General features: G+C 52.3%; 5 protein-coding genes and 2 long non-coding RNA genes across 94 annotated transcripts; 3 read left to right on the forward strand and 4 right to left on the reverse strand.

The window, feature by feature from the left end:
- The first annotated feature begins 3,424 nt into the window (after positions 1–3,424).
- RABEP2 (rabaptin, RAB GTPase binding effector protein 2) lies at positions 3,425–24,317 on the forward strand. Of its 10 annotated transcripts, XM_015125856.3 has the most exons (13): positions 3,425–3,552; positions 4,054–4,266; positions 8,510–8,667; positions 14,021–14,131; positions 14,217–14,567; positions 17,321–17,416; positions 17,515–17,613; positions 19,442–19,597; positions 22,456–22,633; positions 22,797–22,808; positions 22,916–22,971; positions 23,227–23,340; positions 23,694–24,317. In XM_015125856.3, the coding sequence occupies exons 1-13, from the start codon at positions 3,492–3,494 to the stop codon at positions 23,793–23,795; spliced, it is 1,707 nt and encodes a 568-aa protein (XP_014981342.1). In that variant the 5' UTR covers positions 3,425–3,491; the 3' UTR covers positions 23,796–24,317. The 10 variants fall into 10 exon arrangements, with proteins under 10 accessions (XP_014981342.1, XP_077841928.1, XP_077841930.1 ...); XM_077985802.1 differs by lacking the exon at positions 22,797–22,808 and having other exon boundaries at positions 22,456–22,645; positions 23,227–23,385; positions 23,663–24,317; XM_077985804.1 differs by lacking the exon at positions 22,797–22,808 and having other exon boundaries at positions 22,456–22,645.
- On the reverse strand, positions 24,274–53,792 carry ATP2A1 (ATPase sarcoplasmic/endoplasmic reticulum Ca2+ transporting 1). Of its 7 annotated transcripts, XM_077985747.1 has the most exons (24): positions 53,549–53,642; positions 52,825–53,246; positions 52,493–52,510; positions 52,022–52,104; positions 50,601–50,705; positions 48,965–49,103; positions 46,913–46,993; positions 43,969–44,054; positions 43,520–43,817; positions 42,200–42,366; positions 35,649–35,737; positions 35,287–35,389; positions 34,943–35,074; positions 31,536–31,661; positions 31,209–31,427; positions 28,456–28,791; positions 26,648–26,868; positions 26,345–26,547; positions 26,066–26,151; positions 25,820–25,953; positions 25,584–25,701; positions 25,297–25,414; positions 24,998–25,041; positions 24,274–24,558 (listed from the first exon to the last, which is right to left on the reverse strand). In XM_077985747.1, the coding sequence occupies exons 2-23, from the start codon at positions 52,940–52,942 to the stop codon at positions 25,037–25,039; spliced, it is 2,985 nt and encodes a 994-aa protein (XP_077841873.1). In that variant the 5' UTR covers positions 52,943–53,246; positions 53,549–53,642; the 3' UTR covers positions 24,274–24,558; positions 24,998–25,036. The 7 variants fall into 7 exon arrangements, 6 of the variants coding, with proteins under 6 accessions (XP_077841873.1, XP_077841876.1, XP_077841875.1 ...); XM_077985750.1 differs by lacking the exon at positions 52,493–52,510 and having other exon boundaries at positions 52,799–53,246; positions 53,549–53,792; XM_077985749.1 differs by lacking the exon at positions 52,493–52,510 and having other exon boundaries at positions 52,821–53,246; positions 53,549–53,791.
- On the forward strand, positions 51,686–52,657 carry LOC144337984 (uncharacterized). Of its 2 annotated transcripts, none has more exons than XR_013411690.1 (2): positions 51,686–52,116; positions 52,502–52,657. It is a non-coding gene; the product is annotated as an uncharacterized LOC144337984 (long non-coding RNA). The 2 variants fall into 2 exon arrangements; XR_013411691.1 differs by having other exon boundaries at positions 52,505–52,657.
- Positions 53,793–57,508: 3,716 nt separating the features above from the next.
- SH2B1 (SH2B adaptor protein 1) lies at positions 57,509–85,418 on the reverse strand. 22 transcript variants are annotated; one of them, XM_028841330.2, is made up of 10 exons: positions 85,200–85,418; positions 68,544–68,630; positions 65,270–66,291; positions 64,873–64,974; positions 63,025–63,116; positions 62,739–62,914; positions 59,729–59,932; positions 59,311–59,522; positions 59,007–59,178; positions 57,509–58,270 (listed from the first exon to the last, which is right to left on the reverse strand). In XM_028841330.2, exons 3-10 carry the CDS (start codon positions 66,206–66,208, stop codon positions 57,897–57,899), a joined length of 2,271 nt encoding a protein of 756 aa, XP_028697163.2. In that variant the 5' UTR covers positions 66,209–66,291; positions 68,544–68,630; positions 85,200–85,418; the 3' UTR covers positions 57,509–57,896. The 22 variants fall into 22 exon arrangements, with proteins under 22 accessions (XP_028697163.2, XP_028697169.2, XP_028697168.2 ...); XM_028841336.2 differs by lacking the exon at positions 85,200–85,418 and adding an exon at positions 58,448–58,547 and having other exon boundaries at positions 68,544–68,678; XM_028841335.2 differs by lacking the exon at positions 85,200–85,418 and adding an exon at positions 58,448–58,547 and having other exon boundaries at positions 58,954–59,178; positions 68,544–68,678.
- A 208-nt stretch (positions 85,419–85,626) lies between these two features.
- Positions 85,627–89,484, forward strand: TUFM (Tu translation elongation factor, mitochondrial). Of its 2 annotated transcripts, none has more exon segments than NM_001266084.1 (10): positions 85,627–85,806; positions 85,919–86,113; positions 86,424–86,590; positions 86,849–86,953; positions 87,042–87,206; positions 87,353–87,485; positions 87,570–87,674; positions 87,803–87,954; positions 88,050–88,169; positions 88,756–89,484. In NM_001266084.1, coding segments are annotated over 10 exon segments (1,368 nt in total). In that variant the 5' UTR covers positions 85,627–85,754; the 3' UTR covers positions 88,930–89,484.
- Positions 89,485–96,153: 6,669 nt separating this feature from the next.
- ATXN2L (ataxin 2 like) lies at positions 96,154–110,911 on the reverse strand. 50 transcript variants are annotated; one of them, XM_077985736.1, is made up of 24 exons: positions 110,399–110,911; positions 108,534–108,570; positions 108,277–108,333; positions 108,116–108,187; positions 107,590–107,740; positions 106,996–107,120; positions 104,489–104,580; positions 103,266–103,466; positions 102,620–102,795; positions 102,336–102,446; positions 101,005–101,199; positions 100,837–100,908; positions 100,504–100,574; positions 100,031–100,326; positions 99,877–99,946; positions 99,184–99,330; positions 98,979–99,051; positions 98,701–98,888; positions 98,198–98,327; positions 97,990–98,111; positions 97,628–97,831; positions 97,264–97,453; positions 96,901–96,937; positions 96,154–96,658 (listed from the first exon to the last, which is right to left on the reverse strand). In XM_077985736.1, exons 1-23 carry the CDS (start codon positions 110,704–110,706, stop codon positions 96,906–96,908), a joined length of 3,120 nt encoding a protein of 1,039 aa, XP_077841862.1. In that variant the 5' UTR covers positions 110,707–110,911; the 3' UTR covers positions 96,154–96,658; positions 96,901–96,905. The 50 variants fall into 50 exon arrangements, with proteins under 50 accessions (XP_077841862.1, XP_077841859.1, XP_077841857.1 ...); XM_077985733.1 differs by having other exon boundaries at positions 96,154–96,635; positions 97,628–97,837; XM_077985731.1 differs by having other exon boundaries at positions 97,628–97,837.
- A 2,335-nt stretch (positions 110,912–113,246) lies between these two features.
- Positions 113,247–119,056, reverse strand: LOC144337969 (uncharacterized). Its single transcript, XR_013411675.1, has 2 exons — positions 117,921–119,056; positions 113,247–114,474 (listed from the first exon to the last, which is right to left on the reverse strand). It is a non-coding gene; the product is annotated as an uncharacterized LOC144337969 (long non-coding RNA).
- Between the last annotated feature and the right edge of the window lie 18,352 nt (positions 119,057–137,408).

Raw genomic sequence — 137,408 nt, forward strand, 5'->3', positions numbered from 1 at the left:
TTTTTTATTCTCCTTTCTCACTACATTGCCCAGGCTGGTCTTGAACTCCTGGGCCCAAGAGATCCTCCTGCCTCAGTCTCCCAAAGTGCTGGGATTACAGGCATGAGTCACCATACCTAGCTGAAAGAAAATTTTCTTTTTTTTTTTTTTTTTGGAGACAGAGTCTCACTCTTGTTGCCCAGGCTGGAGTGCAATAATGCGATCTCGGCTCACTGCAACATCTGCCTCCCAGGTTCAAGTGATTCTCCTGCCTCAGCCACCCAAGCAGCTGGGATTACAGGCATGCACCACCACGCTCAGCTAATTTTTCTATTTTTAGTAGCAACAAGGTTTCACCATGTTGGCCAGGCTGGTCTCGAACTCCTGACCTCAGGTGATCCACCCGCCTCGGCCTCCCAAAGTGCTGGGATTGTAGGCGTGAGCCACTGCATCCGGCCGAAAATTTTATTTTCTCTTCTCCCACATGCACTCTATCATCTAGGCTAGTCCATTTTATATCCTAAATATTGATAGAATCAATTTTCCCCTCTGAATCCTTTCTTCACAATCAGAAGCAATTCAACAGCCTCTCTCCTGGGCTCCCCGTCTCCTATGTCTTTTGGTTCCCATCTACACTCCGCACGTCAAGAGAACTTCTTCAATGTTAGTCATGTGCTTCCCCTGCTCAATGGCCTTCAGTGGCTCCCAGGGCCTGCAGGATAAACTCAAGCCTAAGAGCTGTCAGGAAGTCCCTCCCCAAACTGACGGGAGGATCATTTCTAGTCATCATTTCAGCCCCTTCCCCAGAAACCGTGCTGCATGCCCAGAGAGTCTGGATTGATTGATTGATTTTTATTTTTTTAAACAGGGTCTTGCTCTCTCGCTCAGGCTGGAGTGCAGTGGCACAATCAAGCTCACTGCAGCCTCGGCCTCTAGGGCTCAAGTAGATCTTCCCCGCCTCAGCCTCCTGAGTAGCTTGGAATACAGATGCACACCACCATGCCCAGCTAATTTTTTTTTTTTTTTCTCTGTCGCCCAGGCTGGAGTGTAATGGCATGATCTCGGCTCGCTGCAACCTCCGCCTCCCGGGTTCAAGCAATTCTCCTGCCTCAGCCTCCCGAGTAGCTGGGACTACAGGCACGTGCCACCACACCCAGCTAATTTTTTGTATTTTTAGTAGAGATAGGGTTTCTCCGTGTTAGCCAGGATGGTCTTGATCTCCTAACCTTGTGATCTGCCCTCCTCAGCCTCCCAAAGTGCTGGGATTACAGGTGTGAGCCACCGCGCCTGGCCATGCCCAGCTAATTTTTAAATTTTTTGTAGAGATGAGGTCTCACTATGTTGTCCAGGCTGGTCTCGAACTCCTGGGCTCAAGTGATCCTCCTGCCATCAGCCTCCCAAAGTGCTAGCATCACAGGCGTGAGCCACCACATGCAGCCAGAGGTGGCCATTTTAGTTAGGGTGATCAGGGAAGGCCTCACTGAGGAGGTAACATCTGAACCGAGACCCCGGCTCAAAGCTTGGTGGAAAACACTTGGTTTCATACTTGGTGAAAAAGTAAGTGCGTGTTTAGTTTTGTTCAAAACTGCCATATTATTTTTCCAGAGTGGCTATACCATTTCACATTTCCATCAACAAAAGATGAGAAACCCAGTTTCTCCACATACTCACAAGCATTTGGTGTTAGCGTTCTCATTTTAGCCATTCCAAGAAGTGCGTAGTGATGAAAGTGATTGTGGCTTTAATTTGTATTTCCCGAATAAATAGCTAATGATGTTTAACATCTTTTCATGCACATATTGCCACCTGTGAGAGCAGTGAAATGTCCATTCATATCCTTTGTCCATTTTCTTTATTTCAAGTTCTGGGATACACGTGTAGGATGTGCAGGTTTGTTACATAGGTAAACGTCTGCCATGGTAGTTTGCCGCACACATCAACCCATCACCTAGGTATCAAGCCCAGTATGCATCAGCCACTCTTGCTAACGCTCTCCCTCCCCCCACCCAACTCCCACCCCACAGGCCCCCAAGTATGTAGTCCCCTCCCTGTGTCCATGTGTTCTCATTGTTCAGCTCCCACTTGTGAGAACATGTGGTGTTTAGCTTTCTATTCTTGCATTAATTTGCTGAGGATAACGGCTTCTAGCTCTATCCATGTCCCTGCAAAGGACATGATCTCGTTCCTTTTTATGGCCGTATAGTATTCCATGGTGTATATGTACCACATTTTCTTTATCCAGTCCATCATTGATGGGCATTTGGGTTGAGTCCATGGCTTTGCTATTTTGAATAGTGCCGCAATGAACATACTCGTGCATTTATCTTTGTAATAGAATGATTTATATTCATTTAGGTATATACCCAGTAATGGGATTTCTGGGTCAAATTGTATTTCTGGTTCTAGGTCTTTGAGGAATCACCACATTGTCTTCCATAATGGTTGAACTAATTTACATTCCCACCAACAGTGTAAAAGCGTTCTACCTTTGGCCATTTTCAAACTGCATTGTCTGTTTTACAAAAATCACTCCAGCTGTTTTAAGGAGAATTAATTAATTAAAGAGCCGAGTCGACACTGTGGAAGTTCAGGAGAGGTGATGGGAGCTGGGACGGAGTGCTAGCGCTGGAGATGGAGAAAAAGGGGCACATTCTGGAATAGTCAGCACATTGGAAGTAGAGTTTACGGGACTTGCAGGAGGACACGAGAATCAAGGACTTTCAGGTTCCTGGCGTGTCCTTTACAGAGGGAGAAAAAGGTTTGGGGGAAGGGGAACCAAGGCTCTGGACATAAATCTGAATTGCCTGTCACCGTCCGGGTGGAGGTCACAGATAGAGCCTCATCTAGACACAGGCGGAGAGGAGAGGAGGGATTTGAAGGCGCTGGGAGGGGGAAAGGGGGGCCAGCAGGAAGCGGTGACTGGCTGAATAACAAAATGGGGGTGGGGACGTGCAAGTTTCAGACTCCGACTAACTACGCGGGGACTCCGAAGCGCTCAGAAAAATGAAGCCGACCCGGCCCTGCCCCGAGGGACACTCCACGAGGGCGGAGGTGCAGGGAGGGCCCCGCCACAATTCGCTGTAACGCAAGCCAGGCTCGGGCGGAAGGGCGGCCGGAGCCGATCAAAGGCTGGCTCCGGGCAGGGGCAGCGAAGGAGCGAGGGTGAGCGCTCCGCAGGCCGGTGTCCCGGAGGAGGCATAATTGGAGCAGGGCTTCCGAGGTCACGGAGAGACGCCTGGGAAGACCTCTTAAGGATCCTCGTCGGGGCTTGAAACGCAGGAGTACTCCCAAACCGCTTGACCCAGCCAAGAAGAGCCGGGGCGGGGCCGGGGCCTGGGGCCGACTCGGGAATCTCCGGCCGAGGCTCGGCAATCCCCCCATCCTCCGTCCGGGGCCTCCAGCCCGGGGCCGATCCGGAAACAGCCGAGCGGATCCGGAAACAGCCGAGAGGACCCGGAAGCGGTGCGCTCCGTCACCAGGGAGTGCGGGAATCCGCCGTTTGCTCTGAGGCAATGGCGGCAGCTGCGCCGGTGGCCGCGGACAACGACAAGCGGCGGCGGCGGCCGGGGGCTGGTACGTGAGGGGGCGTCCGTGCACGCAGAGGGCGGTGAACTGGGGGCGGGGCCGAGCTAGCCACCTGCGGATGGGGGGTGGAGAGGGGTGATGGAAGGGGCGGGGCCACGCCGTCGGAAAAGGGGGCGGGGCCTAGGGCTCTCGGCGAAAGGGGGCGTGGCCCGGCCATTCAAGGGGTAGAGCCAGTGACAGGTGCGAGGTGGGGCCCGGTGAGGAAGGGGCGCGGCCATTGGGAGGGCGGGGCCGGGTTGGACTGAGGAGAGGATTGAGTGAAACTGGCCACCGCGAAGAGATGGAGTGTAGGCAGCACCCGGCAGAGCCAGTGGAAAGGGGGCGGGGCGGGGCGGGGCGGGGCAGGGGCGGTGCCAGGTGAGCGGGGCGGGCCCAGGTGAAGGCGGTCCCGGGTGAAGGCAACATTACTAGGTTGCAGGACTTGCTTATCCTGTAGGTGGCCTGGGGTGTTAAGAGATGGGAAGAGAAGCTTATCCCTGTCCCCCACAGCACTGGAGGACCCCCAGCCCCAGGAAGGGGCAAATGGTGAGGCCGAGTCAGGTGAGCTCAGCCGGCTTCGGGCTGAGCTGGCAGGCGCCCTGGCAGAAATGGAAACCATGAAGGCTGTGGCAGAGGTGAGCGAGAGCACGAAGGCCGAGGCTGTGGCTGCGGTGCAGCGGCAGTGCCAAGAGGAGGTGGCCTCGCTGCAGGCCATCCTGAAAGGTGAGACGGGGGAATCACCTAGACTCCCCATCAGCCCCATACTGGGGAGTGCATGACGAGAAAAGGATGCGGGGGCACAGATAAGCTGTGGGATAAGTTAGCAGGGCTGCCTAGCTCAGGGCATGCCTATGGCCGGAGGAAGGGCCGCCCTTTTAAAATTTGCATAGAGGCACTCCATGTGATAGCAGCAGCTCTGTCAGTTACAGCTAAGTTTAGCTCCCAGCTTCTATCTGTTGCCTTGCCCATGTCATTTCTTGTCCCTCACTGATGATTGATCAACCCTGAAGATGGGTGAGAAACTTCTCAGTTCCCCAGACCAACCTCATTTTAGTCTGGACTTCTGGGAAATAGAATCAGCCCTGGCCCAGTCTCTGTGAGTCTAATGCTCTGCTCTCTAGCCTTCCCCAGACACTCCCTCCTCCACCCCACGCCATGCACCAGCTTCCCTGCCTCCACCCCATGTTCTCTGTACTTGCTCCTCTGGCTCCAGAAGCCCCAGCTGCTCATCCTGTTTTCTACTCTCCTTCCTCTAGCAGAAGCCAGAGCCTCTGAAACAGATGTCAGAGCTGCCCCGCTGCTCTGCCCCTGCTGTGGTGGGGCTCTTGTCAACTCTCTCCTGGACTTTTGTCCCAACCTTCTCACGGATCTCCCTCTATAGTCTGGCCTTGACATTGGCTTCCAGAGTAAACTTCCTAAAATTCCCTTCCCACCATGCGATTTCCCTTTCTAACAGCCGCTCCTGGAGACTTCTCTGGGGCTGTATTTCCCACATTTCAGGATCCACGTGCCTGTGCAATGTAGATACATCCTTGTACAACTTACTCTGCTATTTACTTAGTATTTGTTCTTTAAATAGATCCACATTTTAAAATTTTATATACATTTATTAAGGGAAACTTGTTATCTCTACTATATGGGAAAAACCAGGTGTGTCCTAAATAATAACAATAGCTAGCTTTTTTTTTTTTTCTTGAGTCAATAAGAGTTTCACTCTGTCGCCCAGGCTGGAGTGTGTCACACCACACTGGTGTGATCTCAGCTCACTGCAACCTCCACCTCCTGGGCTCAAGTAGATCCTCCTACCTCAGCTTCCCAAGTAGCCAGGACTACAGGTGCATGCCACCATGCCTGGCTAATTTTTTGTACTTTTTGTGGAAACAGGGTCTCACTATGTTACCCAGACTGGCCTTGAACTCCTCAGCTCAAATGATCTGCCGGCCTTGGCCTCCCAAAGTGCTGGGATTACAGGTGTGAGCCACCACGCCTGGCCAGGTAGCATGTTTTGAGCACTCGCTGTGTGCCAGGCACTGAGCTAAATGCTTTATGAGTAACTAATCTTCATAACAAACTCTGTGAGGCAGGAACTATTATCCATCTCCATTTTACAGAGGAAGCTCTGAGGCCGGGAGAGGTTAAATAACTTGCCCAAAGTCATACAGCTGGAAAACAGCCAAGCAGCCTAACAGCTGAACCTTTTTTTTTTTTTTTTTTTTTTTAAGATGGAGTCTCACTCTGTTACCCAGGCTGGAGTGCAGTGGTGCGATCTCAGCTCACTGCAACTTCCGCCTCCTGGGTTCAAGGGATTCTCCTGCCTCAGCCTCCCAAGTAGCTGGGACTACAGGTGTGTGCCACCACGCCCGGCTAATTTTTTGGGTATTTTTTGGTTTTGTTTGTTTTTTTGTTTTTTTGTTTGTTTTTTTGAGATGGAGTCTCACTCTGTCACGCAGGCTGGAGTGCAGTGGCACGACCTCGGCTCACTGCAAGCTCCGCCTCCCAGGTTCACGCCATTCTCCTGCCTCAGCCTCCCAGCTAGCTGGGACTACAGGTGCCTGCCACCACACCCGGCTAATTTTATTTTAATTTTATTTTTAGCAGAGACGGGGTTTTACCGTGTTAGCCAGGATGGTCTCAATCTCCTGACCTCGTGATCCACCTGCCTTGGCCTCCCAAAGTGCTGGGATTACAGGCGTGGGCCACCACGCCCGGCCCCATTTTTTGTATTTTCAGTAGAGATGGGGTTTCACTGTGTTAGCCAGGATGGTCTCGATCTCCTGACCTTGTGATCCACCTGCCTTGGCCTCCCAAGGTGCTGGGATTACAGGTGTGAGCCACCACACCCGGCCCAGCTGAACCTTTACTTCTACTGTTAGTGCACAGTAATAGGTCAATCCCTATACAAACAAAAAATGACCAGGTTCTACCAAAAATAAAACAAGTCCATGTTACTCAGGTAAGAGGATCAGTTGAGGTCAGGAGTTTGAAACCAGCCTGGGCACCAAAATGAGACCCTTAGCTGGGTATGGTGGCAAGTGCCTGTGGTCCCTGCTACTTGGGAGGGTGAGGTGGGAGGTTCACTTGAGCCCAAGAGTTTAAGGCTGCAGTGAACTATGATTTCGCCACTGCACTCTAGCCTAGGTGACAGAGGGATACCCTGACTCTCTTTTTTTTTGTTTTCTTTTTTTGAGACAGAGTCCTGCTCTGTCACCCAGGCTGAAGTGCAGTGGCACAATCTCGGCTCACTGCAACCTCCGCCTCCTGGGTTCAAACAGTTCTCCTGCCTCAGCCTCCCAAGTAGCTGGGATTACAGGTGCCCACCACCACACCTGGTTAAATTTTGTGTTAGTAGAGACAGGGTTTCACCATGTTGGCCAGGCTGGTCTCGAACTCCTGACCTCAGGTTATCTGCCCACCTCGGCCTCCCAAAGTGCCGGGATTACAGGTGTGAGCCACGGCGCCAGGCCCTGACTCCCTAACAACAACAACAAAAAAGTATATAATCTATCCAACATCACCTCCATCTCCTGCTGACCTGTAGGATAAGTTCCAAACCTCTTGGCGTCACATGCAAGGCCCTGGGAGCTTCCTACTGCCTCCTTTCCAGTGTCTCCTTGGGTGCCTTTGCTGTTCCAACACCTCCAGCATACCTCACCATGCCGCAGCCATGCCAGCCAAGAAGCTCTTCCGCTGCTCACACTGGTCCTGTTAACTCATGCATCCTTTCCCTCCTTCACTGTCTACCACTGTCCTCTCCTGCCTGGGCAGGCAGGCAGAGTGAGGGCTCCTTCCTCTGCCATCTCCAAGCCCAGGAAGGGTCCTCTCCTTTACCTCTTCCCATACTGCATCCTAACTATTGCCACAGCCGCCCTCTTCATTGGACTGTGAGCTCCCGGTGGCAGGCTTTGTGTTTGATTGATTTCTGTATTTCCAGAGCCCAGCTCAGTCTGATCCAGCGTAAATATTTATGACTATGATTAAGGGCCGGGTGTGGTGGCTCATGCCTGTAATCCCAGCACTTTGGGAGGCTGAGACGGGAGGATTGCTTGAGCTCAGGAGTTCCAGACCAGCCTGGGCAACATGGTGAGACCCCGTCTCTACAAAAAATGCAAAACTTAGCCAAGCGTGCTAGGATGTGCCTGTAGTCCCAGCTACTCGGGACACTGAGGTGGGAGGATTGCTTGAGCCCAGGAGGCTGAGGTTGCAGTGAGTCATGATTGCGACGCTACACTTCAGCCTGGGCGACAGAGTGAGATCCTTTCTCAAAAATTAAAAAAAATGAGGCTGGGAGCAGTGGCTCACACCTATAATCCCAGCAGTTTGGGAGGCCAAGACAGGTGGACCGCTTGAGGTCAGGAGTTCAAGAGCAGCTTGGCCAACATGGCAAAACCCCACCTCTACTAAAATAGAAAAATTAGCTGGGCGTGGTGGTGGGCACCTGTAATCCCAGCTACATGGGAGGCTGAGGCAAAAGAATCGCTTGAACCCGGGAGACGGAGGTTGCAGCGAGCCAGGATTGAACCACTGCACTCCAGCCTGGGTGACAGTGAGACTCTGTCTCAAAATAATAATGATAATAATAAAAAAAAATTCTTACTGTTCTTAAATATTGACTGTTCCTGGTATATATTAATAGGAACAGTGTCACATCTTCTGTGTGCCTGAGAAAGGGCTGGACACCTTGCCTGTGTCATCTCATCTATTTTTATTTTTTATTTTTTTATATACTATCTTAGATATGTCATCTCATTTAATCTGTAGCCACCAGAAGGATGATCAGTAGTTTCCCCATTTTGCACCTAAGGACACTGATGCACAGAGAGGCTGAGTGATTGCCAAGGTCAATTTCTGCAAAGCCTGCCATGGCAACCGCTATGGTAGATTGTCTCACAGAAAGAGTCAGTGCATCAAGGTCCCCTGCTCGCCCACAGGCAGGACCGGCTCATTGACCCTCCCTCTCCCCCACCAGACTCCATCAGTAGCTATGAAGCCCAGATCACCGCCCTGAAGCAGGAGCGACAGCAGCAGCAGCAGCACTGTGAGGAGAAGGAGCGGGAACTGGGCCGCCTGAAGCAGCTGCTGTCCCGGGCCCACCCCCTGGACTCCCTGGAGAAGCAGATGGAAAAGGTTGGGGTTGGGATGGTTTCCCCACTGCCCTGGGATTTGGAAGGATGTTAAGGACTGTGGATGTCCCATTGCCCGGTCATGGGGTGCAGGGCACCCAGCAGTGATTCTAGGAATAGCACCAAGTTACCAGGTGTTGTTGAGAGCTTGGCTCTGTGCTCCATAGGGTCCTGGCTTGCCCCTTATTAGTGGGTGACCAAGTTCGCTTAGCTCCAAAATTAAGTTATGTAGAGGAAAGGAAACTTACACTTAAGGGTAACAAAAAAATTTCTTACTGTTATTAAATATTGACTGTTCCTGGCGGACATTACCGCTTGGTGATATATTGCTACCTCCTGGCTTGGTGCAGTGACTCACACCTGTAATCCCAACACTTAGGGAGGCCAAGGCAGGTGGATCACTTGAGGTCAGGAGTTCGAGACCAGCCTGGTCAACATGGTGAAGCCCTGTCTCTACTCAAAATACAAAAATCAGCCTGTAGCGCACACCTATAATCCCAGCTACTCAGGAGGTTGAGGCAGGAGGATCACTTGAACCCAGGAGGCAGAGGCTGCTGTGAGCTAAGATTGTGCCACTGTACTCCAACCTGGGCAACAGAGCGAGACTTCGTCTTAAAAAAAAAAAAAGATACCTCTGATGCTTTAGGCACTGTGCTTAGTGCTTGACAGAGCCTCCCCAGTCCATTCCCTGTAAGGGAGTTCTATTAGATCCATTTATCAGATGAGTACAGTAAGGCTCAGGGAAATGCAGTACTTCTCCTGTTTATGCACATAAAAGGGAATGGAGTTGAGATTTTAAAATCTAAGCAGAAGCCTGACTCATGCTTATAATCCCAGCACTTTGGAAAGGCAAGGCAGGAGGATCACTTGAGGCCAGGAGCTTGAAGCCGCAGTGAGCTATGCTCTTACTACTGCACTCCAGCCTGGGCACCATAGCAAGATCCCATCTGTAAAAAATTTTTTTGTTAAATTAGCTGGGCATGGTGGTGCACACGTGTAGTCCCAGCTACTCAAGAGGCTGACATGGGAGGATCACTTGAGCCAGAAATCAAGCCTGCAGTGAGCTATGATCACATCACTGCACTCCAGCTTGGGTGACAGAGTAAGACCCTGTCTCTTAAAAAAAAAAGTCTAGGCAGGCTGGTTTTATTTACTGATTTATTTATTATTGAGAGAGTCTTGCTCTGTCACCCAGGCTGGAGTATAGTCGCGTGATCTCGACTCACTGCCACCTCTGCCTCCTGGGTTCAACTGATTCTCCTGCCTCAGCCTCCTGAATAGCTAGAATTACAGGCACCTGCCACCATGCCCGGCTAATTTTTTTGTATTTTTAGTAGGGGCGGGGTTTCGCCGTGTTGGCCAGGCTGGTCTCGAACTCCTGACCTCCAGTGATCGACCCGCCTCTGCCTCCCAAAGTGCTGGGATTGCAGGCGTGAACCACCGCGCCCAGGCTGGTTCGAAAGTGTTCTTAATCTCTATGATATGTCACCTCCTTTATTATTGCTGTTATTAACAATTATAGGAAGCACATATTTATTATCACATGCTTCATCTTTCAAAGCAAATTTGCATTGTTACTTCATTTGATCCTACAGCAGACCTGTGAGATAGATACTTCAATTAATATTCTTATTTCATGCATAAGGAAACTGAGGCTCAGGGATGGTGTCAATTACCTAGTTAGAAAGACAAAGATGAAGACAGGAGCCCATGAAACAAAGACCTTCAAGCCACATCTTTCCAGCATCCGGGCTGCCCCGTGCATCCGGAGTGTTCCTCAGGGAGCACCTCAGCAGGTTGGTAAAGGACAGGGCCCCGCTCAATGAAAGCCGCCCAACACAGTGAAGGGAGCATCAGGGCTGGGCGTGGTGGCCCACGCCTGTAATCCTAGCCCTTTGGGAGGTTGAGGTGGGCAGATCACTTGAGGTCGGGAGTTTGAGACCAGCCTGGCCAACATGGGGAAACTCTGTTTCTACTAAAAAAGTACAACAATTAGCCAGGCATGGTGTCGGGCGCCTGTAATCCCAGCTACTCGGGAGACTGAGGCAGGAGAATCTCTTGAACCCAGTAGGCAGAGGTTGCAGTGAGCCGAGATCGCACCACTGCACTCCAGCCTGGGCAGCAGAGCAAGATTCCATCTCAAAAAAGAAAAAGAGATTTGGAGGATTAAACTGAGCTTGCTTGAGAAGATTTCAAGTGATTCAAGAAGTGGAAAGGGCATGAACTAGAAGTGGGGAGTGACGGGGACAGGGATGACTGGCAGATTTCTGCCTTGAACAGCTTGTGGCCAGCAGGGCCGTTCTCGCTGACTGAGTGCTTGTGGCCGGAAGAACAGCATCCCTGAGTGGTTTGTTTTGGATGTCTATGGTTAGAGGAGCCTGTGGGACATACAAGTGGAGATGTGTAGAGGCTGTTGGCTGCTCAACGTCAGCAGGATCCTAAGCTTGAAAAGAGATGGGAAAATATAGTCAGCTCTATGGTGGTGTTGGGAGTGTGGGAGAACAAATTGATTAGGATGAAATTTGCCTGCATGTGATTGAAAACCCAAATTAACAGTGGCTTAAATGCGACATCTTTTTTTTTTTCTTTTTTTTTTTTTTTGAGACAGAGTCTTGCTCTGCCGCCAGGCTGTAGTGCAGTGGCACCATCTCAGCTCATTGAAACCTCCGCATTCCAGGTCCCGGTTCAAGCAGTTCTCCTGCCTCAGCCTCCCAAGTAGCTGGGATTACAGGCGTGCACCACCACACCCAGCTAATTTTTGTATTTTTAGTAGAGACGGGGTTTCACCATGTTGGCCAGGCTGGTGTCAAACTCCTGACCTTGTGATCCGCCCACCTTGGCCTCCCAAAGTGCTGGGATTACAGGCGTGAGCCACTGCACTTGGCCAGAAATTTTTTTTTTTTTTCAGAGACGGAGTCTCACTCTGTCACCCAGGCTGGAGTTCTGTGGTGCGATCTCGGCTCACTGCAACCTCCACCTCCCGTGTTCAAGCTATTCTCGTGCCTCAGTCTCCCTGAGTAGCTGGGATTACAGATGCCCACTGCCACGCCTGGCTAATTTTGTATTTTTAGTACACACAGGGTTTTGCCATGTTGGCCAGGCTGGTTTCAAACTCCTGACGGTGATCCAACCGCCTTGGCTTCCCAAAGTGCTGGGATTACAGGCGTGAGCCATTGCACCTGGCTCAGAAATTTGTTTTTTCCTTCAAGTCCAGAGGTAGACGTTTCAGGACTGGTAAGGCAGCTCGACAAGTTGTCAAGCAGGCTCCATCTATATTGCTGTTTTGCCATAGGTAATATATTGCCTCATGGTCCAAGATGACTGCTTGAGTGCCAGCCATCATGTCCACATTCCAGCCAGCAAAAAGGAGGAGAAGGAGGAATAAAGAAAGGCACACCCTCTTCCTTTAAAGAGTTGTCCTAGGCCAGGCACGGTGGCTCACACCTGTAATCCTAGCACTTTGGGAGGCTGAGGCGAGCAGATCATTTGAGGCTGAGGTGGGTGGTCTCAGGAGTTCGAGACCAGCCTGGCCAACATGGTTAAACCCCCTTCTACTAAAAATACAAAAATATTAGCTGGGCGTGGTGGCATGCACCTGTAATTCTAGCTACTTGGGAGGCTGAGGCAGGAGAATTGCTTGAACCTGGGAGGCAGAGGTAGCAGTGAGAGGAGATAGTGCCATTGCACTCCAGCTTAGGCAACAAGAGTGAAACTCCTTTTTTTTTTTTTTGAGACGGAGTCTCGCTCTGTCCCCCAGGCTGGAGTGCAGTGGCGTGATCTCGGCTCACTGCAAGCTCTGCCTCCCAGGTTCACGCCATTCTCCTGCCTCAGCCTCCTGAGTAGCTGGGACTACAGGCGCCCACCACAGCGCCTGGCTAATTTTTTGTATTTTTAGTAGAGATGGGGTTTCACCGTGGTCTCGATCTCCTGACCTTGTGATCCACCCGCCTCGGCCTAAGAATGAAACTTCTTATCAAAATAAATAAAAGTTGTCCTGGGCCAGGCACGGTGGCTCACACCTGTAATCCCAGCACTTTGGGAGGCCGAGGTGGGTGGTCTCAGGAGTTTGAGACCAGCCTGGCCAAAATAGTGAAACCCCATCTCTACTAAAAATACAAAAATTAGCCGAGCGTAGTGGCGGGATGCCTGTAATCCCAGCTACTCATGAGGCTGAGGCAAGAGAATTGCTTGAACCTGGAAGGCAGAGGTTGCAATGAGCCAAGATCATGCCAGTCCTCTTTAGCCTGGGCAACAAAGTGAGACTCCATCTAAAAAAAAATGTAATAATAATACATATAAAATAAAGAGTTGTCCTGGAAGGTCCCCTTGGCTCATCTGTTTCTATCTCAGTAGCTGGAACTTAGCCAGATGATTTGTTTAGTTGCAAGGAAGCAGGTAAATGTGGATGGTATTCTAGGATTTAGACTACATGCCCAACTAACAATGTGAGGTGCGCTGGGCATTGGTGTAATCCCAACCCAGATGCTGGGAATTACACTGGTAATGCCCAACCTTGGGAGGCTGAGGTGCGAGGATCACTTGAGTCCAGGAATTCAAAACCAGTCTGGACAACATAGGAATATCCTGTCTCCACAAAAAATATAAAAATTACCCCATTGGTGCACATGCCTGTGGTCCCAGCTACTCAGGAGGCTGAGGCAGGAGGATGGCTTGAGTCCTGGAGATGGAGGGCTACAGTGGGACGCGATTGCACCACTGCACTCCAGCCTGGGGAACGGAAAGAGAGCTCATCTCTTTAAAAAAATTTTTTTAAAAAGCCGGATGCGGTGGCTCAAGCCTGTAATCCCAGCACTTTGGGAGGCCGAGGCTGGCAGATCACGAGGTCAGGACTTCGATACCAGCCTGGCCAACATGGTGAAACCACGTCTCTACTAAAAATACAAAAATTAGCTGGGCATGGTGATGCGTGCCTGTAATCCCAGCTACTGGGGAGGCTGAGGCAGGAGAATGGCTTGAACCCAGGAGGTGGAGGTAGCAGGGAGCCGAGATTGTGCCACTGCAGCCCAGCCTGGGTGATAGAGCAAGACTCCATCTCAAAAAAAAAAAAAAGGTAAAGTTCTATGACAAAAGGAAAAAATGGATATTGGGGAAGGAAGATATGGTGAGTGACAGGGCCACAGGAAGAAGTCATGACCTTCATCCTTGCCCTTATGCCCTGGGGCAAGTCGTGGAAGCTTCTAGAGCCTCTGTGTTCTTATCTCTGGAATGAGGGTAGACAGCACCTTCTAGGGAGGATTAGGAGAGCTGATGTGCTTGCAGAGGAAGCTCTGAACAGACCTGGGGCTTCAGCACTCAGGAGGGGGGGAACTACTGCTGCCAAACGCCACTCCCTCCAGGCCCACGAGGACTCGGAGAAGCTGCGGGAGATTGTTCTGCCCATGGAGAAGGAGATCGAGGAGCTGAAGGCGAAGCTGCTGAGGGCCGAGGAGCTGATACAGGAGATCCAGGTGAGGGCGCGGCCAGGGGGCGCTGGGGAAGGAGGGGTGCCAGAGGACCCTGGCCCCCCAGCCTCTTCCCTGCCCCCTTCCCTAGAGACGTCCCCGGCATGCCCCTTCCCTGCACGACTCCACGGAGTTGCTGCCCCTGTCCCGGGACCCATCGCCCCCGCTGGAGCCTCTGGAGGAGCTGAGCGGAGATGGGGGTCCGGCAGCTGAGGCCTTCGCTCACAACTGCGATGACAGCGCCTCCATCTCCTCCTTCTCTCTTGGCGGTGGGGTCGGCAGCAGCTCCTCCCTGCCCCGCAGCCGCCAGGGCCTGAGCCCTGAACAGGAAGAGACGGCCTCGCTGGTGTCTACGGGCACCCTGGTTCCCGAGGGCATCTACCTGCCCCCTCCTGGCTACCAGCTTGTCCCAGACACCCAGTGGGAGCAGCTGCAGATGGAGGTGAGTGTTGTGGGCAGGGTGGCGGGGTGCGCCATCCCCCTCTCTGCTGGACGCTTCCCCTGCACCGCCTGTGTTCAGACCCAGAGCTAGAGCCGGAGCTTCCACAGGGAGAAGAGAGGCCCCCCTCCTAGTGAAGGCAGGCAGATGTAAACATGCACAGGGGCCAGGTGCGGTGGCTCACACCTGCCATCCCAGCCACTCGGAAGCTGAGTGGGAAGATTGTTTGTGGCTAGGAGTTCAAGGCCAGTCTGGGCAACATAGTGAGACCCTGTCTTTTTACAAAAATTAAAAAAAAAAAAAATGCCAAGTGTGCACCTGTAGTCCCAGCTACTTGGGAGGCTGAGGCAGGAGGATTGCTTGAGCCCAGGAGATTGAGGCTGCAGTGAACCAAGATCATGCCACCGCACTCCATCCTGGGTCACAGAGTGGGAACCTGTCTCAAAAAAAAAAAAAAAAGAAAGAAAAGAAAAGGCCAGGCGTGGTGGCTCATGTCTGTAATCCCAGCACTTTGGGAGGCCGAGGTGGGTGGATCATCTGAGGTCAGGAGTTCGAGACCAGCCTGGACAACATGGTGAAACCTCATCTCTACTAAAAATATAACAATTAGCTGGGTGTGGTGGTGCATGCCCGTAATCCCAGCTACTCGTGAGGCTGAGGCAGGAGAATTGCTTGAACTGGGGAGGCGGAGGTTGTAGGGAGCCGAGATCCTGCCATTGCACTCCATCCTGGGCAACAAGAGTGAAACTCTGTCTCAAAATATAATAATAATAATAATAGTAATGTGATGCAAAAAAATGAATTGTACATTTCACATGGGTAAATTATATGGTAAAGAACTTATAACTCAGTAAAGGTGCTTTTAACAAAAATGCACATGGATACATGGGGAAGACGTTGTCACCAGGGAGATGCCCAGAAAAAAAAACTAAACAGGGTTATGGGATAGAGACGGGCAGTGAGGGAGACTGACCTGGGTTTAGGCTGGAGCTGAGACCCAGATGGTGGGAGGAGGAGCTCTTAAAGGGCAGGCTGGGCATGGTGGCTCACTTTTGTAATCCCAGCACTTTGGGAGGCCGAGCCGGGCAGATCACCTGAGGTTGAGAGTTCAAGACCAGCCTGACCAACATGGAGACAGGCGTGGTGGCGCATGCCTGTAATCCCAGCTACTTGGGAGGCTGAGGCGGGAGAATCACTTGAACCCAGGAGGCGGAAGTTGCAGTCAGCCGAGATCGCGCCATTGCACTCCAGCCTGGGCAACAAGAGAACAAGAGTGAAACTCCGTCGCAAAAAAAAAAAAAAAGACCAGGGCACAAGGACCTGTGAGTTCAAAGGCCCCGAGGATGGAGAGACCACAGTGTGTCTGAGGAACAGGAAGGCCACCGGGGAGGAGAGAAGAGATCAGAAAGAAAGGCAGGACCACATGAGTCCGCCCTTGGGGGCCGGTTGTGCATTGTGCATCTTAGGAGATGTGGGAAGCACCTGCAGGGTTAATTTTAAGCAAGGGAGAAGCCTCCCAGCTCCAGGCTTTCAAAAGTTCACTTGGGACCGGGTGCAGTGGCTCACGTGTGTAATCTCAGCACTTTGGGACGCTGAGGTGGGCGGAATGCTGGAATCCAGGAGTTTGAGATCAGCCCGGGCAACATGACGAAACCTTGTCCTACAAAAAAATACAAAAAAGTAGCTGGGTGCGGTGGCACAGGCCTATGATCCAGGCTACTCTGGGAGGTTGAGGTGAGAGGCTTGCTTGAGCCCAGGAGGTCGAGGCTGCAGTGAGCCGAGATCGTGCACCACTGCACTCCAGCCTGGGTCACAGAGTGAGACCCCATCTCAAAAAAAAAAAAAGCTTACTTGGGCGTGTGTTGGGGTAGGGGCCACAGGAGAAGCTGAGAGGCTGGGACTGTGGTGTACGGGAAGGTGATACCTTGGACCAGGGGATGGCCACAGAGACAGGAAGAAATGGGTGGATGTGGAATCCACTTTTTTGTTTTTAGATGGAGTCTCACTCTGTCGCCCAGGCTGGAGTGCAGTGGCACGATCTCGGCTTACTGCAAGCTCTGCCTCCCGGGTTCACGCCATTCTCCTGCCTCAGCCTCCTGAGTAGCTGGGACTACAGGTGCCCGCCACCATGCCTGGCTAATTTTTTTGTATTTTTAGTAGAGACAGGATTTCACTGTGTTAGCCGGGATGGTCTTGATCTCGTGATCCGCCCACCTCGGCCTCCCAAAGTGATGGGATTATAGATATGAACCACCGTGCCCGGCCCTGTTTTTTTTTTTTGAGACGGAGTTTCACTCTGTCACCCAGGCTGGAGTGCAGTGGTGCGACCTCGGCTCCCTGCAACTTCTGCTTCTGGGTTTAAGTGATTCTCCTACCTTAGCTTTCCAAGTAGCTGAGATTACAGGTGTCCCACCACCACACCCAGCTAACTTTTTGTATTTTTAGTAGAGATGGAGTTTCACCATGTTGGCCCGGTAAACTCCTTACCTCAAATGATCCGCCCGCCTCAGCCTCCCAAAGTGCTGGGATTACAGGCATGAGCCACTGCACCTGGCACTGTGGAATCCACTTTGGAGATGGACCCGGCAGGGCCTGCTGATGGGTGGGGAGTGAAGGGAAGAGAATGGATGGCTGGGCCTGTAACTCGATGGACTGTGTGGGTGAGGGCACTTCCCTGCAGAGGTGGGCCACGAGAAGTGTGGTGAGGGGGTCCTAAGTTCCCAGGAGATGCAGGCTGAAGGCAGGGTCTGTGGCAGGGCCGACAGCTGCAGAAGGACCTGGAGAGCGTCAGCCGCGAGCGGGACGAGCTCCAAGAGGGCCTGAGACGGAGCAACGAGGACTGTGCCAAGCAGGTGGGTCCCTGCCGCCACTGCAGCCCCAGCCAGGCCTCTGGTTGCCTTCCGCCCCCTGACATCCCCCTGCCCTCACTTTCACCCTCCCTCCAACCCAGATGCAGGTGCTCCTGGCCCAGGTCCAGAACTCAGAGCAGCTGCTGCAGACCCTGCAGGGGACTGTGAGCCAGGCCCAGGAGCGGGTACAGCTGCAGATGGTGAGTACCTGCGAGCCCCGGGGAAGGAGGGTGAGGAGTCCAGCAGGAATCAGTTGCATGTGGTGGAAGGGGGCACGTGGGAAGTCAAGGCACCTGTCCTGTCTCCAGCTGCTCAGGCCGCACCCCGGAACTGGTGCCAGGTAGGTAAGAGGGTTTTGGGGCAGCTGGTGCCGTGGCCAGAACAGGGCCTTTGCAGCCACACAGAGCTGTTTGATCTTGAGCTAATCCCAGACTCCCAGCCTCTGTCTCACCATCTATAAAACTGACATAATGGGGCCTAGTTTGCAGAGTCATGAGGATTAAAAGCAAATCTGGCTGGGCAAGGTGACTCGTACCTGTAATCCTAGCACTTTGCGAGGCCTAGGCAGTTGGATCACCTGAGGTCAGGAGTTCGAGCCTGGCCAACACAGCAAAACCCCATCTCTACTAAGAATACAAAAATTAGCCAGGCATCATGGCGGGCACCTGCAATCCCAGCTACTCAGGAGACTGAGGCAGGAGAATCGCTTGAACCCGGGGACAGAGGTTGTAGTGAGCCAAGATCACACCATTGCACTTCAGCCTGGGTGAAAGAGCAAAACTCTGTCTCAAAGAAAAAAAAAAAAAAAAAAAGCAAATCAGATGCTGACCAAGACTGGGGAGGAGACATACGTGATTGAACAGGGCCAGGTGTAGGGCAGGAGGGCAGTAGGCAGCCTGGAACCGGAGGTTCCTGCAAGGTGCTCCTGCCTCTGGGCTCTGCTGACCGTGGCCACCTAAGAACACAGGTTCACTGCTGCCAGATTTTCTGATTTTTCAAGAGAAACCAAAAATACGAATATTTGTGTATTGTCTGCTATTTTGTTTTAAGAGATGGTGTGTTGCTCAGCACCCAGGCTTGAGTACAGTGGTTCAATCATAGCTCACTGAAGCGTCAACTTGCTGGGCTCAAGCAATCCTGCAGCCTTAGCCTCCTGAACAGTTGGGACTACAGGCTTACACCACCATGCCCAGCTAATTTATAAATTTTTTTGTAGAGTTGGGGTCTCACTATGTTGCCCAGGCTGGTCTCAAACTCCTGGCCTCAAGTGACCCTCCCACCTTGACCTCCCCCGTAGCCAGGATTATAGGTGTGTAGCACCACACCTGGCTTGTCTCTCAATTTTTAGAGTTGGCAACTACTTTAGGGTTTAAGAAATATATATGGGCCAGGCACAGTGGCTCACACCTGTAACCCCAGCACTTTGGGAGGCCGAGGCAGGTGGATCATCTGAGGTCAAGAGTTTGAGACCAGCCTGACCAACATGCTGAAACCCCGTCTTGACTAAAAGTACAAATATTAGCCAGGCATGATGGTGGGCGCCTGTAATTCCAGCTACTTGGGAGGCTGAGGCAGGAGAATCGCTTGAACCTGGGAGGCGGAGGTTGCAGTGAGCTGAGATCACGCCGTTGCACTCCAGCCTGGGTGACAGAGGGAGACTCTGTCTCAAAAAAACATATGTTTTTTAAATTTAAATTTATATATATTTAAATAAATATGTGTGTGTGTGTGTGTGTGTGTGTGTGTGTGTGTGTCTGTGTGTGTGTGTGTGTGTGTGTGTGTGTGTGTGTGTATGGACCAAAGAAAATACCCAGCTTGGGCCCTGGTAGCAGCCTGTAACCTGCGTGTTAGCAGGGACGGGGTGTCTGAAGAGCTTGGTAGCAAAAAGTGATCCTTCCTTGCTCAGGAGCAGAAGGGGCATGGGCTCTCTTGCTGTCAGCCTGGGAGGAGGGTTCAAGGAGGTTTGGCCTCCTAGGGCCTGGAGATGCCTGTCCTCTTCATTACCTTGTACTAACTGTCCATCCACAGGCGGAGCTGGTCACCACCCACAAGTGCCTGCACCACGAGGTAAAGCGGTTGAATGAGGAAAACCAAGGGCTCCGAGCCGAGCAGCTGCCATCCTCAGCCCCCCAGGGCCTGCAGCAGGAGCAGGGCGAGGAGGAATCACTGCCCAGCTCTGTGCCAGTAAGCCGAGTGTGGGCACTGAGAGCCTGGAGCCACCGTGAGGGCCCCTCCTCCCCAGGCAGAGCAGAGCATTGGTCGGGACCAGCCAGGGTGCTGTATATTTGCTTGGCCAACTCATTTGCCTTCTCTAAGGCTCAGTTTCCTCATCTGAGAAATGGAACCATACACCCTTTCCAGCACTGGCATCAAAAGAAAATAGTTAACGGAATGCTTGGCAGGAAGGAAGCAGTCATTTGGTTGGTTTGCTATTTTTAAGTGACACGTGAGCCACAAGATTGAATTCGTCATAATCTTTGGTTCATAGCAAGCTGCCATCATGGATCTATGCCTGGCCTTTGTCAACTTCATTTCTTTATAATATGGCTTATTAGCCAGGCATGATGGCTCACACCTGTAATCCTAGCACTTTGGGAGGCTGAGGTGGGCGAATCACTTGAGGTCAGGAATTTGAGACCAGCCTGGCCAACATGGTGAAACCCCATCTCTACTAAAAATACAAAAAAAATTAGTCGGAGCCGCGTGCGGTGGCTCACGCCTGTAATCCCAGCACTTTGGGAGGCCAAGGTGGGTGGATCACCTGAGGTCAGGAGTTAGAGACCAGCCTGCCCAACATATTGAAACCCCATGTCTACTAAAAATACAAAAATTAGCCTGGTGTGGTGGCGGGCACCTGTAATCCCAGCTACTCGGGAGGCTGGGGCTAGAGAATCTATTGAACCCAGAAGGCGGAGGTTGTGGTGAGCTGAGATTGCGCCATTGCACTCCAGCCTGGGCGACAAAAGCGAAACTCTGTCTTAAAAAAAAAAAAATTAGTTGGGCGTGGTGGCTCATGACCATAATCCCAGCTACTCGGGACGCTAAGGCAGAAGAATCACTTGAACCTGGGAGGTGGAAGTTGCAGTGAGCCAAGATCACACCACTGCACTCCAGCCTAGGCGACAGAGCAAGGCTCCATCTCAAAATAATAATATGGCTTATTAATAAATTGATTAGAAATAGATCACCTGGTGGCTGGGTACAGTGGCTCACACCTATGATCGCAGCAGTTTGGGAGGCTGAGGCAGGAGGATCATTTGAGCCCAGGAGTTCAAGACCAACCTGGGCAACAAAGCAAGATCCTGTCTCTATAAAAAACTAAAATAAAAATACTAGCTGGGCTTGGTGGCTTGTGCCCATAGTCCCAGCTACTTAGGAGCCTGAGACAGGAGGATCACTCGAGCCCAGGAGTTCAAGATCAGCCTGGGCAACATAGTTGAGACCCTGTCTCTACAAAAAATACAAAAATTAGCCGGGTGTGGTGGCCTCCACCTGTTGTCCTAGCAACTCAAGTGTCTGAGGCGGAACGCTTGAGCCTAGGAGGTTGAGGCTACAGTGAGCTGTGATCGTGTCACTACACTCCAGCCTGAGCCACAGAATGAGACCCTGTCTCAAAAAAAAAAAAAAAGCAAAAGACAAAAAACAATAAAAAAGATCCCTGAGGTGCCCTCCCCACCCTGAGATCCGTCCACTTCCGGGCACCTCCTCCCCATTCCTTGACTCTGCTTTGCCCTCGCGGTCTTCTTTGGTGTTTTCATTACATGTACAGTGTGGTGCTTAAGTTTCATTGTTCTTGAGTTTTACGAAAGGGTTTATTTTATTTTATTTATTTATTTAATTTTTTTTTTTTGAGACGGAGTCTCGCTCTGTCGCCCAGGCTGGAGTGCAGTGGCCAGATCTTAGCTCACTGCAAGCTCCGCCTCCCGGGTTCCCGCCATTCTCCTGCCTCAGCCTCCCGAGCAGCTGGGACTACAGGCGCCCGCCACCTCGCCCCACTAGTTTTTTGTATTTTTTAGTAGAGACGGGGTTTCACCGTGTTAGCCAGGATGGTCTCGATCTCCTGACCTCGTGATCCGCCCGTCTCGGCCTCCCAGAGTGCTGGGATTACAGGCTTGAGCCACCGTGCCCAGCCTTATTTTATTTTATTTTTAGAGACAGAGTCTCGCTCTGTTGCCCAGGCTGGAGTCTAGTGGCACCAGCTCGACTCACTGTAACCTCCACCTCCTTGATTCAAGCGATTCTCCTGCCTCAGCCTCCTGAGTAGCTGGGATTACAGGCGCAGGCCACCAGCTGGCTTTTTTGTTGTTGTTGTTGTTTGTTTTTGTTTTTGTTTCTGTTTGAGATGGAGTCTTGTTCTGTCGCCCAGGCTGGAGTGCAGTGGCATGATCTCAACTCACTGCAGCCTCCGCCTCCTGGGTTCAAGTGATTCTTCTGCCTCAGCCTCCCGAGTAGCTGGGACTACAGGCGCACACCACCACGCCCGGCTATTTTCTGTATTTTTAGTAGAAATAGAGTTTCACCATATTGGCCAGGCTGGTCTCAAACTCCTGACCTCGTGATCCGCCGGCCTTGGCTTCCCAAAGTGCTGGGATTACAGGCGTGAGCCACCGCGCCCGGCCTAATTTTTGTATTTTTAGTAGAGACGGGATTTCATCTTACTGGTTAGGCTGGTCTCGAACTCCTGACCTCACGTAATCCGCCCACCTCGGCCTCCCAAAGTAGTGAGATTACAGGTGTGAGCCTTCGCACCCGGCAAGGGGCTCTTGCTGTAGGTAATCTGCTGAACTTTCTGGTTGGGACTCTTCCTGAGCGCCCTCCACAGTGTGGGGCGTGACCCTATGTCCTGAGCTTCCTCCGCTGGACCGGAGCGCCGTCTATCCGCCACCCAAACGATGGGCATTTTGGGCTCTTCCCTGCTTTAGCCATTTGCTTCCATCCTTCCTTCCTTCCTCATTCCTCCCCACAATCCCGGTCTGGCTGGTGGCCCCTGCCCTGCTGCCCTCCTGCCCCGGCCCAGCAGGTGACGACTCCTTCCCTTCCAGGAGCTGCAGCAGCTGCTGCGCCGCACGCGGCAGGAGGCGAGGGCCCGGCTGCAGGCCCAGGAACACGGGGCAGAGCGCCTGCGGATCGAGATTGTGACGCTGCGGGAGGCTCTGGAGGAGGAGACGGCAGCCAGGGCCAGCCTGGAGGGGCAGCTGAGGGTGCAGCGGGAGGACACAGGTGAGGGGAGGGGCACGAGCCCCCAACCCCGGGCCCAGGGCCCCTGTCGGCCCTGCAAGGAGCCACCGGGGCTCCTTGGCAGCAGCGGGGAGGGGAGAGAGGCGGTGGGGGAGAGGCGGTGGTGCACCGCTGGCCTTGACCTCTCTCTCTTTCCTTCCCACAGAGGTGCTGGAGGGTGAGTGTGTGCTGGAGGTGATCTTGGGGATCACCCACGCTGGCTGGGCTAGGTGGGAAAAGGGAGAAGGCGTGGCCCTGACGTCTCGCCCTGCCCTGACTTCTCAGCCTCCCTGTGCAGCCTGAGGACGGAGATGGAGCGGGTGCAGCAGGAAGAGAGCAAGGTGAGGGGAAGGGCAGGGGGACTGGGAGGAGAGGGACCCTCCCCTGCCCCTCCCGCCCTCTGTGTCTCCCTCAGGCCAGGTGGGAGGAAGCCCTGGGGCAACGGCTGGGCTTGGCCAAGCCAGACAGAGGAGGTTGGAGTCAGGGGCGGTGTAGAAGGGGCTACTGTGTTGGGAACTCCCGTGCTGGGGCCACACACCCTCCCATCTGGCCCAGGCTAAGCCAGGCCGAGCTCAGTGTGGTGTCTGTCCCCGCAGGCCCAGCTCCCAGACCTCTCAGAACAGAGGGCCAAGGTGCTGCGGCTGCAGGCAGAGCTGGAGACCAGTGAGCAGGTGCAGAGGGACTTCGTGCGACTGTCCCAGGCCCTCCAGGTACGGCCTGTCCCAGCCCTGCCGGACTGGCTGGCTCCACTCCGGGTGACCTCTCCTGGGTCTTGCAAGGACAGTCCCCTGGTTAAGGGAGTCCTTTCTTCCTCCTGGGGCTGGCATGGTCCTGTCCTGAGCTATTGCTCAAAAAACCCTGAAACTCTCGTGTGCACCTTGGTCAGTCGCCTGAAGCCCTCAGTACAGGGCATGGTGGACGCTCAGGGCATTTGTGGCCTCAGCCCCACAGAGGTGGCCACTGGGTCCACTGGTCACAGGCCCTGCCCTTGGGGGCTAGCAGGTGGGGTAGAGGCTGCATTTCCCCACCAAGTGCCCTCTGCTCCCCTCGTCTGACCGCACAGGTGCGCCTGGAGCGGATCCGCCAGGCAGAGACCCTGGAGCAGGTGCGCAGCATCATGGATGAGGCGCCACTCACGGACATCAGGGACATCAAGGACACCTGAGGGGGTCAGGGTGTCCCCACCCCCGCCCTGGGAAAGACGCCTTTCCCCACTCCAGAACCGTGAGGCCTGGCTCTGGGGTCTTGGGTGGCTTCTCCACCGTCCCCAAGCCTGGGGTTGAGGGGACTGATGGGGCCACCTCTGCCCTACCCTCCAGCGCCTCCTCCCAGGGTGGCTGGGCCTCCTGCTCTCAGGGATTACACCTGGGTGAGGGGCCCAAGCCCCTCCTGGAACCAAAGGTGCAGGCTCAGGCCTGCGACTTTCTGGCTGCTGTGCTGCCTCCTGGGCTCCAGCCCTCCCCTGCCCCCAGCCTGTCCCCTGCCCAGGGCACAGCCGAGCCATGGGGGCTGGGAGTCCCTATCAGAGGCAGTGAGGTGGGCCCTGGCCCTGGGACGGGCAGCTGCCTTCTGGTCTGCATGACACTAAGACGCTTGTCCACAGCGGCGACCCACGCCTCCAAGCGCGCACAGAAGCAAGGCCAGACTTTTCTGTCATTTATTTTCAATAAATAAGCAGCTCAGCGCAGTCGGTCGCCTTGTCCCTGCAAGCCCCTCGGAGTTGGGAAAGGGGATTTACAAGGTTGAGAGGGAGGTGGGTGGCCGAGGGGGAAGGAAAGGGAAGGGGTCATGTTTATAAACAGACACATGACAGGGGTGTGGGGGACAGGACGGGGGTCTGTGCCACAGCTGTGCCTGAAGATGCGTCACTATCAGGGTGGGGAGGACAGGGCAAAAGGATGTTCACTTCCTTCTTTCATCTTCTGGATCTGGAAGGGGAAAGAGAAGAGATGAGGCAGGCGGCGGGAGGGCAGCGAGGTCCCTCCCAGGTGCATCTCCCAGGCACATACTTACCTGGAGGCTCAGAAGCTTACCACCCCGCCAGTTCCTCCTCTACTCACCTGCGTCCCCAGACACCCCGCCCCCCCACTGCAGCCCCACAGCAGAGACAGCCCAGCACACAGCCAGCGCAACGCAGCGCAGCAGACGGGTCCAGAGGCTGGCACTGCCCAGGGCCTGGGAGCCGAACTGACGCCCAGTGGGAGGCCAGCGGCCCACCCCGACTGGAAGCGCGGCGGCAGCAGCAGCGGCAATGGCTCCAGGTGGAGCTGCGAGCGCAAGTGACCTTGGATGCGATGCGCAAGGGGCTGAGGGGGCGCGGGTGGCAGGGGCACAGCAGCTGGGGTGAGGGCAAGAAGGGGGTGATACCTGTGACACGGGCTCAAAGAGATGGAGGAGGGGGAACAGTTATCCTATGGCCAGAGAGGACAAGAGGCACCGTTATCAAGGCGGGGAGGCAGTGTGGGGGCTGTGGGGGCTGAGGAGGCAGTGGGGCTGCCCTGGAGACATGGCCCCTGCAGGTGCAGGGGGAACGGGCGGACACGGGTCCTGCCAGGGCTGAGGAACTTACCACCTGCAAAGTAGGGGGCAGGGCGGGGCAGGGGCAGCGTCAGAGGGAAGGGGCTGTGGTGGAGCCAGGGCTTGGGGACAGAGAGGGCACTCCTTACCCTCTAGGTAGTTCCGAGCAATGAACTTGAGGATTTCGTCGAGCCCAATGACCGGCAGTGAGATCTTGAGGACCATGAGCCAGTGGGCGAAGTCCAGGGCCTGGAGCTTGAAGATCATCTGGGGCAGGGGACAAGCGCCCTCTCAGGAGCGGGTGGGGAGAGAGCCAGAGACCCGCACTGCCCAGCCCACTCCCACCAGCCTCCCACATCGGCACCCCTGGTGGGAGTGGCCATGCCGTGGGCTCCCCAGCACTAGGGGGGGTGGCCCTGGGCGGAAGAAACCTCACCGGCAGGGGGTCAATGTAGAGGATGAGGAAGTGAAGGGACATGGAGAGGCAGATGGAGCCCAGCAGCCAGATGTTCACCCAGGGTGGCATCCGCAGCAGGGACTGGTTCTCGGACAGGCTGCAGAGAGAAAGGGGAGGGAGAAGGCGCAGTGAGGAGGGAGGAGGCAGGTGACACAGTGGAGGACATGGGCAGTGGCCTCAGGGGAGGGTGGCGGGCATAGCGGGGGAGGGCCCACCTGTTGAGTGCGTTGCACATCTCAATGGTCACCAGCACGGACAGGGCCATGGTCATGGGCTCGGAGGCCTCAAAGACCTCACAGTCTACGCCCTCGAAGTGGGCGTTGTCCTCGGTGCACTGCATGAAGTGAGTCTGCAAGGAAGGTATGGGAGACCGAGGTCCAGGGCCACCTCCATGCCACCCTCCTGGTCCCCTCCTGCATCCCCGCACCCTCCTGGTCCCCTCCTCTGTGGCCTCCCCCTACCAGCTGGCTGTAGTTGACATGAGGCCCGTCCTCAGCGTACATGAACCACCAGGCAGCCGCTCCCACGGTGGCTGCACCCACATAGCCTGTGGTGGAGAGAGGGGAGTTGGGGGTTAGAGCTGGGGAGATGGGAGGCATCGAGGGTTGAGGGCCTCAAGTGGCCATGGACAGGCTGGCCAAGGAAGAAGACCCTCTCAGCACCTGCGTGGGGAAGCTGGTGTCCCAGAGAGGGGGTTAGTCCCAAGGGGTGGGGAGGATCAAGGAACCGCTCCAGCTCACCCCCAATTGCCATGTAGCGGAAGAAGAGCCAGCCACTGATGAGAGGCTCCTTGGGGCTCCGGGGGGGGCGGTCCATGATGTCCAGGTCTGGTGGGTTGAAGCCCAGGGCTGTGGCTGGGAGCCCATCAGTCACCAAGTTCACCCACAGCAGCTGCACCGGGATCAGGGCCTCGGGCAGCCCCAGGGCAGCAGTCAGGAAGATGCTGTGGGAAGGAGGTGGTCACATCTCTGTCCTGCCTCCCAGACTTGCAGCCACCCCACCCTGACCCCGGCTTCCTCCTGGACGCCCACCCAGCTGCTCACCAGACCACCTCGCCCACGTTGGAGGAAATGAGGTAGCGGATGAACTGCTTCATGTTGTTATAGATGGCGCGGCCCTCCTCCACAGCAGCTACGATGGTGGAGAAGTTGTCGTCGGCCAGCACCATCTCAGAGGCAGTCTTGGCCACAGCGGTGCCAGATCCCATGGCAATGCCAATCTCGGCCTTCTTCAGGGCAGGGGCGTCATTGACGCCATCACCTGTCTGAGGGAGGAGGAGGAGGTGGGCTTAGGGCACCTTCCCACATCCCTCCTTTTTTTTTTTTTTTTTTTTTTGAGACGGAGTCTCGCTCTGTCGCCCAAACTGGAGTGCAGTGGCCGGATCTCAGCTCACTGCAAGCTCCGCCTCCCGGGTTTACGCCATTCTCCTGCCTCAGCCTCCTGTGTAGCTGGGACTATAGGCGCCCGCCACCTCGCCCGGCTAGTTTTTTGTATTTTTTAGTAGAGACGGGGTTTCACCGTGTTAGCCAGGATGGTCTTGATCTCCTGACCTCGTGATCCGCCCGTCTCGGCCTCCCAAAGTGCTGGGATTACAGGCTTGAGCCACCGCGCCCGGCCCACATCCCTCCTTTTTAAAAAAGTTTTTATTTTAGGGATGAGGTCTCACTGTTGCCCAGGCTGGTCTCGAACTCCTGGGTTCAAGCAGTCTTCCTGCCTCAACCTCTCAAAGTATTGGGATTACAGGCATGAGCCACCACACCTGGCCAAAAGCTCAGTTTAGAACAAAGATTGGCATACTTTTTTTTTTTTTTTTTTTTTTTGGAGACTGAGTCTCACTCTGTCGCCCAGGCTGGAATGGAGTGGCGCAATCTCGGCTCACTGCAAACTCCGCCTCCCAGGTTCAAGCAGTTCTCTTGTCTCAGCTTCCCGAGTAACTGGACTACAGACACGTGCTACCATGCATGGCCAATTTTTGTATTTTTTGGTAGAGATGGGATCTTGCCATGTTGGGCCAGGCTGGTCTCAAACTCCTGACCTCAGGTGATCTGCCTGCCTCAGCCTCCTTAAGTTTTGGGATTACAGGTGTGAGCCGCTGTGCCTGGCTTTTTTTTTTTTTTTTGAGACGGAGTCTCGCTCTGATGTCTAGGCTGGAGTGCAGTGGCGCAATCTCGGCTCACTGCAAGCTCCGCCTCCTGGGTTCACGCCATTCTCCTGCCTCAGCCTGCCGAATAGCTGGGACTACAGGCGCCCGCCACCACGCCTGGCTAATTTTTTGTATTTTTAGTAGAGACAGGGTTTCACCGTGTTAGCCAGGATGGTCTCGATCTCCTGATCTCGTGATCCACCTGCCTCGGTCTCCCAAAGTGCTGGGATTACAGGTGTGAGCCACTGCACCCGGCCTTCATTTTTTTTTTTTTTTTTTGAGAGAGGGTCTCACTCTGCTGCCTAAGCTGAAGTTCAGTAGTGCAGTCATAGCTCACTGCACCCTCAAACTACAGTGCTCAAGTGATCCCCCCACCTCAGGCTCCCAAGTAGCTAGGACCACAAACATGTGCCACTGTGAGGCTAAATTTATTTTTAAAATTTTGTTTTAGTAGAGATGAGGTCTTGCTATGTTGCCCAGGCTGGTCTCGAACTCCTGACCTCAAGTGATCTGCCCACCTCAGCCTCCCAAAGTGCTAGGATTACAGGCCCAGCCCACATATCCTCCTTTAGACTCTTCCTTCAGGATCTGAATCCCCACCCTTCTTGCATCTTACCAGGGCCCTCCTGCCCTGGGCCCCATTCTCCCCAGCACAGTCATCTGGTCATCTCCATGAACACTAAGGCCCAGCCGCCTGGGGCCTCTCACCATGGCTGTGATCTCATCGAAGGACTGCAGGTACTCCACAATCTTGGACTTGTGCGAGGGCTCCACGCGGGCGAAGCAGCAGGCACGTCGGCAGGCTTCCCGCTGTTCAGGCAGAGGCAGGTCATCGAACTCTCGGCCCGTGTAGGCACGATCGGCCACCTCCTCGTTCTCCCCAAAGATGCCAATTCGCCGGCAGATGGCAATGGCTGTGCCCTTGTTGTCCCCAGTGATCATGATCACCCGGATCCCAGCGTCACGGCACAGCTGGATGGAGCCCATGACCTCCTTGCGTGGAGGGTCCAGCATGCCCACCACACCCACGAATGTCAGGTCCGTCTGGGGAGATACAGCAGAGAGCCACAGGTCAGATGGGGATCTGGAAAACTCCCCTAGAGGAAGCTGGTAGGGGGTGGGGATGGGGTGAAAGGTCAGGAAGTGGTGGTGGGGGGCGGGAAGACTGAACCCTAGACTTGCAGCCTCAGGGCCTGGTGTCAGACCTCAGTGGGGCCTTGGAAGCTCAGAGGCAGGAAATGTCTCATTCATCTAAGCACCTGCAGGCGCTGATGGTGCCAGGCCCATCATGGGTCCAGATCATACCTTTTTTTTTTTTTTTTTTAAGAGACAGGGTATTGCTCTGTCTCAGACTGGAGTGCAGTGGTGCAACAGAGTGATCATAGCTCACTGCAGCCTCAATCTACTGGGCTCAAGCGATCCTCCTACCTCACCCTCCCAAGTAGCTGGGACTACAGGCATGCACCACCGTGTCCAGCTAATTTTTTTTTTTTTTAAGTAGAGAAAGGATCTTGCTATGTTGCCCAGGCTGGTCTCAAACTCCTGGGCGCAATACATCCTCTGGCCTCAGCCTCCCAGTGTGCTGGGATTACAGGCATAAGCTACCATGCCCAGCCCAAATTGTGTCTCTTTCCTTTTTTTCTTTTTTTCTTTTTTGGTTTTTGAGATGGACTCTTGTTCTGTCACCCAGGCTGGAGTGCAATGGCAATGGCATGATCTCAGCTCACTGCAACCTCTGCCTCCCGAGTTCAAGCGATTCTCTGCCTCAGCCTCCTGAGTAGCTGGGATTACAAGTGCGCACCACCATGCCTGGCTAATTTTTTTATTTTATAGTAGAGACCTGGATTTACCATGTTGGCCAGGTTGGTCTCAAACTCCTGACCTCAAGTGATCTGCTGGCCTTGGCCTCCCAAAGTGCTGGCATTATAGGTGTGAGCCCTGATACGTGGCCCCTAAATTGTGTCTTTTTTTTTCAGGATGGAGTCTCGCTCTGTTGCCCAGGCTGGAGTGCAGTGGTGTGATCTCTGCACACTGCAACCTCCGCCTCCTGGGTTCAAGCGATTCTCCTGCCTCAGCCTCTGGAGTAGCGGGGATTACAGGTGCCCACCACCACGCCTGGCTAATTTTTGTATTTTTAGTACAGACGGAGTTTCACCATATTGGCCAGGCTGGTCTCAAACTCCTGACCTTGTGATCTGCCTGTCTTGGCCTCCCAAAATGCTGGGATTACAGACGTGAGCCACCACACCCAGCCAAAATGTGTCTTTCATAGAAAGAATGTGAACTGGAAGTGAAGTACTGCTTTCTGCTTTTGGCAGTGTCACTCTGTGACCCACAACTTAAAAGAAATCCGGCCGGGCGCGGTGGCTCACGCCTGTAATCCCAGCACTTTGGGAGGCCGAGGTGGGCGGATCATAAGGTCAGGAGATCGAGACCACGGTGAAACCCTGTCTCTACTAAAAATACAAAAAATTAGCCGGGCGCGGTGGCGGGCACCTGTAGTCCCAACTACTCAGGAGGCTGAGGCAGGAGAATGGCGTGAACCCGGGAGGCGGAGCTTGCAGTGAGCCGAGATCGCGCCACTGCACTCCAGCCTGGGCGACAGAGCGAGACTGTCTCAAAAAAAAAAAAAAAAGAAATCCCCTGTATAAAATGAAAGGAGGGACTGGTGCCGTTCTGGGTGCTGGTCCAGTACAAGTAAGGAGTCTTTACCAGAACACAGATCAATTGCCTCAAGACAGTCTCGCTACAGAAAACACAACAGCTGAACCCCCTATGTGCTCAGTGGCATTGGCTCATGTTCTGGTTCCAGTGGCTCACCTTGTCACCGCCGAGCACAGATCACAATTAGAGTAACACTGGGCTAGACGATTCCCAAGGTTCATTCTTTCTTTTTTTGTGTGTGTGTGTGTTTTTGTATTTTGTTTTTAGAGACAGGGCCTTGTTTGTCATGCAGGCTGGAGCGCAGTGGTGTAATCATGGCTCACTGCAGCCTCCAACTCCTGGGCTCAAGTGATCCTCCCACCTCAGGCTCCCCAGTAGCTGGGACTACAGGTGTGTGTCACCATGTCCAGTTCATCTCTTTTCTTTTAACATTTTAAAAAATGTATTTTACTTTTTACTCAGACCCCCATGAATTTAACCAGCTAATTAAAAAAAAAATTTTTTTTTATAGAGATGGAGTCTCACTTCATTGCCCAGGCTGGTCTTGAACTCCTGGGCTCAAGTGCCATTCCCACCTCAGCTTCCCAAAGTGCTGAGATTATAGGCGTGAGCCATTGCAACTGGGCCTTCCAAGGTTCTTTGAAACTCTAGTGTCCTGTGATTCCATGGCCTGCACTAAGCAGCCATCGACTTGACTGACAAGGTAGGAAATGATCTGGGTGGTGGAGCTGTGAGTGGACGGCTGGGACCCGGCCCTTCACCAGCTTCATGAGAGTGGGAGGCTCCCAGCTGCTTACCTCATATTCTAGGAACCTGGCAGAGTCATCCAGGATCATTTCCTCTCGCTTCGGGGGGGTGTCCCTTGTGGCCAGGGCCAAGCAGCGCAGGGTGTCCCGGCCAGTGCCCCACTCCTTGATCACTGCCATGATCTTCTCCTTCACTGGCCCTGTCAGTGGCACCCGGGTGGTGCCAACTCGCACATAGTTACAGCGGTCGATGACGCCCTCGGGGGCACCCTAGGAGACCAGAACAGCATTCAGAGACCACCACTTTCCTTCCAGGGCACAGTGACAGGGGCCAGGAGTAGGAAGAAGAGGGGGCTGAGGCGCATTCTAATTTCTGACCTTGACAAACATCTTGTTGCCCACAGCAGCCCGGGAAGATTTGGCTGGGGAGCAATAGACAGACATGGACTTCCTGTCTCGGGAGAACTCCAGGGTGAATTCCTTCTTCATTAGCTGGCGGATCACCTGGAGAGGAGACAGGGAGGGGAGACCAGGTCTCTTAAAAATGGTCAAAAAGAATCTGGAGGTCAGAGCAGACCCCAAGCTAAGGCTGAGACGAACGCTAAGTCTGGTACCTACAGCACAAAAGGAGAAAATCCCAAGGCTAGTGTTGCCATGGTGCTTCAGGGTCCCAGGTTAAAGCACAGGAGAAACAGGATGGCCTATTGTGGCACTGTCCCATAGAACTTTCATTATCGGCCAGGTGCGGTAGCTCATGCCTGTAATCCCAGCACTTTGGGAGGCTGAGGCAGGTTAATCACTTGAGGTCAGGAGTTCGAGACCAGCCTGGCCAACATGGTGAAACCCCGTCTCTACTAAAAATACAAAAATTAGCCGGGCACAGGTTTCAGTGAGCCAAGATCGCGCCATTGCACTCCAGCCTGTGTGACAAAGCAAGACTCCGTCTCAAATAAAAGAAAAAAAACTTTCATTGTTTGTTTATTTTTTTTACTTATTTTTTCTTTAGAGACAGGGTCTTGCGCTGTCTCCCAGGCTGAAGTACAGTGACGTGATCATGGCCCACTGCAGCCTTGGCTCTGGCAATCCTCCTGCCTCAGCCTCCCAGCCAGCTGAGTAGCTGGGACCACAGGTGTATGCCACCACTCCAGGCTAATTTTAAAAAAGTGTTTTAAAGATAGAGTCTCCCTATGTTGTCCAGCCTGGTTTCACTCCTGGCCTCAAGCAATCCTCTTGCCTTGGCCTCCCAAAGCATTGGGATTACAGGCATGAACCACCACACCTGGCCCTATAACTTTCAGTAACGATAGAAATGTTCTGTGATCTGCACTGTACAATTGGTACAACTGAGCAATTGCTGTGGAGCATTGGAGGTGCTCTGTATATTATTTAATTTGAATTAATTTTTATTTATTTATATTGAGATGGAGTCTTGCTCTGTTGCTCAGGCTGGAGTGCAGTGGCGCAATCCTGCCTTAGCCCCCTGAGTAGCTGGGATTTTAGGCACACGCCACCATGTCCAGCTAATTTTTGTATTTTTTAGTAGTAGACCAACCTGACCAACATGGAGAACCCCCGTCTCTACTAAAAATACAAAATTAGCCGGGCGTGGTGGCACATGCCTGTAATCACAGCTACTCGGGAGGCTGAGGCAGGAGAATCACTTGAACCTGGGAGGCGGAGGTTTCGGTGAGCAGAGATCACACCATTGCACTCCAGCCTGGGCAACAACAGCGAAACTCTGTCTCAAAAAAAAAAAAATAAAAAAAATGAAGGCCAGGTGCAGTGGCTCACGCCTGTAATTCCAGCACTTTGGGAGGCTGAGGCAGGAGGATCACGAGGTCAAGAGTTCGAGACCAGCCTGACCAACATGGTGAAACCCCATCTCTACTAAAAATACAAAAACTAATTGGGTGTGGTGCTGCATGCCTGTAATTCTAGCTACTCAGGAGGCTGAGGCAAGAGAATTGCTTGAACCTGGGAGGCGGAGGTTGCAGTGAGCCGAGATCGCTCTACTGCACTTCGGCCTGGGCAAAGGAGAAAGACTCTGTCTCAAAAAAAATAACCTCATCTCTACTAAAATACAAAAAGTTAGCTGGGCGTGGTGGCTTGCATCTGTAATTCCAGCTACTAGGGAGGCTGAGGCGGGAAAATTGCTTGAACCCGGGAGGCGGAGGTTGTGGTGAGCTGAGATCATGCCACTGTACTCCAGAATGGGGTGACAGAGCAAGACTGTCTCAAAACAGACAAACAAAAAGAATGAAAGCCTTTTTCACCAAATGTATCATGGATACTTCTCCAAAAAACAAAACAAAAATAAAAGGAACAGAAAATCAATAGCCAGGAGAAGTGGTGCATGCCTATAGCTTCATCTACTTGAAAGGCTGAGGCAGGAGGACCACTTGAGGCCAGGAGTTAAAGGCCACAGTGCGCTATGATCGCACCTATGAATAGCCATTGCACTCCAGCCTGGGCGACAGGCCAAGACCCCATCTCAAAAATAAATAAATAAAAATTTATGTTTGCATTATAATTTATAAATTTTTAAAATTAATCCTCTATTGATAGGTATTTAAGTTGCTTTCAGTTTGTTTGTTTATTTTTAAGACAGGGTCTCCCTCTGTTGCCCAGGCTGCAGTGCAGTGGTGCAATCACTGCTCACTATAGCCTTGACCTCCTAGGCTCAAGCAGTCCTCGCACCTTAGCCTTCCTAGTAGCTAGAGGACAGTTTTGTACCACCACACCCAACTAATATTTTTCTATCTTTTTTTTTTTTTTGAGACGGAGTCTCGCTCTGTTCAGGCTGGAGCGCAGTGGCGCAATCTCAGCTCACTGCAAGCTCCGCCTCCCGGGTTCACGCCATTCTCCTGCCTCAGCCTCCCGAGTAGCTGGGACTGCAGGCACCTGACACCATGCCCAGATAATTTTTATATTTTTAGTAGACACGGGGTTTCACCGTGTTAGCCAGGATGGTCTCAATCTCCTGACCTCGTGATCTGCCCGCCTCGGCCTCCCAAAGTGCTGGGATTACAGGCGTGAGCCAGCGCGCCTGGCCCTTTTTTTTTTTTTATTTGTAGAGATGGGGTCTCACTGTGTTGCCTAGGCCGGTCTTGAACTCCTGGGGTCAAGTGATCCTCCCACCTCAGCCTCCCAGAACGCTGGAACTACAGGCATGAGTCTCTGTGTCTCACCTGCTTTTTTGTTATATTAAATAAAGTAGCAATGAGCATTTTGTATATACAAAAAAAGAGAGAAAGAGAGAAATGTGGGGAATATAATTCACCAGAGAGAGGTGCTTAATGGAGACGTTCAGCAAGTATCAATAGCAATAACTGGGAGTGACAGTCCCAGAAGTGGCTGAGTTCATCTGGGCAAGGAAAGGCTTTCCCTGTAGGTGCAGCAGCCACATTTCCTAAATCCTAAGTCAGGACTCATGATCTGCTGAAAGCAAGTGTGCTTCTAGAAACAAAGGGATAACAGATGAAGTTGGGGCTGCTCCTGGATGGGTCCCTTGTAGTTTCCGTGTCCAGCTTTGTCCACTTCAACTCAGGACACAGCAGGCAGAAGTGATCATAGATCCATCAAGGGCATAGCTGCCAGGCAGCACCAGGGACAATGGGTCCCACCCACATCAGCCTGCGGAGAAGCTGTGGGGGGCCGTCCACTGCCTGGGTGGGGTCCCAGCACAGGCACTAGGCTCTACCCAGTCCAACCAGGGCCTCTGCCTTCCTCTGGTCTGTGCAGCATAGAGTGGAGATGGCCCTGTGGCAGGGGCTCTGCAGGCTCACCGAGTTGCAGGCGTTGGCTCTCTCCACCTTCGAGAGGCTTCTCACATCTGTGTTGAATACATTCATCTTCTCCACCAGGGTGGTGAGTGCTGTCTCGGTGGCCTCGCCAACCTTCTCATAGACACCTTTGGCCTGAGGGGCAGAGGAGGAAGAGGAAGTAGGTGCCCCAGGCTCCCACCTGTCACACCCACCTTCCACCTAGTGTAAGAAGGAAGCAAGCCACTGCCTCCCTTGCACGCTGGCAGAGGACTGGGTGTACTGGGTCCCCTTCCTCCAACCCTTTCCTCCTGGCCTTCAGAGGAGGCTCAGACTCTGAGCCAACTGGAAGGGGAAGGAGAGGTTACCTCGTTGAAGTCCAAGGAGGAGTCATTGCAGAGGGCACAGATGGTGGCCAGCTCCACCAGCCCGTCATACTGCCCTGGCCGGACTGGCTTATCATTCTTCAAGCTGGCAGCAGGGTCGGAGGAGGAAGGGACAGAGACAGTGGAGAAGAACAGGGAATGAGATGCAGAGAGGGCACAGGAAGAGCAGGCAGCCGAGGGTCAGGAAGGACAGTAGGGAGAGCCAACTTGGATATCAGGAGAGAACAAGGTCAGGGAGGAAGGGGAGAGTGAAAGGAAAGCAAAACCACATGGAGGGTCCCAGGGAGAAAGGGGGTGTGGGGAGGGGCGTGAGGAGCTGGGGAGAAGTTGCCTGGGTGACTTACACCTCTCCCTCTGGAGCGTAAGTGGAGCCGGTGATGGAGAACTCATTCAGGAGGCAGATGTCCCCATCCACCTTATCAATGATAAACATCTGCAGGGGAGAAGGGCAGGCACACAGATGTCCACCTCTCCCCATCCCGAGGTGGGCGCCTGCATCAAAGGAGGCCTGTGCTGCCAACACCTACCCTCCCACCCTCCTACTCACCCCTCCCTGTCCCCCACCCCCTGTATACCCTACCCACTTCCCACCAAGCTGTTGCAATCATTCTCCATCAAAGCCATAAAACAATCGTTACTGAGGCTGGGCGAGGTGGCTCACACCTGTAATCACAGCACTTTAGGAGGCTGAGGCAGGTGGATCACCTGGCAGGAGTTCAAGACCATCCTGGCCAACATGGTGAAACCCTGTCTCTACTAAAAATACAAAAATTAGCCAGGCATGGTGGCACACGCCTGTAATCCCAGCTACTCTGGAGGCTGAAGCAGGAGAATCGCTCGAAGCCGGGAGGCAGAGGTTACAGTGAGCCAGGATCGTGCCATTGTACTCCAGCCTGGCAACAAGAGCCAAACTCTCAAAAAAATAAATAAATAAATAAAACACACGCACACACACAAACAAGAGTGACTGCAAGCTATGCTGGAGCTTCTGTAGATCAGTTAATAAAATAAGATGGAACACAATAAGGTGTGGTAGGGACTGTGGAAAACGGCCGACCTGTTGGCACCTGGACCGTCTATAGCTCCAGCTGCACGTGGCCAGATCTTCCAGTTTTGCAGGAAGAGCTAGAAATTCAGGTTATCTTCCTGTGAAATCTCTTGACTTTTTCTTTCTTTCTTTTTTTTTTTTTTTTTTTTTTTTTTGAGACAGGTTCTTGCTCTGTTGCCCAGGCTAGAATACAGTGGTGTGATCATAGCTCATTGCAGCCTCGACCTCCCAGGCTCAAGTGATCCTCCCACCTCAGCCTACCCAAGTAGTTGGGGCCACAGGCACATGCCACCATGCCTGTCTCTCTCGCTCTCTCTTTTCTTTTTTTTTTTTTTTTTTTTGGTAGAAATTTGGTCTCACGGCCGGGCACGGTGGGTCAAGCCTGTAATCCCAGCACTTTGGGAGGCCGAGACGGGCAGATCATGAGGTCAGGAGATCGAGACCATCCTGGCTAACACGGTGAAACCCCGTCTCTACTAAAAATACAAAAAAAAAAAAAATAAGCCGGGCGAGGTGGCGGGCGCCTGTAGTCCCAGCTGCTCGGGAGGCTGAGGCAGGAGAATTGCACGAACCCGGGAGGCGGAGCTTGCAGTGAGCGGAGATCTGGCCACTGCACTCCAGCCTGGGCGACAGAGCCAGACTCCGTCTCAAAAAAAAAAAAAAAAAAAAAAAGAAATTTGGTCTCACTATGTTGCCCAGGCTGGGTTTTGAACTCCTGGGCTCAAGTGATCTTCCTGCCTTGGCCTCCCAAAGTGCTGGGAGTACAGGTACCCACCATGATGCTGGGAGTACAGGCAACCACCATGCCCAGCCTCTTGACTTTCAAGAATATGGGCAATTCTTTTTTTTTTTCTTGAGATGCAGTTTCACTCTTGCTGACCATGCTGGTGCAATCTCGGCTTACCGCAACCACCGCCTCCCGGGTTCAAGTGATTCTCCTGCCTCAGCCTCCAGAGCAGTTGGGAGTACAGGCAAGCACCACCACACCCAGTTAATTTTTGTATTTTTAGTAGAGACAGAATTTCGCCATGTTGGCCAGGCTGGTCCCGAACTCCTGACCTCAAGTGATCCACTCACCTTGGCCTCCCAAAGTGCTGGGATTACAGGTGTGAGAATTCATTCATTTTTATGAAACACGACAGGAGCCGAGTCACACGAGTCTGTGGTCTGGCTTTGTGGCCTGTGCGTTAGAGGGATGTGGAGAACGCAGTGCCCAGGAGGAGTGGCCTACCCTGAACCCTGGGCAAACGCAACAGAGACTGGGCTTTTCATTCCCGAGAAGAGAGATTGTTAAGATGGGTTCCAAGACAAAAAAGTTCTGTGGTCAGAAAAAACTTGGGAACCTCTGGGTTAAACAAAGCAGAATCCGTCTTCTTTACACAGTCAGCCTCCTCTAAGGCTTTCAAATACCAGCAGGCGTTACGGGGCTCTCCCAGGAGCCAGGGTTACAGCCTTTCTCGCCCTGATCTGACCACACAGCCCTTGCTTCTCAGAACAGCAATTTCTAGTTCATGGGTGTAGTCTTCCACAAAACTCTGTGTAGGGCAGGGGTTCTTGGCCTGAGGTCAGTGGAAGACCCCTCAAGGAGCCCAAGAACTGAGACAGCCAAGAAAAAAATGACAGCTTTTCTTGTTCTCACGCTGACATTTGACATTTCCTTCCAGTTATGCATGTTGTCAACAGACCACATTAGTATTAGCAAAACCTGTGACTGTCACCAATTTAATCACAGATACTTTCCTCCTATCACATTACCGCTGTTGCAGATCTCTCAAAATAGCATAATTTATGCTCACCACTGCTTCAACATTATGATAGTGCTTAGACCCACTGCGAGAACTCCCTATTTAATGCCTTAATAAAGAAGCATGTATGTTGCCAAATTACAAAGTTGTTTTTTTTTTTTTTTTTTTTTTGAGACGGAGTCTCGCTGTGTCGCCCAGGCTGGAGTACAGTGGCCGGATCTCAGCTTACCGCAAGCCCCACCTCCCAGATTTACGCCATTCTCCTGCCTCAGCCTCCCGAGTAGCTGGGACTACAGGCGCCCGCCACCTCGCCCGGCTAGTTTTTTGTAGTTTTTAGTAGAGACAGGGTTTCACTGGGTTAGCCAGGATGGTCTCGATCTCCTGACCTCGTGATCCGCCTGTCTCGGCCTCCCAAAGTTGTTTTTAAAATATTTTGATAGAACTATATTTCACAATCATTGATTTCCTCTGTAACCCTATGTATTTTTCATATGTATTTTTATATTTTTTACTTTGTTATTTTCATTTTTTAATTATTATTATTATTTGAGACAAAGTCTCTCTCTGTTGCCCAGGCTGGAGTGCAATGGTGCGATCTCAGCTCACCGCAACCTCCGCCTCCTGGGTTCAAGCAATTCTCCTGCCTCAGCCTCCCAAGTAGCTGGGATTACAGGTGCCCACCACCATGCCCGGCTAATTTTTTGTATTTTTAGTAGAGACGGGGTTTCACCATGTTGACCAAACTGACCTCAGGTAATCTGTCTGCCTTGGCCTCCCAAAGTGCTAGGATTACAGGTGTGAGCCACCGCATCTGGCTACTTTTTTTTTTTTTTGAGACAGAGTTTTGCTCTTGTTGCCCAGGCTAGAGTGCAATGGCACGATCTCGGCTCACCGCCTCTACCTCCCAGGTTCAAGTGATTCTCCTGCCTCAGCCTCCCAAGTAGCTGGTACTACAGGCATGTGCCACCACGCCCAGCTAATTTTGTATTTCAGTAGAGACAGGGTTTCTCCATATTGGTCAGGTTAGTCTCGAACTCCTGACCTCAGGTGATCTGCTCACCTCAGCCTCCCAAAGTGCTGGGATTACAGGCGTGAGTCACTGTGCCTAGGCTTTTTTATTTTTTTTTGAGATGGAGTTTTGCTTTTGTTGCCCAGGCTGGGGTGCAATGGCGTGATCTCAGCTCACTGTAACCTCCACCTCCTGGGTTCAAGCGATTCTCCTGCCTCAGCCTCCTTAGTAGCTGGGACTACAAGCATCCACCAACACACCCAGCTAATTTTTGTATTTTCAGTAGAGACGGGGTTTTGCCATGTTGGACAAGCTATTCTCGAAATTCTGACCTCAGGTGATCCACCTACCTTGGCCTCCCAAAGTACTGGGATTACAGGCGTGAGCCACTGTGCCTGGCTTCCTATGTATTATTATTTTTTTTTAGATGGAGTCTTGCTCTGTTGCCCAGGCTGGAGTGCGGTGGCACAATCTCGGCTCACTGCAAGCTCCACCTCCCAGGTTCACGCCATTCTCCTGCCTCAGCCTCCCGAGTACCTGGGACTACAGGCACCTGCCACCATGCCCAGCTAATTGTTTGTATTTTTAGTAGAGACGGGGTTTCACCTTGTTAGCCAGGATGTTCTCGATCTCCTGATCTTGTGATCCGCCTGCCTCTGCCTCCCAAAGTGCTGGGATTACAGGCGTGAGCTACAGTGCCCTGCCTCCTATGTCTTTTTAAAACAGAATCCTGGCCAGACGCAGTGGCTCACTCCTGTAAACCAGCACTTTGGGAGGCCGAGGCAGGCAGATCACTTGAGGTCAGGAGTTAGAGACCAGCCTGGTCAACATGGCGAAACCCCGTCTCTACTAGAAATACAAAAATTAGCTGGGCGTGGTGGTGTGTGCCCATAGTCCCAGCTACTTGGGAGGCTGAGGAAGGAGAATTGCTTGAACCTGGGAGGTGGAGGTTGCAGTGAGCCGAGATTGTGCCACTGCACTCCAGCCTGGGTAACAGAGTGAGACTCCATCAAAACAAAAACAAAAACAAAAAAACCCAGAATCCTGTGTTGTTTATTTATTTTTTAATTTTCTATTTTATCTTTAAGAAGATGTGGTCTCTTGGCCGGGTGCGGTGGCTCAAGCCTGTAATCCCAGCACTTTGGGAGGCCGAGGCGGGTGGATCACGAGGTCAGGAGATCGAGACTATCCTGGCTAACATGGTGAAACCCCGTCTCTACTAAAAATACAGAAAACTAGCCGGGCGTGGTGGCGGGCACCTGTAGTCTCAGCTACTTGGGAGGCTGAGGCGGGAGAATGGCGTGAACCCGGGAGGCGGAGCTTGCAGTGAGCCGAGATCACGCCACTGCACTCCAGCCTGGGAGACACAGCGAGACTCCGTCTCAAAAAAAAAAAAAAAAAAAAAAAAAAAGAAGATGTGGTCTCACTGTGTTGCCCAAGCTAGTCTAAAACTCCTGGGCTCAAACGATCCTTCTGCCTCAGCCTCCCTAAGTGCTAGGATTACAGGCATGAGCCACTGTACCTGGCCCTATTTTATTTTATTTTTTTATGTGTGTGAGGGTCTCGCTCTGTTGTGCAGGCTGGAGTACAGTGGTGTGATCACTGCTCACTGTAGCTTTGACCTCCTGGCTCAAGCAATCCTCTGGGTTCAAGTGATTCTCCTGCCTCAGCCACCTGAGTAGCTAGGACTACAAGTGCGCACCACCACATCGGGCTATTTTTTTTTTTTTTTTTTTTTTTTTTTGGTAGAGATGGACTCTCACTATGTTGCTTAGGCTGGTCTCGAACTTCGGGGCTCAAGTGATCCCCATCCTCCCACCTTGGCCTCCCAAAGAGATTACAGGCGTGAGCCACCACCCCCAGCCTGTTTTATTTTATTTTATTTCTTTGCATTTCATTTTATTATTTAAGACAGAGTCTTACTCTGTCACCCAGGCTGGAGTGCAGTGGAGTGATCTCGGCTCACTGAAACCTCTGCCTCCTGGGTTCAAGCGATTTTCCTGCCTCAGCCTCCCCAGTAGCTGGGATTACAGGCACACACCACCATGCCCAGCTACTTTTTGTATTTTTAGTATAGATGGGGTTTCACCATGTTGGCCAGGCTCATCTCGAACTCCTGACCTCGTGATCTGCCCACCTTGGCCTCCCAAAGTGTTGGGATTATAGGCGTAAGCCATTGCGCCTGGCCTGTTTTATTTTATTAATATGCATTTGAAATATTATCCTGAGAAGAGCTCAACTGCAAAGGGGTGTGAGGCACAGAAAAGATTAAGGGCCACGCTTTAGGAAATGCTGTTCACGGTCAGTGTTGGCAGGCTGGGCGGGCCCTGTCATGAGTGACCATTCAGGAGAGCCATCCACTTCACAGGCAGAAGCTTTGGGGCCACACAGACTTGAGTTTGAAACTCAACTCTGTTACTTTTTAACTGTGCATCTTGGGGGAAGTCATGTAATCTCTGAGCCTTTTTCTCTTCTAAAAAAGGAAGTTAGGCTGGGTGCTGTGGCTCACACCTATAATCCCAGTACTTTGGGAAGCCAACGGGGGCACAACACTTGAGGCCAGGAGTTTAGGACCAGCCTGGCCAACATGGCAAATCCTGTCTCTATTGAAAATGCAAAAAATTAGCCAGGCATGGTGGCAGGCACCTGTAGTCCCAGCTACTAGGGAGGCTGAGGCAGGTGAATCACTTGAACCCAGGAGGCAGAGGTTGCAGTGAGCCAAGATCACACCACTGCACTCCAGCCTGGGTGACAGAGTGAGACTCTGTCTCAAAATCATAATAATTTTCTTTAATTAAAAAAAATGAAGTTAATGAGACCGTCCTCTGAATGGGCTATTGTGGGGGATGAGAGACAATGTGTGGCAGTGCCTGGTGCATGGATGGTTGTCAGAGTGAGCTGTCTGGCTGGGACACAAGGGTCCCCTCTGATCCCCTTCATGGCAGACAGGATGGTGTTCTACTGCCCTTTGAGCATTTTGCAGGCCCAGATGAGAAGCCAGCAGTGATGAAGGGAGACCTCTATCTTTGGAGGGCCCATTTTACCCCCACAGGCAGCCTTCTGACTGAGTGCGCTGCCCACACTGCTCCTGACCTTGCAGACAGACATCTGGTTGGTGGTGAGGGTGCCTGTCTTGTCGGAACAGATGACAGAGGTGCAGCCCAGGGTCTCTACGGAGGGCAAGCTCCTTACAATGGCGTTCTTCTTTGCCATCCGGCGGGTACCCAGGGCCAGGCAGGTGGTGATGACTGCAGGAAGACCTGTGGGGAGGGAGGGAGGGCGTGAGGGAACCTGCAAGGGGAGGGAGGGTGTGGTCTGTAGTCTGCTAAATAGTAGCCCCCAGCTACTATTGGTGCACACCTGTAATCCTAGCACTTTGGGAGGCTGAGGTGGGAGGATCACTTGAGGTCAGGAGTTTGAGACCAACCTGGGCAACACAGCAAGACTCCTCTGATAAGATTTAAAAATTAGCTGGGCATGGTGGTGATTGCCTAGGGTACCAGCTACTTGGGAGGCTGGAACAAGAGGATTGTTTGAATCCAGGAGTTTGAGATTACAGTGAGTTATGATTGTGATACCATGCTCCAGCCTGGGCAACAAGAGTGAGACCTTGTCTCTATTAAACAAACAAACAAACAAACAAACAATAATGGTCCCTAAAGATACCAGATCCTAATCCCTGGAGCCTGTAAATGTTACCTTACTTGGAAAAGGGGTCTTTGGGCCGGGCGTGGTGGCTCATGCCTGTAACCCCAGCACTTTGGGAGGCCAAGGCAGGTGGATTGCTTGAGCCCAGAGTTCGAGACCAGCCTGGCCAACATGGTGAAACCTCGTCTCTGCTGAAAACACAAAAATTAGCCGGGCCTGGTGGCGTGCACCTGTAATCCCAGCTACTTGGGAGGCAGAGGCAGGAGAATCACTTGAACCCAGGAGGAAGAGGTTGCACTGAGCCGAGATTGTGCCACTGCACTCCAGCCTGGGTGACAGTGAGAGACTCGATCTCAAAAAAAAAAAAAAAAAAAAAAAAAAAGGCCGGGCACAGTGGCTCACGCCTGTAATCCCAGCACTTTGGGAGGCCGAGGCGGGCAGATCACGAGGTCAGGAGATTGAGACCATCCTGGCTAACAGAGTGAAACCCCGTCTCTACTAAAAATACAAAAAAATTAGCCAGGCGTGGTGGCGTGTGCCTGTAGTCCCAGCTGCTGGGGAGGCTGAGGCAGGAGAATGGCATGAACCCGGGAGGCGGAGCTTACAGTGAGCCGAGATCATACCACTGCACTCCAGCCTGAGTGACAGAGCAAGACTCTGTCTCAAAAAACAAAAAAGAAAAAAATAAAAAAAAGAAAGAAAGAAAGAAAAGGAGTCTTTGCAGATGGGATTGCAAATGGGAGGAGAAAAGAAAGGCTTTCGTACCTTCGGGGATGGCAGCCACAGCCAAGGCCACAGCAATCTTAAAGTAGTAGATGGCCCCACGGATCCAGGAGCCCCCATGGACAGGGTCGTTGAAGTGGCCAATGTTGATGAGCCAGACAGCCACACAGATGAGGGAGATGACCTTGGAGAGCTGCTCCCCAAACTCATCCAGCTTCTGCTGCAAAGGGGTCTTGTCCTGTTCTGTGGCAGCCATTTGGTCTCGGATCTTCCCAATCTCAGTGCCCACGCCGGTGGTGGCCACAATGCCCAAGGCCTTGCCAGCTGCAATGTTGGTGCCCTGGGAAGGGAAAGAGAAGGCAGGGAATCAGGCAAGAGGTGACCTTCATGCCGCATTCCCCCACGCCATCTCTTCTCACACCGCCATGTTTCTCTCCAACCCGGGCACCTGGCTTGACTAAGCGTGTGACAGCTGGTCCCAGATTGCTCACCGAGAAAAGCATGTTCTTCTTGTCCTGGTTGACAGCTCGGGGGTCAGGAACGGGCTCCGTGTGCTTGATGACAGATACAGACTCGCCTGTGGAGAAGGGGCCAAGGGGTTTTCAGATGACATCATGTCCTTCTCCCAGGCTTCCCACGCCTAACTCCCTGCTCAGCAGGACAGCTCCTGGTAAGGACCAAGTAACCATCCTGGGGGATGTCTGGACTCTGGAAGAAGCCACTGAAGGCAGCTAGGAAGTCCATTGCTCCTTTTTTTTTTTTTTTTTTTTTTTTGAGACAGAGTTTCGATTTTGTTACCCAGGCTGGAGTGCAGTGTCAAGATCTCAGCTCACTGCAACCTCTGCCTCCCAGGTTCAGGCAATTCTCCTGCCTCAGCCTCCCAAGTAGCTGGGATTACAGGCACATGCCATCACACTTGCCTAATTTTTTTTTGTATTTTTAGTAGAGACGGGGTCTCACCATGTTGGCCAGGCTGGTCTCGAACTCCTGACCTCAAGTGATCTGCCCACCTCAGCCTCCCAAAGTGCTGGGATTACAGGTCACCGTGCCCGGCCAGAAGTCTACTGCTCTTAAAAAGACCTTGAGCCGGGCGCGGTGGCTCAAGCCTGTAATGCCAGCACTTTGGGAGGCCGAGATGGGTGGATCACGAGGTCAGGAGATCGAGACCATCCTGGCTAACACGGTGAAACCCCGTCTCTACTAAAAAATACAAAAAACTAGCCGGGCGAGGTGGCGGGCGCCTGTAGTCCCAGCTACTTGGGAGGCTAAGGCAGGAGAATGGCGTAAACCCCGGAGGCGGAGCTTGCAGTGAGCTGAGATCCGGCCACTGCACTCCAGCCTGGGCGACAGAGCAAGACTCCATCTCAAAAAAAAAAAAAAAAAAAAAAGACCCGAGCCCGGCTTGACCACTAACAAGCTGTGTGACTAATCACCTAACTTCCATGTGCTCCTCTGTAAAATGGGGACAAGGACATGTACACTGCAAAACAATATATTGGGTAAAAATCAAATAAGTGGACATATTTGGAACCACACTTTCAACTGTCAAGCATGTTTCTGGGAGGAAGGGGGACCCACCCTTAGAACCATGCCTCCCTCACCCTAAGAGCAGGGACTCAGCAGCAGGCCTGGGCCAGCCTAGCCCTTGACCCCTGGGACCATGGGGAATGTTTTCTGCCTCTTCTTCGCTTCTCCCTGCCAGTGCAGAAACAGAAGCAGCTATGGTGGTTTTATAGAGACAGGGTCTTGCTCTGTTGCCCAGGCTAGAATGCAGTGGTGTGATCATAACTCACTACAACCTCAAACTCTTGGGCTCAAGTGATCCTCCCACCTCAGCCTCCCAAACAACTGGGACTACAGGTGTGCAGTACAATGCCCAACTAATTAAAGAAAAAAATTTATAGAGATGGGGTCTTGCTCTGTTGTCCATGCTGGACTGCTGTGGTAATCATAGCTCACTGTGGCCTCAAGCTTCTGGGCTTAGGCAATCCTCCCACCTCAGCCTCCCAAGTAGCTGGGACTACAGGTGCACATCACCACACCCAGCTAATTTTTTAAAATTTTTTTATAGAGATGGGGTCTCGCTGTGTTGCCCAGGCTGGTCTCAAACTCCTGACCTCAAGTAATTCTCCTGCCTCAGCCTCCCAAAGCACTGGGATTACAGGTATGAGCCACCACACCCTGCCTAGCAGCCATGGTTTTCAGTGTATCTGAACCCCCTATCTTGTCACAGAATCTCATGTCTCCTCCCTGGAGGATTTTTTAGGAGGCTGAAGGAGACAGGACAGTTCTCGAGGTGTGTGTGACCCTATGTCCATGTGGAAGGGGTAGGCTCGCGGCTATCTAGAGAGTGGGCAACAGCGTCCAGCCTTCTCCCACTACTCATCCCATTTCAGGCTTGGGACAGATGGAAACATCAAGCAGGCTGGGCGCAGTGGGTGGCTCACACCTGTAATCCCAGCACTTTGGGAGGCTGAGGCAGGTAGATCACGAGGTCAGGAGTTCAAGACCAGCCTGGCCAAGATGGTAAAACCCTGTCTCTACTAAAAATACAAAAATTAGCTGAGTGTGATGGTGGACGCCTGTAATCCCAGCTACTCCAGAGGCTGAAGCAGGGAATTGCTTGAATCCGGGAGGCAGAGGTTGCAGTGAGCCGAAACTGTGCCGCTGCCCTCCAGCCTGGGTGACAGAGCAAGACTCCATCTCAAAAAAAAAAAGACTCCATCTCAAAAAAAAAAAAAGAAAACGTGTCAAACAGTGCTGCCACTGCCACAGCCACTGCTAGTGAGCCAGGGGGAGGCCCCAGTGCTGGTTTTTTTTTTTGGCTTTTGCTTTTTTTTTTTTTTTTTTTGAGATGGGGTCTTGCTCTTGTTGCCCAGGCTGGAGTGCAGTGACATGATCTTGGCTCACTGCAGCCTCAGCCTCCTGGGTTCATGCGATTCTACTGCATCAGCCTCCTGAGTAGCTGGGACTACAGGTGCCTGCCACCATGCCTGGCTAATTTTTGTATTTTTTGGTAGAGACAGGGTTTCACCATGTTGGCCAGGCTGGTCTCTAACTCCTGACCTCAGGTGATCCACCCACCTTGGCCTCCCAAAGTGCTGGGATTACAGGCATGAGCCACTTTGCCCAGCCTTTTGTTTGTATTTTGATAGAGACAGGGTTGCCCAGAAAGGAGTGCAGTGGTGTGATCACAGCTCACTGCAGCCTTGACCTCCTGTACCCAGGTGATCCTCCCGCCTCAGCATCCTGAGTAGTCAGGACTATAGGCACTCAACAACATGCCCAGCTAATTTTTAAAAATTTTTTTAGAGACAGGGTCTCTCTATGTTGCTCAGACAGTGAGGGTTCTCTGTCTTTCCACTCACCTCCCCCTTGTTGCCTCTTCCTTCCCACATCCCACCCCCAAGCATCTTCCCACCCAGGCCAGCAGACCTGTCAGGATGGACTGGTCAACCCGCAGGGTGGTGGATTTGATGGCGAGGATTCGGATGTCTGCAGGGACTTTGTCTCCCACTGTGGAGAGAGTAGGGAAGAGGGAGGTCACTTGGGAATGGAATTTTCTTCCTTCCTAAGAAAAACCCAATCTGTGTCTGACTCATTCTCCTCATCCATCCTTCAGGTCTCAGGGAGGCTCCCAGGGCTTGCATCAGGCCCTTGGCATGAGCTCCTGAAGCTGGCAACCACCCATCGTGACACCCATCCCTTCTGCCCCCGTGTCCATGGCGAGCTGGAGTCTCATTCTGTTCTCAGGTTGGTCTTGAATTCCCACATCTCTTCCCACTGGCTGTGAGCCCTGAGAAGGGATGGGCAGGCATACTGCTCAGCACATAATACATGCTAAATAAATGCCCACTGAATGACTAGAGGCGAAATTAAGGACAGTCCAGCTGTAGGACAAGAAGCTAGAATTGAGAATGGGAGACAGGAGTGAGAAAGACAACGAGGAAAGGCAAGGAAAGAACTCAGGGAAAACAGGGTGTGTTAGAGAGAAGGGGTATTGGGGTGAGAGAATGAAGTGGACAGCCAGGGAAGGCAGGGAGAAACGGGAAAATATGGAAATTGAGAAAATCGAGGGCAACCAAGAGAACAGTGGAGGGCAAGGCAGGAGAGGAGTGAGCGGAAGGTATGAGTGGGCAGGACTCAAGGCAGCAGGGGGCGTAGGGTGGTAATGGAGGGGACCACATATCAGGAACCTGACAGCTGGGTCTGAGCATCTCAGGGAGGCAGGGAGGTGAGGAGCTGGGGAAAGTAAGCTGGGAACATGGACAAGACAGGACGGATGGGGCGAGAGAGAAGCGGGGGGGTGAGCAGGAAACAGGTGTGGAGGAGCAGGGCCGGCAGCACAGGCTGGAGAGTGAATGGGTGGAGGTGAGGCCAGGGAGATGCACAGGTGGGTTGACAGACACATGGAAACCACCTTGGGGGCGGCTGGAGAGGTGGATGCCCAGCCAGACTCAGAGACCTTAGGAGGAGCCTAAGAACCTCCCAGGGCTGCTGCCTAATTCCACACTGGTCCCACGGATGGTACTGGGGACCGGATCCAATCGCTTTCCTTTCCCTCTGTTTCTAAGGCCCCCTCCTGTGCCAGAGGAAATGGACCCAGGAGGGAGGAGGGAGGTCGGGATGGAGTCAGGCGGGACGCCCTGTCACCCAAGCCCGTGTGATATTTATAGACATTCATGGCGCTGACTCCATGCTGTCACGGCGGTAATGGGGTGCCGGGGTCTTCGGCCTGCCCTCACTCCCTCTCCCCAGGCTCCCTGGGGTGGTGACTCGGGTGTCTGCTACAGGGAAGGAGGCCTCAGAAGAGCCATTCCGCCTGGCAGGGGCCTGGAGCTTAGGGAAGGCCTGCTCAGGGCAAATATAAAAACCGCTGAAGGGGGCAGAATCCCAGTAATCTTAGCCACCCAGCCCCCACCCCTCCCTGGCCAGGCATTAAGTGTCCCTTGCCTTGGGCGGGGCCCTCCTTGAGCTCCCTCCTCCCCAGTCCCGTGCTCCGTGCAGGGCCTGAGTTTCCCTTACATGGCCGGGGGCTCGAGCCTTCGGCCTCCCTCCTCCCTTCTGCCCTCGCTCCTTCCCCTTTGAGAGGCCTCAAGGGCACGGAGAGGTCAAGACTGAAAGCTGACCAAGCTTGGGGTGGGTGGAAGGAGGGGGAAGCCAGGCCCCGGGAGGGGGTGGAGACGGGGCCGTTGGCAGGGACCGAGTTCCACCTGTTGCCTGCAAGTGCGAGTGCAGGGTGAGAGGATGGAGAGCAGGGGGTCTGCCTGCAGCCTCAGGGACAGGACTGGCTGTTCCTGCTGAGACTCTGCTGGTGAAGGGGGGCCGTGGCCGGAGTGGCCTGGGATGACCTACTGAGGAGTCGGAAGGAGAAGCAGACTCCGCCATCCTCCTGGACACCGGGATCTGAGCCTGACCAGCCCCCAGCGTCTCCTAGGCCTCAGTCCCAAAGCTTCGCATCCTGGACCAGCCGTTCCTGTCACTCACCAGCCACCTCCACGATGTCCCCGGGGACGATGTCCCGAGCCTTGATCCTTTGCACTGCCTTGCGGTCAGCCCGGTAGACCTTCCCCATCTCTGGCTCATACTCCTTCAGGGCCTCGATGGCATTCTCTGCGTTCCGCTCCTGAGGAGACAGGGTGGAGGAGGCATGGTTATGCACAGGAGGCAGGGTTATGGAGTTGTGGCTCCTGGCACAGGGGAGGCAACAAAACCCAACACGGGCAGGGGTGTGTGTGTGTTGAGGAAACTGTCACCTACAGCTGAAAACAGGTAAGAGGGTTTTGGGGAGAGAACAAAGAAGAATCAAAGAAAATCAGGCTGGGCGTGGTGACTCGCACCTGTAATCCCAGCACTCTGGGAGGCCGAGGCAGGTGGATCACTTGAGGTCAGGAGTTCAGGACCAGCCTGGACAACATGGTGAAACCCCATCTCTACCAAAAGTACAACAAAACAAAACAAAACAAACAAACAAACAAAAAACAAAGCCTAGCGTAGTAGCACGTGCCTGTAATCCCAGCTACTTGGGAGGCTGAGGCAGGAGAATCACTAGAACCCGGGAGGCAGAGGTTGCTGTGAGCTGAGATCACACCACTGCACTCCAGCCTGGGCGACATAACAAGACCCTGTCTCAAAAAGAAAAATCTAAATAAAAAAGAAAATCAGAGGCTGCCCTGCAGATGTTGTCCTAGACCTGCCAGCACCACAGACACAGTGGCTCTGCTGTACCTGTAACACTGGGGCAAAGAGAAAGTGCTATTTCTTTTTTTTTCTTTTTTTCTTTCTTTTTTTTTTTTTTTTTTTTGAGACAGGGTCTCACTCTGTTGCCCATGCTGGAGTGCAATGCAATGGCACAATCTTGGCTCACTGCAATCTCCACCTCCCTGTTCAAGTGATTCTCCTGCCTCAGCCTTCCGAGTAGCTGGGATTACAGGAATCCGCCACCATGCCTAGCCAATTTTTTGTATTTTTAGTAGAGATGGGGTTTTACCATGTTGGCCAGGCTACTCTTGAACTCCTGACCTCAAGTGATCCGCCCGCCTCGGCCTCCCAAAGTGAGAAAGTGGCTATTTCTATCCTCAGTGTTCAGAAACCAGTGAGCACCAAAAAATGGCTTATAGCCTGACATTTCTTAGAACCAAAGCAAGGTAGCATTTGGGTTTTCACTATGGAAACGACCTAAAACAAAACAAAACAACAACAAGAACAACAACAACAACAACAACAACAAAAAAAACCCAGGAAGCAGAGGACAGGACATGTAGAGGGTGGTCAGGTCAGAGGAAGAAGGAAATCAAGCTAGCGTCTATTGAATTCTTACTGTGTGCCAGGCACATCCATCATCTTAGTCGATTTCACACTGGATTGCTAGCCCCATTTTATGGATGAAGAAACTGAGGCTCAGAGGGATGAAGGAACTTGCTCAGGGTCACACAGCCAGGAAGTGACAGTGGGTCACAGTCTCCCACCTCTTCCCCACACTCCATCCCATTCCAGACCAGGGGATAGGACCAGAGGAAGAGGCAAGTATGGGGGAGGTGATGGAGGAGGAGGAGACTGGAGGGAGGGTTGGCCTCTCCTTCAGTGTTGGGACATGAAGGGGTGAGGAAGGGTCAAAGCTAACCTGCCAAACCCCCACGATGGCATTGGCAATGAGGATCAAGAGGATGACAAAGGGTTCAACAAAGGCAGTGATGGTCTCTTCACCTTCCTCAAACCAGGCCAGCACCTGGAGAGCAGGGGAAAGGAGAATGACAGGTAATGAGGCCCGGAAAGGGGTGGAGAAAGGAAGTGGCCCACTGCAGAGGGGAGAATTGCGCAGTAGCCAGCAGGGGGACCGGGTATGGTGGGGACGCTGTGGCCCCACATTCGTCTGTGGGTCTGTCCACCCACTGCAGGCCCTGCCACCGCCTTACTCAGCGGGATGAGCGCGCACAGACTTGCACCAGTAGGGGGATTAGCTGGGAATGCTTTCAGGTTTCCCTAACCAAGCTGCTGGCTTAGAAGCGAAGCTCAGGCCAACTCCCCGCACAGCCACATCCATCCCACGGGAGCCAAAACCCGAGAGGAAAAACCCTGTGGTCCTCGCAGGCCGTCTGACCCCCGCAGCCCTCCCCCTCGGCCAAGGCAGGGAAGCTCCGGTTTCACGAGGGAGCCAGAGCGGGGATAGGGTTACGGGGCCTCCTGCGCGCCCCGCCCCAGCTGTTGCCACCGCCAGGCAGCAGGCAAATGTCAAGGAGCAAATCTGAGAAGGGAAAGGAGAGGCCCTGCCAGCTTGTGCTTAACGCAACGGGGCCTGCGTTCGGAAACCAAGGTACAGGGAGGCTTTCGTTGCCTCCAGAGGCCCCAGCAAGACTCATGCTGGAGAAGAACCCGCGATACGCAGATGGACTGCGGGATGGGAAGTAGCCCCCAGGGCGGGAGAGGAGGCAGGGCCCTGGGGATGCCCCGCGGCGGTGGGGGGGCCTAGGGAGCGCGGGGAAGGGCTAGGGCCAGGCTGGGCGGTGAGGCGAGGGATGCCAGTGCTCTCCCTGACTGGGCGCCGGGCTCCTTGGAGTCATCCTCGCACCGCCGCGCTTTCCCGCCACTAGGAGCGAGTCCTCCTCTCGACCAATCAGCGTCAGGCGGCCGGGGAGGGCAGGGAAGGGGCGCCGGCGGGCGCGGGGATTGGTGGAACGGCCGCCCGCCCGGGGCATGCCGGGAGTGGCAGTGGCCCCCGAGCTGCAGCCGGCATCGCTGCGGGACCCGGAGCCCGGGGCTCGGGGGGTAACCCGAGCCCTCCAAGCTCTTGAAGCCGCGAGGGTGGCTTAGCTTCGGTGTTTTGGCTGAGAACACCCTTAAAGCTTAAAATAAAACCTGCCTGTGGGGTGCGGGGGAGGAGAGAGGAGGAAGCGAATCACACCCGCTGCTGCCCCCGAGCCCGCCGCGTCTGTACAATGGGATGCTCGGGGCTCGGACGGGAGGATCCAGTGACTGCGAACCCCGCATTCACCCGATCCCAGCCTCACACCCCCAGCCAGCCCCCAGAGACCCTCCCACACTTACGAAGGAAATGCATGCGGCCAGGAGGAGGATCCGCACCAGGAGGTCTTCAAACTGCTCTATCACCAGCTCCCACAGGGTCTTCCCTGGGGAAGGAGGCAAGGGGAGGGCCCCGGGTTAAGGTCTAGGGGGTGAAGGTCTGGGATGGAGCCCCCTGGACTCCGGCCTGCAGTGAAGAGGCTCTAGGGTGGTGGGCAGGCAGCTTGGTGCCCAGAGAAGGGCTGAGAATCTCGCCTAGAGTACAGAAACAGACTCGGCAAAGTGGGGAGCAGTTCAAGGGTTGGATGCTTCAAGGAGAAAGTGCCTGGGAGACTTCTGCCCTGGACAGGACTCTAACCTTTAGGGAGGGAGATTTGCCTTTTGGGAGGGGGTATTTGCTCAAGGAATCTAAAGAAAAGGCAGGGAGGAGGGAGTGGGATGGGGCGGGAGAGAGGGGTGGTCATCTATGAGAGTTCAGGGATTTCAGTAACTTACCTTCCTCAGCAGGGAGCTCTACCCAGGAAAAAGAAGAAAAAGACAGATTCATTTGGGGTTCAGCCTCATGCCCCCCACACCCAAGACTTTGTGGCTAAGGTAAGAGAATCAGGCCACCTTGAGGTTCATCAAGGTCATCCCATTAAAACCTCCCAAAACTCTGGATCTCGGGACTCTGTTTTCTCAGTATCCTCTTACCCCTGCGAGCATTGGACAACGGCCCAGCTCTTCCTTAAGATACCCTGAAGGGAGAAACGCGTGCATGCGTGTGCGTGTGTTTTGGGGGTGCAGGAGGACGTTAATTACCAGCCTCTCTTCCAAGGGACACTTACCATTGGGGCCGTATTTCTCCAGATTCCGCTTAACTTGGTCCGGGGTGAGGCCCGTGGTCTCACTCACCCCAAAATAGGCCAAACATTCCTCCGTGGTTTTAGCGTGAGCGGCCTCCATTGCGCTCCCTTCCTGGGGGCCGGGGCCGGTGTGTTCCTTCCAAGGGGTTCCCACTCGTGGGGGGTCTTCCTCAGTGTGTCCAACTGCCTGTCTGCCTGGGTTTCTTCTTTTTACTCTCCTGCCCCCTCCAGGTTTTTCTTCCTTCCACAAAGCTCTGACCCCCGTCCCACTTGAGCAGCCGGCCACCCCCCGGCCCACAGCTGGTCCTTATGAGGGAGCAGGGGGGAGGCCGGGCTCCCCCCTCCTCCAGATCAGGGATTGGCTGGCTGAGACTCCAGCAGGAGGGGTCAGAAGAGAGATATTTCTGCTGACAGAGGGGGAACAGTGGGGCTGCAGCCTGAGATGTCACTCATGAGGGACGCAAAGGTAGCCCCAGCCCCAGGGAAGTGGGGTAGGGAGACTTTACTTTCTGTCATCTGCTGACCCCGCCCCCCCATTGCCTCGACTTCCCCAGTTGCATTGAATTTCCCATTCCAAACTCATCCCCCTAGTTCCTCCCTGAACCCTCTTCCATCCCCGGCCTCACCTGTCCCTTTCCTCACACCCCCCTTCCTGCCTCATCTGCCCGGAGCCTGTTTCCATTGCCGCAGTCTCCTTCCTCCTCACCTGCTTCGCTGAAGGAGTGGCAGAGATACCCCAAGCCTTTGGGGGACTGATGAAGGGAGACATCTTTTGGGGGCTAGAGGAAATGGCTCCTAGAGGGACAAGGGGAAGTGAAGAGGGGAGAGAGTCAAGGGGACAGGGCCGAAGATGGTAACCCTACCCTAGGGAGGGGTTGCCACAGCCATCAACAAGGGATTTAGTGTCCAGGCCCTGGTGAGCACTGCCTGTCTCTCCCCAAAACTGCCCCGCCTTCCCCATCGCTCTAACTCAGCCTCCGGGAACAGAGCCCTCAGGGCCGCCCCATCCTGGATAGGGAATCCCCACCCCCCCCAAGAAAATGGGACACCAAGGCAGCCAAGTAACCCAAGAGGCTACAGAATGTGCTGATGGCAGAGGGGGAAGGGTAACTGTCTCAGGATGGGGGCAGGGGTCACCCCAAGTCGTGCACTGAGGGTCACTTCATCCCACACTGTGCTCTAATCCACGGGGTTTCCATGGCCAGCCCCAGAGACCTGTGGTCTGTGCTGCACTCTGCCCTGCTGCATCTGCCCACAAGGGGAGCAGGATCAGGCCCATGCTGTGTGTGCCGAGGAGCTGGGCAGGCCCCACAGAAAGGTGTCGGGGCCTGGGGAAGCCGGACCAAGAAGGGGTTCCAGATCAAAGGAATGGGGAAGGGTGGACTTCTGGGGACAGGTCTGGGGGAAATGAGGACAGATTAGACCTAGGGAGAGAGGGAGCACAGACAGAGTAACCAGGGTCAGAGGGAAGTCTGAGGAGCAGTAGGGAAGAGGGACAGCAGGGAGCCAGGTGGGCGGGGACCCCGGCGCTGGGTGCAAAGCCACAAGTTGTTGCTGAACGCTGGCCTTGGTGTCAGCTTCCTCAGAGAAGCAGCTGCTTTGAGCTGCCCCTCCCCACCCCTGCTCCAGGATGGGGTCGTCTCTTGGTTACCACCAGGGCAGCTGCTGGAGAAGCCGAGGGAGGGTACCAGGGTGCAGGAAGGGGAGGACAGGCAGGCAGAGGCTGGATGAGAGTCAGTGTGAAAGGTCGGTGAGGGGAAGGGGCCTGGTGCCCTGGGCTCAAGTCCATCCTCCATCTAGGCCTGTTTCCTGAAATGAGCAGAGGCATGTGGACTTCCTAAGTGTGGCTTCTTAAGGCTGCTTTCCATTCTGGGGCTCAAACACCGAGGCAGAGGACAGAATAGGAGACAGCAGAGCAACGAAAAGGGAGGCCTCCACTTTTGGGGAGGGGGATGGCAGCAGGGGTGGATGGAACTTGAGGGTTCAGCCTCCCAGATGCATCTCTTCTGCCTGAACTTGGGGGAGGCGTGGCCTCCCGGGTGAGTTGAGGACAAGGCGTTCCTTCCCGCCTCCTTTTCACAGTTCCAACAAACCCCTCCCCTGAGGCAGAGTCCTGCTGTGACCTGAGGGGAGTGGGGGACAGTGGGCTGAATTGAGGGTGCAGGAGGGCATTAATTAGCAGCCTCTCTTCCAAGGGACACAGCCCCCGGCACCTCCACACGGCCCGGCACCCACCATCTCTGCTGGACTCAGGCTCACACCCGCCAAGGCTTTTGGCACTGGCCGGCGTCTTCCCACCAGCACCTGGAGGAGTGACAGGGGCTACTGTCTTACGGCAGTGGGAATGCCCAAACATGGAGAGGGGCAGACGGAGAGATGGGCAGCTTCAAGGGAGTCAAGAGCCTGAGACAGAGGGCAGGGGGCAGGCTTGGCAGCACATTCCTGCCAACAGGCCTTTAAGGTTATTCATTTCTACCTCCCCCGGCTTCCCAGAGGGGGAAATAAGCCAGGGAGGGAAAGCCATCCGCCAGGAGCTGCGGAAGGGCCACGCTTGGGGAGGCTGCGGATGTGAACTGCCATGGAGGGAGGCTGAGCCAGAGGCGCCCTTGGGGATCCCTTCCCACAGGGGTCTCCAAGCCCAGGGATGGAAAGTGATCCTCCTATCACACCTGAGAGCTGGAGCTAAAAGCATGGGACACGGAGACAGCCTGGCCAGTCCCTGATGACTGCAGAACTTTGGTTTAACCATCTGTAAAGAAAGGCTTAGAGCGAAAGTCTCTCAGGCCCCAACAGCCAAGACGTGCCGGTCTGAGGAGTGGGTGGGTGTCCCCGTCCCCCTCCCCTGCCCATCTTTGAAAGGCAGGTCCCTGGCAGGGCTGGGGGAGGGGAGCCTCAGAGCACCAGTTGCTGCTGGAAGATTAGGAGGGGATCAGGCCCTGCTTACCCCCGGGCGCCACAGCCTTCGCTGGTCATCTCACTAAGAACATAGCACCCAGCTCTCCAAAGCTTTCCCCACTTTCAAGGCTGGTCCTATCCCCAGTCTCCTGAGGCCAAGGTTTGGGGAGCCCCAGGAATTAGAGTAAGCAGGAGAGCCAGCAGGCTTCCCTCTGCTAGCCCCCCGCCTGAGTGGCCTGGAAACCCAGCTGTCTCCTGTCCATCTCCCGACAGGACACAAGGCCCAGAATAGCAAGGTCATGAGCGTGGGTAGGGCCTCCTGGAGGTGGGGGCTGAGGCTGAGGGGCATGAGGGTGTGGGGTCCATGCTGCCTGGGCGGGGAGTGAGGCAGGATGCTGAAAGGCAGAGCTGGACAGCGGGGAAGGGAGAGGGCTGAGCTCAGCGGGTGGGATTCTTCAGCCCCAGGCCCCTCCTTGTTGGCACCCACTGCTCCCAGAGCTGGGAAGCCCAGGGGTGCCCTCTGTTGGAGGGCACAGCCGCGGATCAGGAAGACTGATTCCAACAGCAGAGCCTGTGTTTAATGGGGTGGAGGGGTGTGCCACAATGTGGGTGGCGTTATAAACTCAAATGCCCACAAGGCCAAGCCTCCCAGGGAGCAAAGTGAGCTGGTGGGGATGGGGCAGATGTGGAAGTGGACCTGCACTACTGGATCTTCTGATTTTCAAGAGAAGCCAGTGAATTTTTTTTTTTTTTTTTTTAGACAGAGTCTCGCTCTGTTGCCCAGGCTGGAGTGCAGCGGTGCAATCTCCGCTCACCGCAGCCTCCACCTCGTGGGTTTAAGAGATTCTCCTGCCTCAGCCTCCTGAAAAGCTGGGACTACAGGTGCATGCCACCATGCCCGGCTATTTTTTTTTTTTTTGAGACAGTTTTGCTCTTGTTGCCCAGGTTGGAGTGCAATGGTGCCATCTCGTCTCACAGCAACCTCCGCCTCCTGGGCTCAAGCCATTCTCCTGCCTCAGCTTCCTGAGTAGCTGGTATTACAGGCGCGCACCACCACACCCGGCTAATTGTTTGCATTTTTAGTAGAGACAGGATTTCTCCATGTTGGTCAGGCTGGTCTCGAACTCCTGACCTCAAGTGATCCACCCACCTCAGCCTCCCAAAGTGCTGGGATTATAGGCGTGAGCCACTGCGCCCGGCCTGTGATCTGAATTTTTAATGTGAAACTCAAATGGACACCATGTCCAGGCCAAGCAAAACATGTCAGCAGATAAAACTTCATATGTCACAGATGAGGATGCTCAGGCCCAGCGTGGCTACGCCTTGCCCAGGCTAGTGAGTGGCAAAACCAGGAGAGAAGCCAGTGCTCTCTGCCGTCCACCCCCCAGCTTGGCTCTGAGAAGGAGGGCATCGGGCCCCTCTGCAACTGCCACATTCAATCTCTCCCAGCACAGCCACCGTGTCCCCCATTTCTCGCTGCCAGCTCTCTCTAGGGTAGGAAGCCATAACTCAGGAAGGGCCGCTGGAGATCCCTATGCCTGCCATTCACAGCACCGTCCCATGACAAGAACTCACAGGAGACCCCAAGAGCATCATTTAGCGCTCCACAAACAAGGCTGTCAGAGACAGGGATGGCACTGAAAGCACAGCACTGCATAGTGACAGGGACTCAGCCTGGGGCAGCCCTCTGGCCTGTGGGCACTGAGTGAGCCGCCTTCCCAACCCAACTGCCCAGGCCCCATGGCAAACACTGGCCATAGCCATCACGATAGAACCGAGATAAACCTTTTTATTTATTTATGCTTCTCCATTTTGTTTAAAACAACAACAACAACCACCTTAATATAACTGACAGCCCTTCCCCCTCACCCTGCCTCGGGCTGGGGGTGGTTAATGGGGAAATGGCCCCCAGGGTGGGGCTGACCAGAAGAGCCCCTCAAGGAGCTCATAGAGCCCAAATCCCCTGCCCTGGGGAGGGGACCTGTAGTGTGTGACGGGAGCCTCTCTTGAGCCTCTGCTTGTACCATCGAAGATGCCCTTGGCCGACAAGGGTCAGGAAGCACGGGGGAGGGATTTCGGCCTCCTCTGTCCCTACTCAGCCCAATCTCACGAGCAGGGCTGGGAGGGGGCTTAAAAAGGGTGGAGTGGGTGGGGTCGGCTCATACGAAGGAGTACTGGTTGTTAATGGCCCTGGGGTGGCCCCCTTCCTCTCCATCACCCCCTAGTGGTGACTGCTGCAGCTGCACCATTGGGGGCACCCCCGAGTCCCCACCAGACCCAGCGCCCTGGGCCTCCGAGCCTGGGGCTATGGCCTCTTCCAATTCAACCACGGGGACCAGCTCAACCACGGGGACCAGCTCTTCCGGGACCCCTCCACCGCCCGCTTTCTCCTTCTCTTGCCTCTCTTTGGCTGCTGCGGCTGCTGCTGCCGCCACTTCTGGCGCCCTCGACGCCTCTTCTGCCCCAGGCTGTGGGGGATCTGTCCATGAAGGGGGTTCAGGGGGCTGGGGTGGGTCATGGGAGGTGTTCGGTTCTGGATAGGAATGGTAAGAAAACAGACCAATTGTGGAGGCAGGTGAGCTCCTGCCGCAGCCTCCCCTTCACTCTGCCCTCCAGGAGCGTGGCTGTCTCCCCACATCCCATCTCCTGAGCAACCCCCCATCCATGGAAGATGGATCATGGGCGGTGGTGAGAGGAGGACCACACTTACACACAGTCACTCGCTCCGAAGGGCATGAGGGTGCAGGAGGCATCGGGGTGGCATCCATCTCCCTCGCACACCCCCGCATGGCTCCCAGCCTGCTCCCGGCCTGGGGGGAGGGGCAACGTGGGGACAGATGGGACGGTGGGGCAGGGGAAAGGGAGAGATCAGACAGGGACATGAGACATTGAGGGAGGAGGGAGGGGGATCAGACCGAGCGACCCCGGGAAGGGCAGGCCCAAGGCCAGGCTGCGATGGTGGGCAAAGACGAGGCCAGGATGGGTCCAGGAGACAGACAGACAATGGAACAGAGGATCCGATGGAATGGGGATGCGCCCGCCCACCTCTCAGCTGCCGCCCCGGCTCCAGCCAGGAGCCTTCTGCCTTCCTGTGTCCTATCAGCGCATTTCTTTCCCTTCCAAACCCCCAGGCACAGCAGCCTCCTCTACCCTGCTCTCCCAAGCAAAGCTTCTCCTTGTCATAGCCCCCCCGCCCCATCTTTCTGGCACACACACCTCACTTCTTGGGTGCACGGGCACCTCCTCCCCTGCAGACCTGCTCTGCTCACCCTGCTGTCGCTGGGAGGATGGGACATAGCTGACAAGGACAACATCACTGGAGCCTCCTGACTCCAGAGGGATGGGGTGCACCCGGAAGTGCTCGAGCATATCGAAAATGGACTGGAACCACAGGTGCTGGACCCGGCACTGACCCTCCTCGTTCAGCGACAAACGCAGGTGCTGAGGGCGGGACGGGTGAGGTGAGGTAGGAGGCAAAGACCCTGCCAGGTACAAACCCCCTCCCCCGGCAGCACTCCGCCACCCCACCGCCAACTCTGCACAAAACAGAGCCTTTCCTGAAGGGTGGCTCACCTTGGCCTTGCCCTGGAAGTTGAAGGTGAGGACGTATTCACCCCGCCTTGTCTCACTCTGGCGCACCAGGAAGACACCGTGGGAGCCAGTGCCGCCAGTCAGCACCAACTGCGCAGCCTTGAGCCGAGAGAGCATCCCGTGGAACCAAGGATACCCTGAGAGGGGCTGGTCCCCCTCACTGCCCTCTGGCTCCCCCTGGAACAGGAAGGACCCTTCAGGAAGGAGAGAGGGAGGGAAACCGGGGTGTCAGGGCAGCCTCCCCCATCCTGGGAGAAAAAAGCTTTGCCTTCCCCTCGAGGCGCCTGCTCCCCGCATGCGTCCCCAACTCCCCCGGGCCAGCTCCCTCGGGATCCCAGGAGGGGTGGTCAGGAAGGCAGGCACCCAAGCCTGGAGACATGCACACTCACACCTCCGGTACCTGTGGCTGTTTCCGGAGTGTCCAAGGGAGGGTAGGGGGCTGAGAGGGGATGAACTGTCCCTGCTGGGGGTCCCTCTTCAATGGGGATGCGGGGGGGCAACTCTGGGGGAAGCAGTTCCATCGAGTCAAAATGGGAAGCGGCAATGGAGGCAGAGCTGGGGGAGATGGATGCCGAGGGGCGGTCTGAGAGGCCCCCGTACGCCCCTGGAAAGAAAAAGGGCAAAGCTGAGAACCCAAGAAACTCCTCTTCTTAAGGACTGTCCTGGGCCCATTTCCTCACCAGTAGTCTACCCTATGTGTAGTCGCTGGCCAAGATGCCAGACAGCTCTGTGGGTAGTGACCCCTGATGCTTTTACCAATGGCTCCCAACTGATGCTTCCTGTGCTGCTGAGGGACTGCAGAGTTATTGCAAGGAGGTCCTAAAGTCCAAATGTGTCTCTATCTTTTTCTGAATCAACAGCTGAAATACTGCAGAAACAGAGGGTAGAACGTCTTAAATATATACATATGTGTTTTTGTAGAGAAGGGGTCTCGCTATATAATAGCCCAGGTCGGCCCTGAGTTCCTGGACTCAAGTGATCTGCCCACCTCAGCTCTGGGATCACAGGCATGAGCCACCGTGCCCAGCTGCCTGAAATATTTTGACATTCAAAAGGAGTCCTGGGCCGGGCGCGGTGGCTTACACCTGTAATCCCAGCACTTTGGGAGGTTGAGGTGGGAGGATCACTTGAGGTTAGGAGTTTGAGAGCAGCCTAGACAACATGGTGAAACACCGTCTCTACTAAAAATACAAAAATTAGCTGGACGTGGTGTGCACACCTGTAATCCCGGCTACTTGGGAGGCTGAGGCAGGAGAATTGCTTGAACCCAGGAGGTGGAGGTTGCAGTGAGCTGAGATTGTTTCACTGCACTGCAGCCTGGGTGACAGAGCAAGTCTCTGTCTCAACACACACACACACACACACACAAACACACACAGCCGGGGTGACAGAGCAAGTCTCTGTCTCAAAACACACACATACACACACACACACACACACAGCCGGGGTGACAGAGCAAGTCTCTGTCTCAAAACACACACACACACACACACACAGAATTCTGGCTGGACACAGTGGCTCACGCCTGTAATCCCAGCCCTTTGGGAGGCCAAGGTGTAAGAATGACTTGAGCCCAGGAGTTCAAGACCAGTTTGGGCAACATGGTGAGACCCCATCTCTTACAAAAAAAAAAAAAAAATTAGCTAGGTGTGGTGGTGGCACACGCCTATGGTACCAGCAACTTGAGCGGCTTGAGCCAGGGAGGTCAAGGCTGCAGGAAGTTGTGATTGCACCACTGCACTCCAGCCTGGGAGACAGAGCGAGACCTTATCTCAAAAACAAAAACAGTAATTTTTAAAAATAAAAAAATTTCAAAAACACACAAGCAAACAAAAAAAAAGTGTCCTTTGTTGAACTATAGGACAAAGCCCCCTAACTCTAGGAGGCATCAAAGATGCTCCTTCTATTACTCCCCCAACCCACACCAACTTGGTCTTTACCTCACCTTGTATTCATGTCTCTTCCGCTTTAACCCAATTATCCCATCCAATTTGTCCCCATATCCTGGGCCCTCCCCACAGGTCTCTGCTCTTGCCCTTTGCATCCCCAGGCGTGTCCTCTCCTCTCCTTGGCGTCACAGTCCCTGTCTCTCCCACCTTCCCCTGCTCTCTTCCTCCCCTGAGCTCCCAACGTGCTTCCTGCTTGTGCTGCTCAGGGGACATTAAGCTTTCTACAGGGAGTGACGTGAACCCAGCTGAAAACCTCCAGAGGACAAGCAGCTCATCTCAGGCATCCTAGCTACCCCATCCTGGCCCGGGACACAGCGCAGGGCCAGGTATGCACTAGGGGCATCCTCCAAGTCTGTCCAATGGCAGGCCACAGCCTACACAAATGTCACAGGCAGGCAGTGCTCAGAACACAGGCGTGTGGTGCACAGACAGCATGGCTTGGGAGACAGGGTGGCACAGCCCCTGTCTTCCTCAGTGACCCTCAGGTGTCCTCTCCCTGGTCTTAGCTACTGAGATCTGATGAGATGCACGGTCCACTCTAGATCTAAGATTCCATGATTCATGTGTTCATTCACTGAATACAGCCTGTGTGCTAGGCACTATGCAGCTGGAACTCAGAACAGAGGGTCAGGAGAAAAGGCTATAGTGGAGGCCTAATCTGGAGATATGAGTTGGGACCGGGCAACACATCTTTCTGTGTGTGTGTGTGTGTGTGTGTGGGTTGGGTATACAAAAAGTACGGAGTCAAGAGAAAATGTAGCTGCCCCGACAGACACAGAGATGCAGAGTAAGAGCAAAACAAAGATTTCGGCCGGGCGCGGTGGCTCAAGCCTGTAATCCCAGCACTTTGGGAGGCCGAGACGGGTGGATCATGAGGTCAGGAGATCGAGACCATCCTGGTAACACGGTGAAACCCCGTCTCTACTAAAAAATACAAAAAAACTAGCCGGGTGAGTTGGCGGGCGCCTGTAGTCCCAGCTACTCGGGAGGCTGAGGCAGGAGAATGGCGTAAACCCGGGAGGCGGAGCTTGCAGTGAGCTGAGATCTGGCCACTGCACTCCAGCCCGGGTGACAGAGCGAGACTCCGTCTCAAAAAAAAAAAAAACAAAAAAAAACAAAAAAAAACAAAGATTTCTACGAAGTATTCCAGAAGCTTGGAGAAAACACCATTATTTCCAGCTAGAGTGCTGGCCGGCAGGAAACTGACTGAAAAAGTGACAAGGCTGGGCGCAGAAGGCTGGCTAAGGTTTGCTTGGGGCCTGCGTGGGGTCGCGATGATTCGAAACAGCAAACTGTGGCTGTGTTCAGGGACAAAAGGCCAGCATTTGGTGGGGTTGGGGTGGGGCATCTGGAAAACAGGGATGGGGGCACAGTGGAGTCTGGAGAGGTCATGGCGCCTGACAGCAGGGGCCCCGCACGGCAGGTTCTGAGGCTCCGAGCTCTCTAAGGCTCCACCCTTACCCTGCGACAGGCGGTCATTGCTCTCGCTGGGTCCAAGCATCAGGTCCTGGCTGGGTAGACTCTCCGAGTGATTCAGGCAGGACAGCTCCAGGCTGTCTGTGTTCTCCCTTGTAAGGAATGAGGTCCCAGGGGCCAGAGGGAGGGTCATGGGGCGGGGACTGGTAGTAGGGCAGGGTCTGCAGAGACAGGGAAGATGGTGCTGGGAGGAAAGTCACCAGGTAAGAGGCGCAAGGCTGCTCCCCAACCCCACCCTATGTCCCTCAGCGACGGAAGTCAGGCTCCTCACCCTGGGCTCAGGCATTCTTGGATGTCAGACACCCAGGCCTTCACATGCTGGGCGTCCACTGTCTCCAGGATATACTCAGAGGGACCTTCCACCTACAGAGACGAGACGACACCTCAGCTGGGGCAGGGGCAGGGAGGCGGCTTAATCCACACCTAATGAGAGCAATGTATGTAGGATGTCTAAAAACAAGATGCATTCCAATTCTCTCTGGAGGCCAGGTACGGTGGCTCACACCTGTAATCCCAGCACTTTGGAGGCCCAGGAGGGCGGATCACAAGGTCAAGAGTTCGAGACCAGCCTGGCCAATATGGTGAAACCCCGGCTCTACTAAAAATACAAAAATTAGCCAGGCATGGTGGCAGGTGCCTGCAGTCCCAGCTATTCAAGAGGCTAAGACAAGAGAATCGTTTGAACCCAGGAGGCGGAGGTTGCAGTGAGCCAAGATCATGCCACTTCAACTCCAGCCTGGGCAGCAGAGTGAAACACTGTCTCAAAAAAGTAAAAAATAGCCGGGCGCAGTGGCTCACGCCTGTAATCCCAGCACTTTGGGAGGCCGAGACGGGCGGATCACGAGGTCAGGAGATCGAGACCATCCTGGCTAACACGGTGAAACCCCGTCTCTACTAAAAAATACAAAAAACTAGCCGGGCGAGGTGGCGGGCGCCTATGGTCCCAGCTACTCGGGAGGCTGAGGCAGAAGAATGGCGTGAACCTGGGAGGCGGAGCTTGCAGTGAGCCGAGATCCGGCCACTGCACTCCAGCCTGGGTGACAGAGCGAGACTCCGTCTCAAAAAAAAAAAAAAGTAAAAAATAAAAATAAAATAAAATAAAATAGGCCGGGCACGGTGGCTCATGCCTATAATCCCAGCACTTTGGGAGGCTGAGGCGGGCGGATCATGAGGTCAGGAGATCGAGACCATCCTGGCTAACATGGTGAAACCCTGTCTCTAATAAAAATACAAAAAATTAGCCGGGCATGGTGGCGGGCGCCAGTAGTCCCAGCTACTGGAGAGGCTGAGGCAGGAGAATGGCGTGAACCCGGGAGGCAGAGCTTGTAGTGAGCCGAGATCGCACCACTGCACTCCAGCCTGGGCGACAGAGCAAGACTCCGTCTCAAAAATAAAAAATAAAAAAATAAAATAAAATAAAGTAAGGCCAGGCACAGTGGCTCAGGCCTGTGATCCCAACACTTTGGGAGGCCAAGGGGGTGGATCACTTGAAGCCAGTTCGAGACCAGCCTGCCCAACATGGCAAAACCCCATCTCTGCTAAACATACAAAAAAATTAGCCAGGCGTAGTGGTGCACGCCTGTAATCCCAGCTACTCAGGTGACTGAGGCATGAGAATCACTTGAACCTGGGAGGCAGAGGTTGCAGTGAGCCAAGATCGCGCCGCTGCACTCCAGCCTGGGGGGCAGAGTGAGGCTCTGTCTCAAACGTAAATAAATAATAAAATTAGCCAGGCATGGTGTCACATGCCTGTAGTCCCAGCTCCTTAGGGACTGAGGCAGGAAGATCACTTGAGCCCAGGAGTTCGAGGCTACACCAGACTACGGTGAGCTATAATCAGCCTAGGCAAAAGAGGGAGCCTAGGCAAAAGAAGGAGACCCTGTCTCTCTAAAACAACCACAACAAAACCCCACAGTTCTCTTTGAAGTGGAGGCATTATTCTTAAGAACATTTCCCTGTCTTCCCCATCCCAGAAAAGCTGCAGCCCCAGAGACACACTCTCAAGGCACTGGACACATATACATACCTCCTTTCAGTGACGCCACTTGCTTAAATGCGCTGAGGGCTTTCTCCTTAACACACTTAAGCACTGCCGGCGGGTGGGAAGCTGAATTCCTACCTTAACCACAAACGTATTCTCCCGGTCAGGCATCTCCAGGGCTGTGGTTGTCCGGACGTCTGTGATAGAAGAGCAGGGGATGCTGAGTCGGGGCCGAGAGGCCTAGGTCAGGAGAAAGAAATAGATCCAGGTGTTTGGTTTGCAAAGACCACCCTTCCCTTCCCTCTAGACATTCATCTTTCCTTCTACATCTTCGGGAAGTTAGACTAAAGGCAGCCACACTGCTTTCTCAGTCCTTCCCACAGCTGCTAAGAGAGCCAGGAGCCAGCTTTACAAACAAAAAGTGAGCGACGCCAGGGCCGTGGGCTGGTAAACACCAGAGCTTATCTGCAGGGCTGTGACCACTCTGAGCACTCTCTCCCTCGCTCCCAGTCACCAACCCTCCATGGGGCCTCACCTTGGGTGGTACAAAGAACTCCAGGCGACTTCCTCCTCCTCCTTCTCCTTCACTTCGAAGCAGCAGGCGACACTTCTGCCACTGAGGCTGCCCTCCTCCCCCTGAAGGAGGCCCAGCCGCCCCTCCTCCCCGGCCCACTCCGGCTGGGTCAGGGGCTGCCTCTTCAGCCCCCATGAAACTCAGCAGCTCTTCCCTCTGGACCATCCCTGCTCCATCCTTCAAGGCGCCCCCTCCCCGACTGAGTCTCAGCCTCTCAAAACGGTGAGTCCATCTTTCCCCAGGGGACGGTCCATCACTGCCCAGTCCCCTACCAATAGTCCCAGCCCCGCCAGAGGAGTTGGAGTTGCTGTTTCCACCTAAGACTGGGGGACCTGATGAGGTCTCCAGGGGCCCAGTCGAGGAGGGAGGGTCAACGGTCCCCCGCCACTGCAGGATGCCACGGACTGAGCCTCGGACGGAGCGACCCACTGAGCGCAGGGAGAAGCGCTTCTTGAGCTTCGGCTTGGAAGAGGTTGTAGAGGAGGAAGAGACTGAGGAAGGGAGGGGGCCGGCCAGGTCCTCAGATGATCGAGAAGGGCCCAGCACAGCCAGGGGCCCACCCACCCTGCAGCTCTCAAGGGACAGGTCATGTGGCGAGATCTCTGCACCAGGGCTCAGGGGAGCCAGGATGGGTGGCGACAGGGAGCCAGAGGCCCGGGCCACCTCGGCTTCAAAGTGCTGCAGGAAGAGCTCAGCAAAACGGCGGGAGAAGGCAGCCTCAGCCCCGGGCCCCGCATATTGGGGGTGGGAGGCCAGGTAGAGGCGAAAACGGCGGGCAAAGTCCAGAGCCGCAGCCCGGGCGTGGGACTCACAGAACTCCCGCCAACTAGGGGGCGGGGGTGGGGGCAGTGGGGGAGACGAGGGGGAGGCCCCGTCCTCTGGGGAAGGGGCACCATTCATGATGGGCCCCAGGAGGTGGAGAGGGGGAGCCTGCGGGGCACAAAGAGGGAGGCAGCCAGAAGACGAGGGGTGGGCGGCAGCAGCTGCGGAAGGAAGAGAGAGGCACACACGAGGGTCACTGCTGAGGGCGCACTGGGGGCTGCATCCCACCCCCAGCCAGAGATGCTCATCCCTACTTCAGACTCCACAGAGAGCCATGGGGAAGGGAGCCCAACACCTCCCTTCCCTCTCCCAGATCCTAGCACCCCGCAGGCCCCAGCCAACTGGTTCCCCAGCAGCCTGCCCCAGCCTGCCGCATTTGTCCCCAATTTCCTTAGCTTTGGATCCAGAGGTAGAGGGCTTTGGAGCACCTTCCCCCTAAAAAAGAGAACTTTTCCAGATCACCCCTCTTCTCTACGTCGGATCCTCCAATATTCATGTCACACTTCCCATGAGCCATTTTAGAGGCTCCCTCTTGGTTATCTTACCTTTCCCTGTGAGAGGTTTCAAAGACCCCTCGAACAGATGAGGAAACCGAAGCTCAGAAAAGTTTCAGAACTCCAAGTCTACTGTTTTCCCCTCTCCACAGTCCCTGTCCCCAGGGACCAGCTGGGCCAACCTCAGCCATAGCACCTCACCGCCCTAGCTCGCAGGAGGCTAGAGGGGAGCTGGGACTCTAGACCTTAGAGAGCCTGCCTCACACATCTTAGGGTCCAGCTCTTCGAAGGGGGCCGATTCACTAAGGAGGATGGATGCATGACGGACCAAAACAGTAATTGTCTTGAAAGCTGACCCCAGAATCCAGCACACACGCACTGCGTGAAGGAGATCTGAAATAGCTGCAGCCCACTTCTTTGGTATCCCTTCAGTATGGGGCCAGAGGCCGCAAGGACCCCAGAGGAGCAACTAGGTTGGGTCAGGTCAAGTCTTTGCTGGCCTCACATAAACAAAACATCACAGGGAGAGCTGGGGCCCTAGGATTTTTCACCTTCCTCTTCTCCCACTGGGGAGTATGCCCTAAAGGCAGGTTAGCCTTCTGGTTAAGGCCATGGACTAGAGTCAGACCAGGGCTGAAACCACCTTATGAGTGCCCAGTCCAGCCCCCTTATAAGCGATGTTATCTTGAACAAATCCCACGTCCTCTCTGAGCCTCCGTTTTTGTATCTGTTAAACAGAGCTCATGATCCCTCCCCCCTCGAAATGTTGAGAGAATTACATGGAATGGGGTATGTCAGCGCTGAATGCAAAGTAAGCATCCGCTAAACGACTGCCATTGTTACTATCTTCATGTGGGAGAAAAACATTATAGTTCCAGTTTTCTAAAAGAGAAATTAGAGATAGCAGGAGCCCTCTCAAGGTCTTACAACTATAAAGTGGCAGAGCTGGGTGTGGAATTTACAACCCTTGGCTCTTTTGTTAGCGCTCCTCCCCCCACGCAATACTGGAAGGTGACAGCCCCAGGACTGGGGCCAGGGCAGCTCAGGAAAGTCTTCTCAAACCCTCAGCGACCTCAGACTCCTGTTCAAACCTACAGCCAGGCTGTAAGTCGGCGAACCCTCCCCTTCCTCCTGGGCCTCGACCCTACAAGCTCAGATGGCTCCAACCGCAGGGACAACTCCAAACCAACGAGAAAGAGCCAGGAGATGCAGGAGTCATGGAGCAGGGGGGAACCCAGCCAAGAGGTGCAGACCAATCTCCAGCCAGCGGCCACCTCCGCTCACACAGGCCCACCCAACCCTCTGCACCGCAGACAGACCCAGCCCCCTTCAGGCCCGCTGACCCTGCGGCTCCTAAGCTGGTGACTCAGTTTCTCTTCTGCCAAGCAGGACTCAGACACAGTTTCCCGGTGCACCTGCTTCCTGGCTCAGTTCTGATATTTCCCGAAGGGCGGGTGATGGAGGGTGCAGGCTCCGCTCTTGGCTCGGACCCTCCGGGCCCGGTGGTCCATCCACTCCGACCCGACCCTACTCCCTGGACACCCCCCAGCCGCCCATTCTCCGGGGCCGCATCCGCCTCGGGACCAGCCCTGTCTGCTGCACTCTCCGGGGCCGAGTGCCCCTCCAGCCCCCGGCCCTCCACGCCCACCCCCACCCAGGGATCCTCTCGGGCGCCAGGGCCGGGTCGCGGAGAGGGAAGAGGCACTTGAAGAGGGGGGTTCCGGTTCCGGTCCCACCTGCATCTCGGTCCCCGCGGTTAGCTCCGGCGGCAGCGGCGACTCCCGCTCCCTGCGCCCCCACCCACTACGCGACGAGCGCCCAGCCCGCTTTCCGCGCAGGCGCCAGGACCCCCTTTCCCGTCGCTGACGGAAGCGACCATAGAGAAGAGCGGCGGGAGGGAAGGGCACCTCCATACTTACTTCCGCCATTCTCCCGCTCGGCGCCGACCCCGGGAGACCGAAGACGGTGTGAATCTCGTAGGGCTTCAGTGCCTTCTCCAGTTGCACCTAAAAGCGGCCACAGACGCGGTGGGGGAAGGGCTTGGATCCCACCAGAGCGTCCTCCCGGAGGAAATTCGGGACAAAAGGACGATGTAGAACATAGAGAAGCCGCCTTAGGGGATAGAGTCCCAGGGCCCGGCTGAGGGCTAGAGTAGCCGCCGAGCACCGGAAACCAGCGAGATGATGAGGCTGTGTGAACTGCCCGCTGCAGCCTAGAGCGCCGGCCCCGCTGCGGAGGGGCACGCGGACAACGCCCCCAAGGAGCTGAGCGGGGGAAGAAGCGGCTGACCTTGGGGCGGCCCTGTGGGGAGGCGGAGCCTGAACTTAACGACCTTGGTTTATCTGAGGAGAGGCAGGCGGTCCGGGAGTTTGTATTTCTGAAACTGGAAATGAAGATGGGAGGTAGAAATAATGAGATCAGAGCGCGGTGGCTCACGCCTGTAATCCCTGCACTTTGGGAGGTCGAGGCGAGTGGATCACGAGGTCAGGAGTTCGAGACCAGCCTGGCCAACATAGTGAAACCCTGTCTCTACTAAAAATACAAAAGTTAGCCGGGCGTGGTGGCGCGCGCCTGTAGTCCCAGCCCCTCGGGAGGCCGAGGCAGGAGAATAGCTTGAACCCGGGAGGCAGAGATTGCGGTGAGCCGAAATGGCGCCAGGGCACTCCAGCCCGGCAACAGAGCTAGACTCCCTATCAAAAAAAAAAAAAAGAATTAATGAGGTCAGGGCCGGGCGCGGTGATCACTTGAGGTCAGGAGTTTGAGACCAGCCTGACCAACATGGTGAAACCCCCGTCTGTACTAAAAATACAAAAAAAAATTAGCTGGGCGTGGTGGCAGGCGCCTGTAATTCCAGCTACTTGGGAGCAGGCTGAGGCAGGAGAATCGCTTGAACCCGGAAGGCGGAAGTTGCAGTGAGCCAAGACTGCCATTGCCAGCCTGGGCAAAAGAGCCAGACTCTGTCTCAAAAATAGTAACAACAATAATAATGAGGTCAATTTCAGACGTGCTTTTGGGACATCTGTGGGCATGTGGTCTGGAGATCAGAAGAGACATCAAGGCCAGTTAGAGAAATCGAGAACAATTAAAGTATGGAGGGTAGTGGAAAGCATGAGCACAGTGAGATCCTCCACCCATCCAGTCTCTCATTGACCCGGCTCCAGCTGGCCTAAACAATAAAGGAAGCTATGGCCCAAGTAATCGAAAAGTCCAGAGCAGACAGATTCCAGACAGGTGAACACAGGGGCCAGAAGAGATCAGGAACCTGTGGCTCACCATCTCTGGTTCTGCGGCTCACCATCTCTGGTTCTGCCTTCCCGGTGCATTTGGCTTCACCCTCAGGCAGGCTCTCCTCTCTCAGTGGCAAAATGGCTTTTTGTAGCTCCAAGCTTGAACCCTAATAGCTTAGCAACTCTCCTAGAAGAAGCATGCCTCTTTTCTGAGATTCCCAATGAAATTTCCAGAACTGAGTAGCTGATTGGATCAAGTGCCCATCCTGGAACACGAAGACAAATAACCCAAGAGGGGAAGATGGATAAATATCCTGACTCACCTAAGAATGTTCAAAGATGGCTGGGCGCGGTGGCTCACGCCTGTAATCCCAACACTTTGGGACCCCGAGGCGGGCGGATCACGAGATCAGGAGTTCAAGACCATCCTGGCCAACATAGTGAAATCCCACCTCTACTAAAACTACAAAAATTAGCCGGGCATGGTGGCACATGCCTGTAGTCCCAGCTACTTGGGAGGCTGAGGCAGGAGAATCACTTGAACCCGGGAGGCAGAGGCTGTGGTGAGCCGAAATCATCCCACTGCACTCCGGCCTGGGCAATAGAGCGAGACTCCATCTCAAAAAAAAAAAAAAAAAAAAAGGCCGGGCACGGTGGCTCACGCCTGTAATCCCAGCACTTTGGGAGGCTGAGGCAGGCAGATCACGAGGTCAGGAGATCGAGACCATCCTGGCTAACACGGTGAAACCCTGTCTCTACTGAAAATACAAAAAATTAGCCGGGCATGGTGGTGGGCGCCTGTGAGAATGGCATGAACCTGGGAGGCGGACCTTGCAGTGGGGGAGATCGTGCCACTGCGACAGAGCAAGATTCCGTCTCAAAAAAAAAAGTGCCGGGCGTGGTGGCTCCTGTAATCAATCCCAGCACTTTGGGAGGCTGTGGTGGGCAGATCACTTGAGGTCAGGAGTTTGAGACCAGCCTGGCCAACATGGCGAAACCTCATCTCTACCAAAAATACAAAAATTAGCCGGTGTGGTGGTGTGTGCTTGAAATACCAGCTACTTGGGAGGCTGAGGCAGGAGAATCGCTTGAACCTGGGAGGCAGAGGTTGCAGTGAGCCAAGATCGTGCCACTGCACTCTAGCCTGGGCGACAGAGCAAGACTCTGTCTTAAAAAAAAAGATTCGAGAAGTGGGAGGAAAGATGTGGAGAGATGTTCTACACAGTTTGGCTGAAAAGGGAAGGAGAGAGAGAAGGCAGGTTGTAAGTGTGAGAAGGTAGAAAGGTTTGCTTGTTTGTTTCTATCTTGAGGAAGATCTGATTTTGTTGGAAATGTTAAGGGGAAAGGAATCAGTAGGGAGGATGGTTGCTGAAGGAGCAAGGTTGCGGGGAAGGTTGGTGGGGACATTACCCAGGGCCCAGGTTAAGTCATTAATACGAAGGGGAGAAACCCTTCTTCCTCAAAAGCCGGGATGTAAAACTCGGGATGCTTTCCGCTATAACTGCTAGAAACCCTAATTTCAGCTAACTTAAACATGAAAAGAGAGGGGGTCTATTGGTTTAAATAATTGAAAAATCAGAGATAGAATGACTTCAGGCATGGCTGGAGCCTGAGGCTCAAACGATGTTGATTTGAACTTGGTCTCAGTCTCTTTTAGTTCTGCTTTTCCCAGGACTTTCTTTCTTTTTTTTTTTTTTCCTGATACAGGGTCTTGCTTTGTCACCTGGGCTGGAGTGCAGTGGTATAATCATCACTTACTGCAGCTTCGAACTCCTGGGCTGAGGCGATCCTCTCACCTCAGCCTCCCCAGTAGCTGGGACCACAGGTGTGACCCACCATGCCTGGCTCCCTGGACTGTCTTCATTCTCAGGCAGGTTGTCTTCTCGTAGGTAGCAAAATAGCCAAGCCTCATTCTACCAGCTTAAACAACCCTGGCAGAAAGAGTATAGCTTTCCCCATAGCTCCAGCAAATAAAATAGGGCTGTCTCATCAGCCCAGCTTTCATCACCCAATGATCTTCTGTCATTTAGTAAAGAATTTATCTGTTGGGTACTAGGCTTAATACCTGGGTGATGATATGTACAATAAACCCCCATGACAGGTGTCTGTCTATGTAATAAACCTTCACATGTACCCCCAAACCTAAAATAAAAAATAAGCTGGGTGTGGTGGCTCACGCCTGTAACCCCAGCACTTTAGGAGGCTAGGCAAATCACCTGAGGCCGGGAGTTCGAGACCAGCCTGGGCAACATGGTGAAACCCCATCTCTACAACAAATGCAAAAAAATTAGCCAGGTGTGGTGGCCCATGCCTGTAATCCCAGCTACTCAGGAGGCTGAGGGACGAGAATGGCTTGAACCAGGGAGGCAGAGGTTGCATTGAGCCAAGATCATGCACAGCAAGATCCTGTCTGTAAACTAAAAACAAATAAATGATTTTTTTTTTTTGAGAAACAGTCTCTCTGTGTCACCCAGGCTGGAGTACAGTGGTACGATCTCAGCTCACTGCAAACTCTGCTTCCCGGGTTCAAGTGATTCTCATGCCTCAGCCTCCCAAGCAGCTGGTATTTCAAGCATGCGCCACTAGGCCTGGCTAATTTTTGTATTTTTAGCAGAGACGGGGATTCACCATTTTAGTGAAGCGGGTCTAACTCCCAGCCTCAAGTGATCTGCCCGACTAGGCCTCCCAAAGTGCTGGGATTACAAGCATGAACCACTGTGCCCAGCCAAATAAATAAAATTTTAAAAATAATTTGGCTGGTCTTTGTCCCAGGTTCCTGGCATAGAGCCTCCAAAACACTTGGAAATTCCTGAGTCATAGAAATGTCTGTTATGGCCGGGCGCGGTGGCTCAAGCCTGTAATCCCAGCACTTTGGGAGGCCGAGACGGGCGGATCATGAGGTCAGGAGATCGAGACCATCCTGGCTAACACGGTGAAACTCCGTCTCTACTAAAAAAATACAAAAAACTAGCCGGGCGAGGTGGCGGGCGCCTGTAGTCCCAGCTACTTGGGAGGCTGAGGCAGGAGAATGGCGTAAACCCGGGAGGCGGAGCTTGCAGTGTGCTGAGATCCGGCCACTGTACTCCAGCCTGGGCAACAGAGCGAGACTCCGTCTCAAAAAAAAAAAAAAAAAGAAATGTCTGTTATTCAGAAGTTCCTTATGTAACACCTGAGTTTTTTTGTTTTTTGTTTGTTTGTTTGAGATGGGGTCTCACTGTCTCCCAGGGTGGAGTGCAGGGGCCCAATCTTGGCTCCCACTGCAACCTCCACCTCCAGAGTTCAAGCCATTCTCCCGCCTCAACTTCCCAAGTAGCTGGGATTGCAGGCATGGGCCACCACACCCAGCTAATCTTTGTATTTTTAGGAGAGATAGGGTTTCCCCATGTTGGCCAGGCTGCTCTCAAACTCCTAACCTCAGGTGAGCCACCCACACCTGCCCCCCAAAATGCTGGGATTACAGGCATGAGCCACTGTGCCCAGCTAACACCTGAGTATTTGCTAATGAGGTGACTCATGGCAGGCCCTCAGTAGCTTCAGGATGGGGTCTGGTCACCATAAAGACCAACCCTGTGATTAGAGGGTTGGGATTTTGAGCCAGCCTAACCCCCAGGGAGGGGAGGGGGCCCAAGGATAAGACCAATCACATGGTTAGTGATTTACTAATAAGAACTCCAGACACAACCTCAGTGGGTGTTCTGGTCAGCAAATGCATTGATGTGCTGGGAGGTGACATGCCCCGCTTCCACAGGGGAGAGGGCACGGGAGCTTGGTGGCCCGCTCTCCCAGCTCTCCCTGTGTGTCTCTTCATTGGCTGGCCCTGCTTTGTATTCTTTGTAAAGCTGTAATCCCAAGTGTAGTGCTTTCCTGCGTTCTATGAGTCATTGTTTTTATTTAAGTAAAATATACATGTGTAATTTACATCTTTACCATTTTTAAGTGTACAGTTAGGTGGTAATAAATACATTTATATTATTTTTTGCCTCTTCACCTCCCCCCCCACTCCCCATTGTGAGCCATTCTTGTGAACTTTTGAACCTGATGGGGGACAGTGTGGCCTCCTCTGGGAAGCCATGCATGGGTGGTCCACCTAGGCCACCTCTCAACTACCTTTTTTTTTTTTTGAGACGGAGTCTCACTCTGTCACCCAGGCCGGAGTGCAGTGGTGCAATCTCGGCTCACTGCAACCTCCAACTCCCAGGTTCAAGCAATTCTGCCTTAGCCTCCCAAGTAGCTGGGATTACAGGTGCACACCACCACGTCCAGCTAATTTTTGTATTTTTAGTACAGACGAGGTTTCATCATGTTGGCCAGGCTGATCTCGAACTCCTGAGCTCAAGTGATCCACCCACCTCGGCCTCCCAAAGTGATGGGATTACAGGTGTAAGCCACCATGCCCGGCCTCAAGTACCTTTTACTTAGTAGCTTTTGTGTGACATTCACCAAGTGTTTCCAGTTGTGATGTCTCCCATCGCATCAGAGTGACATGGGTGTGACGGGAGCCCTGGGTTTGGAAGCACACTCAGGGTTGGCATGCAGGGACTTGGGGAGGCAGGGGGCAGAGTAGAAGTTGGTGCAGTGGTCCACAAGAGGGCTGATGTTGGCCTGGCTCTGGCGATGTAATGGGGTTGGTGCCAAGGGATTTAACCAGAGAGACTTCCCAGGCTCTTGGGAAGAGTGAAGAGTGAAGGATGCCTTTGAGTTTCCACTGAGGAAGGATTTATTCAGTGGCACCAAGGACAGTGTGCTGGGACCTAGTCCTTAATGTGCCACTAAGTTCCTAACTAGCACAGTACTCATTTCCATTGCACCAGACCCCATCCTCCTCTTAGAAGTTTTAGAGCTACAAGAAATCTTAGAGATCATCGTATGATTTAACCTCCACCCCCAATTTGCAGATAATAAAGCTGAGGGCCAAGAAGGTACAGCGACTCATCTTTATTTATAAAAATGAACATGAATACAAAATTTGCTTTCCATTGAAAACCTCAGGAAACTTACTAAGCCCAAGGCAAATGCTCAACTGAAATGATTCAATAAATAATTCCTCCAACAAATACTGATTCACTTAAGCATTAGGCATTGTGTTTTTTGTTTGTTTGTTTTGTTTTGTTTTTGAGACAGAGTCTCGCACTGTTGCCTGGACTGGAGTACAGTGGCGTGATCTGGGCTCACTGCAATCTCCGCCTCCGGGTTCAAGTGATTCTCCTGCCCCAGCCTCCCAAGTAGTTGGGATTACAGGCGTCCACCACCATCACCAGCTTTTTTTTTTTTTTTTTTTTGTGGATTTTTAGTACAGACAGGGTTTCACCATGTTGTCCAGGCTGGTCTTGAACTCCTGACCTCGTGATTCACCCACCTTGGTCTCCTAAAGTGCTGGGATTACAGGTGTGAGCCACCGCACCCGTCCTTTTTTACTCTTTTTTTTTTTTTTTTTTTTTTGAGACGGAGTCTCGCTCTGTCGCCCAGGCTGGAGTGCAGTGGCGCAATCTCGGCTCACTGCAAGCTCCGCCTCCCGGGTTCACGCCATTCTCCTGCCTCAGCCTCCCGAGTAGCTGGGACTACAGGCGCCCGCTCCTGCGCCCGGCTAATTTTTTCTATTTTTAGTAGAGACGGGGTTTCACCATGGTCTCGATCTCCTGACCTTGTGATCCGCCCACCTCGGCCTCCCAAAGTGCTGGGATTACAGGCGTGAGCCACCATGCCCGGCCCTTTTTTACTCTTAAGAACAATGCCAGCCGGGCGCAGTGGCTCACGCCTGTAATCCCAGCACTTTGGGAGGCCGAGATGGGCAGATCACGAGGTCAGGAGATCGAGACCATCCTGGCTAACACGGTGAAACCCTGTCTCTACTAAAAATACATTTAAAAAAGTGAGCCGGGCGTGGTGGCGGGCACCTGTAGTCCCAGCTACACGGGAGGCTGAGGCAGGAGAATGGTGTGAACCCGGGAAGCGGAGCTTGCAGTGAGTGGAGATAGCACCACTGCACTCCAGCCTGGGTGACAAAGCAAGACTCCGTCTCAAAAATAAATAAATAAATAAATAAATAAATAAAAAAAAGTAAGTTCTTACTGCCATGAGCTGGTGAGATGGGAAGAAAACAAGCAAACTAGAAAGATAATTTTGGGCATATAGATGCTATGAAGAAAATCAAGGTAGAAACAATCATGGGGGCCGGGTGCAGTGGCTCACGTCTATACTCCCAGCAATTTGGGAGGCAGAGATGGGCAGATCACTTGAGGCCAGGAGTTCGAGACCAGCCTGGCCAACATGGTAAAATCCCGTCTTTACTAAAAATATAAAATTAGCCGCGTATGGTGGCACTTGCCTGTAATCCCAGCTACTTGGGAAGCTGAGGCATGAGTGTTGCTTGAATCTAGGAGGCGGAGGTTGCAGTGAGCTGAGATCACCCCATTGCACTCCAGCCTGGGTGATGGAGTGAGACTCTGTCTCAACAATAAAAAAAGAAACAATCATGGAATGTTTGCAAAATCAAAGGGGGGCCAGTGTGGGCCAGGCATGGTGTCTCACACCTGTAAGCTACCTTCAGAGGCCAATGTGGGCAGATAACCTGAAGTCAGGAGTTCAAGACCAGCCTGGCCAACATGGTGAAACCCTGTCTCTACTAAAAATACAAAAATTAGCAGGGTGTGGTAGCAGTCATCTGTAATCCCAGCTACTTGGGAGGCTAAGGCAGGCGAATCGCTTGAACCCAGGAGGTGGAGGTTGCAGTGAGCTGAGATTGTGCCACAGCACTCCAGCCTGGGCAACAGAGGGAGACTCTGTCTCAAAACAAAAACAAAAATGAAGGGCCATTGTGGCCAGGGGAGTGAAGGAAATGAAAGTTGTACTATATGGGTTCAAAGAGGTGGACAGGGGCCAGATTATGCAGGCCTTGTGGGACACACAGAGAATTTTATTATTATTGTCATTATTATTTTGAGACAGGGTCTCCTTCTGTTACCCAGGCAAAAGTCCAGTGGCTTGAGCACAGCTCAATGCAACCTTGAACTCCCAGGCTGAATTGATCCTCCTGCCTCAGCCTTCCAAGCAGTTGGGACTCCAGGGGTGCACTACCATGCCCAGCTAATTTTTCTACTTCTTGTAGAGACAGGGTCTTGCCATGTTGCCCAGGCTGGTCTCAAACTCTCGGGCTCAAGCAATCCACCCTCCTTGGCCTCCTGAAGTGCTGGGATTACATACAGGCATGAGCCGCCATACTTGGCCTTATTATTTTTTTAATAACAGTTTTATTGAGACATAATTCACCTATCATGATTGAGATACAAATCGCCCACTTAAAGTAGGAACTTGGATTTTATTCCAAGTGCAGTGAGGAGTCATTTAGGGAGGATTCATTTATGGTCAATATTTTATTTATATTATTATTTTTGTTAAGACAGGATCTTGCCCTGTCACCCATGCTGAAATGCAGTGGTGTGATCACAGCTCATTGCAGCCTCGACTTCCTGGGCTCAAGTGATCCTCCCGCCCCAGCCTCCCACAGAGCTGGAACTACAGGTGCCTGCCACCATGCCCTGCTAATTTTTCAAATTTTTTGTAGAGATGGAGTCTCGCTACGTTGCCCACGCTAGTCTTGGAACTCCTGGGCTCAAGTTATCTTCCCACCTTGGCCTCACAAAGTGCTGGGACGATGCACATTTTAAAGACTGATCTGGCCGGGCGCGGTGGCTCAAGCCTGTAATCCCAGCACTTTGGGAGGCCGAGACGGGCGGATCACGAGGTCAGGAGATCGAGACCATCCTGGCTAACATGGTGAAACCCCGTCTCTACTAAAAAAATACAAAAAACTAGCCGGGCGAGGTGACAGGCGCTTGTAGTCCCAGCTACTTGGGAGACTGAGGCAGGAGAATGGCATAAATCCGGGAAGCGGGGCTTGCAGTGAGTTGAGATCCGGCCACTGCACTCCAGCCTGGGCGACAGTGCGACTCCGTCTCAAAAAAAATAAAAAATAAATAAATAAAGACTAATCTGGCTGCTGCATGGAGAATGGATGTGAAAGGTATTGGGGGCTGGGCGTAATGGTTCACATCTGAAATTCCAGCATTTTGGGAAGCTAAGGTGGGAGGATTGCTTGAGCCAGAAATTTGAAATTTGTTTGAGCCCAGAAATTTGAGACTAGCCTGGGCAACATAGGGAGACCCCATCTCTACAAAAAAAAAAAAAAAAAAAAAAAAAAGGGGGTGTGTGGGCGCCAGACACAGTGGCTCATGCCTGTAATCTCAGCACTTTGGGGAGGCTGAGGTGGGTGGATCATGAGGTCAGGAGTTCGAGACCAGCCTGGCCAGCATGGTGAAACCTTGTCTGTACTAAAACTACAAAAAATTAGTTGGGCATAGTGGCGCACGCCTGTAGTCCCAGCTACTTGGGAGGCTGAGGCAGGAGAATTGCTTGAACCCGGCAGGCAGAGGTTGCAGGTTGCAGTGCCCGGCCAATATATGTTTTTTGTTTTTGTTTTTGTTTTTTTTTAGACGGAGTCTTGCTCTGTCGCCCAGGTTGGAGTGCAGTGGCACAATCTCGGCTCACTGCAACCTTCGCCTCCTGGGTTCAAGCGATTCTTCTCCCTCAGCCTCCCGAGTAGCTGGGGCCACAGGTGTGCACCACCATACTCGGCTATTTTTTGTATTTTTAGTAGAGACAGAGTTTCACCATGTTGGTCAGACTGGTCTTGAACTCCTGACCTTGTGATCCACCTGCCTCAGCCTCCCAAAGTGCTGGGATTACAGGCGTGGGCCACCGCGCCTGGTTTTTTTTTTTTTTTTTTTTTTTTTGAGACGGAGTCTCGCTCTGTCACCCAGGCTGGAGTGCAGTGATGCGATCTCAGCTCACTGCAAGCTCCGCCTCCCGGGTTCATGCCATTCTCCTGCCTCAGCCTCCCAAGTAGCTGGGACTACAGGCGCCTGCCACCATACCCGGCTAATTTTTTGTATTTTTTAGTGGAGGCAGGGTTTCACCATGTTAGCCAGGATGGTCTTGATCTCCTGACTGTGATCTGCCTGCCTTGGCCCCCCAAAGTGCTGGGATTACAGGCGTGAGCCACCGCGCCTGGCCCCAATACATGTATTTTTTTTTTAAAAAAAGAAGGCGGCCAGGCGCACTGGCTCATGCCTGTAATCCCAGCACTTTGGGAGGTTGAGGCAGGTGGATCACAAGGTCAGGAGCTCGAGACCAGCCTGGCCAACACGGTGAAACTCCATCTCTACTAAAAATACGAAAAAATTACCCAGGCGTGGTGACAGGTGCCTGCAATCCCAGCTACTCTGGAGGCTGAGGCAGGAGAACCGCTTGAACCCAGGAGGCAGAGGTTACAGTGAGCCGAGATCATGCCATTGCACTCCAGCCTGGGTGACAGAGCAAGACTTCATCTTGGAAAAAAAAAAAAGAAGAAAGGCATTGGGAAAGAGAACAGAAGCCAGGAGACCCGCTGGAGAGCTCCTGAGGTAGTAACCTGGATGAGAGATGATCCCGATTGAACCAGTGTTGACAGAGATAGTGAGACGTGGTCACACTGAGGATTCCGTTTGGAGAATCAGAACTGGGGAGGGGCGTAGGTGTGGGGAGAGGGGAGGGGAGAACAGCGGTGCCCCACGTTCAGATGTATAAGGAGAGTGGGAGGAAGTGGAGAGTCCTGTTTTGGATTTTTTTTTTTTTTTTTTTTTGAGACGGAGTCTTGCTCTGTCACCCAGGCTGGAGTGCAGTGGCCGGATCTCAGCTCACTGCAAGCTCCGCCTCCCGGGTTTACGCCGTTCTCCTGCCTCAGCCTCCCGAGTAGCTGGGACTACAGGCGCCCGCCACCTCGCCCGGCTAGTTTTTTTGTATTTTTTTAGTAGAGACGGGGTTTCACCATGTTAGCCGGGATCGTCTCTTGATCTCCTGGCCTCGTGATCTGCCCGTCTCGGCCTCCCAAAGTGCTGGGATTACAGGCTTGAGCCACCGCGCCCGGCCTTTTTTTTTTTGAGATGGAGTCTTGCTGCGTCGGTAGGCTGGAGTGCAGCGGTGCGATCTTGGCACACTGCAACCTCCACCTCCCAGGTTCGAGCAAGTCTCCTTCCTCACCCTCCCGAGTAGCTGGGACTACAGGCAAGTGCCACCTGCCCAGCTAATTTTTGTATTTTTTTAGTAGAGACGTGTTTCACCATGTTGGCCAGGATGGTCTCAATCTCTTGACCTCGTGATCCACACGCCTTGGCCTCTCAAAGTGCTGGGATTGCAGGCACCATGTCCGGCCCTTTTATTTTTCAGATGGAGTCTCGCTCTGTCGCCCAGGCTGGAGTGCAGTGGCATGTTCTCGGCTCACTGCAACCTCTGCCTCCTGGGTTCAAGTGATTCTCCTGTTTCAGCCTCCCAAGTAGCTGGGACTATGGGAGTGTGCCACCACCCCCAGCTAATTTTTTGTATTTTTAGTAGAGATGGGGTTTCACCATGTTAGCAATGATGGTCTGTCTCCTGACCTCGTGATCTGCCCACCTCGGCCTCCCAGAGTTCTGAGATTACAGGCATGAGCCACCACACCTGGCCCTTTGTGTTTTAGAGACATGGTCTGCACTGTCACACAGGCTGGAGTACAGTAGTGCTATCATTGCTCACTGCAGCCTCAAATTCCTGGGTTCAAGTGATCATCCTGTCTCAGCCTCCCTAGTAACTGGGATTATACAAGCATGTGCTGCCATATCTGGCTAATTTTTTTTATGTTTGTAGAGAAAAGGTCTCACTATTTTGCCTAGGCTGGTCTCGAACTCCTGGTCTCAAGCAATAGCAGAATTGGTTTCAGTGCCCCCAGCAGTAGCTATTACAGACGAGTCTAAATCCTGGCATGTAGCGTTTGATGGTAGTGACAGTAGCAGCAGTTTTCTTATCACGTCAGATCAGTTCTATGGCTTGGAATTATCCAGCTAGCCCCACAATTCTGTAAGCTGTCTAATACCCTTAACAAATCCCTCTTCTGCTTAACCCAGCCAATGTAAAATCTGTTATCTGTAAATCAAGACTTCTGACTGAGCCATTCACTAATACAGAGGATGCTACGGTCAACAGCTCTAGAAAAAATTTTCTCCCTTTGGGCTCTTTTCTGAACACCGTGTTTCTCAAACTCTAGCCATTCGTTCACTACCTTCCAAAAAATTTGCCATATATTCATACCACCCATAATAGTTTTTGTTTTATTTTTGAGACAGAGTCTCACTCTGTCACCCTGGCTAAGTGCAATGGCATGATATCGGCTCACTGCAACCTCTGCCTCCTGGGGGTCAAGCAATTCTCCTGCCTCAGCCTCCTGAGTAGCTGAGATTACAGGCGTGCACCACGCCCAGCTAATTTTGTATTTTTAGTAGAGACGGGGTTGCACCATGTTGGCCAAGCTGGTCTCGAACTCCTGGCCTCAAGTGATCTGCCCACCTCGACCTCCCAAAGTGCTGGGATTAAGGGAGGAGACCACCCCTCATATTGTCTTATGCCCAATTTCTGCCTCCAAAGAAAGAAGTAAAAACTAAAAGGCAGAAATGAAATCCACAGGCAGACAGCCTGGCACCACACCCTGGGTCTAGCAGTTAAAGATCGACCCCTGACCTAATTGGTTATGTTATCTATAGATTACAGACACTGTATAGAAATGCACTGTGAAAATCCCTATCTTGTTTTGTTGCGATCTAATTACTGGTGCATGCAGCCCCCAGTCACGTACCCCCTGCTTGCTCAATCAATCATGACCCTCTCAAACGCACCCCCTTAGAGTTGTGAGCCCTTTAAAGGGACAGGAATTGCCCATTCGGGGAGCTCGGCTCTTGAGACAGGAATCTCGCCGATGCCCACAGCCGAATAAACCCCTTCCTTCTTTAACTCGGTGTCTGAGGAGTTTTGTCTGCGGCTCATCCTGCTACAGGATTATAGGTGTGAGCCATTGCACCCAGTGCACCCATAATGTTATCTACCAAACAGTATTCTTTTAAGTTGATTTGTTTTTTAAAACGTGATATTTACTTATGCCAGTTTTTTTTCAAGCTAATACATATTAAAATAAATATAGCACCACAATGGCCGGGCGCAGTGGCTCACGCCTGTAATCCCAGCACTTTGGGAGGCCGAGGCAGGTGGATCACGAGATCAGGAGATCAAGACCATCCTGGCTAACCCGGTGAAACCCCGTCTCTACCAAAAACACAAAAAATTAGCTGGGCATTGTGGCAGGCACCTGTAGTCCCAGCTACTCAGCAGGAGAATGGAGTGAACCCAGGAGGCGGAGGTTGCAGTGAGTCGAGATCGCACCACTGCACTCCAGCCTGGGCGACAGATAGAGGCTCCGTCTCAAAAAAAAAAAAAAAAAAAAAAAAGCACCACAAAAATAGAACCCATTAATTCAAATATCACTCCCAAAAAACTCACAACTTGCTAGTGGCCAATAGTCTTAGGATAAATTCCTACTAGGAGTGAAGTGACTTAGGTACAGAGTAGAAGCAAAGAAAACCCTTTTAGGCTGGGCACGGTGGCTCATGCCTGTAATCCCAGTACTTTGAGAGGCCAAGGTGGGCAGACTGCTTGGGCCCCGGTGTTGGAGACCAGTCTGGCCAACATGGTGAAACCCCATCTCTACAAAAAATACAAAAATTAGCCAGGCATGGTGGTGTATGCCTGTAATCCCAGCTACTCGGGAGGCTGAGGTGGGAGGATGGTTTGAGCCTGGGGAGGCTGAAGCTGCAGTGAGCTGTGACTGCCCCACTATGCTCCAGCCTAGGAGACACACAGCAAGGCTCTGTCAAAAAAAACAAAAACAGCCGGGCGCGGTGGCTCACGCCTGTAATCCCAGCACTTTGGGAGGCCGAGGCGGGCGGATCACAAGGTCAGGAGATCGAGACCACGGTGAAACCCCGTCTCTACTAAAAATACAAAAAGCTAGCCGGGCGCAGTGGTGGGCGCCTGTAGTCCCAGCTATTCAGGAGGCTGAGGCAGGAGAATGGCAGGAACCCGGGAGGCGGAGCTTGCAGTGAGCCGAGATTGCGCCACTGCACTCCAGCCTGGGCGACAGAGCGAGACTCCGTCTCAAAAAAAAAAAAAAAAAACACACAAGAACAAAAACAAAACCCATGTATACTACACACGATACCAGCCTTTCCTAAGCAGAGCTGATTGATTGGAGGGCCAGGAGGAGAGAAGTCTTAGCAAGTTCTTCACTTTATCTGAGCAGTAAAATGCTAGTTAAATTATATACAGTCTGGCCGGGCATGGCGGCCCACATCTATAATCCCAGCATTTTGGGAGGCCGAGGTGGGCGGATCACTTGAGTTTGGGAGTTCAAGACCAGCCTGGCCAATATGGCAAAACCCCATCTCTACTAAAAATACAAAAATTAGCTGGGCGTGGTGGCAGGCGCCTGTAATCCCAGCTACTGGGGGGCTGAGGCAGGAGAATCACTTGAACTGAGCAGATGGAGGTTGCAGTGAGCCGAGATTGTGCCACTGCACTCCAGCTGGGCAAAAGAGTGAGACTCTGTCTCAAAAGAAAAAAAATATATATATATGCTACAGTGCAGTGTGCACGCTTTTTGGGGTTTAGCGGTGTTAGATTCCTTAATCACCCTGACCATCAGTTTTCGTATCTGCAAAATGGGGGAAATAATAGATCCTACTACCCAGGGTAGGACTGGGAGCGCTGATGGTGAAACAATATGAATGCCTGAACATCATAAAGCTCTAGTTCAGAGTTTCTCAAACTCCTCTGAGTTTTCATTAAAAAATTTTTTTTTGGAGACGGAGTCTCACTCTGTCGCCCAGGGTGGAGTGCAGTGGCATGATCTCGGCTCACTGCAACCTCCGCCTCCCGGGTGCAAGCAATTATTCTGCCTTAGCCTCCCGAGTAGCTAGGACTACAGGCACACACCGCGAAGTCCAGCTAATTTTTTGTATTTTAGTAGAGATGGGGTTTCACCATGTTGCCCAGGCTGTTCTCGAACTCCTCCTGAACTCAGGCAATCTGCCCACCTCGGCCTCCCAAAGTGCTAGGATTACAGGTGTAAGCTACCACACCCAGCCAAAAAAATTTTATAGAGATGGGGTCTTTCTTGGCCGGGCATGGTGGCTCATGCCTGTAGTTCCAGCACTTTGGGAGGCCACGATGGGCGGACCACTTGAGGTCAGAAGTTCGAGAGCAGTCTGGCCAACGTGGGTGAAACCCCGTCTGTACTAAAAACACTAAAATTAGCTGGGCGTGGTGGCACACGCCTGTAGTCCCAGCTACTCAGGAGGCTGAGGTGGGAGAATTGCTTCAACTCGGGAGGTTGAGGTTGCAGTGAGCCAAGATCACCTCATTGCACTCCAGCCTGGGCGACAGAGTGAGACTCTGTCTCAAAAAAAAAAAAAAAAAAAAAAGAGATAGGGTTTTTCTCTGTCACTCAGAGTGGGGTGCAGTGTCACGACCATACCTCACCATAGCCTTGAACTCCTGAGCTCAGGCCATCCTTCTGCCTCAGCCTCCTGAGGCTAGAGGTGCACACTACTGTGCCTGGCTAATTTAAAAACTTTTTTTTTTGTAGAGATAGGGTCTCCTAATCTGCCCAGGATGGTCTTGAACTCCTGGCTTCAAACCATCCTCCCACCTCAGCCTCCCAAAGTGCTGGGACTATAGGCATGAGCCACTATGCCCAGCCTCCTCTGAGTTTTGGAAGGGTGTTTGTTACATAGCTTCCCAGTCCGTGCATAGACCCGACGGAATCATATCTCCAGGGGAGGAATTAGGGAATCTTTGCAACACTGTCCACTGAGTCTCAGGATCTGATGAGTTCCGAAACATAAATCAGGGTTAAGCAACCACAATTAACACTTTGGAGTGCCATGTGGAAGCTGCCATGAGATGATGGATGTGGAAGTTAAGGGACATTGACTACCCTTGCACTCATTAATTCAACGTTCACTGCATGCTCCACCCTGTTAGGTGCTGGGGCCACAGACAGAATAAAGGAGACTCAGGCTGCCCTTAAAGACTCCCCTAGCTGGCTCCTCATCCTTGGCTCCTCATCTGCAAAATTAGATGGGTGGGGCGATGCCCAAAGGAATTGCTCCTTAGGCTGCTGAGGGGCTACAGGGTTGGGCAGCGAAGCTGTCTGTCTTGTGGGCTCTGGCCCTGTGAGGTCTAGCAGTACAAGGTCCCCGCAAGCTGCCTGACCTCACGGGGCCCAACCCTGACTCCTACCCAGTTAATCTCCTCTCAGGGCCAGAGGTCAGGCTCTCCCTATGAAGTGGATACTACTATTCCCATTTTACAGATTAGAAAACAAAGCCTCAGCGGAGAGAGAGGTCACACTTCACCCCATCCCCGAAAGGCGTCCAGGACCTGGTCCCCTACCTCCAGCTACGGCAGAAGGGGCCAGATATCTCGCAAGACCCGGGTAGCGAGTCGGACTCCAGACGACTCGGGGTCTCTCTCTGCCGGGCCCAGTTGGTTCCTGAGCAGTCGGAGCCGCAGCTGCCTCCCCGAGCCCGAGTCCCTCCCTCCGGGTCCGGCCTAACCCGCCTGACTCCCATGCTGAGCACCTCCACAGCCCGTCGCCCTGACAACTAGTACGCCCATGAGCCTTCGCGGCGCCAGTGCTTTAGGGGACGCTCCCCAGTGCCCCCCGCGACCGCCAGAGAAAACTACGTTGCCCCTCAGCCCGTGAGGCCCGAGTGGTGGAAACCCTCTCCATCATTCTCCGCCCCCGAGACACCAGCCCCCTCCATGACGTCTTCAACCGCGCGCCCGACGTCGGCGGAGACGGCCATAGACACTGGCGGCTAGAGGGGCCCGGACTTGCCCTCCCAGTCCTTACTTCCGTCGGAAGTGCCTTCCTGCCGCAGGCGCCCTTTCTCTGCTGCACGCTCGGGTTCCTGGGCCCCGTTCCCCGGTTCCTGGGGCGCGAGTATGACCACAATGGCGGCAGCCACCCTGCTGCGCGCGACGCCCCACTTCAGCGGTGAGGGGTCGGGGAGGGCGATGGCGGCCCAGGAACACTTTGGGGGTGTGGTAGGTGGCTGGGTTCGGTCTGACCCCTGTCCTGCCTGACTCCCAAGCTTCGGTCCCGGCAGGTCTCGCCACCGGCCGGACCTTCCTGCTGCAGGGTCTGTTGCGGCCGCTGAAGACTCCGGCATTGCCTCTCCTGTGCCGCGGCCTGGCCGTGGAGGCCAAGAAGACTTACGTGCGCGACAAGCCACATGTGAATGTGGGTACCATCGGCCATGTGGACCACGGCAAGACCACGCTGACTGCAGCCATCACGAAGAGTGAGTGGGGTTGGGGCGTCCAGTAGCGCCTTATCTACTGATGGGACCTGGAGCCAGGGGGGCAAGGCTAGCAGAGTGTCTGCTGGAGGTGTTTACTGTGGCTCCAAGAGCAGAGGCTGTACCCCAAAGAAGTCACAGGGTAGACCCTAAAGGCCCCCTAACATTCTTTCTGACCCACAGTTATCTCTGCTGGAAGAGTTAGAGATTGGAGGAGGTTATGTATTTAGGTGGGAGGGCTCAGGGGCGTGGTCTAAGCTCTGCCTCTAGCACTGCAACTTTAGCTGAGAGGTGTGTTCTCTTTCTCCTTTAGTTCTAGCCGAGGGAGGTGGGGCTAAATTCAAGAAGTATGAGGAGATTGACAATGCCCCGGAGGAGCGAGCTCGGGGTATCACCATCAATGCGGCCCATGTGGAGTATAGCACTGCCGCCCGCCACTACGCCCACACAGACTGCCCGGGTCATGCAGATTATGTTAAGGTGAGGGTTGCTGGGACACTGGAGACAGGGCCAGAAGCTGCCTCTTGTCAGGATAAATGTTAGGCTTGTGGGGAGGAGATTAAAATATTCAGTGTTTGGATATGAGATGGCAGGTTTGTGGCCATGACCACTCAGAATGGGTGGTGAGGAGATGATAGAGAAAGGTGGGCCTGAGATTCTAACTGCTACACTTGCCTATATGGATGTGGACTGAAGAGCTCGTTGAACTTGGCTGTTTCCTCTCCTCCTCCTCCCCAGAATATGATCACAGGCACTGCACCCCTCGACGGCTGCATCCTGGTTGTAGCAGCCAATGATGGCCCCATGCCCCAGACCCGAGAGCACTTATTACTGGCCAGACAGGTACTCAGAGCCTGGGTAAAGGTGCAGAGGGGAAGAGTGGGGAGTTGGGCCCCTCTGGATACTGTCCCTGTCTCTCTGCTGTCTACAGATTGGGGTGGAGCATGTGGTGGTGTATGTGAACAAGGCTGACGCTGTCCAGGACTCTGAGATGGTGGAGCTGGTGGAGCTGGAGATCCGGGAGCTGCTCACCGAGTTTGGCTATAAAGGGGAGGAGACCCCAGTCATTGTAGGCTCTGCTCTCTGTGCCCTTGAGGTGAAGGCCGGGTCAGGCAGGGTGGCTGCTGCAGAGGGTGGGGCTAGATGGGCACCCAGAGCTCTGCTTTGTGTCTGGGAAGTGGCTCTTGATAATCGAGGGGAGTAGAATGGGGATTTCAGAGTCCTGTCGCTTCCCCTCAACAGGGTCGGGACCCTGAATTAGGCCTGAAATCTGTGCAGAAGCTACTGGATGCTGTGGACACTTACATCCCAGTGCCCACCCGGGACCTGGAGAAGCCTTTCCTGCTGCCTGTAGAGGGGGTGTTCTCCGTCCCTGGTGAGGACTCTGCCTGTTCCCACGCACTCTCTCTAGCAGCAGCCTAGCTCGGGGTCCCTGATGTCCTGTCTTATTCCCTCTCAGGCCGTGGCACTGTGGTGACAGGTACGCTAGAGCGTGGCATTTTAAAGAAGGGAGACGAGTGTGAGCTCCTAGGACACAGCAAGAACATCCGCACTGTGGTGACAGGTACGGGAAGCCAGCCTGGGGACCAGGGGCTGACTGCAGGGTGGCCTTACCCCGGCAGATCCCTTGTACCTTCCCTCCATCTTACACTCGCCTTCCTTCTCCCCACTCCTTTTCCCCTTTCCTCCTAGGCATTGAGATGTTCCACAAGAACCTGGAGAGGGCCGAGGCCGGAGATAACCTCGGGGCCCTGGTTCGAGGCTTGAAGCGGGAGGACTTGCGGCGGGGCCTGGTCATGGTCAAGCCGGGTTCCATCAAGCCCCACCAGAAGGTGGAGGCCCAGGTGAGGGCTCCAGGTGACGGTGGGCAGGGCTGAGCCAAGCTGTCCCCAGCATTCCAGCCGAGCCCATCTCACCCTCATTGTTCACTCTCCTCCAGGTTTACATCCTCAGCAAGGAGGAAGGTGGCCGCCACAAGCCCTTTGTGTCCCACTTCATGCCTATCATGTTCTCCCTGACTTGGGACATGGCCTGTCGGGTTATCCTGCCCCCAGAGAAGGTACGGTGGGTGGGAGAAATGTAGGGTGGAGGGAGCACTTTTTATATCACCTTTGCTTCACTCATAGTTCCAAAGACACACTGTGACAACCCAAGTGACTTTATTTCCTTAGGTGGAAAGGGGCTGCTTGTCGCTGCTAGCCAACAGAAGGGGCATGGCCCATGGACTTAGGGGCGGGAGTCCTCATCCAGCGTGCCCTAAGCTGAAGCAGGTTAAAAGCTTAGCTCTGCCAGCATGTACCCACAGAAAGATTTCCTAGAAAAAGTCTCTTCTTTCTGAGAGTTTCACTATGTATGAAAGCTTAGGAAGTCCTGTGACCAAGAAACCTTCATAACCCACAACTTCTAGACATTTTTTCCTCAAGAACATACCTTAGGAACACTCATCACTGGTCTCTTTCATGTTTTCCTGTCTCAATATGCTGTTTGCATCTGCCTGACAGCCTGGGATGGATGACACTGTCCCCAGGCAGAACCATTCCCCTGCTGCATTCTCCCATGACTCTTAACCTCCGAGGTACCCAAAAAAAACTTAAGGAATGAAGGCATCCTGGAGGCCACGCATGATCCTTCTCTTCCTACTCTAGGAGCTTGCCATGCCCGGGGAGGACCTGAAGTTCAACCTAATCTTGCGGCAGCCAATGATCTTGGAGAAAGGCCAGCGTTTCACCCTGCGAGATGGCAACCGGACTATCGGCACCGGTCTAGTCACCGACACGCTGGCCATGACTGAGGAGGAGAAGAACATCAAGTGGGGTTGAGTGCAGACCTCTGCTCAGCTTCCCTTGCGTGTAAGGCCTGTTCTAGCTAGGGCTCCCTCCTGCTTCCAGTGCCCTCTCATGACACAGGCTGCAACCCAGCAGAGGGCAGCTAGGTGGACATTTCTCCTGGTTGGAAGGGTCGGCCTGCCTGACTGGGGAGGTCAGTAAACTTCTGTGAATAGTAAGCCAGCCTGTGTCCTGTGTCCTTTGTGTGAATTGGAGAGGATAGGAGAGGACAAAAAGGGTGTTGAACCCCAGACAGATGGGGAGCTTGTGAGATCCCAGAGCAATTTTAATGGAGAAATCAAGTCCAGTGAGCTTAGGGATTGCCTAGACACAGTAGGATACTGTTGAATAGCCTCCTGGGAAATACTGGGAAAGAACGTTCTATCGCTCTGGAGCCAGCATGGCCTCAGCTCAGGTGCCAAACCCACCTTGTTTCCTCGGAATACTAAGTGAATGTCTAGCGTCCATTCACGTTCTGTGGGAATGGGGACCGGACAGGCATATCTCAGATGCTCTAGGTTTGCTTCCAGACCACCACAATAAAGCAGGTCACAAATTTTTTCGTTTCTCAGTGAAGTTATGTTTATATTATAGTTGACTCATGAACAATGCAGGGCTTAGGGGTGCCAGCCCCCCTCCATGTAGCCACAAATCTACATATAATTTGTTTTTGAGATGGGGCCAGCTTTGCACAGTGGCAGTATCATAGCCAATGACTCCATGACTTGAAATATAATCAGCATTGGCAATTTTTGACGGTCTCTATGGGGAAGCTGAACAAAGGGAAAAAAGGAAATACAGGGTCTCACTGTCACCCAGGCTGGGTGTGCAGTGGCACCATCCTAGCTCATTGCAGCCTCAGACTCCTGGGCTCAACCTTGGTCTTCCAAACTGCTGGGATTAGAGGTGTAAACTACCGTGTCCAGCTCCTCACATACAACTTGACTCCCCCAAAACATAACTAGTAACCTGCTGCCAGCCAGAAGCCTCACTGATAGCATGCAAAAGCATACTTTATGTGTTATATGTATTATACACCGTATTCTTCAAACTAGAGAAAGTGTTAAGAAAATCATAAGGAAAATATATTCCCTATCAAGTGGAAGTGGATCATCATAAAGGCCCTCATTGCTTCACGTTTCTTAGGAGGAGGCCAAAGGGAGATAGGCAGACTCGGTGTAACCTGTATTTGAAAAAATTCACATGTAAGTGGACCTGTGCAGTTTGAACCCCAATCACTCAAGGGTCAACTGTACACTATATTAAATGTGTAATGTCTAAGAAAACTTTATTTAAAAATACTTGAGCCAAGGCTGGGCACGGTGGCTCACGCCTGTAATCCTAGCACTTTGCGAGGCCAAGGCGGGCAGATCACCTGAGGTCAGGAGTTTGAGACCAGCCTGGCCAACATAGTGAAACCCTGTCTCTAATAAAAATACAAAAAAATAAGCCGGGCATGCTGGCAGGTGCCTGTAATCCCAGCCATTTGGGAGGCTGAGGCAGGAGAATCGCTTGAACTTGGGAGGTGGAGGTTGCAGTGAGCCAAGATCGCACCATCGCACTCCAGCCTAGGCAACAAGAGCAAAACTCCATCTCAAAAAAAAAAAAACACAAAAACTTGAGCTGAGATTGCGCCATTGCACTCCAGCCTGGGTGACAGAGTGAGACTTGTCTCAAAAAAAAAGAAAGAAGCTTTTAACCAGGAAGCTGAGGCGGGCAGATCATGAGGTCAGGAGATCGAGCCCATCCTGGCCAATATGGTGAAACCCCCTCTCTACTAAAAATACAAAAAAATTAGCTGGGTGTGGTGGAGCATGGCTGTAGTCTCAGCTACTCAGGAGGCTGAGGCAGGAGAATCACTTGAACCCGGGAGGTAGAGGTTGCAGTGAGCCGAGATCGCACCACTGCACTCCAGCCTGGCGACAAGGTGAGACTCTGTCTCAAAAAAAGAAAAAATAAAAAAATAAAATTAAGAAAAGAGGCCACGTGTGGTGCCTCACACCTATAATCCCAGCATTTTGGAGGCCAAGAGTTTCTGAGCAGCCAGGGCAACATGGCAAAACCCCATCTCTACTAAAATATAAAAATTAGCCAGGCAGGCCGGGCACGGTGGCTCACGCTTGCAACCCCAGCACTTTGGGAGGCCGAGGCGGGCAGATCACCTGAGGTCAGGAGTTTGAGACCAGCCTGACCATTATGGTGAAACCCCATCTCTACTAAAAGTAAAGAAAATTAGCCGGGTGTGGTGGCGGGCGCCTGTAATCCCAGCTACTTGGGAGGCTGAGGCAGGAGAATCACTTGAACCTGGGAGGCAGAGGTTGCAGTGAGCCAAGATCACAGCATTGCAGTCCAGACTGGGAACAGAGTAAGACTCGTCTCAAAAAACAAACGAACAAATACTAGCTAGGCATGGTGGCTTGCACTTGTAGTCCCAGCTACTCAGGAGGCTGAGGCACAAGAATCACTTGAAGCCGAGATGCAGAGGATGCAGTGAGCCAAGATCGTGCCACTGCACTCCAGCCTGGGCAATAGAATGAGACTCTGTCTCAAAAGAAAAGAAAAAGGCCGGTCGTAGTGGCTTATGCCTGTAATCCCAGCACTTTGGGAGGCTGAGGCGGGTGGATCATGAGGTGGGGGGAGTTCAAGACCAGCCTGGCCAACATGGTGAAACCCCATCTCTACTAAAAATAAAATTAGCCGGGTGTGGTGGCGGGCGCCTGTAATCCCAGCTACTTGGGAGGCTGAGGCAGGAGAATCACTTGAACCCGGGAGGCAGAGGTTGCAGTGAGCCAAGATTGTGCCACTGCACTCCAGCCTGGGTGACAGAGTGAGACTCCGTGTCAAAAAAAAAAGGGCTGGGCGCGGTGGCTCAAGCCTGTAATCCCAGCACTTTGGGAGGCCGAGACGGGCGGATCACGAGGTCAGGAGATCAAGACCATCCTGGCTAACACGGTGAAACCCCATCTCTACTAAAAAATACAAAAAACTAGCCGGGCGAGGTGGCGGGCGTCTGTAGTCCCAGCTACTCAGGAGGCTGAGGCAGGAGAATGGCGTAAACCCGGAAGGCGGAGCTTGCAGTGAGCTGAGATCTGGCCACAGCACTCCAGCCTGGGTGACAGAGCGAGGCTCCGTCTCAAAAAAAAAAAAAAAGGAAAGAAAAAATAAATTATAAAAAAGAATAAAGAAAATGACCACTTCTCTAATATGCAGGGAATAAACTATGAGTGGATTTTCAAAAACTTGGGAGTGATGACTGGCAAGGATGCCAACACCAAGTAAAGCAAGGCTCGGCAAAGGTTAACAGGCACCCCTATCACAAATGCATCCTGACAAATGAATATACACCCAGGATGGCTAAGATCAGCTCCCAGAAGGGAGGGGCTCTTGGGCCCAACTTAAGAGCTGTTTTGAGAAAATGCAAAACCTGATCTTTGACTCCAGAACAGAGGCAAACTAAGTGAAGCGGGTGAGAGCAGAGGAAGAGGGAAGAACTTTGCAAAAAGAACTGTCCAATGACAGGGCAGATTTGTCTTCTCCTCAGTGCTCAAGGCAAGGCTGCCAAGAGCTGCCAAGGGGAATTTCTGGCTGGCTGAAGGCTAAGTTCCCTTCCAACTTTTGAGATTTCTGCTCAAAGATGGTAAACATACAGTAGTCTCTGCCCTTATCCCTGGTTTCAGTTATCCACTGTCAACCTGGTCTGATTATTTCTGGAATTTTTTTTTTTTTTTTTTTTTTTTTTGAGACGGAGTCTTGCTCTGTCACCCAGGCTGGAGTGCAGTGGCCGGATCTCAGCTCACTGCAAGCTCCGCCTCCCGGGTTTACGCCATTCTCCTGCCTCAGCCTCCCGAGTAGCTGGGACTACAGGCGCCCGCCACCTCGCCCGGCTATTTTTTTGTATTTTTTAGTAGAGACGGGGTTTCACCGTGTTAGCCGGGATCGTCTCTCGATCTCCTGACCTCGTGATCCGCCCGTCTCGGCCTCCCAAAGTGCTGGGATTACAGGCTTGAGCCACCGCGCCCGGCCTTTTTTTTTTTTTTTTTGAGACAGTCTCACTCTGTCACCCAGGCTGGAGTACAGTGGCAGGATCCTGGCCCACTGCAACCTCTACATCCTGGGTTTGAGTGATTCTCCTGCCTCAGCCTCCAAGTAGCTGAGATTACAGGCACCACCACCATGCCCAGCTAGCTTTTTATTTCTAGTAGAGATGGCATCTCACCATGTTGGCCAAGCTGATCTCAAACTCCTGACCTCAAATAACATACCTTCATCGGCTTCCCAAAGTATGGGATTACAGGGGAACCACTGCACCCATCTGGACTTTTTTTTTTTTTTTTCTGAGACAGAGTCTCGCTCTGTCACCAGGCTGGAGTGCAGCGGCACGATCTCTGCTCACTGCAGCCTCAAGCCATTCTCCTGCCTCAGCCTCCCAAGTAGCTGGGACCACAGGGACGTGCCACGATGCCCAGCTAATTTTTGTATTTTTAGTAGAGACAGGGTTTCACCATGTTGGCCAGGATACTCTCGATCTCTTGACCTCATGAACCACCCACCTCGGCCTCCCAAAGTGCTGGGATTACAGGTGTTAGCCACCGCGCCCGGCCTGGAATTTTCTATTTAACAGTTCAGATTTTAAGTTGAGCACCATTCTGAGTAGTATGATGAAATCTTTTGCCATCCTGCTCCATCCATCCTGTCAGGACGTGAACCATCCCTTTGCCTGTTAGTCACTTTAGTAGCCGTGCTGGTTATCAGACTGATCATTACCAGACTGATAGTTACAGCACTGCAATGATTTGTGTTCAAGTAACCCTTATTTACTCAGTGATGGCCCTGAAGCACAAGAGTATTGTGCCTAATTTAGAAACTAAACCTCATCATAGAAATAGGAAAAAACATAGTATACATAAGGTTTGGTACTGGCCGGGCGCGGTGGCTCAAGCCTGTAATCCCAGCACTTTGGGAGGCCGAGACGGGCGGATCACGAGGTTAGGAGATCGAGACCATCCTGGCTAATACAGTGAAACCCCGTCTCTACTAAAAAAAAAATACAAAAAACTAGCCGGGCGAAGTGGCGGGCGCCTGTAGTCCCAGCTACTCGGGAGGCTGAGGCAGGAGAATGGCGCAAACCCGGGAGGCGGAGCTTGCAGTGAGCTGAGATCTGGCCACTGCACTCCAGCCTGGGTGACAAAGCGAGACTCTGTCTCAACAAAAAAAAAAAAAAAAAAAAAGGTTTGGTACTATAGGCATCCACTGGGGAGCTCAGATCACATCCCCCACAGATACGGGTGGAGTGCTATACAATCTGCAGTCCTTCCAGAAAGCATCAAAATGACTACTCAGCTGGGCGTGGTGGCTCACACCTGTAATCCCCAGCACTTTGGGAGGCCAAGGCAGAACTGCTTGAGCCCAGGAGTTCAAGACCAGCCTGGCCAACATAATGAGACTCCGTCTCTTAAAAAAAAAAAAAAAAAAGGCCGGGCGCAGTGGCTCAAGCCTGTAATCCCAGCACTTTGGGAGGCCGAGACGGGCGGATCACGAGGTCAGGAGATCGAGACCATCCTGGTTAACACGGTGAAACCCCGTCTCTACTAAAAAATACAAAAAACTAGCCGGGCGAGGTGGCGGGCGCCTGTAGTCCCAGCTACTCGGGAGGCTGAGGCAGGAGAATGGCGTGAACCCGGGAGGCGGAGCTTGCAGTGAGCTGAGATCCGGCCACAGCACTCCAGCCTGGGTGACAGAGCGAGACTCCGTCTCAAAAAAAAAAAAAAAAAAAAAAAAAAAAAAAAAAAAGATTATTAATACTTGTCATATTTCACAGTAGATACCCGTCTCTCCATCTGCACTTCAAACATCCTGAGCCCAGCTGAAGCCTTGCAGCTCCTGCACCACCTCACATCCACCTGCTGAGTGCTCTTGGGACTCCAACTCTGCCCATTTTTAGCATCCAAGTGGCTACCACATAAAATCCTTTTTTTTTTTAACCTCTTTAATAACCTTTTCTCCTCCCCACCATGCACACCTATTACCAAGTTCCAAATCTGCATACGCTGGGATTCTTCCCCAATACTGTAGCCTTCACTCTTCCTGTCCTGGTCTTAGCCAGCTTTCTCTGGCTTTGGTGAGAGCTGAAACACCCCGGTCTACCACCGAGCACCAGCCACTTCCTTAAAATCCTAGAAAGGTGAAATCACCTCCATTTTATAGACAAGGAAACCAAGGTCAGGTTTCCGAGAAAATTCCCAACCTCCTTGAAAAACTACCTCCTCTGGAGCCTGATGTCATTTCCACATCCCATGCTTCAATCTTTCTGTCCCACCCATAACGCCTAATTTCGCTCCTGCTCCCCAGTAAGCCCAGTTCCCAACCCATCCTTTCCCCTTTTCTCCCACTAACAGCTTCACCTTTACAGCTCTCATCCACAATGTCAGCTGCGCATCCATCAGGACTTTAATTACCATAAACATTCACCCTTCAACATAAAGAGGTGTATGTAATTCATGAGATACTCCTATAAGAAATGAAACTTTAAATCACACCTTGAGATGAGGCCAAGTTAGAAAATAGTCACTAGACAGCTGGGTGAGCTATCTACGTAGCAGTTCCAGAGCGAGTCAGGGACAGCACCCTCAGGAACTGTGAAACTGCACAATCCCATCCTGGGAAGGGGACTCCCATCTCACATGCCATCCGGTCATCCAGAACCTCAGTCATCAACTACGTAACTTCACAACATCAAGTCTGGAACCCACCTTCAAATCAATGGCACAAGACCCTGATCTGGCTCCCCATCATCCTAGATTTCAAAAACTGACCACCATTTTTTGAGTCTTGCTCTGTCACCAGACTGGAGTGCAATGGAGTGATCTCAGCTCACTGCAACCTCCACCTCCCGGGTTCAAGTGACTTTACTGCCTCAGCCTTCCAAGCAGCTGGGATTACAGGGATGTCCCACGAAGCCTGGCTAATTTTTGTATTTTTAGTAGAGATGGGGTTTCACCAAGTTGGCCAGGATGGTCTCTATCTCATATTGACCTGGTGATCTGCCCGCCTCGGCCTCCCAAAGTGCTGAGATCACAGGTGTGAGCCACCATGGCCGGCCACTGGACACGATTTTTACATGGAAGGAACAGGTGACAATGAGCACCTACCAATGCCACAAAAGACTGACAGCTGTCACCCCACTCTAGTCTCCAAAGAGGAAACTCCAGGCAGGTTAAGTTAGTTTAAAATTTTATTTTTTTTATTTATTTTTTAATATTTTTATGTAATAAAAAGTAAAAGTCCTTGTCCAGCCATCCTCATGGGGCATCTGTCTGTCTCTCACACAGGTCACTCAAGTTAATGGGAAAGAAAGAACAGGGGGCCCAAGTCTGAAGTTATAAATAATAGAAAATAAAAGATCTTCCGTCTCCAGCGGGGAACAGATGAGAGGATGGGAGGGCAAGACTGGGTGGGGACGGGCAGGGGCAGAGCAGGAACCCCCCACCCCTGCTGGACCCTGGCCCTGCCCTCTGTGAGGCCCCTCCCATTCAAGGTGCTTGGCAGGAATTCCCCAGCTCCCCCGGGGAATGGGGGGGATGGGGGGCTGGGAGTGGTCCGAGCTGCTGGGGGAAGAGACATAGATCACTCTTCCCTCCACTCATGGAGGTCTCAGGTCGCGGCCAGGACAATCTTCAGTTCCCCGGGGGGTGGAAGGGGAGCTGCTGGGAGGGATGAGATTGAACTGGTTGGAGGGGAAAGAGAAGAGAGCAGGAGCATTAGAACCCAAGCAGCTGTCCCTTCCTCCAATGCCGTCCAGTGGGGGCGTGGGGGTGTGTCTGGGAAGGAGCGGCCTCCTCAAGGTGTCTCGGGGGCTGTCAGAAGCACAGGTCAATCGCTGTTTCCCAGTAAGCCAGAGCCCTCACTCATGTGCCCAGCTCAGCCCCCCACACCCCAGTCTGGCCCTGTCTGCTGCACTGACCTTACCTCGGCTAAGTCAGGAGACAGTCGGGGTCACTGAGAGCTGGGGAGGCAGTGGGGAGGGGGGCTGCTGGATCACAACTGAGCGAGGACGGAGGGAAGCAAAGGACAGAGCCAGGAGCAAGCCCCTGGCGGCGGCGACTGTGGCTTCTGCCCACCCTACATACTTCACAGACAGGTGCAGGTCGGCGGGCGCCCTGTGGGACAGCCCTGCCTCCAAGACCCCTCACTCCCCACCCAGAACCCGTGCATCCTGCCCCACCTGCAGCCCCTCAGCTCTTCCATGCCAAATTCCCCCAGCTAATGAGAACTCACGAATCCTGTCATCGGCTCCTCCTGGAAATCCAGGCGCCTGGCCAGGCTGCTCACCTTGGGGGTGTCCGATGTAGGGGTAGGGTGAGGGTGTGGAAGCTGAGAGTGCAGGCACCCCACTCTGGGGCACCGCGCCTTGGGGGGGCCCCCCATGACTCTGGGGTGGGTGCAGCAGCATCACCTGGGGCGGGTGGGGAGCCCCAGGGTGAGGGGGCGGGGCTGCTGTGATTCCAGTTTGGACATGGGCCTGTGGAAAACAAAAAAGCAGCAGGGAAGACCACAGAATCCTGAGACAGACTCTGAGAGCCAGAGTTAGGGAGCACTATGGCAAGGGTGGCACCAGGGTCTTGGGAATGGGATGGCCCCCATGACAGATGAGCCCTGGCAAACAGACCCAGAAGTGGGACAGCTGGGCTCTTACCTGGGTAACATGGGCCATGTTGGTGAAGCCGTGGGGCAGCTGCTGGTGGTGGATGGCATACACAGCGGCTGGCTGGGGGAAGCTGCTCTGAGGGGACTGGGCAGAAGGTCCCGGTGGCAGAGAGGGCGGCGTGCCTGTCAGGGCCCCTGGGTGGTACAGATTCTGCTGTGGCTGTCCACTGCCCAGGTGTGGGGCCTGCCCCGCCTGATGCTGTTGGGGAGGGGAAGGTTGAGTGCCACCGAAGCCAGTAACTCACTGGCCTCTGGTCCTCACCACTCAGAAATGACCCCTAGAGCTCTATCCCACTCTTCTAGCCACCCATTCCTGCACCCTGACCACTCAGCACCCCCTACAGCAGGCACCTGGACAGGACTGGGGGCCGCATGCTGGGACTGCGGCTGGCTTCCAGTAGGCGTGGTAGCCGGCTGCGGCTGGTGGGCATGGAGCTGCGTGGCATGGTGTGGGTAGGACTGGTGAACAGTGGCTGCAGCAGGAAAGAGAACCAGTGCTGAGCACACCAGAGGGCGCTGGCACACAGCCCAGAGCAGAGGGACCAGGCGTAGGACTCACCATAAAGGGCTTGGGGAGTGGGCTGCTCCGCAGAAGGGTACTGAGGGGTAGAGGATGACACGATGGCCTGGGGATGGCTGCCCGATGTCAGCATGCGTGGGTTGCTCTGAAGCATGGGGGCAAACACCGGCTGGCAGGACAGAGAGACGAGTGGTTGGCACAGCCGCCAGGTGGGAAGGTGTCCTCCTGCCAGTCACTGCGTGCACAGCACTGCTTGGGCCTCCTCACAATCACCCTATTGATTCAACATTCGCAACAATCCCAGCCAGCAGACACTATTTCCTCTACACTTCACATATATACATGTCCAATGCCTTGTTACAGGTCCCACCAGAGCCACGGCTCAAGCCCACATCTGACACCACCAATCCCACAGCTTGTCAGGCTGGCCAATCCCACCCACAATGCTGCCTGCTGCCCCCAGCCAGCTCCCAAGTCTCTGGAGAAGATGGGATCCCTAGCAGGGGCCCTGGATCCTCACTGCCCTCCTGGGCCACAGTCACCTGTGAGGGGTAGTGGGCCATGGGCTGCATCATGGCAGGCTGGCCTGGGAACTGCTGAGGGTTGTAGGGTATGTAGGAAGAATAGGGCGTGGCAGCCACCAGAGGTGGGCCAGCAGCCGCGGCGGCCTGCATCATTGGCGGGGCTGAAGCTGGCTGGTGTTGGTCCGAGCGCTGCGGGGGCAGGGAGCCTGGAGGAGGAGGAACAGAGCAGAGATCAAGCTCCACCTGCCAGTAGGCCCCTGGCAGCCTCACCACCTGCCCCTCCCAGACCTGCTCACCTTTTGCTCCCCGGTACTTGCCCTGCTGCCCAGGCACTGAATTGGATACAGGATATGGATACATCTGAGGTGCCTGGGGATGAGGACACAGATGAGGCTGAATGACTTGCTCACAAGTGCCCAGAAAAGGCCTGACCTGGTCCCTCAATCAGCCCAACCAAATTCCACCCTGATAATCCTGGGCCCAGCCAGTGTCTCTGCATACCTGCACAGCTGGTCCCATGTGGATCTGAGGTATGTAGGAGATGTACTGGGGGCTGTATAGCCCACTCTGGCCTGCTGTCAGCACCGGGATGGAGGGAGTTGAATGAGTCCGGGGCCCTGGAGAAGTTGGGGTACTGGTGGATTTATTCTGCAAAAAACAAGAGAGCACAATTTTATTTTGTATCTTCCCCTCTACTCCTGGCCGTGCCTATAGTAGTAACAGCTAACATTCATGAAATGCTGGGTACCAAACACATTCTGCACTTATCTTCATAAAGCCTTGCATTAAACCCTATGAGGAGATGAGCATTCTCAAGTTACAGGTGAGACAGAGAATGTAAGTGAAGTCCAAGATCACAAACCTTCCACATACAGGGGCTCAAGCCAAGTCAGCTGGCCTCTGTTCATGACTACCCCACTCCAGTACTCCCTCAGTCAAATGCCAAGAACAAAAGAAAAGCCCGTTAACCCCTCATCAGACTCACTGGGATCCCTGATCACCCAACCCTGGAGACCTGAGTCCATTTTCCCCAAGCCAGCCCCAAAGTTGCCATCCTTACATTTTTATGACATCTCCTCACACTGCCTGCCAGGCAAGTGGTCCTGGAGGTGAAGTGCTCCCCCTATTCATCTGTAAGCACTGCCCAAGTCTCCCCACAGAAACCAAAGTCCACTTTCTCCCGTCCCAGCTCACCACAGACAGCAGAGGCTTTGTAGGATTGAATTCCTTAGCATTAGGGTTCAACGTTGATTTCTTTACTTGTCTGTGAGAGAAAATACAGTAAATCTTCACGGCTTGCTCCCATCTCTCCTGCCACCCTCCCAGAGCTCCACTCCGCTCCACTTACTCAGCAACAGGGCCCTCATCCTTGTCTTCTCCCTTGATGAGGCCCACCGGGGGGCTGCCAGTTTGGCTTGGGCAAGGTGGTGGGGGCTGCTCTGGCCCCTCAGTGCCTCCTGCTGGTGCCAGGGGTGGTTTGTCCTCCTTATCCGATACGGACTCTGTCTTGGAGGAGACGGGAGACCCCATGGGCTCTGAAGTCAACAGACCATCAACCTCCTTCTCCTTTCCTTTGGGCTCCTCCTTTAAGATCCGGGGAGGAAAAGGATCCAAGCTGTTCTCAGGGGAGCTACTGGGCTGAAGCTGGAAGGGAGAAATACACACAGTCCAGTATGACCCAAACCCTAGGCCCAGCTTTCTTCTTTCACCCTTTCTTGATCTCATCTCTTTGACCCCTACCCAGTCCTTTGCCTCGTCTACGAACCACTCCCAACCCCTTTACCCTGCTAATATCCCAACTCACTTCCACAGTTCTCTCACCTTAAACTGGGCCCCAAACTTTCTCAGTTCTTCCAGTTGGAATCGTTTCTGTTCATTCTGAAGACCAGGGACTATGAGAAAACAATCAAAAAGAAGAAAATACAAAACATTCTTTCTCCAAGGTGGCTACACAGTGCCAATAGAACAGAAAACAAGAAAGCAAAGAAAAAAGAGAAACTCTTGAGAATTACAGAAGTGAAATTACAACCCAAGGGCTGACAGACATTGCCTCTGATTTCCAACAAACTTCCTAACTGACATACTCTCCCCTAGATAAAGGAGCATTAACCCTCAGCAGAAAAAAAAAACAAAAAACAAAACACACACCCTCACCTTTCCCAGCTATCCGAGCCAGCTCCTGGGGCTCCAGAGTTCTCCCAGGTTCCTTGGTAGAGAGTTCTTTTACTGTGCAAGGAGAGGGAAATGCCTAAAAGTCCTTCTGTCCAGAACCACAAATCACACTAAATATGCATTAATGGCACTCAAACACCTAGCTCTTACCATCTGTGGGGGCCAGGGAGATCTTTGGAGAAGCTGGGGAAATGGAGCCCACTCCAGGATCTGAGACTGATGAGGTCACAGGGATGGAGGCTGAAGAGGTTGGCACTGCCGAGCCGATGGGAGGCTCAGGACAGGAAGCTGAGATTGGGGCAGGGGCAGCAGACTTGGGAGAACGCGGGGGATATATCCGGCCCACTGGAAGAAAAGGGGGAGCTGTAGGACGGTTACTGCTAGTCAACAGCAGTGAATACAAGGGCCTTACTCAAAACAGCAAGAAAGTTTACACACTATACAACCAGAGTCACCAACTTAAGTGTCTAGAAGGCCAAGGCAGGTAACACAACCAGGTAAATGGCCTCATGGGCATCATCGGTGACTGGAATGCTTAAAGGGGTGGCTGGGATTCTGTCCCAGTCAACCTGAGCTATGCAGCAAGACAAGCTCAGTTGGCAGAACTTCTGTAATCCAAAAGAAACTAAAATTTTCTATGGCTTCTACTGTTTTATTTATGTAGAGACAGGGTATCGCTCTGTTCCCCAGACTGGAGTACAATGGTATGATGCCATCTCACTGCAACCTCAGCCTCCTGGGCTCAAGCGATTCCCCGCCCCCAGCCTCTCAAGTAGCTGGGAGCACAGGTGCACGCCATCAGGCCTAGCTAATCAATCTTTTTATTTTTTGCAGAAGGGTTTTGCCATGTTGCCCAGGCTGGTCTTGAACTCCTGGGCTCAAGCAATCTGCCTGCCTCAGACTGTTTTAAAAGTTAGCAACTGGCAGGATGTGGTGGCTCATGCCTGTAATCCCAGCACTCTGGGAGGTGCGGTGGGCGGATATTGAGATCAGGAGTTCAAGATCAGCCTGGCCAACATAGTAAAACCCCGCTTCTACTAAACATACAAAAAATTTAGCCAGGCGTGGTGGTGGGCGCCTGTAATCCCAGCTACTCGGGAGGCTGAGGCAGGAGAATCGCTTGAATCCGGGAGGTGGAGGTTGCGGTGAACCAAGATGACGTCACTGCACTCCAGCCCAGGTGACAGTGCGAGACTCCGTCTCAAAAAACAAACAAACCAAAAAAAACCCCAGAAAAGTTAGCAACTGATTCAAATCTAAACAAAGGATGTCTGCCAAACAGACACAACCCATGAATTGCCAGGTTGAGATTTCTGCACTAGGGAAATTAAAGAACTATTTCCCAATATGACTAAATCCCAAACGCCCAAAATATCTATCTTAAAATTATCTCCCATTCCAGCATTTGTAACAACTGGACATATTTACATCTCTTTACAAATTTCCATCCATTTCTTCATCCAACACTACTAAAGCTTTACCTGCAGGAGGAGGTGGAACAGAAGTTTCTCCAGAAGGCCTATTACTGGGTGAAGACAGAGTCTTGGCACCTCTCAGAGGCCGCTGTGCCTTTGGGGACATGCGGGAAGGGCCTGTTTTTTTTTTTTTTTTTTTAAGATGAAGAAAACGTCAGAGGAGGCAGATGACCTATTATATTCCCACCGATGCAGTGTCATTCCAACCCATCCAAACCCCTCCAGTTACCCTCCTACCTCCTCGGCATCCCCTGCCCTGCCCTGCCCCTCAAAGTCACCTCATAACTCACCTCCATTGATACCACGGGCCTCAGAACCTGGGCCAGGACTGCTATTGTCCAGATGGTGAGGGCCACGAGGTGGCAAAGAGCTAAGGCCAGGCCGACCGCCCCGAGAGCTGCTGCATCGAACTCCTCCCCGGGGACCTTCTCGGACTCGCTGAGGCAGAGGGATATACTTCCCCTCCCTGAGGAAAGAGTTCAAATAAGGCCAGGTAGCCACGAAACTCACGTTTTCTTCTTCTTCTAAAGTCTCTCCCTTCTGCCCCCAAACACACATACACTGCCTGGCTCCAGCACTATTCCACTTGAAGATCTGCCCCAGTTTAATGTTCTATGGCTACAGACTTATGACCTTATGTGACATCAACTCTGAGCCAACCAACCTGGCCAATGCTCCACAATTCTACAACTCCTGACCTATGACAAAGTTAGGATCACACCATAGTTTCAAGGACAGTTTTTGTAAAACACAAGGAATCCAGTTACATTTCACTTTTATAAGAAAAAATAGCACATATATAAAAATGAATACAGAGAAAAAGAGAACGTAAACCAAAATTTTGAAACTTTAAACCACAGCACCCATCAATTCTGGGCCCAGGCCCCAGGACACTCCCAGAAGCCCCAAATAGTCCTGGCTGTTCACGACAGTCACCTGGATGCCAAGCTGGGGCTCTCCCGACCCGAACCCTGCCGCTGGACCGCACTGTGCTTCTCCTCTTCAGTGCGCCCATCATCGTTCTCCATGGCGATCCGCAGGCGGTACTGGGGGCTTGATTCAATCTCTCGAGCCAACTGGGCTGCACGCAGCTCTCGCTGACGAAATTCTTCTGAGTTGTCCTTTTCTAAGGGCACCCTGAGACAGCACCCACAGACCACCACCATCCCAGTGCCAGGGGACAAAAGAGGAAAAAAGAAAAAACACTTCAACAACTCCAATCACCAGTTCAGGCACGTAAGTATTTAATCCTTTCTTTTTTTTTTTTTGAGACAAGTGTCTCGCTCTGTCGCCCAGGCTAGAGTGCAGTGGCACGATCTCGGCTCACTGCAAGCTCTGACTCCCGGGTTCACGCCATTCTCCTGCCTCAGCCTCCCGAGTAGCTGGGACTATAGGCGCCCGCCACCACACCTGGCTAATTTTTTTGTCTTTTTAGTAGAGACGGGTTTTCACCATGTTAGCCAGGATGGTCTCGATCTCCTGACCTCGTGATTCACCCGCCTTGGCCTCCCAAAGTGCTGGGATTACAAGCATGAGCCACCACGCCCGGCCAGTATTTAATCCTTTCAACTCAACATCTGGGTAACAGGCACCGACTGCGTCCCAGGTAGAGCACCAGTCCCAGGTAGAGCACCAAGGCTTATCTGGGAATGTCAGGAGCACTTACGTGCTTAAAACCTTTGAGGGAGGCTGGGTGTGGTAGCTCACGCCTGTAATCCCAGCACTCTGGGAGGCCGAGGTGGGCGAATCACGAGGTAAGATCGAGACCATCCTTGCTAACACGGTGAAACCCTGTCTCTACTACAAACACAAAAAAATCAGCCAGGTGTGGTGGCAGGCGCCTGTAGTCCCAGCTACTCAGGAGGCTGAGGCAGGAGAATGGCGTGAACCTGGGAGGCGGAGCTTGCAGTGAGCCGAGACTGCGCCACTGCACTTCAGCATGGGCTACACAGCGAGACTCCATCTCAAAAACAAAACAAAACAAAACAAAACAAAACCTTTGAGGGAATAGTTCCACAAGGTAGAGTAAGTAGGAACAGGGACGGTGACCCTGGACACCCAGAGAAAAAGGAGCAAAAACTATGTTCTCCTGGAAACCTGTCTTCACTTAGTGACCCCATATCACCAACACATCACCTAGAGAGCACCAAGACACTCACGTATAAGAAGAAAGACTGCTATCGTAGGTGGTCTTCACACCGTAGTTCTCCTCATTAAACTTGAACATTTCATTGGGGTCCCATCCATTGGACTGGGGAGGGAGAAAGCAGGTTTTAAAATCCAGCAAGAAAAGCAACATTGACAAGTCACTTCCCTTCCATCAGATTAAAAACTCTTAAGATGTGACCAAATTGGCTGGGCACAGTGGCTGAAACCTGTAATCCCAGTAGTCTGGGAAGCTGAGGCAGGACGATCTCCTGAGGCCAGGAGTTTAAGGCCAGCCTAGGCAACACAGCAAGAGTCCATCTCTACAAAAAAATAATGAAACAGGTGGGTGTGGTGGTGCATGCCTGGGGTCCTAGCTACTTACTACTTAGGAGAGTGAGGAGAGAGGATCACTTGAGCCCAGGAGTTTGAGGCTGCAGTGAACTATTATGGCACCACTGTACTCAGGCCTGGGCGACTGGCTGGGGGTGGTGGCTCATGCCTGTAACCCCAGCACTTTGGGAGGTGGGTGGATCACCTGAGGTCAGGAGTTTGAGATCAACCTGACCAATACGGTGAAATCCCATCTCTACTAAAAATAAAAAATTAGCCATCCGTGGTGGCGCATGCCTGCAGTCCTAGCTGAGGCAGGAGAATCGCTTGAACCTGGGAGGCAGAGGTTGCAGTGAGCTGAGATTGAGCCACTGCACTCCAGCCTCCAGCCTGGTTGATGGAGCAAGACCCTGTCTCAAACAAAAAACAAAACAAAACAAACAACAACAACAAAAACCCAGGCAACAGAGCAAGATTCTGTCTGAAAAATAAATAAATAAGTGAACAACAGTGAAAAAAAATAAGGATGTGGCTGGCAAAAGTAATCAACTAATAATTGTAATTACTAACTGCAATTTTTTTTTTTTTTTTTGGCGACAGAGTTTCATTCTCGTTGCCCAGGCTGGAGTGCAACGGCACCATCTTGGCTCACCGCAACCTCCATCTCCTGGGTTCAAGCGATTCTCCTGCCTCAACCTCGCCAGTAGCTAGGATTATGGCATGTGCCACCACACCCAGCTAATTTTGTATTTTTAGTAGAGATGGGATTTCTCCATGTTGGTCAGGTTGGTCTTAAACTCCCAACCTCAGGTGATCTGCCTGCCTTGGCCTCCCAAAGTGCTGGGATTACTGGCATGAGCCACTGATCCCGGCCTGCAACTGTTAATAATTACTAACAATTGCAGCAGAAATTAGTGATAACTAGTAAACCTGAAAAGTCAAAAAATCCAACAAGTCTATGTCCAAGACATCCCAGAAAAATTCTGGCACATGTGCGTAGGGAATACAAGTTCTCAAAGTCCAGCAAGGTACTATTTTTAGTAGCAAAATAATAGAAACAAAATGCAGATGAGTAACGAAAAGGACAAATACAATTTGTTGCGTATACGTATGTGTGTGAATATAAAGAAAACATTACACAACAATAAAAGCAAAGAACTAGATCTATGTATCACCACGAGAAGTTCGAAAACGCAAAAAAAGCGAATTCTTGTACAAACCAAACATAACAAAGCAATAACATATTCATTCACAAGACATTTGTTTCTCAACAGACATTCTTGCTATGATGCCCAGGCTGGAGCACAGTGGCCATTCACAAGTTCAATCGTAGTGCACCAAAGCCTGAAATGATTCTCCTACCTCAGCCTCCTGAGGAGCTGGGACTACAGGTGTGGGACCACCATGCTCAGCTCTATTCATGAGCGATTTTTATTTTTATTTTTTGAGATAGCCTCACTCTGTCGCTCAGACTGGAGTCCAGTGGCACAATCTCAGCTCACTGCAGTCTCAAACTCCTGGGCTCAAGAGATCCTCCTGCCTTGGCCTCCTAAGTAGCTGGGACTACAGGAATGAGCCATTGTGCTCAGCCTCGTGAGAGATTTTAAATGTCTCAGAGTAGCTGATTTTGGGAAGAGAAACGGGTCTACACGATAATCTATACTTTTCGTTATGTTGAAAAATAATGTAATGCAAATGCTAGGAATGGTTAATTATAGATAGTAAGAAAATAAGTTGATGTTTTGGTTTTTTTTTGACAGGGTCCAGTCAGGCTGGAGTGCAGTGGTATGATCACAGCTCACTGTAGCCTCGACCTCCCTGGGCTCAAGTGATCCTCCCACCTCAGCCTCCCAAGTAGCTGGGATTACAGGTACATGCCACCAAACCTTGCTAGCTTTTATATATCTTGTTGCGACAGGGTTTTGCCATGTTGCCTGTGCTGGTCTCGAACTCCTTGACTCAAGTGACCCACTGGCCTTGGCCTACCAAAGTGCTAGGATTACAAGCATAAGCCACTGCACCCAGATGAGAATAGGTAGTTTTACTTTGCTATTTTCTATGCCTATTTGTTATCTGACCACCATCAACGGGCAACAGTAAATATTTCCCTCCCCCTTCAAATGAACCTCACTGTCAACAACCCATTCTGTCTGTCAAGCTCCCAGGTTCTCAGGGAAGGCAGCTATACCATGTCGGACTCGAGGTCGTAGTCGTCGCTGTTGCTGTCACCCCCCTCCCAGCGCTGAAGCACCTTCTCTTTGTGTTCCCCATTCACTTTTGAGTTCATGGCAATGGCTGAATCGGTGAACTTGTCTGTGGGGGAAGAGGTGAAGATCAGCAGTCAGGCCCTATTTCACAGACTTCTTTCCAATATCCCCCAACCCCACTCCCCATAAGTAGTAGTTCAGGAACGAAAAGTTTAAGAAGCCCAGAGTACGTGTGCCTGTGTGTCAGCACGGCCAGGGGGTGGGGAGGCAAAAGAAGAGTAAAAGAAGTCTATCAAGATTATGATTCCAAAGAAAAAAGAAATTAAAAACAAGCAAAGAAAATATGAAGAACCACAACACAGGCTGGAATTCATTCCATTATATATTAGACATCAAGACATATTTTTAAGAAAAAAAAAATCCACCCACCTTGCTCAGAAAAAATAAGAAAAGGTATTAAGGCAAAAAAAATAAATAAACCAAACACATCACCTTGTTCCACCTGCATGCACACAAACTGCCCTCTGTCCTCTATGCACACAGAGCAGGTCTGAGGTAAGAGCCTAGGACGATACCTTTAGTAGCGTAGTTGAAGTCAACATTTCGGAAGTGAACGAGCATGACATCACTTGGCTTAAACACCATGGTGTCCACAATGTCCTCCCGACGAGGGCCACCTGCTGGCTCAGATGCTTTCCGGTGCACAGCATCCACTGCTAGTTCAAACTACAAACACCCCCATTCCCCACACCCACGGGTCAGTTTCAAGAAATGTGAAGGCAAAATTAGGACTGGATTTCTCTAACCCTTCCCGAACTTTTCACAACACTACATCCTCAATACGCTTAGAACCAAGTGCATTGTTTTCTCAACATCAGCCACAGGACTTAGCAAAAGTCTCACAAAAATTTAAACTTAAATACTTTAACGTAAAAGTACCCAGCCCTCAAATGTATCTTTTTTCCCTGCAGCACTATTCAGCACAGGCTCACAGAAACAACTAAAGGCATACTCTGACATCACCCAATTGACACCTTCAATCAGCCTATTTCACTCTCCTACTCTGCAACTCCAAAAATAATCAAATTTGAGTACACTGACCTTTGAGCTTAGCGTCTTGAATATACCCTCATAGGTGGTACCATTTTTCACCTTTACATCACAAGTGGAGCCCTGGCAGAGTAGGAAAAAGAAGAAGAATGTCTCCAGAAAGTAGATGCATTACGTTCCTCAAACAACCCAGGGGTTAAGTACCAACTTACCACAACAGCTGTAAGGAAATGCAGCATTCTGGAATTGTTGTAGACGCCTTCAAACACCTGTCAGTTAACATACGAGGGAGAATTAAAGAGTAATCAGTCAACACCTCACTGTCTTTTCTAAATGCCCGCACTCTACTCATTCTGCTTTGTGTGTGCTGGGCCCACAGCCCTCCTGAGTACATTAGACTCTATCAAGACGTAATGTACTCTATATTTCCACATTATGCATCTTTTTTAGGTCCCTGGAAGACACTCACAGGTGACTGTGGGGGTCCCTTTCCTGTGCTCTGTCCCCTACAAGAGAAGAAAACAAGAAATTAATTACGTCTGTTCAAGCCCTCTTAGACCACTAAGAATGTGATGTTAAATTCTAGAAGTATATACCACCTGACGCTGATTTAGACTACAAAATCGTTAATCAGTATGATTTTTCTTTTCTATTGTATTTTTTTTTTGAGACAGGGTCTCCCTCTGTTGCCCAGGCTGAGGTGCAGTGGCGCCATCTCAGCTCACTGCAGCCTCAACTTCCCAGGCTCAAGCGATCTTCCTGTCTCAGCCTCTCGAGTGGCTGGGACTATAGGTGCACACCAGCACTCCTGGATTTTTTGTTTTTTTTTTTTTTAATTTTTAGTAGAGATGGGATTTCCTATTTGTGTTGCCCAGGCTGGTCTCGATCTCCTAAGCTCGAGGGATCCTCCCACCTTTGCCTTCTAAAGTGCTGGCATTACAGGCGTGAGCCACTGCGCCTGGCCAATAAATAAGATTTTCAAACTCTCACCTTGTAGAGGAAGAAAGAAATAGACGTTAAAAAGTCAGCAAACACATTTCCTCCAAATGCCAGCAAAAAAGATCTCAATCAACAGTGGTTCTCAATTGCTCTAAGAACCAACGAGAGAGAGGCTAGGGCTGCAGACTACCAACACATCAATGCTACAATATTAATCAAAAACCCACCCCAGCTGTGCGGGCAAAAGCTCCAGGAGTGCAGCTTCGGAACTACCTAGCTCAGGCATATTACCTCCCAAACAGAAAAGACAATCATTTTCAGCAGCCTGACGCCTCAAACTGTGGGAGGAGAGATATCCCCTCCACACCCCATTCCCTCGACCTCATGACTCATTCAAGCCCGTTACCCACTCTGCGGGGGTCACCAATCGCCAAGTAACCCTGCTTGTCGCTGGCTGATGTAACCGGCGGTTGAGGAGGGCGAAGAGGGGGCCGCTGGCAAGGCTGGGGGACAGCGCAGCCGCAAAAGCCATCCACCGGGAGGCCTCGCCCGGTCTGCGCCTGCGCACTAAAGCCCACGGGCCTTTTCGAACCCCCACCTCCCGCGATCAGAGCCCACTGCGCCTGCGTGTGCCGCCACTATTAATTCCATTAACACACACACGCGCACAGGAAAATCTGAACAGGGCCTCCGCTACTCATGCACAGCCACCAGACGAGCCCCTCCACGAACCAGCCCCTGCCCTAGGTGTTCCCGCGGCGCGCGAATGCCCGGGTCATGAGACCGAGCATCCACGCGCACGTACGGGAAGGGGGCGCGCGCGCCAGAGGCTCCTGGCCCGCAGTCCTCCCAGTCATCCCTCCTTCCGTCCCCCCGCCCACCTCGCTCCCCTCCTACTGGCCAGACCGGGAAGGGGGAGGCAGCAACCCGCTCCCAAGTCCCTCCCTCCCCATTGGCCAAACTGTGGGCCGCGCGCCCCCCTCCATTGGCTACGGCCGGGGACCCCTTCCCGCAGCAGACTCCCCATTGGCTGAAGCCGGGGACCGCGAGACCCTTCGTGGTAATGGAACCGGGGACCCTGATCAGCTCCTCGCCCCCCCCCAACTCCCCGATCCGACGGCGCCGGCGGGATGCGCCCCGCCTCCCCTGTAGGCCGGGGCTGCGAGCCCTGACTAGGCCCCGAGAGCCGAGCGCGGCCCCTCGGTGCTCCGGTGGCCGCCTGGTGATCCTTTCCCTCCGACCTGTTCGGACCTGAGGGGGCCCTCCCCCAGCTTCACGGGGACTCCCCACCCAGCCGGTGCCCCTCACGGTGCCGGGTTGGGGTCTGCCCCGCCGGAACCGAGCCGCCGCCTCCAGGTGGCCGCAGGTCCCTCGCCCGGAGCCCACCCTCCTCACCTGGCGCTGCCGATGGCGGCGGCCCCTGGCCTCTCCTGGTGCTGCTGCGGCGGCGGCGGCGGCGGCGGCTGCGGCGCCAAGATGCCTTCGGCTCCCCGGCGGAGCCCGCTCCCGGTAGTTGCCACAGGCCCTAGGCAGGGGGAGGCGGCCGCTGGAGGCCCGGGAGGAGCCGCGGAGGTGGCCAGCGGCCCCGGGAGGCCGCCGTTGGGAGGGCTGGTGCCCCCGGGGAGCCGGCGGGCCACGGCCTGTTGCGTGGGGGGCGGCTGCTGGGGCTGGGAGGGCTGTTGTGGCGGCTGAGGCTTCAACATGATGGCAGCGTCCGGAAGGGGAATTAGAGGGAAGGGAGGGAGAGAGGGCGCCGGGGCTGGGGCCCCGCTGGAGAGCGCGGGAAGCGAGGGGGATCGGGCAGCAGGGGCCCGCCGTTGGCGGGCGGGGGAGCCCCGCGGTGTCGGGGGTGGAGAGAGAAGACCGCGGCGCGAGGAAGCGCCGCGAGGCGGAAGGGGAGGGGGTCTCGCGGGCTGGAAAGCGAGAGGGCGCGAGCCGGGCTGGCGCGCGTGCGCGTCGCCGGGGCGCGGAGAGGGAGGAGCGCGCGGGCGGGAGCTCCCGGGGGGAGGGGCGGCAGGAGCGAGCAGTGGCGCGAGGTGCCGCGCACACCGGCGCGGTTAGCTCCCGGCGGGAGACGGGGAGAGAATCAAGTCGGTGAACCTCGCACCCCTAGCCCTGGGAGTGGGTAAGGAGCGGCGCGGGCGCTCACGCGCGCCAAGGATTTAGGGTCTCAAGGTCTCAAACCGCCTTAGAAGCCGGCGGCCGCTGTCGTTTCACAATGAGCGTGTGAGGCGCTGGGGGAGGAGCCGAAGACGCCAGAGGAAGGGCCGGCCGCTCCGCCCACGCCGGCGCTGCGTCGCGATGCCTCCGCGGGAGTGTGAGGCGGCACGTCGTGCGTGAGGCTCTTCCGCCACCTGGGGGCCCGTGGGCGGAGCCTTAAGTGCCAAAATATCTCCGGGACTGCACCACTCGAGCGACTGCGCTTTTAGACAGGTGGTAGGTTTCGCAAGGAGCTACCCCCTACCCTGTTTAAGTAACAGACTGATGAGCATTAAAGTGATTCGTTTGAGCGTGTTGATCTTTGCAGATAAGTTTACGCCTCGTACTAAATTATTTTAAATTTTTGTGATTTTGACCTAACTTGTTCCTCCATGCCCGAGAATGAATCTTTAAACTGTAGTAACAAAGACTGAAGGCCAAGGGTCCGAGTTCAAAATCCTCCACCCAACCCTGCAATGAAGGCAGCTTCGTTCATTCAAAATGAGTTGGGCGTTGGGGTATTCAGTTGTTTTGGGCACAAGGACAATTAAACTGCTTCCTGCTCTCGAGTTCATGCTAGTGGTGGATTCAGAGAATTTGATGAAATCTAGTAGGTGAAGCACAGGGCATTACAAGAGCAAATGGGAGTGACACCTAATCTTAATCCAGTTTTGGGCGACCAGATAAAGGACAAGATGGCCGGGCGCGGTGGCTCACACCTGCAATCCTAACACTGGAAGTCCGAGGCAGAAAGATCATTTAAGGCCAGGAGTTTGAGACCAGCCTGGACAACAAAGTGAGACTTCGTCTCTACAAAAAATAAATTAAAAAAAAAATTTTTTTAATGATAAGAGGGTAGGGAGATGGGTTTCTAAGCAGGGGAATAGGATATGACAAACTAAGAAAAACTCAGCTTGTCCTAAGCATAAAATTAAAGGGGGGAAAGAGGTAGCTAACCTGGAATCAGGTTTTAAAGGCTCCCAGCTCTTGTAAGAGACCTGGACATTATCCTCAAAGCAGTGGGGAGCTTATTTAAGAAAGTGAAAAGAGGCTGGACATGGTGGCTCAGGCCTGTAATCCCAGTACTTTGGGAGCTTTGAGGTCAGGAGTTTGAGGCCAGCCTGGTCAACATGGTGAAACCCTGTCTCTACTAAAAATGCAAAAATTAGATAGGCGTGGTGGTGCGTGCCTGTAATCTCAGCTACTCAGGAGGCTGAGGCAGGAGAATCACGAACCCAGGAGGCAGAGGTTGCTGTGAGTCCAGATTGCACCACTGCACTCCAGCCTGGGTGACAGAGCAAGACTCCTTCCCCCCAAAACAAACAAACAAAAAACAGAAGTGAAAAAAGGTCAGATTTGAATTCTTAAAGGTTTACTCTTTGCAACGTGGAGAATGGAGTGGAGCTGTTACATCCATGTGGTCTTAGTCCCAGCGAAATTCTCAATGTCTCAGTCTCTTCACTCTAAATATTAGCATTTGAACTCTTCCTAGCCCCTCGGCACCAAACATGCACACCTAGCTACGACACTGCCTTACTCTTTGGGTAATAGTCCTTCGCCCTGCCTCACTCCTGCCTTTGGATGTGCTAGTTTCCCCTCCTGTGTGCGCGTGTTTGTTTTTGAGATGGAGTTTCGTTCTTATTTCCCAGGCTGGAGTGCAATGGCACAATCTTGGCTCACCATAAACTCCGCCTCCCAGGTTCAAGCGTTTCTCCTGCCTCAGCCTCTTGATTAGCTGTGATTACAGGCATGCGCCACCACCACACCTGGCTAATTTTGTATTTTTAGTGGAGACAGGGTTTCTCCATGTTGGTCAGGCTGGTCTTGAACTCCCGACCTCAGGTGATCCACCCACCTCAGCCTCCCAAAGTGCTGGGATTACAGGCATAAGCCACCACGCCCAGCCCAAATGCTGTTGTAAAGGCCATCATGTCTCCTGGGTTCCCTAACACAGTACAGCTTTTTCCTGGCATTACCTGGACCACCTGGGGCCATGACACGTCTCTACCCTCATTGACGATTGTGAGCACTGAGTGCTCTAACCCTCTTCCATCTACCCCATCCTGCTCCACACTCAAATTCTGAGTTTTAGCCCCATGAAACTTCTTTCTCCATAGCTTGCCTTGCCCTTGCTAGTGGCAGCTAATTCGCATGGGGTCTACAGCAACCTCAATTCTTGCCTCCTCAGAAGAAAGAATTCCACCAAGGAGCATAAGGCAGAGGGAGAAACAGGCAAGCTTTAGAGCAGGAATGAACGTTTATTAAAAAGTTTTAGAGCAGGAATGAAAGGAAGTAAAGTACACTTGGAAGAGGGCCAAGTGAATGACTTGACAGACTCAAGTCCCTGGTTTGACCTTTGACTTGGAGTTTCATACGTTGGCATGCTTCCAGGGGTTTAGGGTTTGCATCTCTTCTCCCCTGATTCTTACCTTGGTGTGGGCTGTCCACATGCACAGTGGCCTGCCAGCACTTGGAGGGGCCACAAGCACAGTGTGTTCAGTATACGGAAGTTGTGCACATGCCTACTTGAGGCAGTCTTCCTTTACGGGTCTAGCATTCCTGGAGGAAGGGCATGTACCATTAAACTCCACCATTTTGCCTCTTGATGCACTTCCCCAACTTCTGAGATCTTATCGAGAAGCTGCTGATCACCAGTTTCAAGTGTTTTCCATCTATTGAGAGACTGCCTTTCCCTGGTGCTGGCTGCAACCAATTACTATTTTAGAGACAAGTTTAACAACCACCTGACCATCACCTGATGGTTGCCTGCCATTCCTGGTGGTGGGGTTGGGGCAGCACTCCTGCCCGGCTCATGTCTCACTAGCTACCTACTGTAACACCCTTATTCAACGCTTCCATACAAGCACTGTTCACATAGAATTCTCTTACAATTCTCTACTTTTTCGTTCTTCAAGCCCAAGTATCAGTTATTTGGAACATCCTGTATTACTGAGTCCCTCCTCTGAGCTCCCAGAGCGGTGTGTTGTTTTTGTTTATATTTGTCTCACCTTTCTTTTGGAATTTGAGGTCATAAAGGGCATTTCTCTATCCCTCATGCCTAGCTCAGTGGCAGGCACCCACCCCCTCACTAAGTCGTTGGGGTAACAACGGGAATGTTGTCTTATTGTGTGCAATTTAAAAATTTTATCAGTATGGCGGGGCTCAGTGGCTCACACGTGTAATCCCAGCACTTTGGGAGGCCGAGGCGGTCAGATTACCTGAGGTCAGGAGTTCGAGACCAGCCTGGCCAACATGATAAAACCCCGTTTCTACTAAAAATACAAAAATTAGCCAGGCATGGTGGCAGGTGCCTGTAATCCCAGTTACTTAGGAGGCTTGAGGCAGGATAACTGCTTGAAGCTGGGAGGCGGAGGTTGCAGTGAGCCAAGGTCACACCATTGCACTCCAGTCTGGGGAACAAGAACGAGACTTTGTCTAGGAAAAAAAATGTATCACTATGATTAAATATGGAATGACTTCCAAGGTACAATATTTTTTTTTCTTTTTTTTTTTTTTGAGATGGAGTCTTGCTCTGTCCCCCAGGCTGGAGTGCAGTGGCACTATCTCAGCTCACTGCAACCTCCACTTCCCGGATTCAAGCGATTCTCCTGCCTCAGCCTCCCAAATAGCTGGGACTACAGGCACCTGCCACCACGCCAGGATAATTTTCGTATTTTTAGTAGAGATGGAGTTTCACCATATTGGCCAGGCTGCTCTCAAGTTCCTGACCTTGTGATCCACCCGCCTCGGCCTCCCAAAGTGCTGGGATTACAGGCATGAGCCACCTCGCCCAGCCTTCAAGGTACAATATTATGTAAAGAAAGCAAACTTCGCTGGGCGCAGTGGCTCACACCTATAATCCCAGCACTTTGGGCGGCCAAGGTGGGTGGATCGTGAGGTCAGGAGTTCGAGACTAGCTTGGCCAATATGGTGAAACCCCGTTTCTACTAATAATACAAAAATTAGCTGGCTGTGGTGGCTAGCGCCTATAGTCCCAGCTACTTGGGAGCCTGAGGCAGAAGAATCGCTTGAACTCGGGAGGTGGAGGTTGCAGTGAGCTGAGATCATGCCACTGCACTCCAGCCTGGACAACAGAGCCAGACTCCATCTCAAAAAAAAAAAAAAAAAAAAGAAAGGTACTGTGCTACCTTTTGTATAAGGAAGAAGGGGAAATATGAAAACATAAATGTAGGCCGGGCGCGGTGGCTCACGCCTGTAATCCCAGCACTTTGGGAGGCCGAGGCGGGCGGATCACAAGGTCAGGAGATCGAGACCACGGTGAAACCCTGTCCCTACTAAAAATACAAAAAATTAGCCGGGCGCGGTTGTGGGCGCCTGTAGTCCCAGCTACTCGGGAGGCTGAGGCAGGAGAATGGCGTGAACCCGGGAGGCGGAACTTGCAGTGAGCCGAGATTGCGCCACTGCACTCCAGCCTGGGCTGGGCGACAGAGCAAGACTCCGTCTCAAAAAAAAAAAGAAAACATAAATGTATCTGCAGGTTTTTGCCAAAAAAAAAAAACAAGAGTAAATCATAAACTAATCACATTGGTTACCCGTGATGGGGGGGTTAGGGGAAAATGAGGATTGCTTGAGCTCAGGAGGTCCTGGCTGCAGTAAGCCGTGATCTCGCCACTGCACTCCAGCCTGAATGACAGAGCCAGACCCTATCTCAAAATAAAAACAAGACAGTATGGGGAAAATTGATATATTTGGAATATAGACTACAAAGTATTGCATCCATGATAAATTTCCTGAATGTGTTATGACTCTGCTGGAGATACGGAAGGATGTATTCTTTCTTGTGGTTGTTAAGACAGGGTCTTACTCTGTCACCCAGGCTGGAATGCAGCAGTGGGGTCTTGGCTCAATGCAGCCTCCACTTTCCAGGCTCAAGAGGTCCTCCCACCTCAGTCTCCCAAGTAGTTGTGACTGGAACTATAGGTGTGCACCACCACGCCCAGCTAAATCTTGTTTTTTTTTTTTTTGGTGAAGATGGGGTTTTGCTGTGTTGCCCATGCTGGTCTTGAACTGCTGGCCTCAAGCTATCCACCTGCCTCTCTGCCTCCCAAAGTGTTGGGATCACAGGTATGAGCCTGCCTGGCCAGGGTGTTGTTTTTTTTTTTTTTTTGAGATGGAGTCTTGCTCTGTCGCCCAGGCTGGGGTGCAGTGGCCGGATCTCAGCTCACTGCAAGCTCTGCCTCCCGGGTTTACGCCATTCTCCTACCTCAGCCTCCCGAGTAGCTGGGACTACAGGCGCCCGTCAACCCGCCCGGCTAGTTTTTTTGCATTTTTTAGTAGAGACGGGGTTTCACTGTGTTAGCCAGGATGGTCTCGATCTCCTGACCTTGTGATCTGCCCGTCTCGGCCTCCCAAAGTGCTGGGATTACAGGCTTGAGCCACCGCGCCCGGCCTTGTTTTGTTTTGTTTTTTGTTTTCTGAGACAGAGTCTCCCTCCCTCTTGTCATCCAGGCTAGAGTGCAGTGGTGAGATCCCAGCTCACTGCAACCTCCGCCTCCTGGGTTCAAGTGATTCTCCTGCCTCAGCCTCCTGAGTAACTGGGATTACAGGCATGTGCCACCATGCCTGGCTAATTTTGTATTTTTAGTAGAGACGGGGTTTCTCCATGTTAGTCAGGCTGGTCTTGAACTCCTGATCTCAGGTGATCCACCTGCCTCAGCCTCCCAAAATGCTGGGATTACAAGCGTGAGCCACTGCACCTGGCCTAATTTTTGTATTTTTAGTAGATACGGGGTTTCACCACGTTAGCCAGGCTGACCTCAAGTGATTTGCCCGCCTTGGCCTCCCGAAGTGCTGAGATTATAGGCGTGAGCCACGAAGCCCAGCCCAAGGTATATTCTTAGTAAATATACAAAGAAGTATGATGGGGCAAGGGAGTGTGATAGATGCAACTTACTCTCAAATGTTTCCAAAAGGCCAAGTGCAGTGGCTCATGCCTGTAATCCCAGCACTTGGGGAGGCTGAGGTGGGTGGATCACTTGAGGTCAGGAGCTCGAGACCAGCCTGGCCAACATGGTGAAACCCCATCTCTACTAAAAATACAAAATTAGCTGGGCGTAGTGGTGCACGCCTGTAATCCCAGCTACTCGGGAGGCTGAGGCAGGAGAATCGCTTGAACTCAGGACACGGAGGTTGCAGTGAGCCAACATCATGCCATTGCACTCCAGCCTGGGCAAAAAGAGTGAAACTCCGTCTCAAAAAAAAAATAATTTGCACATAAATAGTAAAAAGTTCAAAGCTTTTGGAAATAAAACATAAAAATAGTAAAATTTTGCCGGGTGCGGTGGCTCATGCTTGTAATCCCAGCACTTTGGGAGGCCGAGGCGGGCAGATCACGAGGTCAGGAGATTGAGACCATCCTGTCTAACATGGTGAAACCCCGTCTCTACTAAAAATACCAAAAAATTAGCTGGGCATGGTGGTGGGCGCCTGTAGTCCCAGCTATTCAGGAGGCTGAGGCAGGAGAATGGCATGAACCCGGGAAGCAGAGCTTGCAGTGAGTCGAGACTGCGCCACTGCACTCCAGCCTGGGCGACAGAGCAAGACTCTGTCTCAAAAAAAAAAAAAAAAAAGTAAAAATTGTCTAGGCGCAGTGGCTCACGCCTGTAATCCCAGCATTTTGGGAGGCTGAGGCAGGTGGATCACTTGAGGTAAGGAGTTCAAGACCAGCCTGGCCAACATGGTGAAACCCTGTCTCTACTAAAAATACAAAAATTAGCCGGGCCTGGTGGCGGGCGCCCGTAATCCCAGCTACTTGGGAGGCTGAGGCAGGAGAAATCACTTGAGCCTGGGAGGTGGACGGAGGTTGCAGTGAGCTGAGATCATGCCACTGCACTCTAGCCTGTGCGACAGGTGGAGACTCCATCTCAAAACAAAAACAAAACAAAACAAAAACAAAAAAAACAGATGAATGCATAAAGAAAATGTGGTACATATATGTAATGGAGTACTATTCAGCCATAAAAAAGAATGAGATCTTGTCATTTGTGACAACATGAATGGAACTGGAGGTCATGATGCTAATAAGCTGGACACAGAAACAAGCTTCAAAAGTTTTCACTTATTTGTGGGAGCCAAAAATGAAAAACAGTTGAACTCCTGGAGACAGAGAGTAGAAGGATGGTTACCAGAGATTGGGAAGGGTAGTGGAGGAGGGGAAGGCAGAATGGTTAATGCATACAGAAATATAGTTAGATAGAATAAATAAGATCTAGTATTTGTTTGTAATGACTTCTGGATTAAGCATTTTAAAAAAGATCTTAGCTGGGTGTGGTGGTGCACGCCTGTAGTCCCAGCTACTCGGGAGGATGAGGCAGGAGGATTGCTTGAGTCTGCTGGGAGGTCAAGCCTGCAGTGAGCAGAGATCACACCACTGCACTCCAGCCTGGGTAACACAGACAGACCCTGTCAAAAAAAAAAAAGATTAAAAAAATTACTTGATAGCACAACAGGGTGACTACAGCCAACAATAATTTATTGTACATTTAAAAATAACTAAAAGAGGGCTGGGCGTGGTGGCTCACACCTGCCATCCCAGCACTTTGGGAGGCCGAGGTGGGTGGATCACTTGAGGTCAGGCGTTTGAGACCAGCCTGGCCCACATGGTGAAACTCCCTCATTACTAAAAATATAAAAATCAGCCAGGTGTGGTGGCGGGTGCCTGTAATCCCAGCTACTCAGGAGGCTGAGGCAGGAGAATCGCTTAAACCCGGGAGGTGGAGGTTGCAGTGAGCCGAGATCGCACCACTGCACTCCAGCCTGGGTGACAAGAACGAAACTCCACCTCAAAAAAAAAAAAAAAAAAAAAAAAAAAAGTCCAGGCATGGTGACTCACACCTGTAATCCCAGCACTTTGGGAGGCCGAGGCAGGTGGATCACCTGAGGTCGGGAGTTCGAGACCAGCCTGACCAACATGGAGAAACCCCGTCTCTATTAAAAAATATGTAAAAATTAGCCGGGCATGGTGGCACAAGCCTGTAATCCCAGCTACTTGGGAGGCTGAGGCAGGAGAATCACTTGAACCCAGGAGGCAGAGGTTGCGATGAGCTGAGATTGTGCCATTGCACTCCAGCCGGGGGGACAAGAATGAAACTCCGTTTCAAAAAAAAAAAAAAAAAAAAAAAAGGCTGGGTGCGGTGGCTTATACCTGTAATTCCAGCACTTTGGGAGGTGGGCGGATCACGAGGTCAGGAGATCAAGACCATCCTGGCCAACATGGTGAAACCCCGTCTCTATTAAAAGTACCAAAAAAAAAAAAATTAGCTGGGTGTGGTGGCGTGTGCCTGTAAACCCAGCTACTCGGGAGGCTGAGGCACAAGAATCACATGAACCTGGGAGGCAGAGATTGCAGTGAGCCAAGATCGCACCACTGCACTCCATCCTGGTGACAGAGACTCCGTCTTAAAAAAAAAAAAAAAAAAAAAAAAATTAGCCAGGCGTGGCGGTCAGCTACTTGGGAGGCTAAGGCACAAGAATTGCTTGAACCTGGAAGGTGGAGGTTGCATGAGCTACTGCACTCCAGCCTGGGCGACAGAGTGAGAGTCTGTCTCAAACAAAAAAAAAAAGCTAGGCGTGGTGGCTCACACCTACAATCCCAGCACTTTGGGAGGCCAAGGTGGGCGGATCACGAGGTCAGGAGATTGAGACCATCCTGGCTAACATGGTGAAACCCCATCTCTACTAAAAATACAAAAAATTAGCCGGGCGAGGTGGTGGGCGCCTGTAGTCCCAGCTACTCGGGAGGCTGAGGCAGGAGAATGGCATGAACCTGGGAGGCAGAGCTTGCAGTGAGCCGAGATCGTGCCACTGCACTCCAGCCTGGGCAACAGAGACTCCATCTCAAAAAAACAAAACACAACAAAAAAAAACAGAAGAATGAGATCTAATCTCTCTCCTTGATTCTGACTTGTATTCTGGCTGTAAGGGAAAAAGCACTACATAATGGTCTCTCATTAAGACAGCAGTGTTGGCCAGGCATGGTGGCTCACACTTGTAATTCCAGCGCTTTGAGAGGCCAAGGCGGGCGCATCACCCCAGGTGAGGAGTTCGAGACCAGCCTGACCAACATGGAGAAACCCTGTCTCTACTCAAATACAAAATTAGCCAGGCGTGGTGGCACATGCCTGTAATCCCAACTACTTGGGAGGCTGAGGCAGCGGTATCGCTTGAACCCAGGAGGCAGAGATTGCAGTGAGCCGAGATCGTGCCATTGCCCTCTAGACTGGGCAACAAGAGTGAGACCCTGTTTCAAGAAAAAAAAAAAAAAAAAAGATAGTAGTGTGCATGCTATAAAAAAACAATCCCAGGCCGGGCGCGGTGGCTCAAGCCTGTAATCCCAGCACTTTGGGAGGCCGAGACGGGCGGATCACGAGGTCAGGAGATCGAGACCATCCTGGCTAACACGGTGAAACCCCGTCTCTACTAAAAAATACAAAAAACTAGCTGGCGAGGTGGCAGGCGCCTGTAGTCCCAGCTACTCGGGAGGCTGAGGCAGGAGAATGGCGTAAACCCGGGAGGCGGAGCTTGCAGTGAGCTGAGATCCGGCCACTGCACTCCAGCCTGGGCGGCAGAGCGAGACTCCGTCTCAAAAAAAAAAAAAAAAAAAATCCCAGGCTCTGTATGGGAAAAAAACCCAAACCATTCTTTCTGGGGTGTGGTCTCTAAAGTGATTTCTTAACTGCGTGGGCAGTGGCATGATCTCGGCTCACTGCAACCTTCACCTCCCAGATTCAAGTGATTCTCCTGCCTCAGCCTCCAGAGTAGCTGGTATTACAGGCATGCGCCACCACGCCCGGCTAATTTTTGTATTTTTAGTGGAGATGGGGTTTTACATGTTGGCCAGGCTGTTCTCAAACATCTGACCTCAAGTGATTTGGCCTCCCAAAGTGCTGGGATTACAGGCGTGAGCCACCACATCTGGCCTTAACTGAGTCTTTAATAAGTCATTGCACCACACTAGGGCTCATGCTGATTTCTTTTGCTGTCTAAAGATACCACATGTGAGGCAGCAGCTGCAATTGGAGTCACCATCTAAATGAGTTTCCCATAGTCCACAGTCATTCTCTAAGATCCGTCCAACCAGCATATGCCAAACCCCTGCCCATTCAAGTCTTTTTTTTTTTTTTTTTTTTTTGAGACAGAGTTTCACCCTTTCACCCAGGCTGGAGTACAGTGGTACAATCTCAGCTCACCGAAGCCTCCACCTCCCAGGTTCAAGTGATTCTCCTGCTTCAGCATCCTGAGTAGCTGGGATTACAGGTGCCTGCCACCACACTCGGCTAATTTTTGTACTTTTAGTAGAGATGGGGTTTCACCATGTTGGCCAGGCTGGTCTCGAACTCCTGACCTCAGGTGATCCACCTGCCTTGGCCTCCCAAAGTGCTAGGATTATAGGCCTGAGCCACCCCACCTGGCCCCTTTCAAGTCTTTGAGGGTGGCACTAGTCTCTGCAATTCTCCGGGGATGTGATAATGTTTCTGGTTAACTTTATTTTTATTTATTTATTTTTTTTTGAGACAGAGTCTTGCTGTGTCGCCCAGACTGGAGTGCAGTGGCATGATCTCGGGTCACTGCAACCTCCGCCTCCCAAGTTCACGCCACTCTCCTGCCTCAGCCTCCCGAGTAGCTGGGACTACAGGCGCCCACTACCACGCCCGGCTAATTTTTGTATTTTTAGTAGAGACGGGGGTTTCACTGTGTTAGCCAGGATGGTCTTGAACTCCTGACCTCGTGATCCGCCCGCCTTGGCCTCCCAAAGCGATGGGATTACAGGCGTGAGCTACCGCACCCGGTCCTCTGGTTAACTGTCTTGACAGGAAGTGGAAGTTCCAGGGACTTTCCCTTAGCCCTTTCCACCATGATTCTCTCACTCCAGGGGTGGGAGAGCCAGTGTGGGATTTGTCAGTTGCCATTGATGGTTATTCCTATTATACTCTCAGAAATTTGGAAATAACCACAGGGTGGGACCATAGAACAACTGAGCCCTCTGTGAGTTGGTGTGAGTTGGGGCTGAGCTAAGACTCCGTCTAGCACCTGACCATCTGTCTTTAAGCCCCTACTTTTAGTGATGAGCCACAGTGGCATGCTGGATCCTCAGAAATTGGCATTAATTCAGAGCCAATGTCTAGGAATCCTCAAAAGGTCTGGGTATTTTCTTCTCCCTGATGCACACTCTAGTAAACAGGGCATAGTTCCTCTCTCAGGGAGAACCAATCTTCTCTCCAATTAAGTGACTCCTCTGGATCTATGCTGACTTAGGTCTAAAATCTGGGCGAGACACTATGACTCTTCATTGTGGCAACTCAACTTAGGTTTTTGGCTACTAGAGCAAGGTTTTTTTTTTTTTTTTTTCTTGAGACGGAGTCTCGCTCTATCAACCAGGCAGGAGTACAGTGGTGTGATCTTGGCTCACTGCAACCTCCGCCTCCCGGGCTCAAGCAATTCTCTTCCCTCAGCCTCCTGAGTAGCTGGGATTACAGGTGCATGCTACCACACCTGGCTAATTTTTGGATTCTTAGTAGAGATGGGGTTTCACCATGTTGGCCAGGCTGGTCTCGAACTCCTGACCTCAGGTGATCTACCTGCCTCAGCCTCCCAAAGTGCTGGGATTACAGGTGTGAGCCACTGTGCCCAGCTTTTTTTTTTTTTTTTTTTTTTGGACAAGGTCTTGCTCCGTTGCTCAGGCTGGAGTGCACTGGTGCAATTATAGCTCACTGCAGCCTCGGACTCCTGGGCTCAAGCCATCCTCCCGCCTCAGCCTTCAGAGTTGCTAGGACTACAAGTGTGCACAACCATGCCCAGCTAATTAACAAAAAAAAAACTTTTTTTGGTAAAGACATGGTCTCACAATATTACCCAAGCTAGTCTCAAACTCCTGGCCTCAAGCAAATCTTCCTGCCACAGCCTCCCAAAGTGCTGGGATTACAGGCATAAGCCACTGTGTCCAGGCAGAATTTGATGTTTTGACATATATTTTACATTTATACCTGTGAAGTCATTACCACAATCGTGATAGTGAATGTATGCCTCACCCAGAAGTCTCCTTGTGACTGTAATCTCTCCCACCTGCCCCTCCTTGACCCCTCACACCCAAGAAACCACTGATCTGCTTTCTGTCACCATAAGTTGATTTGTATTTTCTTTTTCTTTCTTTTCGAGACAGAGTTTCGCTCTTGTCACCCAGGCTGGAGTGCAATGGCGCAGTCTCAGCTCACTGCAACCTCCGCCTCCCGGGTTGAGTAGCTGGGATTACAGACACCCACTACCACACCCAGGTAATTTTGGTATTTTTAGTAGAGACGGGGTTTCACCACGTTGGCCAGGCTACTTTAGAACTCCTGACCTCAGGTGATCTGCCCGCCTCAGCCTCCCAAAGTGCTGGGATTACAGGTGTGAGCCACCATGCCCGACCCAATTTGCATTTTCTAGAGCAGGGGTTGGCAAATGTTTTTTGTAAAGGGCCAAATAGTAAATATTTTAGATGTCGTACGACAACAGATAAATATTAGTATATTATGGCCAGGTGCAGTGGCTCACGCCTGTAATCCGAACACTTTGGGAGGCTGAGGAGGGCGGATCATGAGGTCAAGAGATCGAGACCATCCTGGCCAACAAGGTGAAAACCCATCTCTATTAAAAATATAAAAGTTAGCTGGGTGTGGTGGCGGGCGCCTGTAGTCCCAGCAACTCGGGAGGCTGAGGCAGGAGAATCGCTTGAACCTGGGAGGCAGAGGTTGCAGTGAGCCGAGATCACGCCATTGTACTCTAGCCTGGGCGACCGAGCAAGACGCTGTCTCAAAAAAAAAATTCGTATATTATGTAGGTAATTTCCATAGCGAGAGAAAACACATTTTTTTATTGTTGAAATTAGACGTATAATAATTGAGTATAATATATATATATATTTTTTTTTTGAGACGGAGTCTCGCTGTGTCTCCCAGGCTGGAGTGCAGTGGCATGATCTCGGCTCACTGCAAGCTCCGCCTCCCGGGTTCACGCCATTCTCCCGCCTCAGCCTCCCAAGTAGCTGAGACTACAGGCGCCCGCCACCACGCCCGGCTAGTTTTTTGTATTTTTAGTAGAGACGGGGTTTCACCATGTTAGCCAGGATAGTCTCGATCTCCTGACCTCGTGATCCACCCGCCTCGGCCTCCCAAAGTGCTGGGATTACAGGCTTGAGCCACCGCGCCCGGCCGTGTATAATATTTAAATAGAGGTCTAGTAAAGAGAAGAATTGAATTCTCTTTGTGTGTGTATAACATTTTGCTTAATTGCGGTTCAAAGTTAGTGTTCCCAGGCCAGGCGTGGTGGCTCACACCTGTAATCCCAGCACTTTGGGAGGTCAAGGCGGGCAGATCACTTGAGGCCAGGAGTTTGAGACCAGCCTGACCAACATGGCAAAACCCAGTCTCTACTAAAAATACAAAAATTACCCAGACATGGTGGTGCATGCCTGTAATCCCAGCTGCTGGGGAGGCTGAGGCACGAGAATTGCCTGAACTCAGGAGGCAGAGGTGGCAGTGAGCCGAGATCACACCACTGTACTCCAGCCTGGGTGACAGAGCGAGACTCTATCTCAAAAAACAAAACAAAACAAAAAAAGAACAAAGTCAGTGTTCCTTATCATCAAAATCCATGACAAATGTTTACCTGTTAATTCTAATCTGTAATGAGATTTGGCAAAAATAGTTTTTCCTGCAGATAGGTATTGCCAAATACAGATAGCAATCCACAAGCATATGATGTCACGAGCACATTCATCATTTGAAAGGCATTTATAGAATTCTATTTGGATTCTGGCCAGGTGCAGTGGCTCACTTAATCCCAGTACTTTGAGAGGCCAAGGTAGGTGGATCGCTTGAGGCCAGGAGTCCCAGACCAGCCTAGGCAACATGGCAAAACCCCCGTCTCTACTGAAAATACAAAAAAATTAGCCAGGCATGGGGGCATGTGCCTGTAATTCCAGCGACTTGAGGCACAAGAGTCATTCGAACTTGGGAGGCAGAGGTTGCAGTGAGCTGAGATCGTGCCACTGCACTCCGGCCTGGGCACCAGAGCAAAACCCTGTCTCAAAAACAAAAAAAAATCTGTTTGGATTGACTTTTTCTCTTGATATTTGCCTTTTAGCATGTCACTACATTGTGGTTTAATCACTTGAGATGTGTCTCAATTTCACTGAAGTCCTAAAAATGCTGCTGGAACTACAGTTTGAGATTGGAAATGTAGCTCCTGAAAATTCATGTGGGAATGGACATCTTGCTCTTTAACTTTTGATATGATGGGCTGTATATAAGGCAGCTTGACATCGCTTGTTATTCAAACAATATACCATCAACAAAGTTACTTTACAGCAGCATATGTTAAACATATAAGTCCTGTTTTGCCTTATAATTTTAGGTTGAATTATTAAGAGATATTATCAAGCCTGCTTCAAAAGCTAGCTACCAAAGCCTCTCAGTGTTTGATAGCAGTGGTTATGTGTGGTTCTTTTTTTTTTTTTGAGACGGAGTCTCACTCTGTTGCCCAGGCTGGAGTGCAGTGGCATGATCTAGGCTCACTGCAACTTCCGCCTCCCGGGTTCAAGCGATTCTCCTGCCTAAGCCTCTGGAGTAGCTGGGACAACAGGCACATGCCACCACGCCCAGCTAATTTTTTGTATTTTTAGTAGAGACGCAGTTTCACCGTATTAGCCAGTATGGTCCTCAAGTGATCTGCCCATCTCGGCCTCAGAAAGTGCTGGTATTACAGGCATGAGCCACTGCACCTGGCCTGGTTCTTATTTAGAAAAATTTCAGGCCGGGTGCAGTGGCTCACGTCTGTAATACCAGCAATCTGGGAGGCCGAAGCGGGTGGATTACCTGAGGTCAGGAGTTCCCAGCCTGGCCAACACAGTGAAACCCCGTCTTTACTAAAAATACAAAAAAAATTAGCCGGGTGTGGTGGTGGGCGCCTGTAATCCCAGCTACTTGGGAGGCTGAGGCAGGAAAATCCCTTGAACCCAGGAGGCAGAGATTGCAGTGAGCCAGGCTGGAGTGCACCACTGCACTCTAGCCTGGGTGACAGAATGAGACTCAGTCTCAAAAAAACAAACAAACAACAACAAAAAAAAGAAAACGAAAAAAATTTTCAATCTCAGCCCAGAGTTAAAAACCGTATGGCTGTGTGTGGTGGCTCACATGTATAACCTTAGCACTTTGGGAGGCCGACACAGACAGATTGCTTGAGCCCAGGAGTTCAAGACCAGCCCAGGCAACATGGCAAAACCCTGTCTCGGCAAAAAAAAATGCAAAAACTAGCCAGGCATGGTGGCACATGCCTGTAGTCCCAGTTACTTAGGAGGCTAAGGTGCAAGGGTCGCCTGAGCATGAGAGGCAGAGGTTGCAGTGAGCCAAGATCACACAACTGCACTCCAACCTGGGTGACAGAGTGAGACTCTGTCTTAAAAAACAAAACAAAACAAAAACATAAAATTTAGCACGGCCAAAACATCAAACTGCTGTATGGCACCGCAAGTCAGAATATTCAGCTTGTAGCCGGGCGCAGTGGCTCACACCTGTAATCCCAGCACTTTGGGAGGCCAAGGCGGGTGGATCACGAGGTCAGGAGATCGAGACCATCCTGGCTAACACGGTGAAACCTTGTCTCTACTAAAAATACAAAAAATTAGCCAGGCGTGGTGGCGGACGCCTGTAGTCCCAGCTACTCGGGAGGCTGAGGCAGGAGAATGGCGTGAACCCGGGAGGCGGAGCTTGCAGTGAGCCGAGATCGCACCACCGCACTCCAGCCTGGGCGACAAAGCGAGACTCCATTTCAAAAAAAAAAGAATATTCAGCTTGTATTTCTAACAAAAATTTATGGAACTAATCACAGTTAAGTCCACACAAGCAAATGAAGTTCCCAATTGACAGTACTGGTTCAATATCTTATGACAGATTCAAAAATGTCTGCAAAGTACCTACTGATGAATCATACAGTTAATAACCATAGGCTTTTTTTTTTGAGATGGAGTCTCGCTTGTCGTTCAGGCTGGAGTGCAGTGGCGCAATCTCTGTTCACTGCAACCTCCGCCTCCCGGGTACAAGCAATTCTCCTGCTTCAGCCTCCCGAGTAGCTGGGATCACAGGTGTGTCCACCATGTCCGGCTACATTTTATATTTTTAGTAGAGACAGGGTTTCATCATGTTGGCCAGGCTGGTCTCAAACTCTTGACCTTGTGATCCGCCTGCCTTGGCCTCCCAAAGTGCTGGGATTATAGGTGTGAGCCACTCTGCCCGGCCCAGATATTATTATTGTTTTTGTTACTTATTATTGCAAAGATTCTCTCCCAATTTATGGCTTATCTTTTCATTCTCTTAAGTGCCTTTTTTTTTCCCCCAAGACGAAGTCTTGCTGTGTTGCCCTAGCTGGAGTGCGGTGGTGCGATCTCTGCTCACTGAAACTTCTGCCTCCACGGTTCAAGCGATTCTCCCACCTCAGTCTCCTGAGTAGCTGGCATTACAGGTGCCCGCCACCACGCCAAGCTAATTTTTATATTTTTAGTAGAGACTGGGTTTCACCATGTTGGCCAGGCTGGTCTCGAACTCCTGACCTCAAGTGATCCTCCTGCCTTGGCCTCCCAAAATGCTGGCATTACAGGCGTGAGCCACCGTGCCCAGCCTAGCCCACATATATTTTAGAAAGAGTATATTGATTTGTATTCTACTCCCTTTCTAAAATCACTTATCAGTTCTTGGAACATTTTTGTAGCTTTCATCAGATATTCTACACATAGATGATCATGTCCTCTGTGAAAAAAGACAGTTTTACTTCTCCCTGGGAGGGGAAATTGTCTGTTTCTCCATCTTGGAAGCAGGATTCCTCCACACAATTATGTTTTTGTTTTCCACTTTCAGCAAAATCAGTCTTTTGGCTACAAGAAATAATCGAGGCCGGGCGCGGTGGCTCAAGCCTGTAATCCCAGCACTTTGGGAGGCCGAGACGGGCGGATCACGAGGTCAGGAGATCGAGACCATCCTGGCTAACACGGTGAAACCCCGTCTCTACTAAGAAATACAAAAAACTAGCCGGGCGAGGTGGCAGGCGCCTGTAGTCCCAGCTACTCGGGAGGCTGAGGCCGGAGAATGGCGTGAACCCGGGAGGCGGAGCTTGCAGTGAGCTGAGATCCGGCCACTGCACTCCAGCCTGGGCTACAGAGCGAGACTCTGTCTCAAAAAAAAAAAAAAAAAAAAAAAAAAAAAAAAAAAGAAATAATCGATATTTTCAGGGCTTACCTGCGAATATTCCTGGTTCCCAGATTGTGACATGCGCTGAGAGTTTAAGGACCCAAGTTTGTCGGTTTTTTTTTTCTTTTTTGGTGCGACGGAGTCTTGCTCTGTCACCAGGCTGGAGGGCAACGGCGCGATCTCGGCTCACTGCAACCTCCGCCTCCCAGGTTCAAGCAATTCTCCTGCCTCAGCCTCCCGAGTAGCTGGGACTACAGGTGTGTGCCACCACACCCAGTTAATTTTTTAGTAGAGATAGGGTTTCACCATGTTGGCTAGGATGGTCTTGCTCTCCTGACCTCGTGATCCACCTGCCTTCGCCTTCCCAAGTGCTGGGATTACAGGCGTGAGCCACCATGCCCAGCCAAGCTTCTGGTTTTCTTTCTAGAAGTGACGCAGTGCACTGAGAAGAATCCATCCCACGCCATGGCCCTTACAGTCATCGTTATTGACATCACAGTCAAGTACAGCAGCTACTTGGGTTCCCGGGGCATGTGCTGGAGTTGGTACTTCATAAAGACAAGCCGTAGGCGACAGTCTGATTAACTCGATGCCACAACACATCACAGATTACTAACGTCCAGTTCCCATTCCCTTGGAGCTCAGACAAAGCTCAAACCCAAGGGCATGGATATACCAGTCCCCAAATGCTATCCTTGTGGATCTATCTCCAGGCACCCCTCTTGTACTAATGCTGCATCGATCGGGATCCAGTCACAAGGTGGAAACCAGAGTCATTTAATCAGGGAAGTTTTAACAGAAGAACAATGAACTATTTACAGGGGATTGCAACTAAGTGTGAATCAAAGAGAACTCTAAAAAACACCCATAGGGCCGGGCGCGGTCCCAGCACTTTGGGAGGCTGAGACAGGCAGATCATGAACGAGGTCAGGAGTTTGAGACCAGCCTGGCCAACATAGTGAAACTCTGTCTCTCCTAAAAATATAAAAATTAGCTGGGTGTGGTGGCATGCACCTGTAGTCCCAGCTACCCCGGACTCTCCTAAAAATATGAAAATTAGCTGGGTGTGGTGGCATGCACCTGTAGTCCCAGCTACCCCGGAGGGTGAGGCAGGAGAATCTCTTGAACCCAGGAGGCAGAGGTTGCAGTGAGCCGAGATCACGCCACTGCACTCCAGCCTGGGTGACAGAGGGAGACTCTGTCTCAAAAAAAAAACAAAACGAAAACAAAACACACACACACAAACAACAACAACCACCAAAAAAATACCTAAAGGGTGAGGGAGAGAGCCCAGAGAAAGAACAAACCTGGAAGGGGTAGCCTCCTTAAGGCTGGGGCTCAGACCTCACTGGAGAGAGGTGGCTGCAGCCCACTGGATGGTGAGGTTGGCTGGGTTGCCACAGGTCACAGCTGGTCCGCAACCAGCTGGTCAAGGCTGGTGGCCAGGGGATCACAAGCAGAAACCCCTCCCACTGGGGTGCTGGGGTGCCAAGGTTGACAGGCTGGGAACCAGGCCCTGCGGCCGGCAGGCAGGAAGTTGAATGCCACTGTGTGTCCGGTGCAGGGATGCCTGCCACGGCGTGGGGGGGTGGGGGTGGGGGGAGGATGGGAGAGAGGAGGAACTAGGACAAGCCCCTTCGTCCTGTAGCGTCCCTCCTGCGCCCTCTACTGGCAAAGAAGAAATGTTTGCCAGTTCCACATCTGGTAGCAAATGGGGCAATGAATGGATTTGGGGCTGGGATAGAAAACTGGCACTAGTACGTGCTCACGGTATTTAAAAAAAAAAAAAAAAAAAGGAAAGGCAAGTCTTGTTTCTCTCTCTCTTTCGTCCTTTATTATTTTGAGAGAGGTTCTTGCTCTGTCGCCTAGGCTGGAGTGCAGTGACATAATCTGGGTTCACTGCAGCCTCGAACTCCTGGGCTCAAGTAATCCTCCTACCTCAGCCTCTCAAGTAGCTGGGACTACAGGTGTGTACCACCATGCCCGTGTAATGTTTATTTATTTATTTATTTATTGTAAAGATGAGGGCCTCACTATGTTGCCCTGGCTTGTCTTGAACTCCTGGGCTCAAGCGATCTTCCCACCTTGGCCTCTCAAAGTGTTGAGATTCTAGGTTTGAGCCACCACACCTGGCTGCAGTTTCATTTCAGAATGTCCTTGTTGAAGCAGTAAAAATGATCAATTTTATTAAATCTCAACTGTTGAATATATTTCTTCTTAATATTCTGCGTGTCAAAATGAGAAGAATGGATAAAGTGTTTAGATTAATCGTAAATCCAATGGTTACCTCTGGAAAGGCTCTCAGAGATAGAGTTGTGGGATGAACCAGCCACCACCTGTCATGGAACACCATTTATACAAGGAAGAACCAAGAACAATTATTATTATTTTGAGATGGAGTCTCACTCCATCGCCCAGGATAGAGTGCAGTGGCGCGATCTCGGCTCACTGCAACCTCTGCCTCCCAGATTCAAGCATTTTCATGCCTCAGCATCCCGAGTAGCTGGGATTACAACAAGCACGCGCCACCATGCCCGGCTAATTTTGTATTTTTAGTAGAGACGGGGTTTCTCCATGTTAGGCTGGTCTCAAACTCCCGACCTCAGGTGATTCACCTGCCTCAGCCTCCCAAAGTATTGGGATTACAGGCATGAGCTACCATGCCCAGCCAGATGGACTATTATTAATAGACACTTCCTGGCCGGGTGTGGTGGCTCACGCCTGTAATCCCAGCACTTTGGGAGGCTGAGATGGGCAGACCATGAGGTCAAGAGATGGAGACCATCCTGGCCAACATGGTGAAAACCAGTCTCTACTAAAAATACAGAAAATTAGCTGGGTGTGGTGGCACGCACCTGTAGTCCCAGCTACTTGGGAGGCTGAGGCAGGAGAATCGCTTGAATCTGGGAGGCAGAGGTTGCAGTGAGCCGAGATTGTGCCACTGCACTCCAGCCTGGTGACAAAGTGAGACTCCATCTCAAAAAAATAAAATAGAATAGAATAAAATAAAGTAAAATAAAACAAAACACTTCCATCCATTTGTCTGAGACCTTCTATCTCATATGCAGGCAATTCTGGGAGAGGTTGGGGTTACGAGGAAGTTGAGGGCAATAGTGAGAAGAATCTAAAAACTTGGGAGTGGTTATTCCCAAGAACTGTCATCTTGTGGACAAAGGAGGGTTGAAGAAATAGAGCCTTGATTCTATTTTAAAAGGCTTGGGGAGGTCGAGCGAGGTAGCTCATACCTGTAATCCCAGCACTTTGGGAGGCCAAGGTGGGAGGATCACCTGAGGTCAGGAGTTCGAGACCAGCCTGGCCAATATGGCGAAACCCCATCTCTACTAAAAATACAAAAATTAGAGCCAGGAGCGATGGCTCACTCCCGTAATGGCAGCACTTTGGGAGGCCAAGGCGGGCAGATCACCTGAGTTTGGGAGTTCGAGACCAGCCTGACTAACATGGAGAAATCCCATCTCTACTAAAAATACAAAACTAGCCGGGTGTGGTGGCGCATGCCTGTAATCCAAGCTACTCTGGGGGCTAAGGCAGGAGAATCACTTGAACCTGGGAGGCGGAGGTTGTGGTGAGCCGAGATCGTGCCAATGCACTCTAGCCTGGGCAACAAGACCAAAACTCCATCTCAAAAAAAAATATTAGCTGGGTGTGGTGATGCACGCCTGTAATCCCAGCTACTAGGGAGGCTGAGGCAGGAGAACCATTTGAATCTGGGAGGCGGAGGCTGCAGTAAGCCAAGATCATGCCACTGCACTCCAGCCTGCATGACAGAGCCAGACTCAGTCTCAAAAAAAAAAAAAAAAAAAGGTGGGGGGCTTGGGAAAAGTGATGAGAGAAACCTGAGGTCTGACGGGTGCATGGGGAAGTCTCACCTGTGACCCAGAAGAGGGTCTTGCTGTGTTGCTCTGCGTTTCGCAGGCCATGCTGCATTTTTAAAAAATATAATTTTAAAAATTATTATTTTCTCGAGATGGAGTCTTGCTCTGTCGCTCAGGCTGGAGTGCAGTGGTGCAATCTCGGCTCAATGCAACCTCTGCCTCCCGGGTTCCAGGGATTCTCCTGCCTCAGCCTCCCAAGTAGCTAAGATTACAGGCGTCTGCTGCTATACCCAGCTAATTTTTGTATTTTTAGTAGAGACAGGGTTTCGCCATGTTGACCAGGCTGGTCTTGAACTCCTGAGCTCAGGTGATTCAGCCACCTTGGCCTCCCAAAGTGCTGAGGTTACAGGCATGAGCCACCCACCGTGCCCGGCCATATTATTATTATTTTTTGAGATGGAGTGTTGCTTTGTTGCCCAGGCTAGAGTGCAGTAGCTTGATCACAGCTCACTGCAGCCTCACCCCTCCAGGTTCAAGCAATCCTCCCACCTCAGCCTCTTGAGTAGCTGGTGCTATAGCACGTTCCACCACACCCTGCTAATTTTTTTTAAAGGTGGGGGTCTCTCTATGTTGCCAAGGCTGGTCTCGAACTCCTTGGCTCAAGCCATCCTCCCACCTTGGCCTCCCAAAGTGCTGGGATTATAGATGTGAGCCACTGAGCCTGGTCTCCTAGTTTTTATTTTAGATTCAGGGAGGCGTGTGGGGCTTCGTTACCCGTGTATACTGCATGATGCTGAAGTCTGGGCTATGAATGATCCTGTCATCCAGGTAGTGAGCATAATACCCAATAGTTTTTCAATTCTTACTCTCCACTGTCCTTCCCCACTCTAGGAGGCCCTGGTGTCTATTGTTCCCATCTTTATGTCCATGTGTGTACTCATTTTTTTTTTTTTTTGAGATGGAGTTGCGCTCTGTCACCCAGGCTGAAGTGCAATCGTGCAATCTCGGCTCACTGCAACCTCCACCTCCCGGGTTCAAGCGATTCTTCTGCCTCAGCCGCTCGAGTAGCTGGGATTATAGGCACCCGCCATCATGCCCGGCTAATTTTTGTATTATTGTAGAGACAGAGTTTCGCCATGTTGGCCAGGCTGATCTTGAACTCCTGACCTAGATGACCTGCCTGCCTCAGCCTCCCAAAGTGCTGGGATCATAGGTGTGAGCCACTGCGCCCGGCCATGGGTACTCAATGTTTAGATCTCATTTATAAGTAAGAACACGCAGTCCTTGGTTTTCTGTTCCTGGGTTAATTTGCTTAGGATAATGACCTCCAGCCGGGCGCGGTGGCTCACGCCTGTAATCCCAGCACTTTGGGAGGCCGAGGCGGGCGGATCACAAGGTCAGGAGATCGAGACCACGGTGAAACCCCGTCTCTACTAAAAATACAAAAAATTAGCCGGGCGCGGTTGTGGGCGCCTGTAGTCCCAGCTACTCGGGAGGCTGAGGCAGGAGAATGGCGTGAACCCGGGAGGCGGAGCTTGCAGTGAGCCGAGATCGCGCCACTGCACTCCAGCCTGGGCGACAGAGCGAGACTCCGTCTCAAAAAAAAAAAAAAAAAAAAAAAAAGGATAATGACCTCCAGCTGCATCCATGCTGGAGTGAAGAACATGATTTCATTCGTGTTTGTGGCTGGGTGTGCAGCACTCTTTCACTGCTGGCTGAGCATCAGCAGGGAAGCATTGCCTTGGGAATGGAACTTGATGGGAGGCCTCCTTGGGACCTCTCTCCTCCTCCACCTCCTCCTCCCTCTCCTCCTTCCTCCTCCTCCATAAACTGGACCAAAACAGATCCTGCTGGGGACTAAAACATATCCCCAGTGGCTTACGCCTGTAACTCCAGCACTTTGGGAGGCCTAGGCATGTGGATCACTTGAGGTCAGGAGTTTGAGACCAGCCTGGGCAACATGGTGAACCTCCATCTCTACTGAAAATACAAAATTGCTTGAACCTGGGAGGTGGAGGTTGCAGTGAGCCAAGATTGTGCCACTGCATTCCAGCCTGGGTTAACAAGTGAGACTCTGTTTCAAAAAATATATATATATACGGCCCGGCGCGGTGGCTCTCGCCTGTAATCTCAGCACTTTGGGAGGCCGAGGCAGGCGGATCACGAGGTCAAGAGATCGAGACCAATCTGGCCAACATGGTGAAACCCCGTATCTACGAAAAGTACAAAAAGTAGCTGGGCGTGGTGGCGCACACCTGTAGTCCCACCTGCTCAGGAGACTGAGGCAGGAGAATCACTTGGACCCGAAAGGCGGAGGTTACAGTGAGCCGAGATCGTGCCACTGCACTCCAGCCTGGTGACAGAGTGAGACTCCATCTCAAAAAATATATATATATTTATATATTATACATATTTAATATATATTTGTATATTATATATTTAATACATATTTAAATATATTTTATATATATATAATAGGGGACCAATTTCAGCAGCATATTAAAAGGATTTTATGGGGCTGGGCCTGGTGGCTTATGCCTGTAATCCCAGCACTTTGGGATGCTGAGGTGGGCGAATCATGAGGTCAAGAGTTTGAGACCAGCCTGGCCAACATGGTGAAACTCCCTCTCTATTAAGAATACAAAAAATGGGCGGGGCGCGGTGGCTCACGCCTGTAATCTCAGCACTTTGGGAGGCCAAGGCAGGCGGATCACGAGGTCAGGAGACCGTGTTAGCCAGTTTCATCCTGGCTAACACAGTGAAACCCCATCTCTACTAAATATACAAAAAATTAGCCGGGTGTGGTGGCGGGCGTCTGTAGTCCCAGCTACTCAGGAGGCTGAGGCAGGAGAATGGTGTGAACCCGGGAGGCGGCGCTTGCAGTGAGCCGAGATCGCGCCACTGCACTCCAGCCTGGGCGACAGAGTGAGACTCCTTCTCAAAAAAAAAAAAAAAAGAATACAAAAATTAGCCGGGCATGGTGGCACATGCCTGTAAATCCCAGCTACTCAGGAGGCTGAGGCAGGAGAACTGCCTGAACCCAGGAGGTGGGGGTTGCAGTGAGCCAAGGTTGCGCCACCGCACTCCAGCCTGGGCTGGAGAGCAAGACTCTGTCTCAGGAAAAAAAAAAAGTATTTTATCCATGAACAAGTTGGATTTATTCCTGGAATGCAAAGATATTTTAACATATGAAAATTAATCAATGTCATATACCACATTAATAGAATAAAGGGAAAAAACTTATAATTGTCTCAGTTGATGCAGAAAAAGTATTTGGCAAAATCCAATACTCTTTCAAGATTTAAAAAAAACACTCAGCCGGGCACAGTGGCTCATGCCTGTAACCCTAGTACTTTGGGAGGCCGAGGCAGGTGGATCGCTGGAGCTCAGGAGTTCAAGACCAGCCTTGGCAACATGGCATAACCATGTCTCTACCAAAAGCAAAAATTAAGCTGGGCATGGTGGTGCATGCCTGTAGTCCCAGCTACTTGGGAGGCTGAGGTGGGAGGATGGCTTGAACCCAGGAGGTGGAGGCTGCAGGGAGCCATTATCAGGCCACTGCACTCCGGCCTGGGTGAGAGAACCAGACCCAAAATAAAACTAGAACTAGAAGAATTTTCCTCAACATGGTAAAGGCCATACGTGAAAAACAGAGTTAACATCATATTCAATGATGAAAGACTGAAAATTTTCCCCATAAGATCAGGAACAAAACAAGAACAACCACTTTGGCCACTTCTATTTAACATAGTATTGGAATTTTTAGCCAGAGAAATTAAGCAAGAAAAATAAGTAAAAAGTACCCGAATTGGAAAGGAAAAAGTAAAATTATCTGTACTTGCAGATGACATGATCTTATAAGAACATAAGGTTTATATACACACACAACTATTAGAGCTAATAAATGAATTCAACAAAGTTGCAGCATACAAAGTCAACACACAAAAATCAGTTGCGTTTCTTTACAGTAACGCTGAATAATCCCAAAGAGAAATTAAGAAAACAACTCTATTTAAAATACCAAGCGGCCGGGTACGATGGCTCACACCTGTAATCGCAGCACTTTGGGAGGCCAAGGCGGGCGGGTCACCTGAGGTCAGGAATTCGAGAGCAGCATGACCAACATGGAGAAACTCTGTCTCTACTAAAAATACAAATAAAATTAGCTGGGCGTGGTAGTACATGCCTGTAATCCCAGCTACTTGGAAGGCTAAGGCAAGATAATTGCTTGAACCCGGGAGGCGGAGGTTGCGGTGAGCCGAGATCAACTCCAGCCTGGGCAATAAGAGCAAAACTAGGTCTCCAAAAAAAAAAAAAAAGAAAAAAAATTTGCTGGGCATGGAGGTGGATGCCTGTAATCCCAGCCACTTGGGAGGCTGAGGCAGGAAAATCGCTTGAACCCAGAAGGCGGAGGTTACAGTGAGCCAAGATCGTGCCACTGCACTCCAGCTTGGGCAAAAAGAGTGAAATTCCATCTCCAAAAAAAAAAAAAAAAAAAAAGCCACGAGAAGGAATCAAATAGGAATAAATGTAACCAATGAGACAAAATATTTGTAATTGAAAACTACAAAAAATTAAAGAGACATAAATAAAAAGATATCCTATGTTCATAGAATGTAAGATTTATTGTTTGTTTTTTGAGACAGAGTCTTGCTCTGTCGCCCAGGCTAGAGTGCAGTGATGCAATCTCGGCTCACTGCAACCTCTGCCTCCTGGGTTCAAGTGATTCTCCTGCCTCAGCCTCCTGAGTGGCGGGAACTACAGGCATGTGGCACCACACCCAGCTAAATTTTTTTTTTTTTTGTATTTTTAGTAGAGACAGGATTTTACCATGTTGGCAGGGCTGGTCTTGAACTCCTGACCTCAAGTGATCTGCCTGCCTCAGCCTCCCAAACTGCTGGGATTACAGGTGTGAGCCACCGCGCCTGGCCTGAATGTAAGATTTAATATTGTTAAGATGACAGTACTACCCAGAGCAATCTACAGTTTCAATGCAATTTGTATCAAAATCCAAATGGTATTAATATTGTTGCAGATATAGAAAAACCCATCCTAAAATTTATGTGGAATCACAAGACATCCTAAATGATGCCAAAAAAAGAGGAAAAAAAGGTGTGCAGAAAAAGAAGAAACCAG

Source organism: Macaca mulatta, chromosome 20, assembly GCF_049350105.2.
Source record: "Macaca mulatta isolate MMU2019108-1 chromosome 20, T2T-MMU8v2.0, whole genome shotgun sequence".
Taxonomy (NCBI): domain Eukaryota; kingdom Metazoa; phylum Chordata; class Mammalia; order Primates; family Cercopithecidae; genus Macaca; species Macaca mulatta.

What these genes read in the sequence shown, in the direction of transcription:
- ATXN2L (XM_015125866.3), bottom strand. Translation starts at nt 110,706, where the DNA reads ATGTTGAAGCCTCAGCCGCCACAACAGCCCTCCCAGCCCCAGCAGCCG. An exon ending in CTCCCTGGCCCCCACAGATG is followed by an intron (nt 100,909 to 101,004) that starts GTAAGAGCTAGG and finishes CTCCTTGCACAG; the next exon opens with TAAAAGAACTCTCTACCAAG. An exon ending in CACTCCCCAAGCCCTTTATG is followed by an intron (nt 98,112 to 98,197) that starts GTGAGTCCTACG and finishes TTCCTGCTGCAG; the next exon opens with CCACTGTTCACCAGTCCTAC.
- ATP2A1 (XM_077985747.1), bottom strand. Translation starts at nt 52,942, where the DNA reads ATGGAGGCCGCTCACGCTAAAACCACGGAGGAATGTTTGGCCTATTTT. An exon ending in ATGTCAACTACAGCCAGCTG is followed by an intron (nt 25,954 to 26,065) that starts GTAGGGGGAGGC and finishes CCTTCCTTGCAG; the next exon opens with ACTCACTTCATGCAGTGCAC. An exon ending in TCTACATTGACCCCCTGCCG is followed by an intron (nt 25,415 to 25,583) that starts GTGAGGTTTCTT and finishes CCCCTGCCCCAG; the next exon opens with ATGATCTTCAAGCTCCAGGC.
- RABEP2 (XM_077985802.1), top strand. Translation starts at nt 3,492, where the DNA reads ATGGCGGCAGCTGCGCCGGTGGCCGCGGACAACGACAAGCGGCGGCGG. An exon ending in GCTGCAGGCCATCCTGAAAG is followed by an intron (nt 4,267 to 8,509) that starts GTGAGACGGGGG and finishes CTCCCCCACCAG; the next exon opens with ACTCCATCAGTAGCTATGAA. An exon ending in ACGAGGACTGTGCCAAGCAG is followed by an intron (nt 17,417 to 17,514) that starts GTGGGTCCCTGC and finishes CCTCCAACCCAG; the next exon opens with ATGCAGGTGCTCCTGGCCCA.
- TUFM (XM_077983728.1), top strand. Translation starts at nt 85,755, where the DNA reads ATGACCACAATGGCGGCAGCCACCCTGCTGCGCGCGACGCCCCACTTC. An exon ending in GGGGGTGTTCTCCGTCCCTG is followed by an intron (nt 87,486 to 87,569) that starts GTGAGGACTCTG and finishes ATTCCCTCTCAG; the next exon opens with GCCGTGGCACTGTGGTGACA. An exon ending in TTATCCTGCCCCCAGAGAAG is followed by an intron (nt 88,170 to 88,755) that starts GTACGGTGGGTG and finishes TTCCTACTCTAG; the next exon opens with GAGCTTGCCATGCCCGGGGA.
- SH2B1 (XM_077985775.1), bottom strand. Translation starts at nt 66,208, where the DNA reads ATGAATGGTGCCCCTTCCCCAGAGGACGGGGCCTCCCCCTCGTCTCCC. An exon ending in AGAATACGTTTGTGGTTAAG is followed by an intron (nt 63,117 to 64,872) that starts GTAGGAATTCAG and finishes TCGTCTCTGTAG; the next exon opens with GTGGAAGGTCCCTCTGAGTA. An exon ending in CACTCCGGAAACAGCCACAG is followed by an intron (nt 59,523 to 59,728) that starts GTACCGGAGGTG and finishes TCCTTCCTGAAG; the next exon opens with GGTCCTTCCTGTTCCAGGGG.